Source organism: Uloborus diversus, chromosome 7 (assembly GCF_026930045.1).
Source record: "Uloborus diversus isolate 005 chromosome 7, Udiv.v.3.1, whole genome shotgun sequence".
NCBI lineage: Eukaryota > Metazoa > Arthropoda > Arachnida > Araneae > Uloboridae > Uloborus > Uloborus diversus.
Window position 1 is genome coordinate 94,881,802 of NC_072737.1, and position 121,896 is coordinate 95,003,697.

Sequence of the window (121,896 nt, forward strand, 5' to 3'; positions counted from 1 at the left end):
CTTCAAAATTGCTCTAAAAAGTGAAAAATAGTTTTATTCTTTAAACATCATCGATAATGCTTTTAAACATAATTTTTGAAGTTGGCGCAAAAACGATAGATAAAATCATTCACAGACATAACTCAACTACAACTATAAATTTAATCAGGCCCAGTTTCTTCACTATCACATACATTATGCATTGCTGACAACGTATTTGAATAACGATATAAATGCTTCGTTCGTAACTTTGGATGCTTTTCTGAAAAAAATTACGAATGAAGCATGGTTACACTGGATTTTACGTTTTGTTTTTGTGCCAACTTCAAAAATTATGTTTAAAAGCATTATCGATGATGTTTAAAGAATAAAATTATTTTTCACTTTTTAGAGCAATTTTGAAGTCGGTTCTATTTTTTTTTTTTTTTCAAAATTTTTTTATTTCATTCTTTTTAGTGTAAATGTTGGTACTTCAGAAATAGTAAGAAGTTACCATTACGAAGCTTCAATTTATTTTTTTCATAAAAATGCACCATACTAAAAAAAAAAAAACTATAAACAAGTGTTAAACTTTAAGCGATTGTCACTAAAAACTTATATTTCTTCCTCTCTGGAATTCATGTGTAGTTAATTTAATTATAACTATTTAAGTATTACGTTTTTCCTAACTAATTTTCATTTCACAGCATCTAAGTTGCTTATTATGCAATCCTGTATCTTCTTACTTAGCCCCGATCATCTGTTATTGGCATAGACGATAACGATAAAAATACTACTGTGTGTAGTTGAGGCAAACCTAATGGTAGCATTGTGAAGGCTAAGCAGATCCTAATCACTGCGTCACCTCGCTTCCAGGTTAGATTTACCCCACTATGGAGCAATAACACTGAAGAAAGGAAGATTTCGATAATTCACATAGGGTTACTATAAATCAGCAGGGTTACCAAAATAAAATTATTTACGCCAAAAATGAGACGACAGCGCCAGATTCCCGATTATCGAAATATCCCCCCGAAGAAACTTGATGCTTGCTTCAGAGAAGCCTTCATTCAAAACTATCATTACAATTACTATTAATGTTACTGTCGTATGGCACCAAACTTTCATAAATGTGGGTTTTAAATTTTATCATTTAATAGGGAAATTGCATGAAATTTGTTTCTTGCCCGTAACTTTTTTCCTGAAAAACAAATATGGTCAAACAAAGTAATGGGACCTAAGTTGAGCCATCCCCTATCCATTAAAAAAATAATCATCAAAATCGGTTCACTAGGTGAGACTAGTGTGAGTGAACAAAAAAAAAACATACATACAGTATGAACTGATAACCGCCTCCTTTTTGAAGTCGGTTAAAAACGGGAAATCAGTCTTGGCTTACCAATTAAGAGAACTGACGCCGGATTAATTTAATCTTTAAAAGACAAAAAAAAAGTTAAATTTAAAAAGAAAAAAAAATTGATATATTTATTCATTTTAGGTGCACTGGGTGTTATGTACATGTATGGCATTGGTACTAACGAAAATTTCGAACTTGCCTTCAACTGTCTTCAGAACGCGGCTGTACAAGGAAACACGTATGCGAAAGGACACCTCACGGCAATGTACTACAAAAGACAAATGTATGAAAGGGCTGTTAGCTTAGGCAGAGAGTAAGTCCCAGAACATTACTTACTTTATTTGGGTACATTATTAATGAATGCGAATATTTTCAATTTGCAAGTTCCCAATTTAGAGTAGGGTTGTGAACGGACACATCCCAGTGAATGGACAGTTTCTATATTTGAAGGGTTCGGTGCAAGAAAATGTGATATGCCATATGATGTAAATCGTTCAGTAAGACAATTTCTAACTTATAAAAAATTAAAAAATTTTAAGGTATTTTGCATTCTATATTGTGCAGTACTAAAACCAAATATGTTTTTCTCCAAATGACATAATCTATTGTCGTGTTTATTTCAATTTTAGTTGTGAGAAACAAAAATTTTGATCGAAAAGTCACTCCTTGTGGTTAGTCACATTTCTGCTCGGAACCCTTCAATTGTGTTTTTAAAAAATAAGCTTTCAAAAGTTTTGTCTTTTTGAGTGTTATTTCTAGTATATTGTTTGATGTGGCTGATTTTGAAATCGATTTTTCACCTTTATCATGTCTACCTATATTTCTTAGAGTGGCTTCTGAAGAAGATTTGGCTAGTTTGGCAAAACGACAGGGATGCGCCATTGATCATGTAAAGAGAGGTGTGTCCATGGGTTGCTTTTATTTAGCTCTGTGCTGTCAGTATGGATACAGCGTCCCAAAAGACATACATTTCGCTAAAACTTTAATCAAAAAAGTAAAGTATATTTTCAATTTTATATTATACGCAGTCGAAAAAAAAATCAGAATTTTTAAGAAAATGACCAACAAAGGACTCTTTATATCGCTACAAAACCATAATGCTTCATAAGTCATTTGTCAATCAAAAGCTAAACAAAAGCGTACTATAGACTTGTTTGAGTTTATACTATTTTCGAGTTTTGATGGATTTACTTTTTTCAAATGGAGCTGAACAGTGACCACGCTTCGGTAATTTTCTGAAAATGTTTGTCTCTGCGCATGCGTAGAGATTTATTCATGTAACGTCGTTTAACAATTCATCTAAAGCGAAGCCTTTGTGGCGCAATTGACTATCGCGTTCGACTGTTAACCGAAAGGTTTGTGTTTCAAGTCCACAGGTGAGTGATTTATTTTTTAATATTGGTAAAGAAAAGGTAGTTGCGGGACTGACCTACAAAAGCTGTTCTTTTGTTAAGAGTTAATTAAAGGTATATTGTATGATTGTATAAGATAATAAATCATTTTGTTACATTTAAACGCTGATTGAAACTTAATTCGATTTGTAGTATCAATATATGTTCAACATTAAAGGCATAGCTTCTGTCGCCGGTACCGCACACACACAATTACCTCCCCCCCCTTTTTTTCCGTACATTAGTTGTTTATTCGTACCATTTGTGCATGCTCTGTATGAATAATAAGTGAATGAAACTGTACCGTTGGAGAGAGAAAAAAGGAAAAGATAATCTTATAAAGATGCAGACGAAATAAACCAAAATACGATGAATGAAAAAAGCTATGCTAGTAAGAAATTCCCTTGTTTTTAATCAAAATTTTCTGTGAAGTCGGTTTTCAATTTTGATCAAGTTCAAATAAAATTTTAGCAACTCTTAAAGAATGAAAAACATTTATTTGAAGAGAATTAGATGTAATGATATGAATTGACATTTTTTATTCCTTTTTTCAGTCACTCGAGCTTTGCCCAGATCTTGCATTTGATGTTCATGAAGCTGCTATTTTGGGTACCGCTTGAAAGATTTGATGAAGTAAAACAGAAGTGCTATCAAGAAAATCAAACCTTCTTCCCAAACTTCCAACAATTCACAAGATTTGCTGAAGGGAACATTTAATTTAAATATTTTAACCCTGAAATTTTAAAACTACTCTCTCTAATGTGCAAAATTTTGAATGTGAATAATAATAGTGATTGCTTCATGAAAACACTTACCAACATTGGCTTATTTTTATGCAACAGTATTTAATTCGAATATCTCATAAATTTAAACATGATTTTTTTAAAATTGGTACAAAAATGTTTTCGTCTCCATAAAAGAAGGACTCAGTTACGTGGGAAAATATGACAGCCGCATTATGAAAAATAAGTTAAGTGACTGAAGCTAAGCTAAGTACAGCTGGAGCAAACCTAACCCGGCAGCATAATGAAGGTTCTTTTGATCCTTATCACAGCGTTATGACGCTGCCAGGTTTTACTGCAACTATTGGCATCTACGTAACAAATAGTTAACCCAGTTGAGCCTCTTAAAACAGTTATTGCGTTGTGAAACCATGCTGTCCTGCGAGGTTACGACATATTTTTAAAATTATGTCTTCATTTACAATGAATGACTCTGTGTCTCAGTAAATTTGCTGGCAACTGGAATATTTTTCATAACAAAAAAAACTAGTATGTTGTGGCCATCACGAAACTTTCTTCTATATTTTTCTTTTTTTTTTTCTGATCCCTCCCCATGCTTGACGAGGAAGCAATATTCCCAACAAAAACAAAATGACACATGCAAAAACTTGACGACTATCCCAATGTCTGAATTATTGCAAAAGCAAAGCAAAGAGCGAAAATTGAAAGTTATTTTAAAAGCCTTGCTTGAATTAATTACAAATATTTTATTTGTTAACAAACATAAGATGGCAACAGTTAAAAATTTTAAATCATTGAGATAATATTTCCTATCATTTCCATACAATTAAAATCACGAGAAATACGCAGACGACAATCTATTACGATTTATCTTTCTTATTGTTGCATTAATAAAAATATTTTTATTCGCAAAAAAAAAAAAAAAAATCAACACCTCTTGGAGCGATCGGCGTCAAAATAGAACCAAAGCCTGTTTACATATGGATTCACATATATTCCAAATTTCAACCAGAACGTAGCATTACTTCTTGAGATAGGGCACTCAAAATGGAAAAAAAGAACGGGTGATTGCGCTACCCCCCTTTTAGCTGTTGACACAAAAATAAAATCAGTTCTTATACCCACTAAGGGCTACTTGCCGATAAATTTTTCTTTCATTCCGTTCATTATTTCTTGAGATACAGCAGTCACAATTGACGACAAAAAACGTTCTACAGCTCAACCCCCGTTTGAGTTATTGACACCAAAATTGAATCAGCACCTGTTCCTCTTAATACCAACATATGGACCAAATTTTGTTTGATTCCGCCAGTAACTTCCTGAGGAATAGCTAGCACGCGTAACTCGAAAAACGTCCCATTGCTCCACCCCCCTTGGAGGAATTCGCGCCAAAAACTAATGGGCACAAGTTCACATAGGGGCACATACGTGTACTAAATTTCGTTCGATTTCATGCGGTAGTTTTTGTTGTAGAGCGGCCACAAAAAACTGGTCACACACAGACGTGACACACATACACACACACATACACACACACATACAGACAGACAGACATTTTTCAAAAATGGTCGAAATGGACTCAGCACACCTCAAAACGTTCGAATCCGTCAAAATTCGAAATTCGAAAATTTGCACGAATCCAATACTTTCTTCTATATATTAGATATAGAAGAAAGTAAAAAAAAACTTTTACATAGCCTTCTCTTTGTTGTCATATTGGAGTTATCTTGGCTTCATTGAGCAGGAATAAGCTTTGGAGTTTTCCCTGCACTATTACTTTAAATGAATGGAAATATTTTTTTCCCGCAAGCTTTGAGTCCATTTTTCAGAGATTCCTTCACCCGATATTTTTGAACCGACTTTTAATGTCTATCATACAAAACGCAGAAACGGTACTAATTAACTAAGTGCTTCATTAAACTTGACATTTCTCATGGTCTTAAATTGTTTTCTTTTATAAGTACTGGGACAAAAGATCATACGTATGTAAATGAAGAAAAAAAAAGGAAATTATACTATATTATTGGAATTATATTTGAATTGAAATGAACGTAGGACTTAATATATATATGTTACGGCTAAAGTAAGAATAGCGGGTAAACCTAGTTTTAACCGGTTAAACTGAGTATTAGCAACGCTTTGCGGTTAAAGCACGAAGAGCTTCTAATGTTTCCCCCTATAACCGACTAAAACTGGGTATAACCAACCCGAGTCGGTTAAAGTCCGAAGTGTTCTCAACGCTTCCGCTTTTAGCCGGCTTATACCGGGTCTTACCGATTCGTGAGCAAATTCAGAACATTTTTGGGACGCAGTTCGTTCGTAATGCATATGTGTATTTGCTTCTGCAGACAGAGTTAAAAAATGGAGATCGAAAGTATGTTCAAATCAAGTTTCAATGGGAAATTCGAAAAGATTCTTTCTTCTAAGGAAGGTAATAATAATTTTTATATGAACAATGTACAATATAATCAGTTGATTGAAGACGTGAAAGAAGCTAAGCAATCTGCCAAAAGAACAACGATGCATTATCGTCGTTTGAAGCGCTTCGACGTATGTAATGTTGGTGGCATTGATAAACTAATAGCTCCTGTTTCTACAACAGACACTGTAATTGAATATTACGTACGAAATGAAGATATGTTTGACATTCTTCATGAAATACATGTCTCCATCGGACATGGTGGAAGAAATAGAATGGTGAACGAAGCTCAAAAAAAATACAAAAATGTCACTCAGGAAGCTATAATGTTATATCTTCAGCTGTGCAAATCGTGCCAAATGAAGTTAAAATCTGGTAAAAAAAGGTGTGATCAAACCGATTTTATCAAATGAAATGAAGAGTCGTTGCCAAGTGGATTTGATTGACATGCAGACTCCTGATGGCAATTATAAATTTATTCTCGTATACCAAGATCATTTGTGCAGCTTAGACCCTTGAACAGTAAAACTGCTGAAGAGGTCGCTAAAGTGCTGTTGGACATTTTTTGCATATTCGGATCCCCGTCAATTTTGCAGTCCGATAATGGGAGGGAGTTTTCCGACAAAGTGGTTGAAAATTTAAAATCTCTGTGGACAGGATTAAAAATAATACACGGGAAACCACGTCACAGTCAAAGCCAAGGTAGTGTGGAAAAAGCAAACCAGGATGTTCAAAATATGCTCATGACCTGGATGAAGGACGAAAATTGTGAAAAATGGTCTGAAGGACTTCGATTTGTTCAGCTAATGAAAAACAGAGCCTACCATGATGGCATAAAACGTTCACCATATAAAGCAATGTTCGGCTGTGATATGAAAGTTGGTTTGAAGTAATCTGGTCTCCCGAATGAAATAATTGATACTGTCCTTAGCGAAGAGCACTTAGAGGAACTAATTAAGAACATGAAAGAACAAGAACAAAGCCTCAAAGAAACTGAAAGTGAAGAAGAAATGGTTCAGTGCTGAGTATGAACTATGTGAAAACATAAATGGATTATGTGATTTATGCTCTAAAAAAGATAACATAATTAATAATAGAAACGAAGCAAAAGCAAACTTAGCAGAACAGGTTAAAAAAATGATATCTTTGTCCAATACTAAGTATCCACCTTGCAAAGTTGGTGATAACGTAAGAGTTAAAATTCCTGACGTAGATAGAGGCAGGGGTGACTTTAGAAATATTATTTTAACAGTTCTTGAATGTAATGAGAACGGGTTGTATAAATTGGGTAATGAGAAAGGAACAATTCCTGAAATGTTTTCAAGAAATCAATTTACTGTATGTGAATCCCAATTTGTAAACATTGGGGATGTTTCAGATGAGAACAAGTCTTTACGGCAACTTGCAAACCTACAATCAACTTCTGGTGGTCAAGGATTCAAAAAATGCTACTGTAAAACAAAATGTGGAACCAAAAAATGTCTTTGCAAAGCGGCAAATATTTTATGTAACTCTAAATGCCATTCAAGTTTATCTTGTAATAACAAATAGAAGTTTAAAATATCTCTGATTATTTTAATTTGTATTCGTATTAATAACTTAATGTCCTTATTCATCGATTACTTTTAACTTTTATTTTTATTGATAACTTGATTTACTTTTATTTGTGTACTACCTTTACCTACACGTATAAAAAAACTTAATATATAACTTAATGTCCTTATTTATTGATTATTTTTATTTTATATTTTATTGATAACTTAATATCTTTATTTACGATTTACTTTCATTTGTGTACTACCTATAACTATAAAAAATTGCTTCATAAAAATTTAAAACGTAACTTCGGACTTTAACCGACTGGTGTTGGTTAGACCCAGTTTTACCCGGTTAAAGCGGGAAACATTAAAAGCTCTTCGGGCTTTAGCCACAAGACGTTGCTAATCTCCACTTTAACCGGTTAAAGCTAGGTTTACCCGCTATTCTTACTTTATCCGTAACATATATAAATCCTATCCAAATTGAATATTTATGAATAAATTTCCACCGACAATTTATTTTTAAAGTAGAATAAACTGCGCAAAACACATGCTAAATAAAAATGCCAATAAAATTTCAAAAATTACAAATTTAAGCCCAGTGGGGCAAATCTCCACACTGCGGAGATGCGGAGATTTACCCCAAAACATATACAAATACAATACAAAAGTAACGACCAGCAACAGGCTCTGGGCCCAGCTAGACTGGTCCTAGTCAATCTACAATCCTCAGTGAAGATCAATGGCCCTCTTAAAACTATCTACTCCCTTGCTCATTACCACCTATTCCGGCAAACTGTTCCAAGGTTCCACTACCCTGCTAAAATAATAATTTTTCCTAACATCCATGTTAGCCTGAGATTTAAATAGCTTAAAACAATGACCCCTTGTCCTGTTTTCAGTGCTAAACTTCAGCCCCGTAACATCTTTCATTTTAATAAATTTAAACCCCCTCGGTCTCTTCTTTGCTCAAGACTGTACATTTTTAGCCTTCTAAGCCTGGAATCATAGTCTAAGTGAGAAAGTCCATTTAATAGCCTTGTAGCTCGCCTTTGAACCCTTTCCAATACATTAATGTCTTTCTTAAGATAAGGAGACCAAAACTGAACAGCATACTCCAAATGAGGTCTTACCAAACTTCTATATAAGGGCATCTGCGGGGATTTTCCCCATTTTGCCACTTTCTGAAAAACGCGCCCTGTTGTTTTTAAATAAGCCTTAGAATAACTATTTTCCTTCAAATGTGAAGCTTTAATGCAACAGTATCAACGTGTAAGTCCTTTATCCTTCTTTTCAAATCCTACATTTTCCAATGTTCAAATAATACTTTAGCAAAATTAGATCAAAGTAGTAAAAAACAAATTAACCCCCTTTTCTCGTGTCTGGAGTGCCTGGTAAGAACAAAATTTCATGACACAATATATTTTAATAGGACAAACCTACCACCTGGAGGTAAACTTCTCACTCCATTGTGGTCAAGTCAAAAAGTCGGTACGGGATTTTACGCCGCGCGGGGCTTTACTCCCACCTATCCTATGTTTTTATTGCGTACATCGGTTGTACGTCACCTTTTTAACGATCTAAGGAAATACATTTTATGTATTGAAATAATCTTTGCAGTTTTGATAAAAACAAAAAAGAACAAACTGAATACTGTGTTCGTTTAGCTTTTGGTACGAAATAGATATCGGCAAGTCCTAGAGCCATAAAGTCAAAGCTTTTGTGAAGTACTTGAAGTTTTAAATATAAACTCCCTTCGTTAGTTCATTGTTCATTATTTTTGTCAGTTTTGTGTTGGTGTGGTTGTGAGATCGCAGTAAGTGTGTAACTGAATGCAGTGAGATTTCCCTTCGACAGGTAAAACATGGATGCTAGAACCTGAAGCAGTGGAAAACCGAATAGCTTGAATCATCAACAAAGTATACTCTCTTACGTTGTGTGGTTGGAAGCCGCAGGAGGGCAACTCATAGAATATCAAACGATGTAGTTTCACCTAAGTTTCATTAATAATAATAAAGTTATTACAAAGGTTACAGGCGTGCCAGATTCTATATCAAGACTTTTTGTGTCCGCGAAAAAAGTATCTCAGTAAAATTAATATCCATAAAATGATTTTTCATGAATCATACAACATAAGTAAGTTACCGTTCTTACCCCATTTTTTTTAATGGGGTAAGTGTGAGGTAATACTACAGCGAAACCTGTGTCTAACGATACTGTCTACAACAATAAACCTGTCTATAACGATATTTTCCTTGGTCCCAGCAAAATTTCAGCATGCATAATCCAACTGTCTCTAACGATAACCTGAATATAACAATATTTTTTAGGTCCCAACAGTATCGTTGTAGACAGATTTTACTGTATATGGTACAACACGCTTCAAGCAAAGCTGACACTACATGTCGAAATCAGTCAGTTGTCCCTCAAATTTCTCGGTAGAGTACTTAGCCAGTTTGTGGGACAGAGTTTCGTTGGAAATAGCATTTTTATCGATTATTGCTTCACAATGTATTGCTTAGATGTAAGGTGCGAAATTCGTTTAATACGCTTAAAATTTTATAACAACATTATAACACAGTTTCTGATCTATGTCTTCATTTTCCCGTACATTATCAATTGATGCACATTACTTACTTCCGAATTAGGAAACAGCACAAACAAAAACAGCATCATTTGAATGAAAAGTTTTAATGCTACCTTACCTACAAAGCTGACCACTAAAATGTATGCTCATTTTAATGCATTTTAACTGTTTCACTATTTTAGGGCACTAACTTCGTTTTCAAATCAAAGTTTATTCAAATAGGTAACAATACATAACAAGATAATTCTAACCTGGCAGAAGGGGTCAGGAATCCAAACGGCAACGTTTTAGACGAACAATTTATTTGTGAACACCATAAAAGCGTACATGAAAACGCTGGAAAAAAAAAAAAAAAAAAACAATTTCCTCGTAGCAGCAAGAACTTTCATGCGCTACTTCAGCGCCGCTGCAGCTAAGTTTCAACACTATCCTTAACTCTTATCAATCTAAAGCAGGGATCCGAAAATTTATGGCCCGTGGGTCAGAATCGGTCCGCGAATAGATTTTGTCCGACCCGTAAGATGCGTATGAATTTCAAAAACACATGTTTTTAATTTGATAATATATTTCTTTTTAAGCATTTTTAAAGAAAACTTTGTCCAGAATATCTCAAAAACCATCTCTAATTATTTATTAAGAAACAATTCGGGGGGGGGGGGGTAGAAAGGGGGCGCTAACGCTAACTAGACCATCAAAACTGAAACATTGTTGGCCCATCTCGAGTCCAAAACTTTACACTGGCCCTCGAGAAAAAAAAGGTTGGTGACCTCCTGCTGTAAAGCATCGCAATAATTTTTATTTTTTCATTTTAGTCAAAAATAACATTAGATAATTAGAAATTCGCCGTTTTAATATCACGTCAATTAGTGTCTAAAGACCCGTTATACTTTCGCAATAGTTTGATTATTAGATATTTCTTCCTATTTGGCAATTTATTCTGAAATTAAAAATTAGTACAATTTTTCTCAAATGCAGACACGCCCTTTATAGCAAAAAAAAAAAAAAAAAGCGACACTACGAGAACAGAATGTTCAAATTGATGCATATCTAGCTGCAAAAGTGGGTATCTCCGAAAACAAATTTTCAAGGACAAATTCATTTATCTCTCTTAAATATCTTAATTGAAAAAAAAAATTCCAGTTTTGTTTGGATCATTTGGACTTTAGAGGACCGTTTTGAAACTCTCTGACTGTCTCAGGTTGATGGCTTATCTAGGTATTGCACTGAAAAAAACAATGTAAAAAAACATTTACGTAAAAATTGGAATTGGAGATACCTACTTTTGCAGCTATGCGTTTCAATTGTGAGAAAATATTTCTATGTAAAGAAGCTTTACAAGAGCATGCAAAATTATCGAAACTTGTTGTGCAAGGAATGAAAAGAAATCTCCAGCCATCGAAGCTGTACATTCAGCAAATACAACTAAATTGCGATAGCTCGAAACTATTAGTACAAAAATCAAGCACTTCAACCATTACCGGAAGGTAAAAGCTTTAAAAACCACAGACGTCCATTTTGTAATGAAACTACCCAATATGTCTTAAGTGTCCCGCTACTTTTTGAGATTCTTTTATAAGAGACTCGATATTTTTAAACGAATCACACCTGAAAACAATTAACAATCGTGATTGCTCAAAAAAAAAAATGAATAAAATAAAATAACAGCCAAAACGTACCATCAAAATAAAATAATTGAAATATTCTTCAGTGTCAATTTTTTAAACATATTAAACCACATTTTATAAACTCAAGCGCAAAAAGTCCTTGCTTATTTCAATGAAATAAAATAATAGTTTAAAAAACTAAAAAAACACCCTTTCGTAGCAAAATGAACTAAAAAGTGAAAAATAATCTTTGGATGATAATAGTTGACCAATCACTCAATTTTAATGTAATACAAAAAACCGTGTGGTGCTGTCTATTTACATTTTTGCATGGACAATAAATGGAAGAAACTCAAGACAACTGATAAGAAGCCCCCCCCCCCCCCACGCATTTTTGTATTACATTAAAATTAAGTGATTGGTCAACTACTATCATCTAAAGATTATTTTTCACTTTTTAGTTCATTTTGCTACGAAAGCGTGTTTTTTTAGTTTTTTAAACTATTATTTTATTTTCTTCTTTTTAGTTTAACTTGCTTTACGAAAAAATATTCATTTCAACATTGTTCGAAATCTTTTATATTCATGAAATTTGCCCAAAAAATGCGACTAAAGGTCTCGGCTGGCATTCGAAACGTGGTCTCTCGATCATCAAAAAGAGCAGCTGTACCCCTTAAAGTGTAATAGCCGAACTCTAAAAACATTCAACTTCGCTGATAAATTGCCTGTGTAGTAATTGTCTAATCCAGCTAATCCATCTCAGTCATCGATGTATGTGTGCGGAAATCATATCTACATTGCTTTGAAAATTTGAGATGCATTTGAATAAAAGTTTGTTCACCAATGGTCTGATCAAGAATGAATTTCCAATTGAAGGCTCACCTAAATTTTGGCATGAAATTAATTAAAAACAATTATATTTCATGTTCTAATTACCTTGAAACATTGGAACAAATTTTGTCTGATGCAGAAAAATTAAAGGCTCTTGTAGATATTTTTGAATAATTTTTGCAAGCATTTTTTAATGTATTTTTTAAAATTTTTCCTTTTTCACATTGTTGGATTTATGCCAAAATATTGATTAAAATTAGAGGAAACTAACAATTAAAACAGTTAATTAATTAATTTGATTATAGAATATTGCATTGTCATCGGATCTGAGGTCGCGTGCCAAATTTCAAAAGAATCCGATTGCAGGCAGTGGGCGAAATTTGAGCTGCAAGATTCCGTTACAAGATATATACATACATACATACAGGTGAAGCTAATAAAAGCGTGTTAAAAAAGAAGGATCAATTATCATATAGATATTGTGAAGTTTTGATAAATTGAGCTCCGACTCTGACAATGTTTACTTCTGTTTCGGCAAATAGGGAGGGGTAATTGGCAGAGACGTAACTAGAGGGGGGCAGACGGTTCTCGTGCCCCGGGCGTCAGATTTAGGGGCGCTAAACTGACTAAATAAATGCTTAAATTTAATTTTAAAAAAAAAGTAGAAGTTATTGGAAGTCAGCAGGGGCACTGGCAGAAAATTCGCATGGTTTAATGTGGAAAGATAGACAGAGAGTAGGAGGGCGCAGTAAATAGCATGAATGTTTTTTTTAGAGTGATCAGTACTTGTTATATGTTATCTAAGAATCTCCTTCTCGGAGGAGGAATATAGGAGCAAAGCTGAGGAAAGGAAACACCGATACAAAACAGCGGAAATGCTCAAATGTCCTTCTTCTACAATTAAATATAAAGTTGTCAACATGATGTCTTCCTCTCAGCTTTTACAATGACGAGAACTTTACTACCCCACCCCACTAGCCTAAGGGAAAATCGTTACACTGTTCCCTTGGCCGTAGCCCATGGCTTAGGAATTGGAGCCACTATCTTTATCCAAAAGAATCATTCTCTAAAGATTATCTTTTCTAGTTCGTATCACTTACTTTTTTTCTGCCTTTAATTCCGTTCTCAGGATATTTTTGCTCATCTTGTTTAGTTTTAAATCAATTTTAAGATATGTCGAAAAAACTATCTGAAGCTGAATTTAGAAAAAGAGCGAAAGACCGCAAAAAAAGAGCCCCATCAACAATCTTCATCTTTTTTTTTATCATCGTGGTTAAATGCTAAAGACGTTAGGAGAGTAGGTAAGGCAATACTCAGATAGTTTGAATGATGTAGTACAAATTTGTTGAATTTTACAATTTGTCTCATTCTTGGAAAAAAATCTGGCACTATAATGATGTTGATTCAATTTAAAGTTCGGGAGGCTGCCAATTTTTCTTTAGAAAATACTAGGGTTTTTTTGGGGATAAATTGAGTAAAAAAAAAAAAAAAACTTTCAGAGAGTCGAGAAATTTTCGACTTAGTTTCAATATATTTTTTCCACCCACACAATATTTTAAATATGCTTAAATCATCAACGTCAATCAATGTGTCCAGAGGCGTAGCTAGACCCGACTTTCGGGGGGGGGGGGTTTACTTCTTTATATATATATATATATATATATATATATATATATATATATATATATATATATATATATATATATATATATATATATATATATATATATATACATTTTTTTAGTATTAAAAAAAATAAGAGGGAGGTGAATCTTACATACTTTGGATTGGGGTGCCCCAATTCCGATACTTGTGTCAAACAAAACAAAAGCAAAGATTTCTTTTTTTTTTTTCTTTTTTTTAATGTTCTGGAAAATTCAACTTTTTTTTCTTTTCCCTCCATTTAATTTAAAGTGAAATTTTCTAGCAGCGTCTTGTCAAAACTAGTCTATCCAAATCAAGGTTAAATCACATATCTGATGAGCGTGTGCCGTTCATTTCAGTATGACTGCTTAAGTTAGAGGCTAACACACATCTACAAAAGCTGGCATCCCTGAAAGCTAATAGATACTTTCATTTCGCCTGTAAACTGGATGTTTGACTTTCATTCTCATTGGTGGTTAGACTATAAAGACTATTTTTACCCAACTTGGTTTGCACTAAAAGTATGAAATAAAATTAAAAAAAAGACTTCTTGAATTATAACCAGCAAAAAATGAAATTGCTTTTCGTATCGTTATATTTATATGTTGCTTTTTATGTTAATTCTAAAGCAGTTAATAAAATTTGAATAAAAAAAGTTAGGGAAGAAATATAGGCGGTAGAAAGTTATTCGCTCAAATGCATACCATCTGTTCTCCATTCAAGTCTTTATTTTTAATTTTATTAGCTGCTTTAGAATTTACATAAATATCTATTTAAGAGAGCAACAGCAATTTTCGAGTATTATAAACAGAAGTCTTTTTTATTTCCTACTTTTTAATGCGAACCAAGCTAACAGAAATAATCTCTGTTACTTATAAATAATCTCTATTTCTGTTACTGGGCTCCTTTAGTAGCCTAAGCGGGGATAGTACAATAGACCTGTGGTCTCGGTGCTCGCGCTGGTTTCAAGCGCCCCCCCCTTTTCACTTCATACTTCTACAGAAATAATCTAGATTCATTTCGTTTTTAAACATTTTATTCATGTAATGCTACGAAGTTTTTCTTTTGAATTAAAATAAAATTACCTTCAGAAGGGTCCGATGGGTCTAATGCTGCTTTGCAGACTGTACTTTTCAGGCGAACGTTTTCTTCAGACGACGTTAACTTTCTTTTTAGAGTAATCCTTTTCGTCATTTTAATTTTTTTGTTTGGGTTTAAAAAAGCTTGTTATCGGTTTTGCTCGCTTCATTATGCAACAACTTTCACTTAGAATGTACTATTTTAAACCCACACAGCACACTCGTCTATAAAACGACTATTTCTCGTCGAAACTCATCTAAAACTCATCTATACTCATCTACAACTAAAGGTGATATCTATTCTACGACTAATAAACGTCATTTCTAGATGTTCTATTAAACGTCTATAATTGGTCGTCTATTAGTCATCCTTTACCGACTTAAATTAGATCATCCACAAGGGTCGTCTACTAAACGTTGAATAGAAGTGTCCAGTAGAATCAACACAAACAGTGATGGGTGAAAGCGGATTGCGGTGGTGCTAAATGCTGCAAAAATTGAATTAAAAATAGTTCATTAGTTCATGTAACAACGGTTAAAGGGCTAGAGCTTTATTTTTAAAAAATATTAATGACAATGATGATATTTATAATTTATTGACATATAATTGGCAACACTTGTTGCTATGTTATTAGTGTTGAAGCACGTGCTTCAGCGTACATTGAGCAGCACCGCCGCTTTTTACTTCTGATATTTTAGCATCTGTTTTATAGCGCCTTATTGATTTCGGTAAGCTTATTCATCTTGTTGATGATTTCTGACACATATGAAAAATTGCAAATAAGGTTTTTAAGTTTAATAGTGTAATTGCAATTGGTACTAAAAAATTGAACTGGCAGATTAGACAAAAATGTATGAATGTTAAAAGGTTAAGGAAAATGTAATGTGTCGTATAAACATAACAATTAAGAGGCCAGAATTGAAAAAAGGTGTGCTGCGTTAATAAGCTCACCTAGAAGACGTTTTTTAGATCATCTATAACTGTTCTTGGTAACGTTATCTAGCGCTATGGATATCGTCTATTATTGATCTAATTCCTCCATTTTTCATCCATTGTAGTCGTCTTTTCGACGTGTACAAGACGACTTTCGACTGTTCTGAGGGGACATTTCGACGAGTTACAGACGGTTTTTAGATCAGTTATAGACGAGTGTTTAGACCAGATTCGACGACTTTTCAACGTCTATTCCACCAGTTTGTGTTGTGTGGGAACAGACTGTACGTTTCCAAAGGAATACGTAATAAATACTGGCTGAAAAATCAATGTGATTGCAATGGATACTCTGGTTAGCAAAGGTCGTTTTGACTATGATCTATGACACACACAAGACCAGACCAACAAAAACCTCTATCGTCTCGAATTCCGGTTATGCTATCACTTTCGGTTTCGAAGCCCAATGATCTTTAAAGAAGCAAACAAAAACATTTTCTTCAACTCAGAAACAGAGGAATTGTCTTCAAGAGCTGAGGAGGCAGTGGAAAAAATAAGCTTTCCAGGAGCCACGAATAAGCTTTCCAGGAAGATTAACCAAAGGACAGTCGTTTCGCGCACTTTCTTGGAAGAAGAGTAAATGGGTGATATTCACAGGTTTGACGTGTAAGATGAACATTTCAAGTTCATGATTAAAGGTCATTCAAGTTAAAAGCCATTTCGCTCTGTTATCTGGATTAGTACTGTTCTTTGGTTGTTCTCTTTCTTAAAATTGTGATTCCTTAGAAAACCGAAACGATAGGAGTGAAAAGAAAGTATAAGTTTTTTTCAAGTGATGAAAAAAGGAAAACCGTAGAATACTGACCAAGTTAGATTTGCAACAATTGCTAACCTACCTCAAGAGGATAAATAATGAATCCAAAAAAAAAAAAAAAAAAATCAGGGACCAAAAAGCAATAAAAGACGTTTTCTTGAAAAAGATATGCTTAAAGTTACTTTTACCGTCAAAATGATTCCTTAAACTCGCAATAAGGCACTTAATAATGTAATAATAGAATAAATACCTAACAAAACTAATAAAGAGGAATTTTAATCAAGAGCCCATATTGTCTTTAGTATCCATTTCAAATTTTCACCATCATATTTCAAATTTCTATAAAAAGTTTCTTAAAGCCCCGTATCTCAAAACTTCTTTATCTCGATTTTTTCTTTAATGTGAAATTCGAAATATACAGATTCGACTGTATGCAATATTCCCACTGCGCGGCTCATAAAATTAAACGTATTTAACAATTTGCAAAATCTACAACAAAGAAAGGCTGCATATACGTGGATTTAACAAATCAATCTCATTTCTAAAGCAAAGTGTCAAATTTCACTCTTATCAAAAAATAGTCGCAGCAGAGGGAGGCGTCTTTATGCTAAAGGGTCACACATGGAGCAGATTTTCAATGGCATTGGGGGGGGGGGAAGCGAAGTGAATTTTTGACCTTTGTTACTCAGAAAAAAATCGTTTTGATTTTTTTCTTTTTCTTCTTTTTTTTTTCTCTTCTCTTTTTTTTTTTTCTTTTTTTGAGACTAACGTTTCGGGGAGGGGGGTTGTCCCTAAAACCCCCCCTTAGCTACGCCCCTGAATGTGTCATAAATCAGCTGTTTTTTACGGCTCTAAATTTGAATTTTTCTTTGGTACTTTGATGCATATTTATAATTACAGTAGAACCTCGTTTATTTAGACTCCGTTTATCCGGCTTATCCAGACCAAATTTGTAAAGTTAAAAAACATATTCACTGAAATGATAATTCTAAATTATGATAGCCGGAACAAAACTATTAATGTAGCAAATATTTGCTTTTTATTTTGATTATATACACAACTCCTGCATAGGATGTGCAATAAATTATAGTCTTCTAATAAACAACATGGCATATTTGGAGTGTCAGTCCTACACCACAGCAGCTGAACTATATATGATAAAGTGTTTGCGAGTAACAATCCTATGTAATTTTGTTACAACCCCCTTTTTTTTTTTTTGCTGTTATAAAAGGTAAGTCTGCTTATTTACGAATGTGTTTTACGAATTAACCCGGATTTTCGTTATCCGGATTGCCGTTGGTTCCCGTTAGTTCGGATAAAAGAAGTTGTACTGTAAATGGAAATAACCTGAACGGAAGCGCACTGAAAACATATAATATTGATATTTTTAAGATTTGTGTTTTTTTAAAAATGGTTAACAGAAAGGGTTTTGATCTAAAGCACATTAGGTTTTTGTTTTTCTATTAACTGTTTCTCAGATGTATACTATATGTATCAGAGTTGGAGACGTGTGTTCTTTATAAAAATTAGCTCTTGTAATAATTAATATGTAACTAATATACAGATTGCGACAATTTAAAATGTGTTGCACATAAAATTATTAAGATAGAGTTAAAATAAGATAATCTGTCCCTTCGAACTTTAGTAAGACGTTTAGATGTCAACCTAAAGTAAGGATAAGCCAAGTATAGTAATATTCAATTAATTTCAAGTATAAGAAACAAAAACAAATAACCTACTAAATTTTTTATCGGATTTAAAATTATTTCACGCATTTTTGCGATATGTTGCTCTTTTGTAGTTGAATACTGTTATTTTTCTTGCTCATTTCTTCATAGTAGTATAATAATATACTTAAAAATAAGTGATTGAAAATATTTCTGTTTTATTGAAGTTATAATTTTAAATTGAATTTTTTTCAAAGCAATAATGCAACAGGGTTTTAATTACTCTTGTGGAAATACAGAAATATTTTTTCTTGAATAACTTCGTATATAAAATAAATAAAATACTTAATGATTTTTACCCTCTATCGCTATTTTTAAAAATGCAATATACAGTGATAAAGCTACATAAAAATTTATAATTACGTAATCGTCGCCTTTATAAGACTTAAGGCAGTACAGGCAGCGGACTCCTTTATCACTGCCTAATTTAAATATGGCTTCCAGTGGTGGAAAGTTTCAAAAAATATACCAAATGGAATGTTATTTATCATTTTGTTTTACTGGTTAAAGAGTACTCCCTCACGGTGTAACGAAAAGTTACATTACGAGATATGTATAAATTGCAAAATGCATTTTGTGTAAAATTCGTCCTTGGCTCATATGTAACCATCCCCTTTCTTGGTTGCGCTCCATTCGCGTTGAAATTTGATAGTTAGAATTAAATTTAAGATTTATTTATGATGCTAGGGGGTTCTGCCCCCTGCTGGTTAACGCTCACCAATCCCCGAAGATTACTTCGCAATCTTATTTGATTCGCAAAGATTTAAATCGTCAATGAGAAAGAAACAGATTAAAAATGCATTATGAGCTCCCTTTGGATTAAAAAGCACCACTTCCCCATGTTTCAAAATAACTTGTACCAACTTGCAGAACCGTAATAAGGGCTAAGAGGCTCCTGAGCATTGCAAAACGTACGTTTTGTACGTTTGAAAAGTCGCTTTCATATTCATGATCTCTAGTAATATATTTTGCTCTTTAGCTCGGGGCTTGAATTGAGTTCAACCTAACGTTTTTCGTTAAAATCGAAACCCCTAAAGTTTGTGAATAAGAAAGAAGAAACATGCGAATCGAAAAGACGTAATTATGGCAATGCCAAATCAAATATCAATAACTTTAATGGAAATAAAATTATTCGAACTTGATTTTTAACGGCTTGTAATTTTTTTTCCTTTAGAGAAAGAAGCTAAGTTTTTCGACCATAGGTCAGGTTAGATCTGAAGTAAAAAAAGCCGTTCTTTTCAGTGGTGTCAAAAAGAAAACTGTGAGACAATTCCTTCGCTTTTTACTAATAAATTTAATGAAGAAAGTAGTGCCTAAATTTTAGCTAAGCCGAAAAAAGTTCGAGCTAAAAACTGAAATAACTCCCGCCGTATTTAAGTTAGAGCATAAAAACAAATTGCGTAGATCACGGAAAATTCTACCCTTTCTAAAGATATATAATATTAATATGTGCAAGTAATTTTTCGTCCCTTTAATAGGCAATTTACGAGAAATTTGAGCTTAAAAAAATAATTACAACAAAAACTAATTCGAATTAAAAAAATAAAACCCCACATGCACACGCCCGGGGCTCGAAGTAATTTTTTACAAAATTTCAAGGCTGTAGGTGCTATGGGGCCTCCTGAACGCAAGTTCGGCCCAGACTTATCTCCAGAATTTCTTTGAAACCTTACTTTTATTAATTACTAGTGGTACCCGCACGGCTTTGCCCGTAATAGAAAAATTAAAAGGTCTTTTGGTTCGCCTGTATATTTACAAATAATGTATGGTGAATTTTCTCGCCAATTGGCTTGTACCCATGTTACGGTTCCACGTTATGATAATTTCGTATCTCGCCAATTGACTTGTGCCCATGTTACGGTTCCACGTTATGATAATTTCGTAATTTACTCGTCCATCTTATGATATTTTTGTTCTTAAAATTGGAATAGAAAAAGAACCACATCGAATTTTTGAAAAATCGCCTCGAGGTGCACACTCCCATGCTACAAGCTAACTTTGTGCCAAATTTCATGAGAATCGGCCGAACGGGCTAGGCGTTATGCGCGTCATAGTGATCCAGTCATCCTCCGGACAGAGAGACTTTCAGCTTTATTATTAGTAAAGAAGATAAAGAGATTAATTTTAGGTTTAAGTTCTTGTTTATAGTTTATAGTTTAACATGTGGTGCGTTTAGCTCAATGTTATTCTGTAGTGCATACACTGGAGAGTAAACACTCTTTTTTTTAATTTGTAGTTTAATATTTTGGTCTTTTGACCATATTAATTGAATCCTCCGCGGCTGATGAGCTCTGGATTCAACCTTTCAACGTTTTCTATAAATTGCTGCTTGGTTTTTTTCTTTTTCTCATCATTATTATTATTAAAAATTGTTTAAAACTTGTTATTTGGCTTGTATATTTTCTTGGCTTTTTAGTTGTGCTGCGTTGCGCATCTATGGGCTTTGGGGGCTTTGTATTTTCAATATTCTTCACTTGTATTATAATTATTATTATATATATATATATATATATAGGGAGCGTGTATTTTCTTGATTTTCTCTGTAATGTACGTTGAGGGGTCCTGGTGTTGACGTTATGAAGTTTCTCAAGGATTTTTTTTTTTTTGTTTTGTTTTGTTTTGTGTGGAAAGTGGTGGTGGGGGGGGGGGCGCCGAAACGAGGTCTTACCCCTGTTCGAAAATGACCTAGTTACGTCCCTGGTAATTGGCGCTAAGTTGAGTTGGGAAACTTTCTAAGTAGTTTTCAAAAATATTCCAAATAAAATCCGTGCCAATAATACGTCTATTTTTCACTAAACTCCCCCAAAACAGATAAACATAGTCAATTTCACAGCTCAACTAACCAGAGCTGCACTATAGTTCGTCCCTTTCTGTTTTTTGGTCACTCCTTCGAGTATTTCGTGCATACTATATGTATAGCATATGCAGCTCATGATCATATCCTCCACCTGATACTCCAGTGTCCTAATAAACCGAACCATGGCCTTATTGGACTACAATTCAGTTTTCTAGGTTATCAAATCACAGAAAAAATGTCAGTACGCAATGACATTTTTTCTTTTTGAATTCATCAACTGCATAAATGAGGGTTCAAGAGCAATAAACAACTTTTTACAAACTAGTAAACCATAATAAATACAAAACGTACTGTGCAAGTAACTAAAATTAAAAATTAATAAAAATTTAAAAGAAAAAAATACCCGAGTCGCAAATTTAGAATCGCGAGGGAAAATTGAAAATCCTTTTAAAAGCCTTATACTATTAAAAATCAATTACAAGTATTTTATTTGTCAACAAATAGAAACCGGCGACAGATAAAAAATTTAAATCATTGCGTTTAATTTCCTTGTGGGCCATAAAGTATTTCTTTAATTTACTTTGAAGAGCCCTTGGCTAACCATTATGGTACTCCCGTTAGAGGAAGCCACATCCCTCGTACATCCACGCAACCATCTTCTACGTCAAAATAAAGCCATGTCCCCAATCGGGGAAATATCAGCATAGCACACCAAATTATAAGGGGCGGGGCCCCAGGTGCCTCAAGCAACGAACTTATATTTCCGTGGTATTTCTTTACTCTATGTTGTGGGCTAACAATGAATTCGGTTAGCAATCGGGTGAATAAAGGCTGAGCCGTACTTAAAATCTGCTTTAAAAAAACGTTATAATTCGAATTTTGTATAACATGGAAATTTCAAACACATTCTATCAGACGCAGAAAAAAACTCTTAATTTTGGTACGAAATTTGTAAACATGTTTTCACTGCAAAAATCGCGAAAAACCTTTTAGAGGTTTTTAATTAATATCTTCGTTAATTAATGTCATCCGAAGACGCAACCTAGCTAAGAACACTCTCGATCAACTCTCCTTTCGAACATTTTTTTTTTTTTTTTTCAAAATCGGTTCATCTGTTTAGGCCAAAGAGTGCCACAGACAAATACACCAGATGCGTCAAACTTTTATAACCCCTTTATGTATTTCCTTTATGAGTCGGGGGTTAAAAATAAGATAAGGTAACTTTGCAACACTTTTTTGGAATAACTTTTGCTTCACTGTTGCCTGATAATTAAAAGCTGCTTTGTTGAAACACTTCATCATCAGTTAGGCTTTCTGACGACGATGAAATCAAGATCTAGAGAAATTTTGAAATAATACATTAGAAAAAGAGGGAGGGGGAGGTGTATTAGTGAACATGACCTTATTTGGCCCATGGGAAAGCTTTACACTTCTGCGTTACATTTTTAGTGGTTTGAAATTGAAAAAGTACTGAAACCCCATAAATAAATCCAAACACAACATTTTCTAATCGTTTTTTTGAATTGTATAAAAGGAAGATATTACTGCTAATTCATGAACTTTTTTAAATCTTATGTAACTAGACTACTAGTATTAAATAGCTATTCATTCAGTGGTCTGTCTATCCTACCTGACGAACTTTTGCATAATAATTGAATCCGGTAACTTTGTCCCTCCCTCCAAAATATTACGAACCCGACGAGCGACGATACTGGATATGTAGTAAATGATCGATATCTGCAGATGGATTGTAATAAGTCAGTGTCATCATAACCAACAAGATACGAAATTTCGTTGTTTATGGAAACTCTTAAAAGTTTAGGGCAAGGTTAATTAGTATCATCACTTCAAAAAATTGCTTTACTCAAGCACGCAAAGCTAAAGCTCACGCGAAAACCGAATGTATTCGTGCCGCCTCCTTTGTTTATTTCAAGTGGTTGCTCATTTTACGACATGATTTCTATGACAACCCGGCAATTAAATCTAAAATCATAGTTTTTATGAATGTTCTTGCTGATAGAGACGAACTCTACAATAAAGAAATTAGATTTAGAACGTCGAAGAACTGTAGTGCAGTATGTTCGTCACTACATGGCATGGTATGGAGGCAAAAGTACTGAGTTCAGCTCTACAACTGAGCTATTTTATATTTTTAGCTAGTATTTTCTGTGTCCTGGTAAGTCTTTAATTTCAGCCATTTAGCTCTCAATAATTTTCTTACTATTTTAACACTAACTTTTGAACAATCTAATTTAGTGGAACACTAGAACATCTTCTAGTGTCCGTACCATGGGAAAAAGTATTTCGTGTGATCAACTTGGTGAACAGCTTCATTTCACTGAACGAACCGTTTCTTGGCAGGTTATGTCTTTTTGGATTTTTTTTTTTTTTTTTCAGTCATATTATTTGAATCGAAATTAATAATCGATTTCCTAATTTTACAGGAAAAGTATGGAACTAAGTATGGGTGGATAAAAACGATAATGACATGCGTCAAAAACGGTGAAAATTCAGTTTAACGCGGATTTGGGTTAGATTTAGTGTACCAACTGCGCAAAAAATTACGAAAATATATTACCCGCTAGCTGTGCTCGAAAATTGCCCACTACTAACCGAAGCTGCTGTTCAGGTGAGAATCACGATGGTGTAAGCCCTTTTCAGGACACCGAAAAGACAAGTATTTAGCATTTCGTTATCAGGTGGTCGAAAAGATTATTTCTTCAGTAAACAGTGCCGATTTATTATTTCTTTATTTATTTATTGTCATTGACAGATGCGCTAAATTGTTAGATCATTTTCTCAGAGAAATATTTTGTTTTTACATCATTTCACAGAAAGACTTATAATATGTGTGATGATTAGAATGAGAGTCGCGTAAGTCATCTTAAAGTAGATTTGTGTAACTGAACGTTTTGTAAAATTATCTGCGAAAAATCTGAACTGAGGAAGCTTTAATTTCTAGAGAAAGATTTTTATTGCCTCCCCCCCTTCCCCCACCATAAAATTCAAATGCTAAATACTGGTCCTGAAAACGGCTTTCTCCATCGCGATTCTCACCTGAATAGCAGCTTCGGTTAGTAGTGGACAATTTTCGTGCACGCAGCTAGCGGGCAATATATTTTCGTAACTTTTTGAGCTGTTAGTACACTAAATCTAGGAACTAAAGACGAACCATCAGAGGTTTTGTGATGCGAAACATCAGGAAATTCCCCAGAATTTTGAATTGCTGTTTCCGAAAATTTAGAGTTGACAACACGTTTAAAAACTAAAAACTTCAAAAAAGAAAAATAATAAAATAATAATAATAATAATTTGAATTTTGACATCTTGAATTCAAATTATGTTTTTCGCAATCACTAGTGTATGTGTTTGTGTACATGTGCAAGCATGAGTGTGTGTGTGTAGGTGTGTGTATGTATGCGTGTGTGTGTGTGTGTAGGTGTGTGTATGTATGCGTGTGCCTGTAGGATAGAGACGCAGCCTGGAGACGGTTTTCGCTAAAGGATCAGCTTCGGGAGGGGCCGGTCGACGATGGTGCTGCAGAGGAAGGCAAGGGGGAAATAAAATCATAGGACGCCAAAAACAGTGAAATAAGAACAATAAGCAATGTGATTGCTCAAAAAAAAAAAAAAAAAAACTTTAAAATGTTTTTTTTCTTTGATTTCAATGATTTCTGTGTGAATATTTGAAGAGTTTTTATGAGGGAGGTGGGGGGAGAGGGAGGGCTTCGAGCTTTCGCATAGTTTCCGAAAATTTCATACTGTCTTCAGAAAATCAGGAACAGAATTCTATGCTTAACTAAATTTGCAGTTTTTGACTCACATCACTATCTTTCTTATACCCATCCGTAATTAGTTTTCGAACACTTCTTCACAGAAATATGTTGTTGATGGCTTAAACGCGTGAATGAATATGGTTGACTGATATACTATTTCGTCAATATTCTTATAAATCATCCTTTCAATCACAAAAAAAGCTAAATCTATAGACCATTTGGACGTCAATGGGGTTGTTTCCTTCAGTCAAAAATGCTACTTTTAGCCACTGAAATTTTTAGAATAAGCAAAAAAAAAGAAAAAAAACATGGAGCGAGAAAAAAACTTTCATTTTCCCAACGCTTAACTTTTAATCATTTCTTTTAAATGTACTATTTTGAACAAAAAAAAAAAAAAAAAAAGCGCGTGGTTCTTGTGACGTCACAAATGATGTACTTTGGCGCATCTGTCTACCGCGATTCCACGTTATGATAATCAAGAAGCGAATTAAATATTGCGCTCTACGCTTGCTATCAACCATATCATTACCAACACATGTGAGTAAAGAAGTTAATTTAATATTGTGCTCTGTGAATGGCTTCAGTAAATCGCATTTCATCATTTGCGATGTCATTGGCAGAAGCGTAAACAATGAAAGCGCACCGATTAAAGTAATTTTTTAAAAACATTAAACTTTGTCAAAAATGATCAGATCCTATGTTTTTAAGCATGCTCTTTCAGAAACAAATAGAATTAAAATTTCGGAAACAACCCCATTGAGTCAAATATCGAATAAATCAAAGTTAAAACACTTTGGGAAATGATCCATTGTCATATGTTTTTACGACCAATCAGCAGTAAAAGTATTTTACTTTGAAATACAAATCATAATTATGTTCGCCTTATGGCCCATTTTCAGCTGGTGTCTCTGGAGAAGTTCATTTTTACTTTCTTCCATATCTAATATATAGAAGAAAGTATTGGATTCGTGCAAATTTTCGAATTTCGAATTTTGACGGATTCGAACGTTTTGAGGTGTGCTGAGTTCATTTCGACTATTTTTGGAAAATGTCTGTCTGTCTGTGTGTGTGTGTGTATGTATGTATGTATGTGTGTGTGTATGTATGTATGTATGTGTGTGTGTGTATGTATGTGTGTCACATCTGTGTGTGACCAGTTTTTTGTGGCCGCTCTACAGCAAAAACTACCGCATGAAATCGAACGAAATTTGGTACACATATGTGCCCGTATGTGAACTTGTGCCCATTGGTTTTTGGCGCGAATTCCTCCAAGGGGGGTGGAGCAATGGGACGTTTTTTGAGTTACGCGTGCTTGCTATTCCTCAGGAAGTAACTGGCGGAATCAAACAAAATTTGGTCCATATGTTGCCATTAACAGGAACAGGTGCTGATTCAATTTTGGTGTCAATAACTCAAACGGGGGTTGAGCCATAGAACGTTTTTCTGTCGTCAATTGTGACTGCTGTATCTCAAGAAATAATGAACGGAATGAAAGAAAAATTTATCGGCATGTAGCCCTTAGTGGGTATAAGAGCTGATTTTATTTTGGTGTCAACAGCTAAAAAGGGGGTAGCGCAATCGCCCGTTCTTTTTTTCCATTGTGAGTACCCTATCTCAAGAAGTAATGCTACGTTCTGGTTGAAATTTGGAATATATGTGAATCCATACGTAAACAGGCTTTGGTTCAATTTTGACGCCAATCGCTCCAAGAGGTGTTGATTTTTTTTTTTTTTTTTTTTTTTTTTGCGAATAAAAATAGCTGTATTAATGCAACAATAAGAAAGATAAATCGTAATAGATTGTCGTCTGCGTATTTCTCGTGATTTTAATTGTATGGAAATGATCGGAAATATTATCTCAATGATTTAAAATTTTTAACTGTTGCCATCTTATGTTTGTTAACAAATAAAATATTTGTAATTAATTCAAGCAAGGCTTTTAAAATAACTTTCAATTTTCGTTCTTTGCTTTGCTTTTGCAATAATTCAGACATTGGGATGGTCGTCAAGTTTTTGCATGTGTAAATTTGTTTTTGTTGGGAATATTGCTTCCTCGTCAAGCATGTTGAGGGATCAGAAAAAAAAGAAAAATATAGAAGAAAGTTTCGTGATGGCCACAACATACTAGTTTGTTACTGTGTTCGTAGTATCAATAGGGCATACAACGATTTTTCTCCTGGTAACCCATACTGGATACTGGAATATATTTTGTTCCCAAATAGAATTCAGATATAATCTACACATGAACTGACGTATACTAACAAAAATACATACACTGATGGGAAAATACGCATTACCGAAAGATTCTGAAGTTATTGGCTCTATGTAAGGTTTAGTAGTAAATTTAATCGAAACTCAAAATGAAGGTGCAAAAAATGTGTATTAAAAATTTGAATTTCTGTGATGCAAAATCCTGTCCCAGTTGGCTCATGCCTTGGGCAGTTATTGGTGTCGAATACAAGGCACAGATTAACTCTTTCTTGCAAAGATCTTGGTATTAAAAAAATCCTGAACAAACTTTGTACGGATCAAAATTTAATAAAACGTATGAGATTGAAACGAACTCCACAGATAAAAAGGTAAGTTGTATCATTGTAACCTTATGAAGTGTTTTTTTTTTTTTTTTTTTTGAGCAATCACATTGCTTATTGTTCTCACTTAACTGTCCTTGGCGTTACGCTGATTTTATTCCCCCGCCCCACCTCCCTCTGCATCACCACCGTCGACCGGCTCCTCCCAATGCTGCTCCTCTAACGAAAACCGTCTCCAGATTGCGTCTCTATCCTACACGCACACGCAGGCTAACATACACCTAAATACACACACATACCACCATACACACACACACATACCACACAAACACACACGCCTACATATACACGCTCGTGATTGCGAAAAACATAATTTGAATTCAAAATGTCAAAATTCAATTTTTTTTCCCCCAATAGGAGCAGTTACATATGTTGTTTTTTCTAATTTAAAACTTAACTTTAAGACAGCAACGAATAAATTATATATTCTGCACACTTCGTATGTTTGATCCTTTGGGTGAGAAGTAACAGGAAATAACCAACGTTTTAACGTACAAATATACAGATTACTGCAGACACGTGTTTCGGGGTTTCAAGGAACCTTTTTTCCATGAGCTCTCGAATGTAAAGACACAGTTAGCTGTAGAAGCATATTAACTAATAAAGTCTTCTTGCTTTTTTTTTATATTTAGATGACCCAGTGATTAGTTAGGAGGTGATTTGCAATTAAACTTTTTTTTTTTGTCACGAGACGTTTGCGAAGAGTCGCAGCCGGTGGCTCGTGTCTTCAAAAAAAAAAGCAATAAGATTTTCAGATTATTCTTCAATTATTGGTTTATAATAAAAAGTAAGTAATTATGGAAATAAATATATAGTACTAATTTTACTATTAAAAAATAAATAAATAAATTGAAAAATAATGGAAAATATGCTTTTTTTTGTATCGAATTCACTCTCCCCTTTCCCAAGCTAATTTTACTGAAATTACAGCGTAATTTCCTTATGACCACACTAGTAGGAGCTGCCTAACTGATCACAGAGCCTGTTGATGGTTGTAACTTTTGTATTACATAGAATATCTAAGTTCTGCAAGTTGCTCAGCAAGTTCATTAAATGTAGTTTTTTTAACTAAAATTATGAAAATGTTTCACGTGGTTATACAATTCGTGTCGTGGTTATACAATGTATGTAAAGTGTTTCCGCAAGAAAATCTTACGTGTTGAAAGTAAATGGTTTGAAGTTTTGGATTTAGCAGATCAACCTTATATGAAATCACATTTTATACTTATAGACAGCAATCTGCAGACTATCATTCTTCTTTTTCTCGCCGATCGCCGTCAATTTTGAATGAATCGGGTTGTTTCTTTCAGTCGGTAGTGCTAATTTTAGTTACTGAAATTGATAGAAAAAGCGAAAAAAATAACATGGAGCGAGAAAAGACTTTCATTTTGCCAACGTTTGATTTTTAGTCATTTTTTTAAATGTCCGATTTTTGAAATAAGGCGTGGTCTTTAAAATGTCTCAAGTGATGTACTTTAGCACGCTACTCCTCTAGCACGCTGAATGTTTGCGCTTGCTGTCTACCGCGTACCCACAATATGACAATTAAGAAGAGAACTAAATATTGCTCTCTACGCTTGCTATCAACCGCATCATTCCCAGTACATGTAAGTAAAGAAGCGAACTAAATATTGTGTTCTGCGCTAATGACATCAATGAATGGCATTTCATCCCTTGTGACGTCATGGTAAAGAATAAAATCGAATCTGTGCACCGATTAAAATAATCGTTGAAAAATATTAAACTTCATCAAATTATTTAAAAAATAGTTAAATGCTATGTTTTTACGCATGTTCTTTCAGAAAAAAAAATACTTTTAAATTTTCGGAAACAACCCAATTAATTTGGAATATTTTTATTTTCTTCTGGTCGACTCTATAACAAGGATGTCCACCTAGGGGGTGGGGTGGGGTTGGGGGTAATGGCGCAGACTGCGGCATTAAAAATTTTCGGGGGAGCTAGGCCCGATTAACCTTTGAAATTAGAGGAAGATCGTGCTCATTTCTATGCCAGTCATTTTTTGTTTGGGAAAATTTTTCTAAACAATCCAGGCATATTGATACCAAACTTATTATTGCGGCAAGCAGTATTTACAAAAGTGGCCCAGCAGAGTTCAGATTAAAGTTTATTCCACCTTCCCGACGGATAGAAATTTTGTTCATTACGTATGTTCAACTGCAATTCTTGGCAAATAAGGGTGGTAACATGTTAAATCAGATTTAACACTTCACAAAAGAAATTATCTTTATACATAAATGGCTACTTCTGTATGTATGCATGTATGTTCGGGGTAATCTTCAAAACTACTGGACCGATTTTAACCATTTTTTCACCATAGATAGCTACATTATCAGGGAGCAACATAAGCTATAATTTATTCCTAAAATACTTAGTTTAAAAACGTTATGGTAGAAAACAGTAAATGTCAGGTAATTTCCCCATTAAATCTTACTACTATTACATATGCGGAAGTTTGTCTGTATGGATGTATGGATGTTTGTTACTCTTTCACGCAAAAACTACTGAATGGATTTTGATGAAACTTTACAATAATATAGCTTATGCATCAGAATAACACATAGGGTAGTTTTCGTCCCGTTATGGGGGGCAAAACCCCCTTAGTGGGGCAACAAAACACAATTTTTGTATAAATTCTCTAATATGGGGATGAAAAAATACTTGCACATATTAACATTATATGTCCATCGAAAGCTCTGATTTTTCTGCTGAAGATAGCACCCGTTCCAAATTTCTAAGTAGAATAAAAAACGAGTTACGAGCTTTTTAGTTCCATGTTCGAAGGCTTTCCTCAACACAATATAGTATTTAGGGTATCATCTCAACTCCCTCTGTCGATAGCGACAATTGTTGTATTGTTGACTATTTTTGCTTTTCGTCTGACTGTTCAAGGCTTTTCTCAAGTCAAATTTTAAAGTAAGATTTTTTGCACAAGATAGGCATATAATACATGGATTTGGCTGATTATTTTCCAGTTTTATGCAATTTTGAGGCAATAAATGTTTTTTTTTTAATTTATTTGTGTTGACTGGGTGCTTGATCGACACGACATTTAATTTACCCCCTCCCTTGATTTTCAGTTTTCATCATATCTTTTGATATATTAAGGGGGGAGGCCATTTTAAATGTTGGCGAAACTGGGAAGAAACCATTTTTTTGGTAACTATTTGACCTCTCCCTGTGTTGACAATTAACTTGAATTGATTGAAAAAAAACTACATCAACGTGAGCGAAGCCACGGGTAAAAGCTAGTGATTAAATATAAAACCCATTGTTGTTGTCATTGCCTTACAACAGCAATATTAAAAGTAATCATAATGAAAATTTTGAATCAAGGCTTTTCTGGAGCAAGCATGGTATTTATTGCTTTCTTAGGAATTGTATCATCATCTTTATACATAAATGGCGAAATACATGTCGGGTAATTTCCCCATTAAATGATTAAATATAAAACCCATTGTTGTTGTCATTGCCTTACAACAGCAATATTAAAAGTAATCATAATGAAAATTTTGAATCAAGGCTTTTCTGGAGCAAGCATGGTATTTATTGCTTTCTTAGGAATTGTATCCTCATCTTTATACATAAATGGCGAAATACTGGTGATAAATCGCCAGGTGTCCGCCAAATTATAACACCACTTGAGTTTGCATCGAAATCAACAATGAATTCCCCCCCCCCTCAAAAAAGGGGCAACAAGCCCCTTTATAAACACCCGAATGCAACCAAAAGGAGAGGTGCACAACTTGACCCCACTAGGAGTCTACGTACCAAATTTCAACTTTCTAGGACATGTTACGTTCTGGTTCGAAATGAATATACTTGCAAAACACAATGTGGACTGTATAAAAGTTAAATCAACACACTTTATTAGTCGGAGCCACTACTCCTAATTAACTTCTAATAATATATATGAAGCCACTACTTCAAAATAAACAACGCATGAAGCCACTACTTCATTAGATGCAACAACACTTTTTGCGAGAAGAAAAAAGAAAGAACACAACAATTATCAAAACTGTTGCCATAGAAAACAATTAAAAAATTAAACTTTTTACGAGGTAACATTTTTTGGAGGAGGTACCAAACATAGCGTTCCCCTTGAAATCTCATTATTTTTCAACATATTTTTTTTAATGCAATAATTTTTTTTAGAAATAATAAATGGCAACAACTAAATTACAAACTACAACAAAGAATTTAAATAAATAAATAGTTAAGTTGAAATTGGAAGTAAATAAACCTTATTTATGCCTCTTTTAAAATGTCCGTATTTAGTATACACAGTCACTACTCGGACGCTTCCATCAGTTCCGGGAAAAAGTTCAATAATCCGACCAAGAGTTCACTCCAGTGGCGCGGCATTTTCTCTGTGAACTAGAACAATGTCCCCAACCTTCAAATTTGGCTGCACCTTCCACCACTTGGAGCGAGGTTGAAGAGTATGAAGATAATCTCTTGACCAGCGGTTCCAGAAATCCAGGCGAAGTCTCTGAATGAGCTTCCATCTCTCAGAGAGAGAAGAAGCTCTAGATGAAGTACTTGGCTCAGAAAATTGGAGAATGGGACCCCCAACTAGAAAATGAGCTGGAGTCAGGGCACCGAGGTCAGATGGGTCGGATGATAATGCGGTAAGAGGTCTGGAGTTGAGGCAGGCCTCTATTTGAAGAAGGAGCGTGTAAAACTCCTCAAAGTTGAGAAGCGCAGAACCGGACACTTTCACTAGCAATTGTTTAGTACTTTTAATAGCAGCTTTCCACAGTCCTCCGAAATGAGGTGTATATGGAGGAATGAAAGACCATTCTATTCCTTACATTGAACTGAAATCTTGCACTTCTGCTTCTCGGCACAATTGGTATAACCTTTTAAGAACTCTTGAAGTTCCTTTGAAATTTGATCCATTATCTGATGGTATTTTACTTGGACATCCTCTTCTGGATATAAATCTGCGCAATGTTGCTAGAAATGCAGCAGTCGATAATTATGAGACAAGTTCTAGGTGTACTGCCTTGATTGCTGAACAAATGAAAAGACAAATGTAAGACTTAAACTTGGTAACTGATCTTTTATGAGCACATTTTGTGTAAAAGGGTCCAGCAAAATCAATTCTAACAATTTCAAAGGGACGAGTTTGCTCAATTCTTGACGCCGGAAGATCTCCCATAACTTGAGGAGCCGATTTCAAACTCAACTTGAAGCACTTCAAGCATTTCCTAAGTTGTTTTCTAACAACTGATCTGCCATCAACAAACCAGAATTTTTGTCTTATTAAAGACAACGTTTGCTGCGGTCCAGCATGGATATAAGTTGTGTGATAGTAATCTATGACCTTCTCTGTAAAGCTGTGATTTTTCGGTAACAGCATGGGATGCTTTTGATCGTACGATAAGGATTGATGTTTGGAAAGTCTGCCTCCTACACGAAGAATGCCGTCAGAGTCAAGAAACACATTTAGAGGAAGCAATTTACTATTACGCGGTAATGGCATTCCTTTAGTTAGCAATTTTCTCTCGGACGTGAACTCATTTTCTTGAATTGTTCGCACCACACAAAGCACTGAGTTATGAAGTTCTTTGGATGTCAAACAACCAGAGATTTTGGTACGACTGGAACAGCTATTGTTCAAATATCTCAAAACCCATGCACAAACACGTATCAATTTTGTAAACGAAGATATTTTTGCCACGAATTCAGGAACAGATTTTAATTTAGATGCGCACGTAATGATTTTTTGCTTTTCTTCTACAGCACATTCAGGAAGAGAATATGTCTCTGTAACGTCTAATGGTATGAAACTACTCATAGGTTGACTTAACCAGTTTGGACCTCGTAACCACATGTCATTGCTGATTAATTGAGACGGAAGTAAACCTCTGGTTCCTAGATCCGATGGATTTTTCAGTTCCGGGGACGTGAAACCACTTGACTGATGGGATGATTGTCTGAATTTTAGACACTCTGTTTGCAACAAATGCTTGCCATTTATATGGTTCAGTTGCAAGCCATATGCGAGAGTTATTTTGGAATCAGTCCATGCTACAGTATTCTGAACTGGAACTTGAATATTTTTCAAAACAGCAGCTAACAAATCAGCTAGCAACAATGCTGAGCACAGTTCCAAACGAGGCAGAGACTGAGTTTTCAACGGTGCTACCCTTGTTTTCGCAGTAAGCAAAGACACACGAAAATCCGAATTCGGTAATAAACATCTCACATAAATTGCTGCACAGTACGCTTTTTCTGAAGCATCACAAAATGCGTGCAACTCTATATCTGCATGCGAAGAAGTTAGAACTAATCTTGGAATTTTCATTTGTTCAAGGAGATGCAGTTCTTCACAAAATGATATCCAATTTCTGTTTAATTCTTCGGGAATGATTTGATCCCAAGAAAGCTTATACTTCCACAATTCTTGAAGTAACACTTTCATAAACACTACACAAGGGGATAGCAATCCCAAAGGATCAAATACACGGGAAATCTCAGACAATATTTCCCTCTTGGAGTATTCTAGCATTTGTTTCACAGACTCAATGCTAAAACTAAAATAATCAGCTTTTGGACACCACCGGATACCAAGAACCTTAACTTCAGTTTCTAAGTTTGCAGCCTCTTCTTCATCTAGGAATTCTTTAATCACGTTGGTATTATTAGATTTCCACTTACGAAGATTAAATCTTCCCTTTGACATCATTGTCTTTAACTGCTTCACAAGCTCAGATGCGTCTTCTCCCGATGACGCACCACTTAAAAGGTCATCAACGTAAAAATGATTCAATGTAGCGTTTAAAGCAAGGGGATAGCTATCCTTCTCGTCTAAGGCAAGCTGATGTATTGTTCTCGTGGAGAGAAATGGCGCACTTGCAGTTCCATACGTTACCGTGAGCAATCTGTATTCTTTTACCGGTTCTTCTAAATTACTTCTCTACAAAATTCTCTGCCAATCTACGTCTTCAGGATGTACCCTTATTTGTCGAAACATTTTCTCCACATCGGCACAGACTGCAACTGGAAATGTTCTGAATCGAAGTAGAATGGGATACAATTCCAACTGCAAGCGTGGGCCCACCATCAATAGATCATTTAGGGAGTATCCTGATGATGATTTGGACGATGCATCAAACACCACCCTCAATTTCTTTGTTGTACTAGACTCTCTCAAAACTGGAAAATGAGGAATGTAATATGCTTCACTCTTTGCATAATCAGTTTCGGGAACAGGTTCCATGTGTTTCAGTTCAAAATATTCCTTCATAAAATCCTGGTACTGTTTATATTTTGCCGGGTTTGAGCTTAAGGAACGTTCAACTGCATTCAACCTGCGTAAAGCATGCTGTCTAGATTCACCTAATTATTTTGGAGAGGTGTGGAAAGGCAGTTTTACTATGTATTTTCCATCTTCAGCCCTAGAATGAGTATTTTTGAAATGTTCCTCACAAGCCTTCTCAGCACTTAATAGAAAAGTAACAGATGGCACCGAGTCCAACTCCCAAAACTTAGAAATAAGTTCATTAGTATCAATATCTATATTATTTAGCACAAGTGGAACATTATCCCTAAATAAATTGACAGAACCTGAAATAATCCAGCCAAAAGAAGAACGAACTGCTGAGGGATAACCATCACCTCTGTTGCTAATTTCACCTTTCAACACTTGAAGAAAAATATCTATACCAAGCAAAATGTCAATTCGAGCTGACTTATGAAAAGAGGAGTCTGCGAGTACTAGATCCTTGAAGGCTTCTTGAATTCTAACATCAATTGATGTGTGCGGTAGATTTCCCACAATTTTATTCATTACAAACGCTGAACTTTTAAGCTTTGGCTTAGAATCGAAATGCGGAGAAAACTCCAAGTGTACAAGACCATTAGTACGAGCGGCAGTAGAGCCAAGACATGACACCGCTATGTTTGCCTTTTTTCTACCTAATCCCAGTCGATTAACACAATCTTCAGTAATAAAATTAGCTTGACTACCAGGGTCTAATAAGGCACGACATAACTTAAACCTCCCAGAAGAATCTAAGGCCTTGACAAGAACTGTACATAGCAATACTTCTTTATTTTCACCTCTAGATACTCTTTCTTCCACTTGAAGAGAAGTAGTACCTGTGTAGATGCTAGGAAGTTCACCGGAAAGCCTAGTGTTATTTTTACTTTCATCAGAATTGCACATTTTTCCTGGAGTAAAAGGTTCAGCTTCAATAGAGAGGGTACTAGAGATTTGTTTATTGTCCGAATTCACTGCACTCATACCTTTATCACCCCTATCAATATGCAGTATAGAATTATGCGGTTTTCCGCACTCTTTGCATTTTTGAGGACATTTACAGAATTTTAACAGGTGAGAGGAAGAAAGACAACAAAAACACAGATTATTAAACTTGACAAAATTAATTCTTTTCTGAACAGGCACATATTTAAATTTAAAACATTTCACCAATGCATGATTACCTTTACAAAATGTACAATCTACTTTTGCTTCAGTCAACGAAGATGTGACTTTGCAATTAGAATTTTTCTTTTCGTTAAAAGAATTTTTACTGTTCGGTAAAGTACGAGCTTATACACGAAGAAATGAGAATAATTGCTCCAAGGTACCAAATTCATCTTTTTTTAATTCCCGTTCCCACCAACTTCTCGTATTTTTGTCCAGTTTTTCAACTAATGCGTAAACAACCATAACTTCAGCAAATTCTTCAATTTTATGACCTATAACAGCCAAAGAGCTCACAAATTCATTAGCTGAATCAATTAAATTAAGAATTGCCTGAGGCGATTCATTAATTCTTTGTAAATTAATCAATTTTCTAATAAGAGCATTTACTAGTTCTCGCTTATCAGAAAACCTATCTTCAAGTAGTTGCCAAGCAACCGAATAGTTTGCATTTGAAATCGGCATAGAATTTATAATTCTTAACGCTTCATCTTTACAACTAGCCTTCAAATATTGCAATTTCATTGCATCTGAAATGCTTTTACTTTCATGAACACTAGTCGTGAATAAATCCTTAAAAGTTAACCACTCTTCAATTTTCCCCGAAAAAATGGGAAGAGAAAGAACACTTAATTTAACTTGTGCGGAATTGTCGCCATTTTCTTTTAGAACAAGTTTTTCGGTTTTCACATTCACACTATCTTTTGCGCGATTAATTTTTAAAGCAAGGTCGTCAATTATATCTTGCAGTAAATAATTTTCATTCATAAATTCCTCTATTTCAGTTTCCTTACACATTCCATAAATTGCATCAAAAATAGAATTTATCTCTACCGATAATTGATTTGTCTTGGTTTCAAATAACTTGAGTTCCACCAAATCGGCTTTTTCAACAGAATTCACTACTTTTTCATTACGGCGATTTAATGCCGCCTTGGCGACAAATAATTTAATTTTCAATTCATTCATAGTTTGACGAAATAAAGTGAACAATAATTGTAAATGACTCACCGGCTAATTACTCAAAGCTCCGGCTCGACGGACCATTTCTATGTTACGTTCTGGTTCGAAATGAATATACTTGCAAAACACAATGTGGACTGTATAAAAGTTAAATCAACACACTTTATTAGTCGGAGCCACTACTCCTAATTAACTTCTAATAATATATATAAAGCCACTACTTCAAAATAAACAACGCATGAAGCCACTACTTCATTGGATGCAACAACACTTTTTACGAGAAGAAAAAAGAAAGAACACAACAATTATCAAAACTGTTGCCATAGAAAACAATTAAAAAATTAAACTTTTTACGAGGTAACATTTTTTGGAGGAAGTACCAAACAGGACATACCGTTCTTGAGTTATGCGACATACATGCATGCGTACATACAAAGGTCACGAGAAAACTCGCTGTTATTAACTCGAGAAGCATCAAAATGGATATTCCGGGCGTCTATACGTTCTTAAGTGCATATGTACGTGCGGTCAGGTCAAAAAAAAACCTCAACATTCATTTGGGGGTGAGAAAATTGGAAATTAAGGTCGATTTTTCAGTGAAAATTTTTTCGCGAATACAATACTTCCTTTTTTGTAAAAGGAAGTAAAAACTTAGTTTAAAAACGTTGTGATGGAAAACAGTAAATGTCATGTAATTTCCCCATTAAATGATTAAATATAAAAGCCATTGTTACGAAAATTCGTTGCCTTACAACAGCAATTCGGAACTCCAGCGCTCGAATACGCTACCTTGCGGTGATTTATAAAACTGCGAATGCAACTAAAACTTTGCCACGTTGCGTTCCATGTGTGTCTGTTGACGTAAACACAGGCAGCTTGTTCTGAGTATTTATTAACGCAATCGATGTGTCTTAGTTTGCTTTCAGCTACAGAAATTAATTCGTCCCTTAGTAGTATTCTCGAGCTCCTCAAAATAATGTTAGTTTTCATTATTTCCTTAATAATAGGTGAAAGCGAAAATTCTGGATTAACAAACTTGGATAACGTTCTACAAGGTAAAAAATTTTATTGTTTTGTATGAATTTGTAAGAATATGGGAGTTTTTTTAATCTTAAATTAATTAAACTTACCATATTTTACAGCAGCATTTAGTTGGAATGGACAGTATGCAAAATATTTTCTTGAATATATTATCGTAGAACAAAATGAATAACCGAGAAAGAATTTACTTTATTCCTTTTATTCTCAGCTGAAAGGTATCGCCAAATTTGTTTAGGGTTATAATTTTGGCATTGTGCGAGCAAAGTAGCCTTGGCGAGATTTCGCGTTTTTAGTTAAACCATTTTCAATTTTTATCATGAGTGGAATAAAATGGTAGTAAGATTACAGAATTCGATAAGTAAAAAGAAATAATTGTCAATCAACTGAAAAGAAAACTACCACCATATATCCGTGAGAATTTTGTTGATGATTCGCATAACATGACACAATTAAATCGTAACTCAGAAATTAGAAAAATCGAAACAGAAAATTTTTAAATTAACCGATTCGGGAATTCAAGAGAAATAACTCAGCTACAAATGGAAAACAAGCGCTAGCCAAAGCAAAGCAAAGAAGTATCATCTTCTTTTGGTAATAATTTGTAATGTCATATTAAATTTTCTAGCATTAATTGTTATTCTTGTCAGGCCACAATTATTATTTAGTTTTATCAAGAATTGATAAATATCGAATTCAACATCTTGAAAATGGCTGCTTAGAACTACGAACTACGTACTTTGCATTAATGTTTGACGTTTAGTAATGCTTCTTGAATTCTCATTTCTTTCTACGTGGGTCAGAATATCAACAAGACTTTGAAAATTAATTTAAAAAGAATAAAGCGAAACAATCATACGTACGAACAAAAATCACAACACTTTTAGCATTTTCTTCGTTACCATGTGCGTTTGTTTTAGTTTTCAATTCCGCCATTAGACAGTGACTTCAGTGCCCCCTATAGTTCGTTGGAGTTGCGAATATTAAAAGTAATCATAATGAAAATTTTGAATCAAGGCTTCTCTGGAGCAAGCATGACATTTATTGCTTTCTTAGGAATTGTATCCTCATCTTTATACATCTTCTGTGTGTATGTATGTATGTATGTCCGGGGTAATCTTTCAAACTACTGGACCGATTTTAACCATTTTTTCACTATAGATAGCTACATTATCAGGGAACTTAGGTTATAATTTATTCCTAAAAAACTTAGTTTAAAAACGTTATGATGGAAAACAGTAAATGTCATGTAATTTCCCCATTAAATGATTAAATATAAAAGCCATTGTTACGAAAATTCGTTGCCTTACAACAGCAATATTAAAAGTAATCATAATGAAAATTTTGAATCAAGGCTTCTCTGGAGCAAGCATGACATTTATTGCTTTCTTAGGAATTGTATCCTCATCTTTATACATCTTCTGTGTGTATGTATGTATGTATGTCCGGAGTAATCGTTCAAACTACTGGACCGATTTTAACCATTTTTTCACTATAGATAGCTACATTATCAGGGAACTTAGGTTATAATTTATTCCTAAAAAACTTAGTTTAAAAACGTTATGATGGAAAACAGTAAATGTCATGTAATTTCCCCATTAAATGATTAAATATAAAAGCCATTGTTACGAAAATTCGTTGCCTTACAACAGCAATATTAAAAGTAATCATAATGAAAATTTTGAATCAAGGCTTCTCTAAAGCAAGCATGACATTTATTGCTTTCTTAGGAATTGTATCCTCATCTTTATACATCTTCTGTGTGTATGTATGTCCGGGGTAATCTTCAAAACTGCTGGACCGACTTTAACCATGCTTTCCCCATAGATAGCTACATTATCAGGGAGCAACTTAGGTTATAATTTATTCCTAAAAAACTTAATTTAAAAACGTTATGATGGAAATCGATAAATGTTATGTAATTTCTCCATTAAATGATTAAATATAAAACCCATTGTTACGAAAATTCGTTATCTTACAACAACAGTATTAAAAGTTTTCATAATGAAAATTTTGAATCAAGACTTCTCCGGAGAGAACATGAGTTTAAAGTCATTTAAACATTTGGAAACTCTACTTTTTGCACACTTAGGGAAAGAGCATTTTGTGTGTGTGTGTGTGTGTGTGTGTACTATTTAATTAAATAAAGCGCACGATTTTTTTTAGTGATCTTTGCTTTTGTCAGTTCATATTTTGGAAATTCTTCAAGTTTTTATATGCTTCAATTCGTGCCCTCGTTTCTAAATGAATACTCGTTCTTTATACCTATTGCTATTTTACTTTTATGGGTAAGGAAGAAGCTCGATTCTTAATCACGTCAAATTCGTGTGTTTTGAGTTCTTTTAGTTAAAACAGAAATTTAAAGAAAGAATTTTTTCTCACAATTATTACTGACCCAGGCAACGGCGGGTATTTTTGCTAGTATGACATAAATGTACATTGTAACAGAGTTGGACCAAATGCCATATTTGAAAATATAATTGATGCCACATTTTATTAAATTTGTCTTCAACTTTTATAATTATTTAATTTTTCCATACATTTTTATTTAGCAAGCTCTAATGGTTGCAACTTCTTTAAAAAAAAACATTGGACCCCTGAAAATTCTGAGGGGAAGTTCATGCTTCCAGTGCGTTTTGGGTAATCAGGCCCTGGTTTTGAGAGGTATTTTTAACTTTTGGGTGGAGGGCTCTTGCTGGGGGGGGGGAGGGGAATAAATAAGTTTTTTCTTTTAAAAAATATATTTTCAGTATCTTTAATTTAATATAACTGCGCACATTTTTACGGTAGAAAAACTATTTTGAGGTGATGGTTTCAAGTATTCTGCTTATATTATGACTTATTAATGCTTTTTTTGTAAGATTTTCAGTATGAATAAAAATCTGAGTAGATAGACTGAAATTTAATGCAAAACTTGAGGACGGGGCCAGAGAGTATGCAATTTTTCGTTGCGAAAATTTTAATCTGTCAAATACGAATTCGAGTAATTTTCTTCTCTAATACATGAATCTAACCTGCTTCATAAAATAATTAGAGAGCTGCGAAAAGTCGAGCAGAAAAGAAGCACCTTTTGCCTCCGGACAAATACTTAGGAAAGCAATCAAACTTAAATTTGGAAAGTCCTCATAATATTTTGCTTGAACCCTTGAGCCTCTAACAAAATAAATTATCTTTCACGCTCCTGCAGCCTGCAGGCAAGTTTGACAACACTTAGAGTCCCTACATGAAAAAGGGACTCTAGACAACACAAGAAAAAGGAAATCACACTCAGAGGGCACTTAATGGGAATCGAATCTGTGGTCTCCTTTCCAGACTCAAGCAGAACAACGCACACCGGAGAACTACCTAGAAAGATTCCAAGTACAGTCGATTCCCGCTACAACGCGATTTGATTAATGCGAAATGGCTATAACGCGAGTTTTTTTACGAGCAACGAATTTTAGAGCTAAAGTGAATTTCTCGCTCACAACGCGAATACATTTGAAAAGAGTCGTGGTGCTTAGTGTCTGCCTCGTTACTAACTACTAAATATTTACTTATTAGTTTATTCACTTTCATCCTTTTAACATCACTGACTACGCGCATGTTTCATATAGGGACTCTAGTATAAACATCGCTTTGCTAGTGAAGATGGAACAAAAAGCGAACGTTTGCGACAATTCAGGAAAAGGTAAAGATTCTTGATTCATTTGAACAACTAAAAAGTGGATCAAAGGTAGCACGACAATTAGGTATGAGTGAATTTTCATACGGACAATATAAACTCAAGAAATGGCAATCCATATAAGTTCAGAATTTAGTTTTATTATGAACCTCGCGGAGTAGTGTCTAAGCAACATGTAAACATTATATGAAATTGGGTGCCCATATGCATAGTTGCAGGGGGGGGGGGGCTCAAATGTTTAGCTGGATATTTTCCCTGTAGAAACTGATTTCAGGACAGATTAGAGTCATTAAAATTTGACATTTTTAATAACTTATTCATTAATGGCTGGAGAAAAAATGTTTTTACATTTTTGCAAAGAAAAAAGTACTAAAAGCAAGGAAGTTCTAATTTCAAAGGGGGGCTTGAGCCCTCCCTATATGGGCGCCTTTGGGTGTTACCATAGATGGAAACGTTATAAAAGTAAATGCTAAGCTGCTATATTTAAAAATATAGTAGAATAACGATCTGATTGGGGAGCATAAATAATCATCTGCAATTTTTAAGTTATAAATGTAACTATATTGTATACTAGCAAAAATACCCGGCGTTGCCTGGGTCAGTAATAATTATTAGAAAAAATCGTTACTTGCATTTGTTTTCTGTTTTAAGTAAAAGAATTTAAAACACATCTTTTTGACGTGATTAAAAATCGAGTTTCTTCCTTACCCATAAAACTAAAATAGCAATAAGTATAAAAACAAAGTAGTATTGATTTAGAAACGAAAGCACTATATTTAAGCATATACAAATTTAAAAAACATGAAATTAATCTTCTCATGTTTAAAAAGATTAATCTGTTGATACTTTTTTTTAACATGGAGTCTAAAACCTTCTCTGTATGGCTAATGAAGTACGAAGTGATTAAAAAAAAGTAGCTGCGCTCGTAATCCCCTTATACTTGCTTTAGTTATTTCGGGAAATTTCAATCATTGTGGCTCTTGGTGCGATTTTACCGAATTTGCGAAAGTCGTTTCGAGGTACCTTCGATGATGCTCCCCCATTCTTTCCTTACTTTGTAAAACGATATGATATTAATTTTCGTTACAGAGATATCGTCGCCAGATGCTGAGATATTTTTGGTCACCATAAAATGGCGCTAAACAGTTTCATCCGAAATGTTACCAAAATAAGTAATAAAATTTGGTGATTGTTTGAAATTGTGCAAAAAGGAAAATTAATGGAAGTTTTTGTGCTGTTTATGGATTTGCCTAATTTAGTTGCTGGATTATTTAACACAGTAAAAAAAGTCTTTTGAAAATTCTTTGATTGGCGATATTTTGTTTACATGGTGAAAGCTGAGAAACATTATGACGTAGTCTTCGGCTTCAAAAACAGCAACGTTGAAAAAACTGCCAAATGCATCAGCTACGGAAATCTTTCTGCAAAAATTTTGGCGATCTGCTGGTTGTTTGGATAATGAGTAAGTGTTCAATTAGCATAAATAATAATAAAAACCATTAATTACTTTAAAGTTCCGTTTAAATGGAAAATCATCAGCCAAATCATGTATTATTTGCCAATCTTGTGCAAAAATCTTACTTCAAGATTTGACTTGAGAAAAGCCTTGAACAATCACGAAAAGCAAAGAAAGTCAACAATACAACAATTGTCGCTATCGACAGGGAGTTGAGATGATACACTAAATACTGTATTGAGTTGAGGAAAGCCTTCGAACATGGATCTAAAAAGCTCATAACTCGTTTTTTATTCTACTTAGAAATTTCGAACAGGTGCCATCTTCAGCAGAAAAATCAGAGCTTTCGATGGACATATAATGTAAATATGTGCAAGTATTTTTTCATCCCAATATTAGAGAATTTATACAAAAATTGTGTTTTATTGCCCCCCTAAGGGGGTTTTGCCCCCCATAACGGGACGAAAACTACCCTATGTGTTATTCTGATGCATAAGCTATATTATTGTAAAGTTTCATCAAAATCCGTTCAGTAGTTTTTGCGTGAAAGAGTAACAAACATCCATACATCCATCCATACATCCATACATCCATCCATACAGACAAACTTTCGCATATATAATATTAGTAAGATTTATAACTTAAAACAGCTTTTTTTTTTTAAATACTGTAAAATTTCAGCTCTTTGTGTAAAAAACGCATATATATAGTTGATAACTGGTCTAAACAGTTTAAAAGGTGCTTAAAAATGTCTAAAAAAATTGGGTATGTATTAAAAAAATCATATACATACCCTTTTCCACAACGCGAAATTTCGGCTTACGCGAGGAGTCTTGGAACGTATCCCTCGCGTATAATAAGCATCACCGTACTAGTATAGAGCCCAGAAGGGGCTTCCTTCTAGGCACTATAGTACTAGAGTCACTCTAGTTTGTCTAGAGTGACTAGAGTCCCTATATGAAAACGCAGTTTTCGGTGTCGGGATCCGACTGTAATCGTAATGCCGCGTTCTCCCTCCGCTCAGCATTATTTCTCAATGAGTTCATTCACTGTAACTAAACTTCACTGTAACTGCAAGTGTATTTGCGCGAAAACAAAAACTTTTGTAAAACACGAAACTGTATTGTTTATCACTGGAGATGTTTATATTTTATGCCGATAGAAATTCGCTTACGAAAAAGTAATCTCATATTTAATAAAGAAATGAGTCTTTATTTTGAATAATTTTATAGTTTTTGTACGTTCAAATTTAATGAAATAAAAACATGGTGTTCATGAACACTGGGAAATATAAAGCTGATCCCTTGCGAGCTGAGAGTTCCGATGCCTCTGGAGCAAAACAAGAAGATACGAGTGAAAGACGATTGAAACAATCCCTTTTCAATGACGAGATCGATGCGAAATTTGGCTTTAATCGCTACAAAGAGAGTGCCGAGCGGAAAGCTTGGCTATTTAATCTACATACCACCGAAATACTGGACGACGACAAAAGACTAGTAAGTGCTGTTGATTTTTATTTTGTTGAAGATGACGGAAGCAGATTTAAAGCAACGCTACCTTACAAACCTTACTTTTATGTTTCTACTGTTAGAGGTGCTGAGCCCGAAGTAGCTTCATATTTGAGCAGAAAGTTTGGAGGCACTGTCAACAAAGTCGAAATCATAGAAAAAGAAGATTTAAATTTACCGAATCATCTATCTGGTTTAAAAGGAAAATTTCTGAAATTGAGTTTTTCTACTGTGACTGATTTAACCAAAGTTAAGAGAGAAATTATGCCCCATGTTAAAAAAAACAAGGAGAGGCAAAAACTTAAAACCTCATACAATGAAGTTTTTAATGATGATGCTGATATTTCTTCAAAAAAGTCGGATCAAGTAGATAGCATCATGGACATCAAGGAGCATGATGTTCCTTATCACATGCGTGTTTCTATTGATTTAAAAATTTTCGTTGGACATTGGTATTTTGTAAAAGGAAGAGGTAACAATCCACCAGAAATTGTTAAATGCGAAGAACTTTTACAGCCCGTTGATGTGCCCATATTAGCTTACGATATTGAAGTAACCAAATTGCCCCTAAAATTTCCTGATCCTGCCACAGATCAAATTATGATGATATCATACATGATAGATGGTCAGGGATTTCTCATCACCAATCGAGAAATAGTATCTGCTGATGTAGAGGATTTCGAGTACACGCCCAAACCAGAATTTGAAGGAAATTTTGTTATTTTTAATGAAGCTAATGAAGAACAACTTATTCAAAAATTCTTTGATCATATTCTGCAAGTAAAGCCTTTAGTATTTGTAACTTATAATGGTGACAATTTTGATTTTAAGTATGTTGAAGCTAGAGCTGCAGTTTATGAACTTAACATGCTGAAAGAAATTGGATTTTCTGTGAATCGGGAGGGTTATTATTTATGCCGACCTTGTGTTCATCTTGATTGCTTACATTGGGTAAAAAGAGATAGCTACTTACCTGTTGGTAGTCAAGGTCTCAAAGCAGTGGCTAAGGCTAAATTACGTTACGATCCTGTCGAGCTGGACCCTGAAGAAATGTGTCGAATGGCTTCCGAACATCCTCAAGTCTTGGCCAGTTATTCAGTATCAGATGCTGTTGCTACTTACTACTTATACATGAAATATGTTCATCCTTTTATATTTGCTTTGTGCACAATCATTCCAATGGAGCCAGATGAGGTTTTGCGTAAAGGCTCTGGAACACTGTGTGAAGCTCTACTGATGGTACAAGCATATCATGCAAATATAATCTTTCCCAACAAACAGGAAAGCATTTTGAATAAATTAACTGAAGATGGTCATGTTTTAGATCAAGAAACCTATGTTGGTGCCCATGTTGAATCTTTAGAATCTGGTGTTTTTAGAGCAAATTTACCTTGCAGATTTAGATTAGTTCCAGAAGCGATTCAGAAATTAATAAAAGATGTTAAAAAGACCTTAAAACATACAATAGAAGTTGAAGAGAATGTCCCAATCGATGATGTCTTAAACTTGGATGAAGTGGCTAATGAAATTGTAGAGAAGTTGAAAAAATTGAGGGATTGTCCATCCAGATTAGAAAATCCGATTATATATCATTTGGATGTTGGTGCTATGTATCCTAATATCATTTTAACTAATAGACTACAACCTACTGCAATGGTTGATGAATTAGCTTGTGCAGCTTGTATATTTAATAAACCAGGGGCACGATGCAGAAGGGTCATGCCATGGACTTGGCGTGGGGAATGCATGCCTGCTACTCGTGGAGAGTTTCAACGGATTCAGCAACAGCTAGAAACAGAAATGTTTCCATCTTCTTTTCCCGGTGGAAAACCAGTCCCCTTTCATGAACTTAGTAAGGAAGATCAAGCTACAATTGAAAAAAAGAGGCTATCAGAGTATTGCAGGAAGGCGTACAAAAAGACACATGTTACTCGTATTGAAGTTCGAAATTCAACTATCTGCCAACAAGAAAATTCATTTTATGTGGATACAGTGCGTGCTTTCCGGGATCGTAGATATGAGTTCAAGGGTCTGTTGAAGGTCGCCAAGAAGAAGGTTGCGGAAGCCATAGCCATGGGTGATGCCTCAGCTATTAAAGCTTCTAAGACAATGGAAATTTTATATGACTCGTTGCAACTTGCTCATAAATGTATATTGAATTCATTTTATGGCTATGTGATGAGAAGAGGCGCACGTTGGTACAGCATGGAGATGGCAGGAATTGTGTGCCATACTGGTGCCGATATCATTACTAAAGCTAGAGAACTTGTCGAGCAAATTGGAAGACCATTAGAATTGGACACTGACGGTATTTGGTGTATTTTGCCTTCTTCATTTCCAGAAAATTTTAACATTAAGACTAAAAATCCAAAAAAAGCTAAATTACAGATTTCATATCCTGGTGCCATGTTAAATGTGATGGTCAAAGATTACTACACTAATGATCAATATCATGAATTAGTGGATCCTGAAAATCATAAGTATGAAATACGCAGTGAGAATTCCATTTTTTTCGAAGTTGATGGTCCATATTTGGCTATGGTTTTGCCAGCTTCGAAAGAGGAGGGAAAGAAGTTGAAAAAGAGGTATGCCGTTTTCAATTTCGATGGATCTTTAGCAGAGTTAAAAGGCTTTGAAGTAAAAAGAAGAGGAGAGTTGCAATTGGTAAAAATATTCCAGTCTTCTGTTTTTGAAGCATTTTTAAAAGGGAATTCTCTTGAAGAATGCTATGCAGCTGTAGCCAAAGTTGCTGATTATTGGCTTGATGTTCTATTCTCAAAAGCTGTCAGCATGCCTGATCAAGAACTTTTTGACTTGATATCTGAAAATCGTAGTATGTCTCGTAAACTTGAAGATTATGGAGCTCAAAAATCAACATCTATCAGTACAGCTAAAAGACTGGCAGAATTTCTTGGTGATCAAATGGTGAAAGATGCAGGCCTTAGTTGCCGATTTATTATATCAAAAAAGCCAGAAGGGTCTCCTGTTACTGAAAGAGCAATACCTTTGGCCATATTTCAAGCTGAACCCAGTGTTAAGAAACATTATTTAAGGCGATGGCTGAAATCCCCAGGCCTAACAGATTTTGATATACGTACAATTTTAGATTGGGAGTATTATATAGAACGTTTCAGCAGTACTATTCAGAAGATCATTACCATTCCTGCTGCATTGCAGCATGTGCCTAATCCCGTACCTCGCGTTGCTCATCCAGATTGGTTACATAAAAGATTACTAGAAAAAAATGACATTTTGAAGCAGAAAAAAATTACCGAGATATTTTTCCGGAAGGAAGAAAATTCTGAGCAAGCTGATAGTGAAGAAGTAATGGATATAGAAGATCAGATTGCTGGTCCTAGCACTGAAGTTCAAGTTCCAGTGTGTACGAAACGAAAAGCATCAGAATCTCCCAATCAACATTCATCTAAGAAACAAAATACATCCAAAGATATTGATTATTCAAAAACTTGGTTAGAGCATCTAGGGCCTCCTCCTCCTATAGGAAAGTCAAGGGATGAATTAGTTCACTGGTTAAAATATCAGAAAAAAAAATGGCGATATCAAATTGATCAAAGAAAATCTTCAGATTTAGATAAATTTGGAAAACAACAGGCTTCTAAATCTTTCACAAATGCAAATAGAAATGTTTCGGGCATTGGACAGTTTCTTAGAAAAGCAAAGAAAACTCTTTTAGATAGCCCATGGCAAATTATTCAGATTGCTCCTACTGGGCAGTTAGGCCTTTATAAACTTTGGGTTTTAGTCGATAATGATTTACATTGCATTAAATTAAATATTCCAAGAATATTTTACGTTAATCAGCATATACCAAAAACTGGAGAAAGTAATTTATGGAGAAAAGTTAGTAGAATTTTGCCTCGTTCTCACCCAGTATACAACTTATATGAATATACTGTTGAAGAAGAGATTTATCAGCAACACTGTAATGATCTTTTAGCTGAGCTGTCCTTGCCACATGTTGAAGGAGTTTATGAAACGCAAGTTCCCCTAATTTTTCGAGCAATGGTGGAACTTGGTTGCGTTTGTGCTGTTGGTAGAAAACATATTCGTCATTATACTTCTTCTGATAATGATGCATATAATCTCTGTCATTTGGAATTTCGAAATTTGTCTCAACATGACTACATAAAGCCTGGAGTGTTGAAATTATTATATTTCTATCATCACTCATGTGGGCAAAAAGCCATGTTTGGTTTATTCTTCCCGCCATCTAAGAAAGCTGTGATATATGTTCTCGATACTGTAAGAACAAACCAGATGCCAAACCTGACCAATATTTTTTCTGCTGAGCGTAATGCAAAAATCAATGAAGGTTCCGATGCATCAATGTTGCCCGAAGTAGATTATACGTTTGAAGTACATGTGGAGAAAGATGTTCGCTTGGTTTATAAAGGTTTGCAAAAACATCTTATGATGTACAAAGATGAAAAAAGAGGACCAAGTGCTGTTGTCCTTCAGTCTACATTTTCTGCTGATGATATTTGTACTTTGATGCCTACTTTTGCTGAATTTCCCGTTATTCCTGTACATGTTCATGATAGTGACACTTTATACCAAGTTATGGATTGGCAACGAGTTGGTTCAAAAGCAATGATAAAGCAATTTATGAATGTTGAGCTATCAATTTCTTATCTTCTCGAGCAATGTCGCTATTTTCATATTCCGGTAGGAAATTTACCTCAAGACGCTTCTTTATTTGGAAGTGATATTTTCTTTGCTCGGCATCTGCAAAGGCAAAATTTCCTTTTGTGGTGCTCTCCTACTGGCCGACCTGATCTTGGGGGCAAAGAAGCTGATGATAATCGATTGTTGGCGGAAACAGAACAAGTCGTTCCAGAAATTAATAACCCTGATGCATATTCTTCTGTAAGTGTTGAAATACTTGTTGAAGGAATGCCTGTGATAACTGTTTTGCAAGCTCATAATTTAATGGAAATGGAAGGTACTAGTTCCAGCATAGCATTCGACTCTGGTCCAAGTTCATCATTAGTAGATTTGATGTCAAATGGAGGACCAACTTCTAATTTGGGTGTTTATGATGAAAGTGCTTTATGTGCTGGTGCATTTAGAGTTCTTCGTGCCATGGTCTCTGGCTGGGTACGTGATGTCCTTCAGTATGGCAATGTCTTTGCTGACAATCAAATAGCCAATTTTTATCGTTGGCTTAGGTCGCCACAGTCTTTGCTGTATGAACCTGCTATCAAACAGATTTTGAACAATCTGATGAAGAAAATGTTTAGTCAACTTATTTTTGAATATCAAAAGCTTGGTGCAATTATTGTCAGTGCTACATATTTGCGTGTAGTATTGTGTACTAAGCGAAAAAAAGTTCCAGATGCTATGGCTTATTCACGTTACGTCAATGAATGTATAAGGAATAAGGAAGTTTTCCATGGATTGCAGTTTCAGGTAGAAGCCATTTGGGAATATTTGTTGTGGTCTGATCCTGCAAATTATGGAGGAATTAAATTGAATTCCATAGAAGATGCAAATGAGGAAAAGGAATCCAATGTAGATAAGGAAAATGATTCAAATGCAAATAATGAAAATGATTCAAATGCAAATAATGAAAATGATTCCAATGAAGCTAGTGATGATATTGATGACAAACATACTTTAACTCTGTGCTTCAATATTGCTAAGTTTTTGCCTCAAGCTGCAGCAATTGATGAAAATTTTTATAATGTTATTGCAGAATATATTCAGGAAGCTTATCTTTATTACCAAGGACAGGATAAATCCATTCTTCCAGATAGTCAAGCACCTTTACCCGAGGAAGAAGAAGAATCCCCTACTGAACTCGCGAAATATGTCAGGAGTAATCTTGCTCATAAATTGTATATTTTAGTTGAAAAAATCAAGAAGAAGTTACCATCTAACATAGGTCCTAATGGCCAAGACATTTTCCCTGCCCTTCCGGGTTCTCATCTTAAATTTACTAACCCAGCATTGGAATTTACGAAAGCAATCTGCAAAGTATTGTCTCTGGACAGTCAGTTAAAAAGTGTGATTATGAAGGTTCGACATGATTTGTTGAGAATTGTAGGTATGAAAGAATTTAGTGATGAAGCAGAATGGAAAGACCCATGCCTGTCTTTTGTGCTGACAGAGCTCATTTGCAAATCTTGTTTAACTTCGAATAATATCGACATTTGCCGAGAGCATTATGCAATAGACGAAAGTAGTGGCTTACCCGTCTGCATATGCAGCCTATGTAAAAAGCCTTATGACACAAAAGAGATAGAGGCAAGGATGATTGAGTGCCTTCACCAAGTTTCAATGGCACATGTTTTGCAAGACTTGGTTTGCAAAAAGTGCAAAATGGTTAAAGACAGAAACATGACTAAATTCTGCTCGTGTGCTGGTGAATTTAATACTTTATTGCCTCTGGAGGATCTAAATCAAAGATGTAGAACCTTTCTTAATATAGCTGAGCACTTCAATATGGGAAAACTAAAAGAAACTGTGTCTTGGATCATTAAAATGAATTCCCAGCAAAAACATATTTGTGTCCGTTCATAATCTAAATTGTTGGGACATTTTCTGAAACTTTTCATTGCCAATCCAAAGAAATAGTTTGATGCTTCTGGCATATAAAATGTTTTTCAAGCACATCTATTTTTGTACTTGCATCAAAAAAAATTCTATCATGTACAGTAACCGCCACTAATAAAATCACTGGATTATAAAATCAGCTGCTTTTTAAAATCAAATCTTGAAGAACAGAATCATTGCAATATCAAAACATGTTAAAACCATCTCTTAATAAAATCATTATCGTCGTTTTATAAAATCACGTTTGGACATGTTGCGTACAAAATTGATAAAGAAGCTCCAAGAAGTGAAGTAGAAGGTCTCAGAAGATGAGGAAATCTCGTTGCCGAATATCCCCTCTTCAATAGATGTCAGAAAAGCGCTTGATGTTTACGTTATACTATGTACTTTAGAGCAAAGAGAAAAATATAACGTTGAAAGTTACAATGCATTTTGTTAAATCTTAAACGATATTGAATCCTCACTCTCAAATTCTGTTAACCAAACTGCAATAAGCCAATATTTTAAGACCCGTGTGTAAAAAAATAATAAAAAAAAACCCTCATGGTTAGCTAAAAATGACAGCTGTATTTTGAAATACTTCAAACAAAAATAAATGATGTAATTCATTTCTTTTTTTAAAGTATTTAAACTTCAAAACCTTTCTTTTTTTACAATGTAGGTATGCCGGTTTATAAAATCAGCCGCTTTATAAAATCAAATGTCCTGAGGACGAATGTGATTTTAATAAGCGGCGGTCACTGTATTAGTCTAGTGTAGCAAAGGTTCTTATCACCTTTACCAGGAATCCATACGTTGGTATAAAAATGAAAAAAAATCAAGTATATAGTAGTAATTGAATAAGCATAGTAAAATATGTTTTTTGATGAACAATTCATTTGCTCATGTGCCTCCGTTATTGAAATATGAGGTCTTTAGGCATCATTAAAATAAAGTTACCAAATTCAGCAAGAATTCGATACTTTAGTTGTAGCTTCGTTAACATTAAAAGATAGGGACATCCTAATCACCATTTCCAGAACCATCTATTTCTTGCTAAACTTTGCAACTTTTGAAAACCTTATGTTCTGATTATGGAAGACAATGAGGCCTTGCTTTAAAAAATATGCTTCACTATGCTCTTTCAATTGGTACTTACTCATTTTTTTTCTTCCATTACACTATTTGTGTGATTCCCTGACTACCATTATAATTGATATTGTCTTTTAAAGACAAACTAATTCAATATATTAAATACTACCACATTATGCTTTAAATTTTAAAATTGATTTTTTTGTTGGCAAAAATGTGTATATTTTTGAGTAGTAATTATTTGTTTAACAATGAAAATGCAATAAATGTTATTTTTTCTTCAAAAAATGAAAGAAACTGAAATTCAGTATGATGTGTGTGTTAAAATTGCTGTCCCTGACATATTTTTAAATATGTTGTAATATTTGTGGTTAATTTAAATATAAGTGCCAGTGACAAAATTATTGATTTAATTTTTACTTTTTAGATTGCTTTTATTTGCATCTCATTGAATAACTCAATGTGCATTTCATTTGTATAACATTAGTGTTGCAATAAGAAGTACTTGTCGTAACAATATCGTGCTTAGTGCTTACTTATATTCGAGACAAACCGGCATTGAAATTTTTAAAGGAGTGCTCCATCTCCTTTTGGCGGTCACCCCTGCTCTATTAGTCTATTTTTCAGTTTTCTAGTTGCCTTACATAGGCTTGCCAGAAAATTATGCATATTACAAGCAATGCTTTTTCCTGGGATTTTATGTATGAAAGGGAAAAATATTCAATAAAATCAAATGAATCATCTTAAATTGAAAAAAAAAAAAAAAAAATATTCAAATTTTTTTAAAGTAATGTAAACTAAATTTAAAATAATATCAAAAAAAGAAAAAATGATAATAATCTTATTATTACTTGACTTAAATAGAAATTGTTACAAAGACTCAACAGCATAATGGGGAAAAAATGAAATCAATAGGTAAAATATAAATTAATAAATATTTCTCTTTCATTTTATTACTTATTTGCATGAGATTGTGAGGAAAGGCTAAGAATGAAAAAGTTTGGTTAAAAAGAGCATGTAGTCAAATAAAAAAGGGGAAAGGAACACACTTGTGATAAAATTAAAGAAAGTTGTTCTGGACTACACTACAGTGTGAATGCATTTTTAAGCACTTTTGGAAAAATGCTCCTATTTTACGTAAGTGTATTATTCAGTGTGATTTGTTTTGCATGCTTCAAAGTTGCAATTTCTTTTGATAAGTTATAATTTTCTCTCAATACATTTATGTTAAGATCCATCTCATTTTCTGTTTGAAGAAACTATATGTAGCAAAATTTTCACTATCATTTTTAAAAGGAAATCTTAATGTATAAAAATCTTCTGTGCGGACATTTGTCACCATAAGGCTTTTACATGGCTGGACCGATTTTGAACAAATTTTTTGTGTAATTAAGTTGTGGCAAGCATGGTTTCGAAGCATGATGGATTGAATCGGAAACGTTTTTGTTAATTAATTAATTTAAACATTTTATCGTTATAGCTCCCAAATGATTGATATTTATTTTAACCAATTGTTGAGTGAGAACTGAAATAAATATTTAACCCGTTGCCAAATTACAATAAGAAAGCCAGCTCTGCTTTTTATAATGAAATTTCCTACTGTGATTTGTCAATTGGGAATAGATAAAACGTAGAGAGAGAGAGTGAAGTCTTCATTTCTTGAAAGCAACGATTTTAGGTCCCTTGATATATTTTAAAGTAAAGCACTGGAAGGTTCACGCAAAACGTGTGTTCTGTCGTCGTAGTTGAACCATGTGGCCGGATCGGTACTTTAGGTTTTCTTAACCAAATGATCCTAAAGTACCGTACCTAGCAACATTTGTTTCTTGGCTTATAAATCTATCTGAGTTTGGCACCAATGTCAAGAATACTTAAAGTATTATCTAACTATCCAGTAAATATATTAAAGGAAAAGTTGATGGAATTTAAAGACTAAACAAATTTCATTTTCGTCCTGATAAATTACAACAGGGTAGTTCTGTACACAGAAGATCAGTGCAGTGGAAGATCTTTATCTTTGGTGAAAAGAACAAATTAGGCACTATATGAAGCTTAAAAAGTTTTCGTTCAAAAGATTGAACCACTAATCGGTCGGAGTTGGCTTCGCTCACTGATGGGCTGCGGAATTACAGTAACGTAGTGGCTTGGCGACTTTGGCTATAAACGATAGAGTTGCGTGACCATTTGTTTACATTTTAAAGCTACTGTTAATGTAATTCATTGTATTTTTTGTTTATTTGGCGAAATATTTCAAATTGCAAAGAATTGCTTTTTGTTTTTAAAGAGTTTTTAGTCATTTTAGTTGAAGAATGTTTTTATTTTACATCGGGAGTTGGGGGAGGGACGAGTGATTTTCGCTTACTCAGAGAATTTTTTTTACCTTTATCACTTTTCTAAACAATTTTCCTTTCGTTTGTTTCATTCTTTTTCATATAGGGATGTTGCAGCGGGATTTCCCGTTTGTTCTAGATGGGTCTGAGGATGCTTTTTATCCTTTGAGTATGGCAGAAGGAACAAACCACCATGTATGGGAGAAAAAATAGTTAATAAAACAATTGCTCAGTGGGCAATAAATAAATCAAGTTGTATTAAATATACGCATTCTGACATCATAGCAGCTTAAAACATTTTTTTTACTTATTTTTTCCAACATAACGGTTCAAACACTTGATAGTTTATTGAAAATTTTTAACTTTTCAATTTACAAAGTTTGAACAGAACAACGTCTGACAGGTCCTCTAGTCACCTATATAATGCTGGTTTTAACTACATAAGCTACCAGAAATGCACAAAATTTATAGAACGCTGTTGGCTCATATTAGATATTTTATAGAATAGATTGCTGTCAGCTCGTATTAGATATTCTATAGAATAGAATACTGCTGTCTCATGTGAAGCATTCAATAGAATATTGGTGCCTCATATTAGGGAAAGGTATTCTATAGAATGCCAGTATTTCGTGCATGGCTGGTAGCATATGTACTGGTGCTTGTACAAACAGGTACAAACAATCCACACCTGAATACTTACACAAGTTGGTGTATGTTACATACTGAGAATGAGCTGGAGCTAGTTGAGATAATTGATGCAATGTGAACATGCCAATTTTCATTATCATGGAAAGTAATTTTTTAGTGTTGAGCAAAGTATAAAAATAATAAAATGCTAATTATTATTATTATTGACATTGATTTACGTATGGTATCTTTTGTAATGTTGTTGAGTCTTTCAGTTTATTACAAGCGTATAGTCACTTAAGACCGTCATTGATAAGATAATAGTAGTAATTGATGTTTACAATACAATTAATTTTCTATCATGTGCTTTTAATTTTGAGAGAAGTTGGACCATTGTTTCTGTGATTCTTAAATGATCAAGTGTTTTAACTTGAATGTATGTATGTACATGTGACGTAACTTAAAATCTGAATAAAATAATTTTATGTAATTACTTGAGTATTTTTTGTTGTGTTCAGATAAAATGCACACAATATGTTTTTTTTTATGCTTTACAATAAGTTTATTTCATAAGTATTTTTGTTTGTTAAAACTTAAATTATTTTAAAATATTTTTTAATTTTCATTCTTTTGAATCAAATAAATATCTTGATATGTAAAGTTTTAGTAATAATTGCGTATTTCTTCAACTATTGATTAAATAAAGCTATTTGAAGAAGTTCAAGATCTTACTGTCAAACTAGTTTAAAATTAAAAAAAAAAAAAAGTGAACTATTACTGCATCATAATAGTACTAATTGAAATAAAAAATGTCCAACTAATGCTCTTTTTTTTTGTTTTAGATCTTATGGTGTAGAGGTAAGATGTTTTTATTTTTTGCTTTGACACATATGGGCTTGTAAGACACATATCTTTTAAATTGCATATAAAATGTATTTATTGTGTTGTTGGCCTGCTTGTGCTCTAAAAATTCTAATCCATTTCTTAATGCATCTTATCCTATGCAGGGGTCGATCCAGGTTTTTATTTTAGGCGCACATTTTGTAAAAAAAAAGGGGGGAACTTTTGTGATTTTTTATTTTTTGTGAAAAAAAGCCCCCTTTTTTGGACTTTTTTTAAGAAATATATTTTTTGTGGAAAAAAGTCCTATCATATCGTGTGCAACATGCTTAGATTTCACAAATCTAATCTGAAATGTTTTTGGCCAGATGGAATTAGATGCTAGAGTTTTTTTTACTGATATTTTGCTTTTGGATGCATTGACTGAGCTTAAGAGTGATAAAAGAAATTTTTATAAATAAAATTTTGCGAAAGGTCTAATTTTGAGATATGAAATTTTGTGAAGGTGGCCATGATTACAATATCGGTTTTTTTTTTGTGAAAGTGACTGAAACACAGATACTTTTTTTCTGAATTGACCCCTGGTACATATCACTTTTCTGTTCAATATTATTCACTGTAACTAGTTATAAATACAAGTTTATATCCCCAAACAGTTTCAAGGTAGCCTAATAAGGTATGTAAGGTATGCCTCATAAAGAAGGTTTTTCTTTTCTGAATTATTTTTTGTATTTTTGTCTGGACATGGCATAAAATAAGTCATTTGTTTTTTTATGCAATTGCATTTAACTGGAAACATGCACTGAGCAAACTTCTTGAATGACAGGACCATTTCTTAGGAAGGAGGAACTAAATAAAATATCATTCAAATTATATTAAAACAACAAAGTCCAAATACATCTATGTTTATTGTTTATAGGTATGCATAAAAGTAGACTTTATATATAAAATGGTTTGCTTGATACAAATACAAAAATTTGAAATGTTTTCAACTTTTTATTATTTGAAAGACCATATTTGATTTTAATAATTCTCTTCAGTTTTAAAGTAACTGCGATTACTTCTTGTCTAAGCTAAAAAAAGTCAGTGCGATTTTTTAAAATTTTTTTAGAGAAAAGCTTGTTTGGCTCAAGATGCTCGAGAAATTAAAAATGTTGAAATGGTCAATTGATAAATATATTTATTATGAGGGGAAAGAAAAATTTATCCTTCTAGGAATTAAGGAATATTTGTAACAGGGAAAAAAAGGGAAACAAGTTTTGAGATAACTAGAGCATTTGTAGTTTCAATCAAACCTTCAAATCAAACGGAATTTGTCATTGAAAACTTTTTCTAAATCATACTCTATTATAACAGCTTGTGTCAAAGCTATCACTAGTGTAATTTTGCCACAAAACATTCTTTTTTCTCTCATCATTTGCACAAACCTTTATTTTATATACAGTGGTCACTTCTTATTTGAATCACGTTTGTTCTAAACAGTTTTGATTCCATAAAGTGACTGATTCAATAAAAAGGCTAATTCAATAAAGTTGGTTTTTGTTCTGTTTTTGACAGTTAAATTCATTAAAGCTACTGATTCAATTAACCACTGAATCAATTAAATGGCATCTACTATATTTGTCACTTGCACCCTTTTGTCCTACATTTTCTTTCTAATGGGGCTGCTTTATGCTATTAGCTTTAGCAGACCTAGTGCTATCGCCCGATACGGCATCCAATCTTTCATGTGCCACAATTAAAATGTAGATGTCAATGACACTGATAATTTTGCCGCCCAGTTTCCACCAGATACCTGGGTTCTCTTTGATGCAAACCTGCACTTGGGACTTAGTTTTGCCGAGGAAATTCAAAGCCAAACAAATCCCCAAGAGATCTTTTACATGCCACAGGATTTGGCATGGGCGCTGATGATTTTCTGCATTTTGAAAATCCACCGACTGGCCACCTCCGGTCAGAACCCGGGACCACAGTGCAGAAGGCCCAACGCCTTACCACCACCTTACCCAATCAACTTCTCCTTGATATAAAAGAGGGGAAATTACTTATTATAGGACCGTGAGACTTAACAAAAACTTTTTTCTTTTTCTGAAAAGATGTTGATATTTCTAAAATAAATAAAATTTCATTTGTTATTTATGCTTCAGAATAGAAACCAGAAAAAACTATTCATGAATGATCTTACCGCATACTCAGGACTTCTAAGTCTTACGGCATTTTTATAATCATGCCGGTACCGGGATCACTAATCCATGCTTGATATGAAGGATTTTTAAAATGAAAAATCTGTATTCACTTTTTGAATCTAAAATGGGAGTTTTTTTTTCCTTTGAACTGCTTCTTGCTGAATCTTTTATTTCTAATATTTATTTTGATATTGTAGCTGATCCAGTTTGCCTAAGACAGAATTATGCATCCTCAAGTTTTCGTATTTCTCCCGGAGATTACTCTGTCGAAGATTTAACCCAAGATGTTTGCAAGCAGCGTTGTTCTGAACAACGCTATTCATATGCTGGATTCATGTCGAGGCTCTATTGCCTGTGTACAGATAACATTGATGGTAAATAATTGCAGCTTTGTTGGTTGAATGATTCAAAAAAAATTTTAACATCAAATTCTTGCCTTATAACATTTTTAGAAACTATTAATCAAGGCTGAAAATTGAGAAATAAGTATTTTGCTGTTACTTATTAATATTACTTTATTCTAAACCTAATGCTTCCAAATGTTAAAATTTCAGAATTAGAAATTATGGTTCTTAATATTGTTCAAATTTTATGCTATATAAAATACTTTAGTGTACAGTGAAGAAATATAAAATAGGTTATGATGTATTTCTGCTCATAATGTATGGACCATAATTTAGTATTTTTTTATTGCTAAATATTTCAGAAAAGAAAATCTAAGTTGCATAATGTGTAAGCTTAGTTATTTTCTTCACTTACAAAGATGTCAATAAGTTTAACGCATTGATGTTTAGAAATAATTTGTTTCATAAATTGTCTTAAAAGTGCAATGTGTATGGGAGGGGGAGGGGCTATTATGCATAGTGACAAATTAAGAACCATTAGTTCTTCTCTCATTTGCATCCTCAAAAAACAAACAATATGATATTTAATTAGCATACTGCATCATATAATTGCAATTTTAGATTGCAAGTTAAGTTATTTTTTAGAGTGCAACATTTTGATTTTTTGGAAGTTAATTATTTGTTGTAAATAGTAGTTTGTGCATTAATTATGAAACATATTTTAACTTTTAATGTTTTCATTTTTATAGATTTATCAACTGAAGATCTAGAGAAATGTAATGAATATTGCCTTGGCAATGAGAAAGAAATTTGTGGATCAGATGACCCTGATCTTATCTATGTCATTGAAGCGGATTTCATTGGAACTGTTGAAAACATTACAATTTTCTTAGAAAAGAGTGTATTTTCAACAGGTAAATATCAAAAGCATAAGAATAGAGTTGAAAGTCAATTAATTATTTTTATTATACTTTCTCTGGGCTGTCTTAAACCCACTTTTTTCATTATGATTAATTTCTTGATTGCAAACTTAAACCTGCTTTCATTTATGAGGGATTATTTGTTAAAGCAATTAATTTGTTTCTCTTTGATGTTCTTCTTGGCCATTAATGGTTTACCCAATTGGTGTAGATGAAGCTGTAAAAATCTCTATCAATGTTGATGCAAGCACTAAGGTCTTAGTAGCTGTAGATTTTGGTGATGGAAATTCAGTTGTTCTCAATAAAGAACCGTATGAAATCGAAAAATATTATAAAGTGATTGGAGAATATAAAATTCACGCAACGGCTTTTGATGTTGCAAAGATAAAAAAGGTAAATTTACTATTTGTTATTCTCTAAAATTTTGGCTGTATATGGTTGATTTATGTAGTTTCTTGCATAATCATGTGATATTTATTTTGAAAAATGCAATAATTCAATTTTTTTCACCAATTTTCTTGGTATTAACTTGGATATCTTTTTGGTTTAAGATTTCATTACTTAATACAAAAAGTTATGTATGTATTATATGCGTTTGAATACCATATTTTTTTTATATGATATTGTTACGGATCCGGTGCACTTCAACTTTCTTGAAAGGACGACACAGTTCTTGAGAAAAACACAGGAGCTTTATTTACACTATGTACAGGAAAGATCGTTAACAACTGCTAAATTAATCATCAGCAATTAAGCAAATATCAATCAACACCGTAAACTCAATGGTTACACACGTATTTACATTCAAATATGCAAAACAAAACAGTGAAATGCCTCGCAATAAACAGCTAATACACAGAGCAAAATAAATGCTCTCAGCTCAATGGTTCCGTCGAGACTCCCTTTTTATCATGCGGCACGCTATTTATAGACATCAAAAGAGATCTCTCAAATATTCCAGAAAATCGTAGACGGTTCTCCCTCTACCTTATTTCTTTCCATTCATAAATTTTATCATTCAGAAATGAGGGGCCCGTATATTTCAGCCGAATGTACAGGGGCTGTATATTCATTACAAGAAACTATTTACAGGTTACGTTACTACAATAATTTTAGATGAAGGATAATTTAATAAACGCCAAATTTAGCTAGATTACGACAAATTAATCACAAAAATAATTACTACTTACAGAATTTGTAACAATATTTTAAAAAAAATTTCAGGTATTTTTTTTTAGCTATGAGTTTTATTCTGAGCAGTGATTTTAATAATAACTTCATGTCTTGATTGTTATGTTTTCTGTTTAGTATTATCTTGTTGTGATAATTTAGGTTTAAAATTTTCTTGTGCTTACACATTTTTTTATATAGTTTGTTTTATTGAATATTTCAGCCTGTTTTTGATGAAATAACTATTCAAATAGAAGAACAGCATACAATGTTCAAAGTACATTGCCCTGATGTTGTTAAACCAGAAATAGAGAGCTACTGTTCTGTGCAGTTTTTGTCTGGATCTCATCTCTCTATGACTTTTGAAATGGAGGATGATGCTGACAAAGAATCTGATGAGTATGAAATTCCAGGTGAATATTTTTCTATCAAAATACTTTCTGTTCTTGAAAAATGTACGTACATATACTATCTAGTTTTTTTTTTTTTTTTTAACTAGAGCTTTTACATTGTTTTTCTCTTGATTATATAAATATTTAAAATTTTTGATCGACGGGTTGAAGTATGTATTTTATTATACAAAACATTCTTAAAAAGCTTTATAACATATCATTTTTTTGTAATTTTTTAAAAAATCCCTCAAATGTATTTATTTTGTCAATAAGTAAAAGGTTCGTAGGTAGTATCTAAAAAGGCTAGAAACGTATAGAACTCGTACTTTTATTGCTACGAGGGTACAAATTTGATCCCGAGAGAATCTCGTGCTTAGTTAACTTCACCAAAAATGGCAACCTGATTGACGCTCAGGCATAGACCTCAAAGTGTTAAAAAATCTGAAACAGTCAAAAAGTTTTCTTTAGTGTATGAAATCTAAATTAAAAAAAAAATCACTTGTTAGGTAATTTTGTTGTCAATATAAATTTTATATGAGTTTTGAACAGAAATTTAGGTTTTTGACTATTTGGTCAAAAACCTTGTCATAAATGTAAATTTGGCAGTAAAAAAATAGTAGTTTGGTATAAGGAGTTGATAAAATCAGGAAAATGTCTTTGTTTTCAAACATTGTTCCACAAAAATTGTGTAACGTTTTGCGTTGAGCATAAAGTCACCTCTTAAGTTTGTATATTGTTTTCTTTTGCACTAAATTTATTTATATTCAAGCATGTATGCTAGATCAAAAAACTCGGCTTCAAACAATTATTACTTCCAAATCCTCGAATACATATGATTCAGTGAGAAGCAAAGGGATGTGAGTGGACATTTAGAAGTTCTGAGCAGGGTTGGCAAAAACTCGGGTTTTTTTAAAAAAGCCCATGGACCCAGGGTTTTTTGGGTTTTTTTAAATAAAACCCAAAGAAACCCAACTAAAGCTAGGTTTTTAAAAGAAATGTGGTTTTTTTTTGTCTTTTTTTAGGGAAAATGTGGGGTACTTGTAGCATATTGTAGCGTAAGTATATGGACAAAGCGCAAAAATTGTCTTGGGGTAAAAAAGCTGGAAAACTAGTTAAAATTCAGCGTTTTCTGAAGAAAAGTATAAAAAACGACAAAACCCAAGAATGGTGAAGTTTCAGATTTTTTAGTTTTCATAATTACCAACAGTTAAGGCAAAGTTACTTCTCGAATGAGAAAATCTATTGTTCGTTTTTAATAGCTACTACTTTTTTTTTTTTTGCCTTTTACTTTCCTGTATTTCATTTTGTTATGCAAAACTACTGTAGAACCTCAAGTAGTTTTTACTCCCTTTTTACTGAATTCCAGCTTAATCAAGATATTTCTTTCAATTTTATGTTGCCAGTTTTTCTATTTCTGTGTACAAACTAAGAAATATTAAACTTTTTCGTAAGATAATGAAGATACTGTACATCCTGTTCTGTTTTCTGCCCGACCGTTTGAAAAACCTGTTAATTTCTAAAAAATATACCTTGTGTTTATTCGAGATTTGCGACGTGTTTGTTTGCAGGAAATAATTCACATGAAAGCCTTTTAGCTAGAGTAGTTTCCTCTGTACAATCTGCAAATATTGGGAAAATCAGACGTGACAGGACTTAGTCAAAATAATTTGAGTCCATTTATTTATCAGTTAAAGAAAAAAGTTAAATATATTTATTTAAAAGCTTTGAAACATTTTTTTAATGCTGTTAAGAGTTGAGAAATACTATTTCAAAAAATTCATTTTTTAGAGACTTACGAGTAGCACTTTGGCCGAGTAGCCGAGTACCGAGTACTCGGCCTTTCACTACTCGGCCGAGTTACCAAGTACCAATTATGTTTTAAGAAGAACCACTGATACACATGTGATGAATTTTGAACTTATTGAAATAGTAGTATAGACTTATTGGAATAGTAGTATAGACTTGTCCATATAATAGTTTTTAAAACTAAATTAATGCTGAAATTTAATTACACATTATTTAAAAAATTTCGCTTTTGTCAAAAATTTTACAAAAAAAAAATTTTTAAATTAAAAATAAATAAATAAAAGGTATGATTAATCAAGTTGGAATTAAAACAAATTATACCAATCTTATTATTGTTCTAGTCCGCCAAATGTAAATAATTTTTTAAAGCAAATAAAACAAATGTGCACTAAAGAATGTAAAGACATTCGACAAAAAAATCCGACTTTTGTCGGATGCCTTTAAATCCACGAGCTCACATTTTGTGCATTGAAAAAGGAATTCCTTGTAAAGCCAAAACACATGCCTGCACTGTGCTTTCAACGTTGTTTTATTTCCTTTTATTTTTTAAGCAAAGGTATTTTTATATTTCTTATAACTAATTTTTGTTTGTAGCAAAATTCCATTTGTAATATAAAAATTCCATATTTCCTATTCTAACCTTTCTTGCACATTTTTTAATAAATAAGTTTTATTAACTTTGGGGACATTAAAATTAAAATTTATTCCATTGAAGCATTACAAACTTCATTATTCTCAAAAATGAAATTTGACTAGTAAATTTGAATTGTAAATGATTGAAGAATATTATACATACTTGCGCTTTTTTATAAATTTTAATATCTGTCTTGGACAATATTCAATTTTTTGCAACTACTCGGTATTGGCCGAGTATCTGATCAAAATTTGGCCAAGTACCAAGTACTCGGCAAATTGGCCGAGTAAGCCGAGTACCGAGTAGTTACCAAGTACTCGGTACATCTCTATCATTTTTATGTCCAATGTCAGTGGTGAAGAAGAAGTGAAAAAGAAGTTTAAATTGTGAAAGTATTTAAATTAATTTTTTAAAAAACTTCTCAGAAAATTAAAAAAACCCAAAAGTGGGCTAAATAATGGGTTTTTTCAAAAAAACCCATTGGGTCCGACTCAATTGGGTCCAATCTGGCCAACCCTGGTTCTGAGTAAAATGTGTTTAAAGATAAGTTCCTGGTAGAATTTCATTCAAAAGTTTTTCTAAGTCACAGAGGAAAGTACAAATTTGTACACCAGTACAAATGGTCACCTACCATTTGTACTGGTTATCTCCACATTTTTAATTTTGTCACTTACATCCCTTTGCTTCTCACTGCCTCATATGTATTTTTCTAATTAAATTTTAACTAATTTCCAGATCCATTTTATACATTTATTGGACAGCCTGTTCCACCATTTGTTGATGAAACTAGTGTTTGTGATGCGTCTGAGAATGAATACTTTTTGACATATATTGAAGTTCCTCACCAAGCTCTTCTCTTTGGTTTTGAGTATTTGGTGAAAAAAACCGGAAAATTTAAATTTATGGTAATGCTGTTGTTGTTTTATTACTCATTCTTCTTTTTAAGCTGTAACTTCTTTTCAAATGTAAATGATTCTGTAAAATTTGACTCAAGTATTTTCTATCCTTATTATTAAAGTAAAAAATTTACAAGAAAAATATCTTTTTCAGGTATTAAGCCCAGTGTGTGACTCTGACTTATACTGTGAGGAAACATCACAATGTAGCGCAAGTTGTTCAGCTCCAAATTTAAGAACTTGTAGCAATGATAAAGTGTTATGTTCTTATATTGTCCAGTGTGTGGATCCAGAGGCACCACCCATGTGCAGTACAAAAAAGAATAGTTTTCAATATGAAGTTAAACAATCATTTGATGTAGAAGCAGAAAATACTGGCTATGGGTATTTCAATATTGATGATGCTGATCATACTTCTGTTGTTCCTGGGGATATTATTGGCTTCTCAACAGATGGGAGTTCCGCTTTGTGGTGTTGGAATGTTTCAGATTATGAGTCAGACAAAGGAATTCATGACTCAACCGCTGAAAATACTCTTAGTGTTTTACATTATTTTGGTGCTATTTTGGTTGAATCTAACTATATCTATCTGAAACATATGTATAATTCGGTTAGTATTATCAATGCCTACAAATTTGAATATCTGTTATTTATTTATTTATTTTTATTTTAATGCTTTTAATTAGTAGTATAAAAGCAACAGTTGACAAAAACTAATTGCTGAAAGGATCCTCTTTCAAAAATCATGATACCAAAAACAAAAGTTTTTTATGTAAAAACTATTCATTTCCAACCATTTTTTTTTAATCGGTTCATTACATGTAATGTTAGAATATTTAATTTCTTTAGACCTTAGTATTATTGTAATATATGATATATTTTTTCCTTTTTCTTTTTAATATTGGAAGTTTCAAGTTAAATGCTAAAGATATTCTGTAGTATTGTATATGGGTATTACTAAAAAGTGGTTTTCCTAATTAACAACAGTGCTAGATAATGTTAGTTGTCAAAAAAAATTTTTTTTTTTGAAAAAGTTCAGTCTTTTTCCTTTTAAGATTAACACCCATTCGTATAACCTTGAACTCATTCTTTAACATACAGGGTGTTCCGTTTTAACCTGCCATACCTTTATTTTCGCAACCGTTAGTCCTAGATGTATACTTCCAGATGCAAAAATGTTCAAAATCAGATGTAGAGTTAAGATGTTGAAAGTTTGAAGTGAAAATGAAAATAAGTCAAAAAATACAAAATTTAACTTTTTATAAGGATCCCAGGTACCCTTAATTACAGGGCCGTTGAGGTAAATCCGGAAAATGGGACACAAGTATTAAAACTCTTATAACGCAAACAAAAATTATTTATTTTGTACACAATTTTGCAATATTATAGAAAATATGTTATAAAAAGAAATTATTCTATATAGCCGCCATTAGCTGCCACCACTCGCTCAAGACGTGACCGGAACCGACCGCATGCATGTTTCACCTCCTTCCTGTCCACGTTGGGCACCACCTCAGTAATTGGCTCTCAGCACGTCCTTGGTATTAATGAAATTTTGCGTTAACCTTTTCCTCAACTACGCCCCAAAAGTAGTAATCGAGAGGATTGCAGTCCGGGCTGGAGGGTGGCCACAAGTTGGGTGTCCAGTGGTAGGGCACATTACTGTGAAGCCACGCTTTGGTTTTTCTCGACTTGTGGGCTGGCGCCGAGTCCTGCTGGAAGACATAATCTCTTCCAGCGGCCACCATGTCCATCCAGGGCTTGACTACCGTTTCCAATACGTGAATGTATCCATCGGCGTTGATTCTGAGACCTTCTTCAAAGAAATGAGGTGGCATAACATCCCCTTCACTGCTGATAACCCCAAGGACCATGACCGCTGCTGGAAATTCGGTGTGCATGACGGTGGGCACTTCTGAAGCATCCACTCAACTGACCTGAAGATAACACCTGAAGATAACCATTCAATAATCTCCTTTGGTGATTTGCCGGCACGAAGGGACTCAAGGATCGCTACTCTTCTGTCTTGTTCCCGGCTCATGTTGTTGCTTGTTGTAACGTGTCTATATGCGCGCACCTCGTGACGATATGAACTACACATTAGATAACCTATTCGCAAAAATGCACTCAACAACCGCTAGAGGGCAGTTAATAAACAAATTCCGGATTTACCTCAACGACCCTGTATATTTAAGGAAATAATCTCCATTGAAAAATATCTCCAACACAAAAAGTTTGAAATGAGTATGACCAAAATTCACCAAGATATGAAACGCATTGTTCTGTGACTTAGACCACTTTTCACTCGCTGTCAATGACACCTTATGGGTGAAATATAGCAGTTAACAAGGGTTTATATAAAATTATATGTGTGCATTGGTGTAATTTTTTAAATTGTTCCAGGTTGCTTAGTGTGCTTTTGCGTATCATGGCATAACATTTGTATTTATTTTGGAATAGCAATGAAAAATGTAAACATTTATTTACTTTGACAACCTGAAATTCCTCTGAAAGGGCGATAAGTTCTAATCTCATCTTTTGTATGGTCTCTTAAAACTTTAAAATCGAATATCGTCTTGAGTTTTGGTCTCACAAATGTCAGGTTCTTTTTTTTTTTGTGTCAGTAATAGTTTTCAGTGGAGATTATTTCTCTAAATATTAGTTAGTGGACCTGGGGCCCGTATAAAAAGTTAAATTTTGTATTTTTTGGCTCATTTTTATTTTAGCTTCAGACTTTCAGTATCTTAACTCTGCATCTGATTTTGAACATTTTTGCAATTTGAAGTATACATCTAGGACTAACGGTTGCGAAAATAATGGTCTTACAGGTTAAAACACAACACCCTGTATAATAAAAAATAAATAAATAAGAACGAGAAGAGGTTAGTAAGTAAAAACATAAACGAGTTTCTATGTATATCTTTGTTTAAAATGCCTTATTGGTAGGTTTCTCTATCAACTACTATTTTATATTAATTTCTTCCAGACTGGGAATTTTACAGTTTCAGTATCAGTAAGAGATTATTGGTCTGAAGATGCAAAAACAAGTTCAACTCATCTTCCTGTTCAGATTCCAATGTCTGAAGTTTCTTTAAATGTGCAAAAAGGCAGTTCACTGATTGGCAGAGATGTCTCCTTTACTGTTGTTGTAGTAAATGGTAGTGACCTAACTTTGTTATGGAACTATTATGGAAAAGAAGAAATGGAATATTTTGGTAATTAAAAAATTAATTCTTGTGTTATTAATGCATTTATACGAATGAGTTGTTTTCCATATTTTTTCATACATTAATTTTTCAAGATCTAGTATGAGTATGGGAACACTTATCTCTTCATGGTTGATATTAACATTATCAAACAGTTACTTCTTCTTGTGGATGAAAAGTTTTTTTAGTGTATGCAATGTTATTCACATGATTTTCAAATGATCATACATCAGACAACAATTCAGTTATTTATTAGTGAGAGCTGTTTCCTTTTTTTCTTTGTCTTAATTTTTTTAAATTTTATATTCTGATTTATATAATTTTAAATATGCTTTTAAATAATAGGGAGCTGAGGAGTTTTGGAAGATGGGGAATGTTTTCTGGCGTAAACAATGCACAAACCTCCTGTTAAAACTTTCAGAGTTGTCTTTCTCTTCGAAATCTTCCATTTCCATTATAAAAATGTTCATAAAAAAGAGTTTTCTTCATTTTCCTTTTCAATGCCAGACAAGCAATTTTATTCTTTATTAGAGTATTATTAAAAGAAAAATTGTTGTGATGAGTTTTTATTGAATTTTCTGTGCATAAGCAAGTGGAGTTAAAAAACATGTGTAGCATTCGTACACCTGTATGGTGCTTTTAATGTTCAAAGATCTATTGGAAAGAAAGTTAATGATTATTATAGCAGCATTATATCAGTGTGGTTGCTGTATTGTGATTAAATCATGCATAAGTATTATAACTAAGATAAACAAAAATATATATTACGCAAGAACCATCTCCCTTCTGCACAATTTCTGTAGTGAGAGCCTGGAAATGAAAAATTTATTATTACTATCCGAGATATATACATATATTACATTAAAAAAGAATACTGCTTACATTCATACATTTTATAAGAGATGAAACAATACTTTTGTCATCAACTTCACTGACGATTAATCTAATACTGACAAAGTGATATCAGTAAATTATTGAAATAATTTAACACTACAGTAAGTAAAAAAAAATAAAACAAACAAGGCAAATATAAATACAAGTTAATGCTGTTGAAAAAAAAATTTTTTTGAAGAAAAAATTGTTGCTTGTTTTTGTGTATATTTAATTACTTAATATAAGACATTCTAATGTATTTACTGTCACAGATTATTTTACTTAGTAGGGAAGAGTCTGGAGAAATGGGATGGCAGGAGGAAGGAGACAGTATTTCATTTATGCAAAAATAAAATGTGAAACATTATTTCCAGCTTTTGTAGTAGATGTAATCGATTTAGACTCTTGCTGCTACATCTACTGGACGAGCTAGAAAAATCATTTCATTTCCAAGATAAATGCAGCTCTCTCTCTCTCTGCCCCATTCCTCCAGACTCTCTTCCACTGGTAGATTTTTTTTAATAGTCATTGGTCTTTTTTATAGATAAAATACCTGATGGTGGCTTCCAAAAATCAATAGAATGTTCATCAAGTGATGATTTTCAAGTAACAGTTAACATATCAAACTTGTGGTCCTCTGAGGTATTATCTGGAGAATTTCACTGCTATCATCCTATTAGTAAGAACTGGACTCTTTCATCAACTTCGCCGAAATCTACTCCTCCAGGTGCATGTGCATTTTATTTTCATATTTTCGTCTGTCTCTTTTGAATATGCATATTTTAAAATTTGTTGTCAATGCTATAAAAAGTGGTTTGTTGCTTTTTCACTGGAAAGCTTACGACTTTCTGATTTTTTTTTTTTTTTTTTTTTTGTGGAACTTGAGACTACAGAAAACTATAGATGACCCGTATGGCATGGAGGGTTGGGGGCTTCACTTTTTACAGTAAAGGGGCTTGGCTCCGCCACTTTTTTTAGTTCAAATTTAGCAATTGATCAAATATTGATAAAATTGAACAATTCATGTATTTAAAGAAAGAAGTGGGTTTTATATTTTTCTTAAATTATTAATTCATAAAAAGTAAAATGAAGCTTTAAACTGGAAAAATGTTGTTTAGTGTGTTCATCCATCCTGATTATTCCATCCCAAATATTTAGAGGTCATTTTGTAAAAAAAAGTTAGCTTTAGTAGCATCACCCAGCTAGCCTACCCCCTCCCCTACCTCGCTAACCCCCCACATTTTTGGTGCACAACTTGCCTATGCAGAAAGCCATGAATCATTTTACATTGTCATAAATAAAAATCTTGAAGTTATGTGAAAATTAAATTGAATTACTTGGAAAGTAAATAAGCTTGGAAAGTAAATAAGCCAAGTACAGTGCTACCTGGAAAGTAAATGAAGATATATACCTTAAACTCCCGATTAACCGCAAGATGGATTATCCGCAATCTTTAACAAACAGTGATGACTAACTGAATACATGACATGACATGACACCCCAAAGTTCCCCACACCTACCGTTTCCACCATTCAACTAACTGAATACAGATAAATATACACACATTTTTCTTAACAAGCACAAAGTGTATCTTTTGACATTCTTATTTCTTCCTCCTCCCTTCCACTAACATCAAACCTTTCAAGATCCCCAAAATCCGACTCATTGAAACCTGATTTTTAAATCTACGCTACTTACTGCTTTTCATCTACACTACTTACTGATTTTTAGATCTACACTACATTCTGATTTTTAAATCTACACTACTTACAAGTGTAAACGAGTGACCAGACCAATCTGGAAAAAAATTCCATATGTGTATAATCTGTTTGCAATAATAACGGATCCTTTTTTTACATACATGCTTATCGTCTCGACTGTAGTTTAAATGTATGCCGGTGTTGGTGATCTTTTTAATCTATTAGCATACAGTAGCATCATTTTTACCTATTTTGTGGGTCATCTTCAAATTTGTTTATCTGCAGTTTCTGTGCCACCCTATTCAGAGGATAACTGGGAGTTAAACTGCATTCAGATAGTAACTAGAAAAGGCAGGAAAAATGTAAGCAACATGGTCAAAACTTAAGCCTATAGGAAAAAGAGATATAAAATAGGGGGAAAAAAAGATGAATAATCCAGTAAATTAAAATAATAGTTTAAAAAACTAAAAAAACACGCTTTCGAAACAAAATGAACTAAAAAGCGAAAAATAATGTTTGGATGATAGTAGTTGACCAATCACTTAGTTTTAATGTAATACAAAAAAGCGTGGGGTGCTGTCTATTTAAAGTTCTGCTTGGACAACAAATCGAAGAAATTCAAGCAACTGATAAGAAGCTCCCCCACGCTTTTTTGTATTACATTAAAATTAAGTGATTGGTCAACTACTATCTTCCAAACATTATTTTTCGCTTTTTAGTTCATTTTGCTACGAAAGCGTGTTTTTTTAGTTTTTTAAACTATTATTTTTTTTTCTGTTTTTTAGTCTTATGTTTTAGAATTATCAGACGACGAAATTATTTATAAAACGAGTGCAAGATAATGTCTTAAAGTTAAGACAAGGGCACTCCGATGGGAAGCTACTGCTGTGAGTCATCGATGTATGTTTGCTGAAATCATATCTATATTGCTTTGAAAATTTGAGATGCATTTGAATAAAAGTTTTGTTCAACAATAGTCTGAATTTCCAATTGAAGGCTTACCTAAATTTTGGCATGAAATTAGTTAAAAACAATTATATTTCATGTTCTAATTACCTTGGAACATTGGAACAAATTTTGTCTGATGCAGAAAAATTAAAGGTTTTTGTAGATATTTTAAAATAATTTTTGCGAGCATTTTTTAATGTATTTTTAAAAAAAATTCCTTTTTCACATTGTTGGATTTATGCTAAAATATTGATTAAAATTGGAGGAAACTAACAATTAAAAGAGTTAATTAATTAATTTGATTGTAGAATATTGCATTGTCCAGGGGTGATTGTGTTTCGGTATTTTACCGAATTTCCGGTAGTTTCGGACATATTTCCGGTATTTTTATGTCCGAAAATACCGGAATTATGTTTTTTTTTCTGTTATGCTTTTATCTCTCTACCTCCTCAATTTTTTTATACTATATAATGCTCATCAAATATACCTGCCAGAGCCTTAAGATGGACAAATGTCAAGATAATTTGCAAAACACCAGCTCATAAGTAACTTTGTAACCCATTAAAAATTTAATCAAATGTACACACAATATTTTGACTCAGAACTATTTAATACTATGGCAAAGGTGCACTTAGTAATAGGGGGGTAATAGGGGCCAAAGATTACCCCCCCCCCCCATTCTCGCTTTGAAACTTTCAGGTATTTTTTGATGAACTCACAATTACCCCTGATTGTCATCGTGTCTGAGGTCGCGTGCCAAATTTCTAAAGAATCCGATTGCAGGAAGTGGGCGAAATTTGAGCTGCAAGATTCCGTTACAAGATACTTACATACATACATACAGGTGAAGCTAATAAAAGCTTGTTAATAAAGTAAAATAATGGAAGCAAAACGAATAATTGTTACGTACTAAATCATATAATACACTGACCAGGCATAGCTGGAAGAGTGCTCTGCAATAAAATTGCTTTGTACCGAACTCCAGTAAAAGTAATTGCTTCTGTAATCATTTTTCACTCCAGAGTCCCTCATACCTACCATTATTTGTGGCTTAACCAGTTGGATGGGACCCTGGAGACAGCTCTGATTTTTTGAACCAGACCAGAAACCGAGCAATCCCTGGTCCAGCACCCCCAGAGGTATCGTTTCACTCGGAAGACTTTGTGACCATGAGCATATTTAATGTCTCCCAGTCACCATTAATGAAGACGGTGGATCTTTGATATTGTGAGGATCGAACTCGGGACCCTCCGGTCACAAGTCCGGCGCCTTACCGATCAGGCCACCGCTGCCCTTTCTGTAATCATAGTGTTGCACTTTGGTGAAGATACAGAAAGACAACTATTAATGAGGGTACTTCTAATTGAAATTGATTTCTATTTCAGCATAAACTTTTTTTCTAAACTCCTCAGGTATTGTTTTTTGCTTTCAATGTACTGAAGTTTGTCAACTGCTGGTTTTCCATTTCCTGGATTTGCAGTACTTTACCACTGAATGTTATTCAACGTTTATCTTGTGAATAATAATGTGCTGTTTGCTTTGTGATACATTGAATGAAAATTAATAAGTTTTCTTCATGTGAACTATGATTGTCTTGTTCATTAAAAATTAATGTATATGTGGTTGTATGTTTCACACAAAAATATTTTTGTTTCGTTCAAAGCAATTTCTTTTTTTTATTGGTTCTAATTTGACTTAAGTTTGCACCCCAGATCATCTGCTATATTCACATTATTTGCCATAAAATTTATTGTAAGACATTTTGATTGGAAATTATATACCACCATCGATTCTGAAATGAAAATGCACCTTTAGACAGTTTTCCTTCTGCAAGCAAGGAAGAGTTTGCATGTGTTAACGCTACTGGTAGAAAACAATAATTTTGGGAGAAATCATTTTTCTAATATATAACCGCTTCACATGTGGGTCATTCTCACAAAAATATTGCAAATCATGTCTGTAACCATTTACCGATTATAACTACCATCAATTAATCATTTTTTAAAAGTTGATTCTCCATTTAATTTTGCATATTCAAGTCAATGGCATTTACATAAATACAGTAAACTCTCGATTATTGGCGGTCGGTTATCCGCAGGTCTTTTCACTATTTTTTGAACGGTCATTAAATGTTTTTTTAAACTTATGATTGTGCTACTGTTCCTTTTAGGCTTATACATATGTATCTTTTTTACATTCAATGTTAGTATATGGAATGTACTATGTTTTTAGTTATAATTTAAATGTATGTGTGAGTATTATTCATATTTTGTAACTGTTGTATACAGTAGCATCGTTTTTTTTATCTATTATTCGAATTATCCACGGTTTTTGTTTATCCGCAGTTACTGTGCCACCCTATTCCGCGGATAATCAGAAGTTTACTGTAATCCATAAAGACCTTGAAAAGATTTTGTTTTTAGAACAAGAAGGAGAATAGGTTTCCCAGCTTCATTCAGAAGGAGTTGAGATGTGGTTTAAAATCATGCTGAAACGCAGCAACTGTGTAAAATATCGCTGGTTATACCTTTCACATAAAAGTTATTATAGCAATCCAACTTGAAAAACGGGGGAGGGGAACCAAAAAAATATGTTTCTTATTTATCTTTACCCCAGCGCCAGACTGACGTAAGTCCAAAAATTGTGATTCTCCATTTAATGCTAATTGGTAGAGACGTACCGAGTACTCGGTAATTACTCGGTACTCGGCATACTCGGCCAATTTGCCGAGTACTCGGTACTCGGCCAAATTCTGATCAGATACTCGGCCAATACCGAGTAGTTGCAAAAAATTGAATATTGTCCAAGACAGATACCAAAATTTATATTAAAAAAAAGAGCAAGCATTATATTCTGCAATAATTTACAATTAAAATTTATAAGTCAAATTTAAATTTTGAGAATAATGAAGTTTGTAATGCTTCAATGGTATAAATCTTTCTTTTAATGTCCCCAAAGTTTATTAAACTTGTTTATTAAAAATTATGCAAAAAAAGGCAAGTATAGAAAATATGGAATTTTTATATTAAAAATGGATATTTGCTACAAACAAAAATTAGTTATAAAAAATATAAAAATACCTTTGCTTAAAAAATTAAAGGAAATAAAACAATGTTAAAAGCACAGTGTAGGAACACTGCAGATACGTGTTTTGGAAGTTACAAGGAATTCCTTTTTCTATGCACAAAATGGGAGCTCGTGGATTTAAAGGCATCCGACAAAAGTTGGATTTTTTTGTTGAATGTCTTTACCTTCTCTAGCTCACATGTTATGCACTGAAAAAGACATTCCTTGTAAGGGGGGGGGGGCAGAAACATGTGTCTGCAGTGTTCTTGCACATTTGTTTTATCTGCTTTAAAAAAATATTTATGTTTGGCGGACTAGAACTATAATTGATTGGTATACAGTGAAACCCCTCCTAACGGACACCCCTCTTAAGAGGACAATTTTTAATTCCCCAGTTCCAATGCAAATAACATTATTAAACCCCAAAAAAGTTGTCCTGTTAGTGTCCGCATTAGAGGGATTTTACTGTAATTTGTTTTAATTCCAACTTGATTAATCATACCTTTTATTTATTTATTTTTAATTTTAAAAATCATTTTTTGGTAAAATTTTTGACAAACAAAATTGTTTATATAATGCGTAATTAAATTTCACCAGGAATTTAGTTTTAAAAACTATTATATGGACAAGGAGGTCTATACTACTATTCCAATAAGTTCAAAATTCATCACATGTGTGTCGGTGGTTCTTGTTAAAACATAAATGGTACTTGATAACTCGGCCGAGTCGTGAAAGGCCGAGTACTCGGTAACTCGGTACTCGGCCGAGTAGTGAAAGGCCGAGTACTCGGTACTCGGCTACTCGGCCAAAGTGCTACTCGGTACGTCTCTACTAATTGGTATGTAGTATCCTCTACCCAGGTTCTGACCTGGGTGGCCAGTTGGTGGATTTTTGAGATGCAGAAAATCTTCAGCCCCCATGTCGTATGATTATGTGGCATGTAAAAGATCCCTTGGGTATTCGTTTGGCTTAGAATATCCCTCCGCTAAATTAAATTTCTAGTGCAATTTCCCATCAAATGAGAGCCCAGGTGCATCCATCTGGTGGAAACTCTACTGTGTCATGCATCAGCACCTTAATGGTGACACACAAAAGACTGATGCATTGTTGGGGAGCGTACTAGGTCTGGTTATGGCCCAGACACCTCTTGAGGTGGGTCTCTTATACAGCCCCACTAGAAAGAAAAGAAAAATGTAGTATCGTATTCCACATCAAGCCTTGTGAACGGAATTCCAAAAGAAAATCTTTTGTAATTAATTACCAGTGTTAAAAAAGCATGCTTCCCAACTTTTACACGAGCCAGTCAATCTTTTTTGCTTTTTCCTGTAAAGTGGCTATTATGTGACTTAAGTTGTTCTGGTTCTGAGGTACAATTATTTCCCAACATTTTCTGTTGTTCATACTTTCATAATTTTATTTCAACTTTATAGTATATATTCACAGTAAGCTGGACATTCCTTAAACACAGCTTAAAACCCTGTTCGTCCATCATAAAAATGTGAAAATGTGTTACTGTACATTATGCATGCCTCTGTACTTCCCGTGTGCCATTGACTTACATGATACATTTTTCTTTATAAAGGCGACGTGAAATTTGAACTGGAGTTTTCAGGATCAAAGTTGCCAAGATCATCTGTGTATGCTGTAAATTTTGGAGATGGTTCCAAGATGGATGTGACGGAAATTTCTTCTGATTCGGACAAATGGCAAACTTCTTTTTCTCATAAGTATGAAGAAGGAGGAAATTTTACTGTAACTGTGAACATATCTAATGATGTGGATTTTGAAATCTTCAAAACTGATGTAAATAATTTTATACACTTTATAGGACTTTTATTGTTGTTTAAGAGTAATAAATAGGGATTTGATATTATTTGCAATTGAGAGAAGAAAAAAAAAAAAAACTCCATTTTTAATCCCAGCTATCAGGGATATTAGAGTAAAATATAAGTAAAATATTCCACTCTTGTTGTGATCATTGAAACAAAAGTTGCACTTCTCTGCTTTAAACCCCATTGTTTTTATATTACTCCAGCTTGACTTTCCTTATGGTTTATTTACAACACAACACATAATCAAAACAAGGAAGGAAAATCAAGGGATATTGAAGTTTTACACATAAAATTACAATATTAACCTTAGAACTATTAACTGGAGTAGATATCTACCCCAGGTAAATTGGGTTTTCAGCACTTTTAACCAGGTTTTCAGATATTTTAGCTATTCAAATCGCATTTTCACCAACTGAACCTTGATAAAATTGAATTTGCTGTTCACCATTCTCTTTGGAATAAAAAAAAAAAAAAAGAAAGAAAAAAAAAACATTTGCATTTGATTTAGATTACACAATGCTTTTACCAGCAAAAAACTCATGAGGTAAATATTTACACAGGTTTGTATTTTATGGATAAAAAGAAATGGATTTGTTGCAAATTAGCAAATGCTATAGTTGTAACAAATTAGCAACGTATATGTTTAAGGTCTAACTTATTAATCTGAACGTAAGTCATCTCACAATGAATATTCCGACAGTATAATATATTCTCTCAAGCAAATCTTCTTGTTTAGTGATGAATATTAATAAATTGTGTATTTTATTAGGTGTATATCAACAATTTCTTCGTTTTTTTTTTATTTATAAGATTGATGCGCACTTCATTTCATATTTTCTTACTGCATGTTCCCTCAGTCTTTTCAGTTTTACAAATTTAATCTTTTACTATTCTTCGATATGTGAATCTATTTTTTATATAATTTTTAACTCCTATTTGTTACTTGAAGAAGTGAATCAGAAAAAATATGGGCAAAAATTATTATAATCAAATTTTTCCACTTCAAATATTTTCATTATTCTATCAAGAGACCTTAATTTGACAGCATACAAAACAGTGATATCAAAGAAAAGAAAAGTAAGAAAGAAAGATTCTAGATACATCACTGGTAAATATTACTTGCAGAAATCTTACTTTCACAGCATACAACATAGAAAACATAAATTCAAAAAATAATGACTTGTAGATACGCTCATAACTCTTTGCTTCATACTTTCAAATGTTCAGGGGTGTCCAAGAATTTGACAATAAAATAAACAATTAGTACACTTTACCTAATTCCTTTAAGAATTCATAAGAAACAAAAGGTTTAAGATAATTCCAAACAATCTTCATTCACATGTTAAGCAATCAGCTAACATTTATAGAGGAAAAATATTCTCCGCCCAAAGCTCCCAAAGCTTACTATTATGTTTTTTTTTTTTTTAGGTTTAGATTCAAGAAAGAGAAATTGTATGCTTCACTGAGACACTAGTTTGATCTATATAGCGATAAAGCTTTGACTACGTTGTTTCCTTTAAGCAGTTGAATTTAGATAGTGTGCTGCTATCTAAATTCAAACATTATTATACTTAAAGCAAGATATTTAGTTTTCAAAGATACACTCTCTTTCTTCCTCCGCCTTCTACTAATGCTGATAATATGTTTATTGTTATTGAAGTATTGAATTTTTGATATATATCTTACAGTCACTGAACTACCATACATTTATAAATTAATTTTTTGTCTGTTTCAGATTAAAATTTATGCCAAGATGACAAACTTATCTGTAGTTCCTTATTTTGTAAAACAAGGACAATATCCAGAAGATAAAATGGCCCTAAAAGGAAAGCATTCCACTGATGCACCAGTTGATTCAACAGTTTATTTTGAAAATTCTATTTCTGGTATGTTTGCATACTGTAGATTTAATTTTTTGTCATAGCAAAAAAAAATACAATTTCAACTAAAAACCGTTTCAAAATATCTAAAACAAAAATTAAATTCTTAGAATAAAATTCTTAGACCTCTTAAATTAAAAATTAAATTCTTAGACCTCTTCTATGATTGCAGATTTTTACAGTTAGGTTTTACATTTATTGAATTTCTGTCTAAAATTTTAGGATCCAAACTCTGGTTTGAGTTGTCATGTGCTTGTATGATCCCCAAAATTTCCATTCAAGCTCTTATTCCATTCTTTCCTCTTTTTTGAACTGAGTGCTTTTTGTCTCCCAAATCTAATTAATCATTTTTAAAAACTTTATTTTGTTTCAGGATATGTAACAAAATATTCCATGCTATCTGAAGATAATGAACTTAGTACTGAAGCCAGTGAAAATATCATTTCACATACCTTCAAGAAAGTAAGAATTTTAATGTTTTGGATGATTCTCAAGAATGATTGAATGATTGCTCTTTTCCTTTAAAAAGATAGTTTGAAATTTGTAACCTAAATTAACTTATAACCATAATTTGACACTTAAAAAACAAGTTTTGTATAAAACTTTGATGTGAAGAATGTTTCAAATTCAGTTTGAAAATGCAATATGTATTTTTTTATTACTTAATCTTTTGAAGTCAATGAATACCTTCATTGAAGCAAAGGTTAACTATATGATATCGAAGGTTAACTTTACTATTTGATTTTCTCCTAAGTGTTCTTTTTAATCTGTATTGATTAAGTAATCTAGTTTGTAAATTGAATTTTTCTAATGTGTTTTTTTCTTGTTCAAAATGTTTTCCATGTTGGGGAATGTGAGGTAAAGTGAAATGGTTAAGTTGACTAAGCTTTTTCAAAATGAACAAATTGGAAATTTATTTTGAAAATTGCAGCCTATAAAGAAAGAACATTCTATTTTATAATAAAACTTACATTGAAACAGTATTTTTTTAATTTTTGGCAGTAAGTTTGCTCTTTCAAAAAAAGGGGGGGGGGGGGGGAATTTCCCTTTTTTTCCATTGGGCAAAGTGAAAAATGAAATATTTTTCGAATGAAATATTTTTCATTCAATTATAGAAAATATTTTTGATCAGATGAATCAGTAAATAAAAGCTTTAATGAGTTAATGAAAAGATACTGAAACAATAAACTGAATATTAAAATTGTTAATATATGAAGAAAAATAAATGAACAAGTAAAAGAGTGAATGAATAGGAAAATAAGTGAATGAATGAATAAAGCAGTGAATTACTAAATGGAGTAATGTAAATGAATGAAAAAGTAAATGAATACATAAGTGATTTAGTAAATGAATGAGCAAGTAAACAAAATAAACTATTTTACTTTGCCTCATCCACTTTGCCCCGCATGTACTTGACTGATTGTAGAAAATATTTAAAATGCAAATAAACTTAATGTTAACTAAATGCATGTTTCACAGAGTATTAGAAGGTTACATTTGATATTTAAAATGTTAATAACAAGAACTTTATAATTTTACAATAACAAAAATAATTTTTGACTTGCAACAAAATATTGCAATATGAGTATGAATTTTTGAAAATTGCCTGTATTATCATATGTTTTAATCTTCAGTGGAATTTTTTTCGTGACAGGAATAGTTTACATGTGCTACTATATAGTTAAAATATTACCAGATAGATGGCGCTAAAAGCAGAGTAAATATTTCACCATTTCACTTTGTCCCACATTCCCCTACATAGTTCATGATATTCTTAACTTATTTCAGAAGCTAAATTGTTTCCTGTTTTTTAATTTATTTATGTATTTATCTTGTGCTTCTATCTGATTCATATAAAGATTATTTTAACACAGCAAGTTAAAAATGAAATTGTATGGATTAACATATTAGTGTCAAGTTGGCTAGTACTGATATTAAAAATTAATGTAACTAAATTCATTTTCTGAATTTCAATTGTGAAATTTGGAGGAAAAAAGTATGTACAATCACTTAGAAACGTAATTGGACCAAATGGCAACAAGTTCGTTTGAAAATTCTTTATTCCCAAAATTATGTTATTGAATTTGCCTTCTTTTGCTACTATCGAAGAAAAGAGGCTCTTTGGAACTAAATAGACTTTTATACTGTGGGCATTTTATAATTTTCTTTTCATAAAACTAGAAACTAGGAAGATTCCCTGTTGCTTTGTTGTAGTGGTTTCTGCATATCATGGTATTGTCTGTTTTGTTTCTAAACATCTTTTGTCAAGTTGTACCTACTTCGTTTTGTACTTCAAGGATAAAAAATGTCGTGAAATTTGGAATTCATGAGTTTTTATTGTACAATGAACCCCTAATTGATCACAGCTAGTTAATTCTAAACTAGCTGCGTAGTTAGAATGTTGAAAATTGACTTATGACTTTTTAACTAGGTTTTTTAACATTATTAGAGTCATTTACAAATAGAATGAAACCTTTAAAAGATCATTACACTTATGTTATGCAATAAATGAGAAAATAGTACATATTAGACAATTTAAATATTATAGTATTATTGTGCATTTAAGTACACATACACGCAATTCCTTAAAAACTACCCTTAACCTATGAAATTAGTGCACATTTTTTGATGGATGCTTCACCTCTGAAAGTAGATAGCTATTTTTGACTTAAAATTCGTGATTTAAGCATTTTCAGGAATCCACTCGCATTCTTAACTGATTCTGTTTCCAGTATATATATATATATATATATATATATATATATATATATATATATATATATATATATATATATATATATATATATATATATATGGATATTTATGCGACCTGGAAAAGCTTGAAATTCCTTGAATATCTTTTTTTTTAAAGACTTTGAAAATCGTGAACAATTGGGATAATGTGCACAATTTGCTGGAAAGTCCATAATTTTCTTTATCCACTAGCCATATTCATGACATAATTGATGTATCAAAACATGTGACATACTAAGCTCCTCCCACAAAAGGAGGCATTTTTTGCTAAGGAGGAAAAGCATGGGAAAAACAAATAGACTCCTGGCTAAAACACATTTTATTCACTGTGTACCAAATTTGTTTCAAAACGTTATGTGCATTGATGTCACTGAAAATGATACTTTTATCTTGAATTATGTATTTTTTTTTGAAACTTAATAGGTTGGTGAGTGGGAGCTCAAATTTGTGGCTTGCAATTCGGAGATAGATGAATGCGGCAATGAAGTTGAACTCCTTGTTCGGATACTGGAAGATGTTTCTGATTTTGATTTTGGTGTTAGTTCCACAGAAACAGAAGTCGACAAAATTATAGAGTTTTCTATCGATTTGTCTGGTATTGATGACTACACTTGTATAATGTTTAATCCAGGCGATGATGAACTTTTTCTGGCTTTCCATAACAGGGAAGTTTGTACCATCTATTATAATGAAGGCGAATTTCGTTTCATCAAGAAATCATCAAGTGGTTCTTCCAGGTAAATGTGTTTTCTACGAGTTCTATGTCTTAGCTACTTTTAAGCTTGGTTTTAATAAATATAATCCATAAATATTTTAATAAATATTATTAAATTTATTTATATATTTTTAATCATATTTTAATAAATATCATTCAATTGGTCATCCATATGTGTATTTTTTATGTAATTTGATTTCTCTTGTTGTAATTTGTATGTTCAGTAAATTTAAACTTCTTAAGGGTAAATTAATACATTTTAATGAAAGTATTTTTTTTTATTTTTCAGGAAACGAAGGGATGCAGATAAAGCTCAATGGGAAGATGATTCTGCTATAAAGTAAATATGTATTGATCTGTCCTTAACACTTAGAACGTTTATTTCACTAAGTTTTTTACTGTGATATTAACTCCCTATGTAATTAAGTTTCAACTTGCTAGAAATGTCCAAGTTTTAGTTATTTTTCTCCCCTACCAGTTTTTTTCAAGCAATTGTAGTTGTTATATTCATATCATTTATCTTGACTTCTAAAGAAATTCAATAACATTTGGATGAAAGAAAGAAAAGTGAATAGAACTTACTAAAGCAGTACATGAAATTTTCAATGATAAAATTTTTTTAAAGCTATGCCAGACATATATGAAATGAAAATTTTATATTGGTGAACCAATTGGCACTCTACACACCTTTCAAAATCATTTTGACTTCTCTTGTACAATTCTTACTCAATTTCTATCCCTCCCCTCCGGAAATCAAATAAAGAATGAATGTTTCAGTACTTTAGTATATATATATATATATATATATATATATATATATATATATATATATATATTTGAAGTCATATTTTCATTAAATCAAAACTGATGCCCAGTAATATCTAAAAATTGAAATTCACCAGAAAAATGTGCTCATAATTTCATCCCAATATTTAAAAACTCAATGTTGGAAAGAAATATTTTTTTTTTTGTATTTTAATTTTGTTCTTGCAATCTGAAATAAATATGCAATGTAGCTGTATCTGGAATTTTTTTACTTACCTGATATTTCTTCATATTATTCTCATATTGGTGTTGTATTTGCATGTTTTATACTTTATGCAAAAGGCCCCGTTGATTAAATGCACTCAATTTTTAAAAAATGCTTGATATTTAATATATATATATATATATATATATATATATATATATATATATATATATATATATATATATATATATATATATATATATATACTTTTATACATGATTACAAAAGCTTTGTAATAATTGCAAAAACTGTTATATTTTTTAAAATGTTTTTATTAAAATACATAGAAGGATATGAAGGACAGCACAATTTTTCCTTTATTCAACCATGAAATTCAATTAAGAAACCCATTGCATAAATTGTTATGCATTTTTGAAATGAATTTAAAGTGAATTGCAATAACAGTTCAATTATACCATCTTAAATAAACGTTTAACCTAGTTCAAAGTATTTAACTGAAATTCTTATGGAAAGTTTTATAGTTACAATAAAAAATTTTACAATTTAAAGATAAACTTGGAAATACTTGGTTGTTTCTGATATCTAAATTGTTACTAATTCAATATGTATGTAAGAAATAGCATTATATATCATTTAAAATGCAATATAACCTGTTAAAATCTAATTCTTCTGCAGCATTCTCTATCATTATGTTTATGGCGGGGAATTCAATCCTGAGGTTGATGTTTTCAATTCTGTGAGTCGATTAAAGAAAAATATAACTGTATCTGTGTCGGATGGTGAATACCAAACCCCTCTTGTATGGATTGATGATAACTCAACTGATGTTGAGAATCCTTTGAAAGTGAGAGATTTTTTTTTGCATAAATATATTTGTGTGTGTGTGTTTAGTTTTTAAAAAAATTTCCATGGTAAAAATGTATGACTTTGCTACCAGTACAGGAAAATTAGTAACTTATTAAATTTTTTTACATTTTTATTGGCAAAATGTGCATTAAAATCAAAGAGACGCAAATGTTAGTGTTGCTCTAATATTAGAAATTTATTTTGTATGAGTACTTGCAAAAAGAATGATTGCAAATAAATATAAAAATAATTTTTAATTTTAGTTACTCACATTTTAAATGTACCATTGTTATAGGAATCTCTACTTGAAATAAATTTAAAAAAAAAAGTTATGAGGAATAATAAACAAAAGCAAAAATATAACTTAGACATGATAAGACAAAATAACTTAGTGCTGCCAAGTTAAATTTTAAAGAATAAAAGTTGCGATATTTTGCCTTTTTTAAAAATGATGTAACTAAATATATAAATAAATATAATAATAATGATAAATAAAAACAGATCATTTACCTACTCTTGCGTATTTTTATTCATCATGAAAGTAATTTTCTATTTTAAAATGAATACTTGTGTCTTAAATTTGGGTCTTTTTCAGAGACATAGGGGATATGACTTTAGACTAGAAACAACAGCTATATTCAGATCAGATAAATCATATCTTGCCTCTCATCTCTGGACTGTTTTTAAGTTAGACAACATGGGAGGAGAAGAAGAAATTGACATTTCAGATTTGAAGACACACAATTGTTCGGCAATCCGAGTGACAAAAAGAACACTGGAAATAGGACTGTATAAGTTGAAATATACAGTAACTGTCTATGGTGAGGTTTTGAATTATTTTAAAGATGTTTGTGAAATTTTATAGAAAATATTTATCCCTTAAGACAGGGGTGGGGTTCCCAAACGTTTCTGACTCGCCAAACCCTTTTCACCAGACACCAGTCTATATCTATCGTATATATATTGATACCATGGGCACTTGGCGGCACCCCAGGGTGCCATGTCAAAAACTTTGGAAATCCCTGTCTTAAGTTGATCAATATCAACAGTACAATTGACAGCATTTCTTCAATTATACAGCTAATAAATAGTCTGCAAAAGCATTTAATTTTTGTACAAAATTGTTTAATTTTATTTTTATTGTAGTGAACATTACACGTACTATTTCTTTTTGAATTTACTTTATTTTTTGTATTTTTCTCTTCATTTTAATTTTGAATTAGGCTACACCTAAATTTTGTAACCTTATTTAAATGTTCTTCTTCATTGATCATTCGCTCTAATCAGATCCAGGGATCTTGCAAATGACTTTCATTTATTGAGTAAGTATTGTAAGAAAAATAAGTACCTTTTGTGCTAAAAAGTAAAGTAAGAAATAACAATATCAGAAAGCACAAATTGCAGAATGCAGCAGACACGTGTTTCGGCAAGACAAGGAACACCTTTTTCAATGCAAAAAAATGAGCTTATGAATGAAAAGACATCTGGCAAAAGCATTATGGTTTGCATTTGACATTTGTGATTCTTCAAGCACAGTTGGACAACATGGTATCTCATTGTTATAAAAAAATAAATTAGAATATGCTATGCAATAAATCTGAGCCAAAAGCAATTATTTTTTAAAATGTTTTATCTATAGTTAATAAAAATGATGTTGTCTATTTTTTCTAATGTTTAGTTGAATTGCCCTAAAATGCAACACTTTTACTTTTCCGAAACATTTCCTAAACTTTTCCATTGAGTAAAAGCTTAAGTTTATAATCCTGAAGCAGCTGTTTTAACCTTCCATGCTATTGTCCATAATAAAGGAGTAGTACTAAATAAAAGTACTGAACAGAAATAGACATCACCTGTTTTTACGTTGATCAGTTTTTAGTGAATATTTTCCTAGTCTCAGATTGATTTTTAAGTGTTTAAGAGCGAAAACTGTGCAACTGGAATTTAAATTTTCAAAAAGTTAAATAAGTGATAAAAGTTGTTCCTAAGCCTGAAATGATAAAAGTTTCTTTTAAATTGTAAGTAGTAAAACAAGAAGTTCCGTCTAGAACTAAACAAGCCTACTTTTCCGTATACCCATATCTACTTTCTAGTATCTGATCAAGATTCTTAAAAATAGCTAAAATCGCAAATTCTTTCAAACATAAGTTTTTAGTATTTTAAGCTGATTTCTATGAACAAAATATGCCTCACTCATCTGAAAAATTAGATGCATAAAATAAATAAATAAATGAAAAATAAAATAACAGCACCTTTTAAACAAAGCAGCTAAATACACTTTTTTCCATTAAAAAAAAAAAAAAATTAACCGCTTTCAAAAAAAAAAAAATCATTAATATGCTCATTAAAATAAATATATCATTATCAAATAAAAAATTGTTTATTTTTTCCCTGTTGCTAAAAAATAATTTTTTAAATGAATTAATGTACTTTTTCAAAATAAATAAAAACAATAAAATGTCAACTTAAAGAAACAATTTTCATTGTCAAAAATTAAAAAAAAAATCATCTGCTCATATCTTTATGTAGAAACATAAAGGACTTCAAGTTCATCCGGCGAAAACTGAATACATAAATTAAAACTTTAGAGTAAAAATAAAAACAAGTCATGTTAACAATAGTTATTTCACAGTTAAAACCATGGCTGCAGAGTCAGAGTCAATCTCATTTTGGGATAAAAGAGTCAGATTCGGGAGCTGAAGGTATTAAATTCAATGATTCGGAGTTGGATCGGTCATTTCCCTTAGAGTCCGCAATTCTGCCAATGTTTGCGGACTCGGAGTTGGACTTATTTTAGGATAAAGGAGTTGCAGTCAGGGTCAAATATCCAAGAATTGGAATCATTCATTTTTCCTCCGTGTATAAATTTTTGCCAATGTTACGAAGTCAGAGTGGAAGTCGGGGAGTCGGAGTCAGGTGCGCCAAAATTTTCAGAGTTGGGAGTTTGTCGTCAAGAGCTATTTCTAACAAAATTTGTTTGAAGTAAATCCGCCTTCAAGTGCGGAATCTACATTAACTTTCAGTTTCCCCGTAGGTGCTATTGTTAAGAAGAGTTTTGAACTGTTCAAAATTAAACAAAAAATTGTTCAAATCAAAAATATATTTTATATACATTTTTTTCATCAAAAGCTTTTTCCTACAAAGTTTGTTTGAAGCAAATTCTCCTCTAAGTTCGGAATTGCCTTGAATTTCCCCATAGGCACTAATGTTAAGTTTTTTTTAACTGTTCAAAATTGAATGAAAAATTGTTCAAATCAAAAAGTGAAATATAGGAATGAGGTGTCCTCGCCGAGATCTTTCGAACAAAAAATGGTTCGAATCAGACTATTCACTCAAAAATTATTGGGGGGGGGGGATAGACAAACATTTTCCCCATCTCAATAACCTACTTTCCAATTTTTAATTTTTTGATATATATTTAATTTTTTAATTTTGCCTTTTTTTTTGCATTATTTTCAAGATACCTTAAGTTTTTTTTTTGTTTTTTGCAATATTTTCCAGTTAGATTAAGCCTTTATTCATGTTTTTTTTCTTTCTCTGACTTTTACTGGGAAAGTTGTCTAATATGAAAAAAAAAAGAAATAATAGAAAATGAAAACTTGTTATTTTTTTCATTTCTAAAAAGTAATAGTAGGCTCCTAAAGTTGATGCATTTTAAATAAACAAAATGAAAATAAGAAGTACTAGTATTTTTAAAAAAATGTTAAGATTATTTATTTGCATCGTCATTTATTTCCCATGAAGATGTTCTCTACTATAGTTTTTCCCCTATTTTCCTGGAGAACTCGTATGCATATTTTGTTGAGTTAATTTCGTTTTCAGCTGAAGATGATGAAACTGAAGAAAACAATGAAACCGAAGATGATGAATATGAAATATCATTTGAGAATCGAACCGTACTTGCAAAACGCACAGTTTATACATATTTAGAAATCATTCCTACCCCTCTCATACCAATGGTAATAAAAGGAGGAGCATCACATATTGTTCGTGGGTTTGGACAAAAAATAATGCTTGAGCCTACAGTTTATACTGAAGATCCTGATTATCCTGATAATAAGGTTTAGTATGCTGTTTCAAATTTGCTTTAATTGATTTATTTAATCACGGGTGATTGTGTTTCGGTATTTTACCGAATTTCCGGTATTTTCGGATGTATTTCCGGTATTTTTATGTCCGAAAATACCGGAATTATGTTTTTTTTTCCGTTGTGCTTTTATCTCCCTACCTCCGCAATTCCTTTTAATTTTATAATACTCATCAAATATACCTGTAAGAGCCTTAAGATGGACAGCTATCCCTTAAGATGTACAAATGTCAAGATAATTTGTATAACACCAGCTCAAAAGTAACTTTGTAACCCATTAAAAATTTAATCAAATGTACACACAATATTTGGACTCAAAACTATTTAATACTATGGCAAAGGTGCACTTAAGTAATAGGGGCCAAAGATTACCCCCCCCCCCCCTTCTCGCTTTGAAACTTTCAGGTATTTTTTGATGAACTCACAATCACCCCTGTTAATGAATTTCATTTTTTTTTTACATTTTGAAATACATTCCCATCTTTTTATTAAATTGTCAACAAAATTTCTATTTTTGCTGGTTGATTTGGGCAATAGATAGCATAAAGTAATATTTTTTAATTATGCACAGCATGTGTTTGTAATGCTGGTACTTGTAAAAACCGTTTTGTATTTTAGAATTTTTCTGTAGAATTACAGATACAATAAATGGTGAATATTTGGTAACACAACTATCATGATTTTTATAAATGATGTACAAAAGTTAATATTTAGTTCCAGTTTTTCTTTTCTCAGCCTTTTCTTTGCAAACTATCCACTGCACATTTGATATCAGTTTTTACATTTGCACGCTTAGTAGTGTTATTTTGTACTTGAAAAACTGGTATCAGAATATCGTCTTCTCAGAGCAACAGTAGGATATCTTAGTGTTATTTCTGGGATTACATGTCTTAGTGTAGTTCTGAGGTGACAATATACTGCATAGTCATAGTTAAATGACCCTTTTTAAAACTTGACTAGTGACCAATTTATTACTCGGAAATTAATGAAATTTGCTGCAGTGTGCAATGAAGGCATGATAATTAGCTTTAGCAGTCCAAAACATTGAAAAGCAGAAAAAACAGTTCAAAATTTCGAAAAACATAAAAAAATAGTTCAAAATTTCGAAAAGCAGAACAGCTCAAAATTTCGCTGCCAGAGGGCATTTTTGACAAAAAACAAATTTACAACTGGTACAGTATTCAGATTTCACAATCTTTTACATCAGCTTTACCTGATAGAATTCCTCCACTCATTTGCACCATGTTTAGGCATCCTCTAAAACTGCTTCAGAAGTACGTGTTATTAGCTGCCACTCTAGTGATCTGTGGCTTTCCCAATCCTCAGAACTTAATCTATGTAACTTCTAGCTTTGGAAGCATTTAAAACGTCTTGCAAATTGGGATTATCCTACAACTTTACCTGATCTATTTTTGAATGTTTATTGAACAGGAATTAATGTATTGACTGAATTGAAATAAATACAGTCGAATCTCAATAACTCAATTCTTATAACTCAAATATTCCTTTATTAAAGTTTTCATTGAGTCCCAAACTCTTGAGACTGTTGTGGAGACTTCCCATTACTCAAACTACCAATAACTCAAACATTTTAGCCTGTCCCTTGGGACTTCAAGTTATTGAGAGTTGACTGTATACTTCTGAACTTTGAATAAATATTTTTTTTAAACATGAATGAATGTTTCTTGAGCAGGAACTGATATCATTTATTGAGCATAAAAAATAAGACATCCATTCTCCCTAATACCTTTTTCAACAAAAATGGATGAAAAGGTCTTGTCTTATTTTATGGGAAATATGATAGAGTTACATTTTTTTTGTAAGACTGGTTTTTCTCTTTTTTGGTCAAAAATGTTCTCATTTTTAGGAATAATGTAACACCTGTACAATGTTTTAACAAATTAAAGTACATGATTGTTACATACTTTCTTGTTGCTCCCCCCCCCCCCAAAAAAAAAAAGATTTTGTGACCCAAGACAATAATTAATGTAGGAGGGGACATTTTATTATTATTCAACTTATACACTTCAAATTATTAATGTTTTTTCAAGTTTCAAATTTTTGAAAGACAATGTACTAGACAATGTATATTTAGTATTTTTATAATGAATACTAAAAACTTTTCTACCTAGAAGTTGAATCAAGTATAAAAATGGAAAATCACAAAAAATATTGAAAATGCATTGTGAAGGGGATCCCCCCTCTTCCCGCTTGTAAAAATGTTTTTAGTATTCATTATACTTTTAAAAAAAATGAAACTTGAAGAAACATTCCCAATTTTAAGCATGTAAGTGGAATAAACAATGTTATGTTCTCTCCACAGCAAAAAAGTTAACCATAGTTTGACCCTTATGCAAAACATGTTTAAAACTAAAGAAAACAATTATAGGTTACTTATATAGTAGTTTTATAATTTTTGAAACATTGAAAAAAAAAATGTATTAAAAAAAATATTAATCTTATAGACAGTTTTGTGCTCAAACGTATCTAAAACATGTGTTCAAATATAATTGAATCTTTCAGGAGTATGAAGTAACGTGGTTCTGTGTACGTGTTGATAAGAATGAAACCCTAACTGAACTCTCAGAACACGAGTATGATACTGGCAATCCTTCAAAACCCATTACAGACCGTTCAAAAGTTGCTGGGAAGAAAGATAATGGAGGTTGCTTTGGTAAAGGACCAGGTATGAGGTGAAACATATGTAATTTTCTATTTTAGAAATTTATGCTGATCATTGCTGGATTTATGCTTTTTCAGAGCTGGGGAGAAAAACTTGAAACTGCTACTCTTTTCCAAGTTTTTTTATCGAGTTACAACGAAAAAAACACAAAGATAGGGTAAATTTGCTGCCCCCGAAAAGTTGCTGTCCAGGGCTCCCCTTAAATCCAGCACGGATGCTGATATGAAATAAAGAGATAATTTTAGGCAAAAATGTGAAAGAAAATATTACAATGTAAAATCTTACAAATTTGTAGAGAACTGGAGACACATTTCGAGGTTACAAGGAATCCCCTTTTCAATGCAAAAGAGGTGAGCATATGGATGGAAAGACAATGAATGGCGTTGCTTTCATTAAATTTGTTTTTGGCTTTTGTTGGATGTTTTTTCAACCATCAGTTCATTTCTTTTGCAATGAAATAGCGGTTCTTGTAACCCTGAAAAACATTTCTGCAATTCTCTGCAAATTTGTCCAATTCAACATTGTAATATTTTCTTCTTTTATATATGCTGACATGTTTTGTGAAACTATGTGGTAAATATTTCTCTTTCTATGCAATAATGAACAAATTACAAATAATGTTATGATTTATTTATTTAATTTTACCATTTATCACCAATAAATTTTTTTATCTGTTCTCTGATCTAAGCTTCTACTGTATCTGTATTCAGTCTGTAATTGCTCTTTTCTTTCTATATATTTTTATTTAAAAGAGTTGGAAAGCTACTTTTTCTTCAGTAATATGTGATGCACTTTCAATAAAATATATACTGATACTTAATTCAATTTCGATTAGCTCTGTTCTGTGTTGGGATATTATCAATGATAATATGGATATATGTGGTAATGATAATACAGGGATAGAAGTAGTCCTAAATATCCTATATTTTCTATATTTTCAAAAAAAAAAAAAAAAAAAAAAAGCATCAAAAGTGTCCTATATTTCCTATCTTATTGCAATTGACTTTTTTTTTTGTTTATTCCCATAGTTTGTTAAAAAGAATTGTAGAAAATGACCCTTGAAAGGCCTTTAGGTCACTTGACTCGCACTTTCTTTCACGACTTGACAAAAGATAATTCAAAACTGTTTAATAACAAGATACTACAATAAAATAAAATAAAAAAATAAATTAATTAATTAACTCTGCCTGGATTCAAAATTTGTATTTCTTGCTAAAATTAGAAGTTTACATTATTTTAACACTATATTTTTAGCAAAACTTGTCTTTTAAAAATAGGCTTTTCAGAAATTTTTAAAAAGAAATAAAATTGCATCCTTTTTTTGAAAGGAGCCTTCCATTGCTACGTCACGATCTGAATAATTGCCCTAAGTGCCAACAGAAAATTCTCTTTGCAAATTAACAGACAAAATCAAATCTAGATAAATAATGTTAAAATTTCTGAGGGACCAAGATTTGATGTTACTTGGATGTCATTTAATTCAGCTTGGAAAAATGCTTTGCAATGATAAAAATTGATTAGCTTTCTAATCATTTTAGCACCTTTCACAAGATGTAGCATCAGTTGAAAGAGGTTTTTCTTGCAAACATAACAAAGATCATCTTAAAAGCATTGACGCTATAATCAGGGCCGGATTACTGCACAGGCCTACTAGGCCTGGGCCTGGGGCCCCCCTCTTTCTAAGGGGCCCCAAATTACTTAAAGAATTATGCATAACATTACAACTATGCAAAAATTACACACATTTTTAAAATAATTGCCCTCTTGGAGGCTCCAAATTATTGTGGGCCTTGGGCCTCATTTTTAGTTAGTTGGTCCTTGGGTATTATAGGAGTTTTAAGGTTAATTAAGGTGCTGCAATTTAGAAAGCAGTAAATGTGTGCATTACCGAGGGAAAAATTCCGTTTTGTCACGATTTATCTTGGTGCTAAATACAAAATTCAAAAAGTGATGGAAAAATCTTGTAGAGATGCATAACAATCAGAGGCAAAAGGAAAGGTTGGTGCACCTTCAAGAAGGGAAAAAATAGTGAAACTTAAAGAAAGAAAAAATCAAATTTTAATTTACTTCAGCTATGCTATAATTCAGGTGCAAAACATGCCCTTCAGATCCATAATATTGTTACAAACTCTGTAAATAGTAATTATTCTTATGATTAATTTGTTGTAATCTAGCTAAATTTGACGTTTATTCCATTATTTTTTCATCTAAAATTATCTTAGTAACGTAACCTGTAAATAGTTTCTAGTAATGTACATACAACCCCCTAACATTCAACTGAAGTATATGGTCCCCGGATAATATTTGTGAATGGAATAAAAAGAAAATAGGAGAAGCATTTCAAATTTTGTCAAAACTTCTCAAGGATTTATAAATAGGCCACAGCCGACAGCGGGATGAGTTACTCTCCTTTTAGTTCTTGCTTTGGAAAGTGTGTTTTAGCCTTGCACTGTGTTTTTGTGTATTTTGCTGTAAATACATGGTTGACCGTTGAGTATATGGTGCTAATCGATCTTTGCCTAATTGCTATGGTTAATTTAGCAGTTGTTAACGATATTTCTTTTACATAGTTATAAATAAATCTCCTGTGTTTTCCCAAGAGCTGTGTCGTCATTTAAAGAAAGTTTGAAGCTGCACAGAACTGGTAACAATATGAAACATCTGACTGATCTGATGTTTTATATTGTGGCTTTACATGGGGATTGTTTTTATCATTCAATTTTGAAAATTGATGTATTGAACAATGATGTTCAGTATACTATTATGACAACTTGATAGATGAAAACTTGATATTATTTGTTTTAAAAAGCAAGCAATTTGAACCACATATCAACAGTTCCAACAAATATTTTTTTAGGTTAATGTAAAACAGCATTGAAAGTGCCTGTTTTCTCCATTTTTTACTTGCAGGTCTAATGCAAATAGGAAAAGGTGATTATGAATTGAACAGTAAAACTCTGTGGACATGGGATGCTACTTATGAGATTCTAGCTGTGATTAGAAAGGATAACAAAGTAGCTGAATGTTATATTTCAGTCAAAGTGATTGAAATGTTGCCTCCAAGTCTTCGATTGATGTAAGGCAACTTTGTTTTTGCTTTTGTGTTTTATTTTATGTATATGCATGTATAAAGATTATTATAGAACATATTTGCTCTATTGCAATTAAAAAAAGAAAAGCTAAAAAATCATTGATTAAAATATACATTCTATAATGGGGTTGTTTCCTTCAGTCAAAAGTAGTACTTTTTGTCACTGAAATTGATAGAATAAGCAAAAAAATAACATGGACTCAGAAAATACTTTCATTTTGACAACAGTTATTTTTTAATTGTTTTTTTAAAATGTCCAATTCTTCAAACAAGGCTTGGTCTTTATGACGTCACAAATGATGCACTATGGCGCATTTTTCTATCGCACTTCCATGTTATGATAATCAAGAAGGGAATTACTATTGCGCTCTACGCTTGCTATCAATCATATCATTGCCAATACATGTGAGTAAAGATGCGAATTAAATATTTTGGACCGTGAATGGCAACACTGAATGGCATTTCATCATTTGTGATGTCATCGGCAGAAGCGTTAAACGATGAAAGAGCACCGATTTAAGTAATTTTTTAAAAATATTAAACTTAAAGAAATTATTTAAAACATGGTCAGATTCTATGTTTTTAAGCATGCTCTTTCAGAAAAAAATACTTTTAAAATTTTGGAAACAACCCCATTTTTAAATTATATAGATGTTCCAGGGAGAAATTGAATTCTTTGAAAAGAGTTTAAAAAAATAACTTAATTAAACGATGTAGTATAGAATTTTAGAATTATTATTCATATTTCTTGAACTTATAACACTTGTTCCTCAGTATGTACCAAAATACGAAAAGATAGTAAAATGAATGAAGGTAATTTCTTTTTGCTGTAAAACATGTTTTCAGAAATGTTGTTTTTTATAGCTAATGTCTACAAAATATTGTAAAGTTGAAGTAATGTTTATTTGTGAAGAGTGCATAATAAGTGCACATTAGTTTAAACAGAAAAAGACACCTCCAAAATTGTTTGTTCATAAAAGTTTGTCTATTTTTGCTTTGTTTGCTGATTATTATTCATCAATTTTCCTTGTCTTTGCAAAGAAAACTTTTCTTATGAAAGTGTTTAGGTACTTGTATTTTTTTAGTATTCAGTCTTAGCTACTTTTTTGCATTAAAAAAGAATTGTGACTGTATTATGCTAATTAACTTGATAAGGAGAGCATAAATGAAATGTCTAAGTCTTTTAATCCATTCCCTTTTTCAGTGAATGCTCAAAATATTTTTTACTGTTCCAAATAATCGTTTTAGCTATTGGGACATTGATTTCCATTCACTTTCATAAACTCCAAGCATTTCTTGAACTTTTTCTTTAGAAACAATTGATGACAAGATTTTTCTGGTAGTCAATGGAGACACATGATATGGGGATGCTTGATATAATTGTACACAACAATATCATACATGCAAAACTACTTAACCATTAAATTTTATTTTTGGGTCATTTTTGTCTTTTTTCTTTTGCTTATATTTCAGTTCTTCTCTGTTCTTCTCTCCTTTAAACCCAGCAAATTTCCTATAATTTAAATGTCAAAATGTTTTGCTGTTTGATTAGGTGTGAAAAACATGTTGCTTGCTTTCCACAACAAAAAGGACAGTATATAAATCCTAACACTTTTGTGCCCTTGAAAGCAGACTGCACTGAAAACTGTGGTGAAGGTGATTTGACATTCGAATGGACTATTTATGCATCTAGTTTCAGTACTTGGGAAAAAGTAGCCATAGAAAATTGGGAAGCTCATGCAACTGGTAATATATTTTGAATTATATGAATTTATCTTTTATAAATTCAGTAGAAACTATAGATTTATTTTTGAAGAAATTGTTTTGCACATGTATGTTTTCCCTTCATCTGAAATAAGTAAAATTAAAGAGATTACAAATTCTGTAAATAGTAATTATTTTTGGGATTAATTCGTTGTAATCTGGCTAAACTAGGAGTTTTTTCCATTATTTTGCAACTAAAATTATCTTAGTATCGTAACCTGTAAATAGCTTCTTGCAATGTACATACAACCCCCTAACATTTGACTGAAGTATACCGTTCCCCTATTTTTTCATTGATAAGATTCGTGAATGAATAAAAGAAAATATGAGAAGCATTTCGAATTTTGTGGAAACTTCTCTAGGATTTATAAATAGCCACAGCCGATGGTGGGGGGAGTTAGTCTCGAGTTAGTTTTTGCTTGTGAATTGTGTCAGCAGTGCGCTGGAGAGCATGTATTAGCTCTGTTTTGTGAAGCCTTTGAGCTGTATTTTTACGTATTTGGATGTAAATACGTGTGTAACCGTTGAGTTTATGGTGTTAATTGATATTTGCTTAATTGCTGATGATTGATTTAGCAGTTGTAAATACGCTTCCTGTACATAGCTGTAAATAAACCTCCTGTGTTTTCTCAAGAACTGTGTCATCATTTAAAGAAAGTTTGAAATTGTATCACAAACTCTTAGCAATACCATTACACACACACACACACACATTTGTTGAGAATTTAAAACTTATTTCAATTGTTTTTGTGATGGTTGTTAATTTTTGAAATATTGCTATTACATTGAAAGTTTTTGAAAACTTAAGTTTTTATTTGTTTACCATTTATTAGATTACCATTTGTATACAAAAAGTGTTTATTTTGTAATTTACAATCAAAACTTAGAGCAGTGTTGCTCTCAAAAGGCATTATTCAATTTTTTTTTCAACTTTCCTTTATAATTTAATTTGAAAGCCATTATTGACAGTAATTAGATGTCTAAATTTGTTTCAATTTGCTCTTTTAAAAGTCTTCAATTTTCATGTCTAGAAATGAGATTAGAAGTTGTGTGGTTTTGTATGTTTCTTTTGATTCAAGTGTTACTGATTCACATATATATGTATATGTGCAGTGGACAATGAAAGGCTAGGAATCAACCAGAGCTTGTACCTGGAATATCCTGATGTGAAAGTTTTTGCTGTGGAAGTTCGAGGTTATTTGTCTGATCCAGACATACCAAGAGGCCTTTCTTCTCTCTTTCTTATCCTCAATCATCCACCTGAAAATGGACTATGTAGAATGAATGCCACTCAAGGCATGGCTCTGTTGGATATTTTCTCCATTGAATTTCTTAATTGGGATGACAAAGATAATCATAACATAGCAGATTATAGCATCTATGGTAAGCAGTAACACATTAGAGTTCAACTTAATTTTTGCATTTGCTTTTGTAAAATTTGATTTATTAGTGTTTAATATATGAGTTTTATGAGTTGTCTGTATTGCTACATTTTCATTTATGATCTAAATTCAGCAGAAGGTAATAATTACTGGATGTATGGGAGTTTTAAATGTATGATATGCTGCTAATTATACGGGATGGGCAAAAAGAATTGAGCGCATTTGATGCTTGAATTAAAAAAAGAACAAATTGGAGGTACATGCATGTTATTTTTTTTGGAAAGATAACATAAATCAGTTTTATAAGACAAAATTTGAAATATTATCATGTTCCACATGAGCTTCATTAGTAGCATGCAAAATATGAAGTCAAACTTCAAATGTGCACCAAGTGTTTTGCTGCATTTCTGCAGGTGTTTTTCCAATTACTTAGAAGATTTTGTTGTTTAAGCTTATCGATGTATCCAGAACTGGAGTTGCATATGCTCGGTTACAGAGTTGCTTTCATGGAACCATAAGCACATTGCTTTTTCCTGTATCTATTTGCAGACTGAGTCAATCAGTAAATTTTCCCTTGGAATGTTGTTGAACTATGTACCGGCTTATGTGAAAGTTATTCAATGTAAAATTGTGTAGTAAAAATCTGTTTTATGTTGCACTTCCAATTAAAAAAAAAACATGTATTCATCTCAATTTGTTCTTTTTCCATTCAGGCATGAAATGCGCAATACTTTTGCGCCATCCTATATCAATTGAGAAATTTCTGCTTGAATGTTAGTTATTGCATATTCTTTTTTTGTTTAATGTTTGTTACAAGTTAAAATTATTTTTCAGTGAAATATGATGACCAGTTCTTACGACTATCTTATGGAATGAAGACAAAAATCATGGTAGTATTACCATATGGCGACCTTGAGGTATGGTGCTCTGTTGAAGACCATGTTGGAGGTATTACAATGCATAGCGCTGCAAATTTCTCCGTAAGTTCTATATACATTTACTACTATTACTACTTATATATTATTACTACTTTTCACAAATTTTCAGAACAATGCATAAAGCTTTGTTTTCTGAAATTGTATAATCTTCTTACATTTATAGGGGAACATGTGTACCTTGTTCTTATATTGTTTTTAACTTTGCTTTTAATGATATGGCAATGCTACAGATGTAATTTCTACTTTTTCCGCCATAGTACTTAATGTTGCTCAAGGATTCATCCAGGAATTCTTCAAGAGAGAGGCGAAACTGCATTTTAGAACTTCAATTTCGGAAAAATTACAGAGAGTTTCCAAACCCTCTTCCCCTAACCTAAATGAATATTATTTAAAATTGCATTTCTAGAACTGCAGTTTCAAAAAATTAACTGGAATGGAAAGTGCTTAAACCTTATTCCTTCCCCTAATGTTAAAAAAGATGCTTTAAAATTATTTTTCCATGACTTCAATTTGGAAAAATTCTAAAAACCCCATTAAATTCATCACAGGTTACCTAAAAAATACTTTTAGAACTTCAATGTTGAAAAACTGCTGGTAGAGCTCCTCAAGAGAGGGGCGATCGCCCCTCTCTTGTATCCGTTCATGATGTTGCTGAATAACTTTCAGCAAAACTGCAAATTTGATAATATTTGTCAAAGAGTAATTCCATACATCAAAAATGAATTCTTTATGCTTGCTTTTCTTTGTTATAGTTCAAAATATAGATTCTGTTTTCTGTAAGATTTATGATGTGCATTGTATTGTTGTAGATTTAATCATATGTGCTTGAAATGAAATCTGGCTAAGACTTAATGCTGTAATTACACATTTTTCAATAGATATCCAGTATTTTGAACCTAAGAAAAGAGTTATACCTAGACCAGGTTTGAGGTACAAATAGGTACCTAGAATTACTAATACTTATATTACCTTAGTATTGTGATTTTCAGAGATCTTTAAGCTGGATGTCGTAAGGTAGCAGTTTAGTATATACTTGTAATTCTGTGCTAGCTTACAGTTTATCAGGATTAGAAGTTTAATTCTGGTGAAATTGGCTTCAAAAAAGATAATAACACGTTCTGTTGCTGAGGTTATGTCTATAATTGACAATACCTATGAAGTGAAGTCTGTGACTTAAAATCTTAAAATGGATTTTTTCTTGACAGGATTTTTAAACTTCTTCCCCGTAAATCTTACCTAAACACGGTCCTGTCCAGTTTTATGAACAATTTTATGTCAGTATGGGGAGATAACATTTCCAGGCTTATTGGCCGTGGTCTAATTGGAGTAGAAATTCCAGACGTTTCGGCTTGCTTTGCTGCAGCCATCATCAGATGATGGTGGCTGCAGCAAAGTGAGCCGAAACATCTGGAATTTCTAATGTTATCTCCCCATATTGACGCCGGCCGTGAAAGCCTTGAGCAGTATTTAATTTTATGTCACTTATAATGTAGATAAAATTATATTGTGTTTAAATTGCCAGACCCAGTGTTAACAGATGGGTCTTAGAGATGCCTCCAAAATCTCACATTCACATTTAAATTCTAAAACGTCAATGTTGGTTGAATAAATTACTTTACAAAATATGTTTGCTAATGATAGGCAAACTTGAATTTTTATATTTATATCTGTGAAATTTTGTTCCATTTTCTTATTAAAATTGTTAAACACGAATTTCTCGTTTTGTAGTTTGTCCCATTTCTCAAAACTGGTCCAGGGTACACCATCAGGGGTGCGTCTTTGGTGACCCTCGGTCCTATTTACATTTTTTTTTTAACTTTCAATAATTATGCATTGTGATACTTCAAATTGAATTCCAAAAAAGTATTAGTTGTACCATCATCAAAGTCTAATGTATTGATGGAAAATATATTCATTATTTCACTGTCAGTAAATGTAAAATTTAATGGTAAAAAGGAAAAATAGTTTCAAAATGTGCCACCTTCTTTTAAAAGTGTAATAGGAAGTTCAATGTTATATATTTTTGATTGAATAGAGCTTTATATGAGACATGAAACTTTTTTTTTGTATATTTCTTTTAGAAAAAAAATTCAAGGTTTGTCTTCATGTCACAAATTATTATTAGGGGGCTCTTCCCCTGCTTCGCTGCCATGAGACTTTGCCTCCTTGTAAGATGCTTTCTCCAATCAGGCCAAATACACGTAACAGAAACCTTTGTTGCTTGCTTGGTGTTTAATGACCAAATTGGTGCCAATTTGATGAGACATCTAAATTACTTATAATCAACAGTCATACTATAACTAATACTAAACCTTAGACATGGCAATGTCAACTGACCAATGGCTAGTCTATCCGCAACAGTTTAGACACGTTAGAGTACTAGTAGGTCAGTAACATTAGACCACATGGCAACGTCAACTGACCAATGGATAGTCTTCCGGGAACAGTCCAGCAACGTTAGACCGCGTGGCAATGTGGCAAAGAACATCAATATTAATATTATTTATGTAGTACCTTGAGTTAAACAAGTAGATTGCAGTTTTAAAAATGATTGTCAATTGCTTAAAGGAAATACTTAAGCAATTAACAAAATAAAGTAAGATAAAGATTTGTGCCTAAAACAAAATAAAACAATTAAAGGAGTAAAATTTGTAAAGGGGAAATTTCATTATTGAGATTTTCTTTTATTTTATTGGTTTGTTTTTCTAATGTTGGTTTATAAAACATCTTTAAATCATTGATTCATAGTTCTTTATTATTGTTTATGCCTTCAAATTCTCAAGCTCATTTCAAACGAAGTTTAAAGATTGTGACATTATATTTCATTAATATGCTGTCTAATGTTACATTTCCTTAAATATCTTTTTTAATACTTTTCATTTTACAATTTAAAAATGTATGTTTTTAGTTGGTTTTTTCATATGTTTCCCTAAGTATTGTAGCAGCATTATTTTCTGTATGGTTTATCCCACATTTAGACGGGTTTACCTACTGAGGAAGAATTGGAAGATTATGAGAGTCTTAGACTCTTTGATAAATGCCTGGCAGAAGGCAAGATGTCGATGGCCTCACAAATAGTTATTGCTAAAAACTCCATTATTGTGGAGTATAAAAAGCGGAAAAATCAGACTGGGAATTTTGGTAAGTGTTTATTTCTTGTGCACTAGTTTTAGCATCCAGTTTTTAATACCTTTCCCATTCTTGCTCTCAATGTGCATATTTAATTGAAAGAACACCTGGTTTTTCTTCTCACTGTTAGAATTTAACATTTTTTAAAAGAATTATCCTCTTCAGATTTTGCAAAAGCAAAAGAAATTTATAAATTTCATTTCATAGCTTTTTCGCACAGTTAATGATTTTATATATTACAGAAATATATGTTACCGTGTAAAACTAACATTGAAGAATGTCGACTTTCACTGTTGATTCACTAGAAGTATTCTTTCTTTCGCCAATGTCTACACTATGTCAATGTTGATGTTCACCAGCTAGTGACAACATTTGACAGGTTTTGGATTTTCACAGTAACGTATATATATGTAACTGATATTTTATTGGGCTCTTAATTTAAGGTCCTTATGTGTGTTTCTCAGGGTTACAAATAAGTACACTTCATATATCAACAGGGGCGGATTTAGGAGAGGGCAGGCGGGGCTACTGCCCCGGGGCCTTCACAACAAAGGGACCCTCACGATAAAAATTTTACGAAACATCCTAACTTTCACGGGTCGAAAATATCGGATATACAGTCGAGTCCCGACTTACGCGAGGGATGCGTTCCAAGACCCCTCGCATAAGTCGAAATTTCGCGTTGTGGAAAAGGGTATGAAAACGATGTTTTGGTAAACATAAACAATTATCTTAAGACACTTTGAAACACCCTTTAGACTGCATTAAACCATTCCTTAAGTATATAACAATGTTTTCCACATAAAGAACTGAGTTTATGCTGCATTAAAAAAACTCTACGTTATTCAATATAAATTACTGTTATGATGTACAAAATGAATGATCAATAGGAGGAAGAGACAAAGTGCAATACTGTGTGCAATAGTTATTATAACAAGTAAATGTCATACTATTACACTACTCTGCAGTGGATAAAGTAATAATAATTACTATAACTAAAAAACTGAAGATGATGATGGTTGTTACTGTGAAACTCATCCGATCGATAGCAATGTTGTTCTGCATATCGAGGTTCTTCACTTTTTCTTTTAAGGAGCTTTCTTTTCCCTAGCTTAAGCTGACACAGCACGCCTAGGAATGTTAACTATGTCAAATTAACTTTCATATTTAGAATGGAAAATACGGAGTAGTTTTATTTGTATCTACTCTTAAAGCGATGATTGGACTAGTACTGTGTGGAAACTTTCGCACTTCAGTGATGCTAAAGGGAGAAAATCTTTTCACGAAACTGATATATCAGTAGCTAGTATTGAAAATGATACTACGCGTATAGCGATTCCTTAGCGAAAATGTTCATGTTCCCGGCGAGAAATTCACGTTAGCTCTAAAATTCGTTTCTCGAGAAAAAACTCGCGTTATAGCCGTTTCGCGTAAGTCGAATCGCGTTGTAGCGCAAGTCAACTGTATACATATATATTAAAGTAGTGGATATTTTCGAAAATATGATGATCTTTTCAAACCCTGATTACGGCCTCCACTCCTTCGTTACCCCGGGTCCTCCACACTTCCAAATCCGGCCCTGTATATCAGTTTGTTAAATTATCAAATTCTTTATATAATGCATTGTTATGTTTCTTGTTTTACTTGTTCTCTTTTAATGTATCGAATGCCGTATCTAGGGGGAGCAAGCCAAGGACCTTGATCTGGGCGGCAACTTTTGGGGTTCGAAAAATACACCCCAGTTGTTTGTTTTTTTTTCTTGTTGCTTCGAAAATATTAAACTTAAAGGAGGTTCGGTAAGGGTGGCTTGGGATAAATCCCAGCAATGAATGTATCTAAAATATGCATGAATTTCTTTCATTTATCTATCATTTTACAGTCATTTTGTTTGTTTTATAAAAAGGTTTTTCACATACATCTTTGTTTCTAATAAATATGTGCATTAATTGCTCAACTCTTTTTAATTTACTATCTTCTAGGGATGCGCTGATAATCAGATTGGCTGATTACCGATTCTGGATTAATTAGCTGTTGATAATCAGCCAGTTAATCGACAGAGCCAATTAATGATCATGATAATTTTTTTCAATATCACCAATTTCTCTATCATTTTTTTTCTTTTATCATTTTTACTTTAGAAATAGGAAATAATTTTTTTTTCTGAGAGAGGGTTCATTTTTCTCCACTCTCCTAATTTTTCTAAAATAATTTTAAAATTTCATCCAATTTCTTAGTGACAATTTCTATCGTATTGTTAACAAAATTACATTATATTAACTATACATGAATATTCAAAGTATTAGAGGGTTGCCTGTGGTTAACAGGCTAATTTTAGGAGCACTTTTAATTTGAATTTATTTTTAAATATTGAGTAGCCATTTAATTGAAGACTTTATTCTTTAAAAAAATATAAGGTTATCTAAAAGTATTATGATGAAGAAAAGTTTGTAGCATTGTATACATGTGTACCTATATTTATTCAAAACAGTAAATATAAATAAACAAATAACATTACTTCAACCATCAGTTTGTCAAAAAAAATAAATAAATAAATAAATAAAAATAAAAAATAATCAAAAAAATAAATAAAATAATAATAATAAATAAAATAAATAAATAATAATGTATACACACTATTTTTTTTATAATAAAATGATCTTTAAATTCTTTGAATTTTAGTAATAATTTCTTATTTGATAAATGAAGCCTGCAAAACTTAAATACTTGTTTTAATTCAGAGTCAAATGTTGCCTCAAAATTGCACAGGACAAGATTTGGTATTTAAAAATTTGTTGTTTAAAAATGTCACAGCTTTAAAATAACACTAGATCTAAATATTTGCTGAAAAATGTCCTCTTGTTAATTAGTTCTGGTCAAATGTATCTGGTAATCTCTAAAACTTCTATAATTATCCTTGCTTTTTTTTTTTCTTTTTCTCTGGCCACATTTTGCCTGGCTGCTCTTGCCTTTAGACTGTGAAGACAAGTTTTCATAAGATCTTGCATAAAATTGCTCAGTTTTTAGTTCAATTCTCACGGCAAAATGTTGTTTGAACATGTTGTTCTTTTTTTGATATTGCATTGAAAGCTTTTTGAGTAATTTTGACAAAACAGTTATTTGTTCCTGTCCCTATTGAAATTAGCTGAAGTCAGTGAAGAAGAAGTTGACCAAAAGTGGCTGGAATTCTTGGACCTAGATGGGATTGATAGCAGTTACTTTACTCCTCAGGCTAAAGACGAGATTCGTGAAATGCTGACTGAAATTTTAGAAAAACAGCAAGATGCTGAAACTAAGGTTTGATTTAAAATTATTTCCCAAATTTTTTTTTATAATCCTATGCCAATAAGACCACAATATGTTATCCACCACAGGCCTTCTATCAACCCAATAAAATTTAGCCTTGGTAAAGTTGTCAGGAGTAAAATTCATAAAACAAGTTAGTGCAGAGCAATTCGTCAAACATAAAAGGTTCATAGTTTCATCTGAAGAACACAATGGACAGTTACTATTGTTTGCTACACCAATAGGGTGAAGGTGTTCATATAAAAAGCAATGTCCTGTAATTGTATTAAAATTTGCAACAAAAATTGCTCTTGGTAGGATCATTAGGAAAGAGGAAAGGATGAGGATTATCAGAAATGTCTGATCAATAACTTCATTTGTAATTATTTCTAGCACAGAATTACTTTGTCAGTCTTAATCCTGTTTAGAAGCACCTTGTATAGAAAATGTCAAGCTAGTTAGCATCGGAAAAATTTAATAATGTTTTACTCAATTCCTAAAAGATTGTAAAAATTGGCTTTTTGATCAAAGCAGTGCAAAAGGTTTTTGATTTACATAAAATGATATATTATTTATGAAAACCTTTTTTTCCTTGCATCACACTCTCACAAAACAATAATTTCGTATTTTTACTTTGCATATTTGGCACGAAGTTATAAGTTTCATCTAAAATTTTAGATAGCTTAAGTTGGAAAAATTATCTTTTTAACAATTTTTGTTATTCATGCATTTTTTTGTAATGACTTGTTCAACACCACTTGACGTAACAGAAGTTTTATTTTGAAGGCAAATATTATTATATTTTGTTCAAGTGAAATATGATTTTTGGTAAAACAAAAGTATCATAATGTTAAAGTTGCAGAAGCTGATGTTAATATTTCTCAATATCTCCCTTTTAAAGTTAAATAATGAAGTATTCTTGTGATATTTTGTTTCTAACTTGTTAAAACATTTACCAAGGTCAAGAATAAGGAAGTGAGCAAGCTCTTGAGGCTACCAATGGAAGCCTTGCCTGATGCTGAGATTTTTGGAGGAGCTTTAAGTGCTGTTGCTGAAAATGGTCCATCAGATTTGACTGGAAAAGTAAAGTTTTTTTTAATTAATTCTTTAATGTATTTTCCTGGAAACATTTTATTCTAAATATATAAGTTTACTTGAAACTCTCAAAGATGAGAAAAAAAGTCGATGAAGCACCTTAATTTCATACAAAATACATGGTATACCTAACAGAAAATCCAGTGTTATATGGTACAAATTAGCAATGAAAATGCAGTACTGTGTTATTAAGTTATAAACTTCTTTTGAAGGTAAAAAAATGGATCTCCTGTCGGAAAAAAAGTTATTTTCTAAAATTTGCCGTATGGCTCTGAAAACACTAGAATTTGATTCTTACTTGTTGATCTATTCTTCTGCTACTGAAGCAATACTAATCATTGAAATTTTATTTAAGAATCCAAAATTATGGAAATTTTATTAAAAATCCTAATTTTGAAATTAAATTGAGTAAGAAGCTAATTTAAAAAATCAACCTTGAAATTGTCTTTTACAATTCTGATACGTCATGTCTCTTCTTAAGCGACTAAATATAGCTTAAAACTGCAGTTTGGGAACTAGTTTTTTGAAAAATTTGCCAACTTAAACCAATTTGAGCCCAAAAGTTGCATTTTGATCACCTCTTTTCCCAATCTTGAACTCCTTCAACACCAGGCGTACACCCTCCCCCCCATAGTAGGGGGGGGGATACACCTAAACTACTACACCTATCACTAACTAGACCATCTGAACTGAAATAGTGTTGGATTGTTGGTCCACCTCATCTCCAAAGTTTAGTGTGGCTCTTCAGTGAAAAAGGTTGAAGACCCCTGATCTATATATTGTTTCAATCATAGTTTTTGATACAAATTGCATGTATTTTTCTTCAACTTGTTTTCTTTATGTTTTCTTTGGTTTAAAATGTATTTTGAGTTGTTTTTCATTCAGTTTGTCTCTTTCAGCTAAAAATAATGCAGGGCATGGATAATATGTTCAATGTCATCAATGTAACAGAAGTTCCTCATCCAGAGAATAAAAAAATAGTTTTTAGCCAATTTGGAAATTTAGCTGATTCTATTGCTGGTGTAAGTTTATTATTTATGTTAAATTTCCTAATTATATGTTACATTTTTAATATACTCATTTGAAACAAGTTTGTTTGTTTCAATGTATAGATTTGTTTAGATTTCTCTTTTTGAAAAGTCAATTAAAAACGAAAAATAATAATTTGTTATTTTTAAATCATGTATACGTAAATATTATTTTAAACAAAGTAACTAAGTTTTGCTATTTATTAGGTATGTATTTTACTTGATAACAAATGCATGAATTAGTTTTAAAGTTTCTTCTTGTGAGGCATAAAATATCATTTGATGTTGAGTTTAATGGAAACATCTCTTTTTACTACAGTTTCGAGAAGAAATCTTTGTTTTTTAGATTATTTTGTTTTTAAATATTGAATATACCTCAAAAGTTATTACTTCTTTACGTTTTTAATTTAGTTGCTAAAATAGCCTGTTACATCAAAACTTCATTTTTTTGCATCCCATTATCCACAGATTATACAAAGTTTTTTTTTTCCTTTAAGACCGATTTTAGGGCCTGCAGATTATTCGCTGCTGCAGATAATATACAGGAAAATAGGGTACTTACATCTAGTGCAATGCCTCCAACTTCCCTGAATTGTCAGCCAAATCGCACCAAAAAAGCTCATTTGTGACTTCCCGTCAGGGACCCTCTGATTTCAATGTGTACATAGCAGCTGCATCGAATTTTATTTAAATATCATTTTTTCCTAGTCATTGGCTGAATCAAATATTGGAGGTCATTTTTTGCCTGCAGAACTTAAAAAAGCAGAAGAAGAGCTGGATTATAATGCTACTGAGCCTAATTATTTCATATTTTACGGTATTTATATTTTCTCTTATGCTCTGGTAGATTTTTTTACTCTCTCCATTATTTAAATTTAAATAGTTTTGTTAAACTGTAGGTGATGCTGATTGAATTTTTAAAATTTTAACTGATTTCATAACTTTAAAAAACTTATGTCAATTATCATGCAAATGTCCAATTTATGAATCTTATTCACAGTAAAATTGGGAGAGGCACTGTTGCTTCCCATTTGTAAAAAAAAGTTATTCATTGTTTAAAATAATTAATTCTGTCACATGTTAATGATTATGAATAATGGATATAATAGACTAAACCTATCAGTTTTAAGACAATTATTGAAAACGTTGACATTCAATCGAAAATTATGAAAGCTAAGAAAATAGTTTTAAAAGTACAGTCGACTCCCTCTACAATGCAATTCGACTTATACGAAATGGCTATAATGCAAGTTGTTCAAGAGAAACAAATTTTAGAGCTAACGTGAATTCCTTGCCTGCAAAAATAACATTTTTCGGAAAGGAACCGCAGAGCTTAGGTATTGTTTTCTTTACTGTCCACTAAATATTCTAATTGGAGTGATGTTTTATGTGGGGTTCCTCAGGGATCAGTTTTAGGGCCTCTTTTGTTTATTATATTTATGAATGACATCAATGAAAATATTTCTGGAAGCATGAATTGTTTTGCTGACGATGTAAAAGTTACGGGGATTGTTGAAAATGAAGAACAAGTACAACAGCTTCAAGAGGATTTAGATCATATTACTAAGTATGCAGATAAATGGGGTATGGCAGTTAATGTAGGGAAATGTCAAGTGCTACACTTAGGTCATGGAAATAAGCGTATGAGATATCGTTTACAGGGTTCAGTCATAAATCAGGCAGAAAATGTTATGGATCTGGGTATCTTAATAAATCAGGACTTCAAGTTTAGTCAACAGTGCAGTATTGCTAGTAACAAAGCCAACAGAATGCTTAGGTTTATCAATAGAGCTATTTCAAACAAATCTGAGAAGGTTCTTCTGCCTTTATATAGGAGTTTAGTAAGACCTCATTTGGAGTACGCTGTTCAGTTTTGGTCGCCTTATCTGAAGAAAGATATTTTTGTATTGGAAAGGGTTCAAAGAATGGTAACTAACTTAGTAAGGGGACTCTCAGATTTAGATTATGATACCAGACTTAATAGGCTTAATATGTATAGCCTGGAGCAAAGGAGAGTCAGAGGGGACATGATTCAGTTATTTAAATTTATCAAAATGAAAGCTGTAAATGGATTAAATTTTTGCGGGGAAAGCAGGACAAGGGGTCATTGTTTTAAGCTATTTAAATCTCAGGCATGACTTGGGAATTAGGAAAAACTACTACTTTAGTAGGGTCGTGGGCACTTGAAATAGCTTAATGGAAGAGGCGGTAATGAGCAAGGGGGTGGATAGCTTTAAGAGGGCCATTGATCTTCATTGGGGACTAATTAATTGTCTAGGACCAACCTAGCTGGGCCCAGAGCCTATTGCTGGTCGTCACATTTGTATTTGTATTTGTATATTTGTTGTTATTGCTATGATTATTAAAAGAAAAAACAAAGACCAATTTTTTAAAAAATGACTTCTTTCCTCAAAATTAATCTTTTCCATCCATGAATGAGGCATAACCAGTATCCCCCCCCCCCCCGTATTATTCATAATGCAAAATGTTTAGGAAATAATTGCTTTATATTTTATATACAACTAGCAAAAATGTGTACTTATTGATAGCAGTCATTTCTTCTCTCAAACCTGTAATCCACAGTGGAAGGGAATCGTAAAGAGGTTCAAGAGCGTCTCAAAGATAGAGCTGTTGATGCTGCAAAAGAAGAGCAAGCGAGTAATGTAAGCTATAGTTCAAAGCATAGTGTTTTACCAGTTTTAATCAAAATTGTTTTTTTCTTTAATTTCTTTTTATGCACAACTGATTTTTTTTTTTTTTTTTTTAATTACAAAAATAGGTATTCATGTTTATGTGATTTTTTTTTTAGTCAAAAGAAATGGTTACTAAAATCAAGGACATGATATCTAGCATTCAAGAAGAATGCATGGAAGATCTAATGGTTGGCCCTGAGCCTTTCTATGCTGAGTCACGAAGTGGTTTTCAAATGACTTTTCTAAAGTAAATGTTTTTCTTTTACCATATAAAATTAAATGTTGCGTAGTAGAACTCCAATTACTCAAATCAATTGGGACCAGACCCCATTCATATAATCAAAAACTTGGATGATTAGGTTTTTCTGAGAAAGGGTCTACAGTACATTCTGGATTATCCATAGAATAGGGTAGCACAATGACCCCGAGGAATAAGCGAATTCAAGGATAGGTAAAAACAATGCCAGTGTATGCAATAGCTTAAGGATAGCAAAATCATGCTTGTAGAACCTAAAAGAGGATTGCTTATCATTGCAAATACACATAAGCAAGCAAGGACGGATCCAGAAAATATTCAAAGAGGGGGAGATTGATTTCAGAAATTTACTCTATTATAAATTCCCAAACCTCCGCCCCCTGACATCATGAAAGACCCTCTCAAATTGTTTTTTTTTTTAGAATTTCCATTTCTAAAAAATTCTGCAGGAGTGTATATTGAACCCCATCCTTTACCTTATTGCATCAAAGGTGTCCTAGAAGTAATATTTTTGGACTTCAATTTCAAAAAAAACTTTACAAATGAAAGCTTCGAAACCCTTCTAATATCGTCTAAAATTGAGCTTTGGAAACTTCGAAAAACTTCCTGTACAAAGTTCCGATCCTTAAGTGTTAAGATATGCTAAATAATTACATTTTCAAAACTTCATTTCTGAAAAAATTTCGAAGAAGAGCACTCTTTTTTGTAACATTATTGAAGATCATCTAAAATTAGGTTTTTGGAACTTCATTTATCGAAAATAAGCCGAAGGAGAGTTCCTACATCTGAGCTCAAGCAGGGGCAATTGTCTCCATTGCCCCTTCCTTGTATCGGTCCTTGTAAGCAAGCAAATTGTGCAAGCAGATTAGGGGCTACTCATTAATTACTTAAGGATGATTTTGGCAATTTTTGACCCCCTACTCCCATGTAAGGGTAGGTAAGATTTTTTAAACCCCTCCCCCCTATTCTTATGTAAGATTCCATTTTGTTTTTCAAAAAATAAATTCACAAATCTTACATCACTGGAATTGTTATTAAAAATTTTCAAAAAACTTTTTGTGTGAAGAAATATTTACTAAAAAGTTGGAATCTAGACTGAATGTTTTTTCGATATTCTTTTTTGTATATGATGTGATACTACTTAAAAATAAAAGTCTATACATAGTGCGATTCTTTTATTATATTTCACACTATTCATTCTTTGTAAAAACAAGTAAAAAACAGCTCTTCCTAATACTTTTTTACCTTTCAGATGCAAATGAAATATGAGTCCTGCCAAACCTCTTGACTGCGCGATTTCTAATATAATATCGACTTGAAAGATATTACGTAAGAATGGGTTTGAATCCCACCACCCGTAAGGGTATGTAGAGATTTTTCCACCCCCTCCCCTCGAGACCCTTAGGTAATTGAGGAATGGCCCCTTACCTGCAACAAATGAAGCAGATTACACAGGAAACACACGGAGGAAAATTAGTTGGAGTTAGAATAATTGGAGTTCTACTGTACTTTGTATTAATATGAAATTCGTATTTTATCTCTTGGTGAAATAAGAGAAGTGAAAATCTATTCTTAATATGGTGTAGTTAGCTTATCAAATAGTTTAGTAAACAATGTAAAGAGCACCTTAATGCAAGCATGCTTTTTATGAACAAATAAAAGAAGAAAAAAAAATGATGTTTATTAACCATCTTTTTTTCTCCCAAGGAATTTTGCATCAGAGTTATCTGGTAGTTCTATCCAGCAAGGGGGCTCAACAATAATTCTGCCTGACATTTGTAACATTTTGAACAAACAAAATTGCAAAGATGATGCTTTGGGGATACAAGTAAGTTTACTGTGAATTATTATAAAAACAAGGGAAAACTTTTATTCTGTTTGCCACTCCTTAAGGTGAAAGTATCTTGTCTTATCATTTGTGCCATAAAATATCTCCTTTCTTTAAAAAAAAAATATTATTATTGTTTTTTTTTTGTTTTTTTTTTCAAATTAAATATTAGGGTTAGTTGCTTATCAATGGCTTAGAATTACCATTCTTAATCGAAATCATCATCACTTGAAGTTTAATGCCTATTAAGATTTAATTAGAAATTAAATAATGTGATCAGTCCCTTCATCACATTCGTACTGCTATGCTAAGGGTGAAAATGCTTTCTGTGGCTGAGCTTAAATATGAAATTGCTGGGTAAAGTTTTACCCTTTCTTACACTTGATTCAGATGCTTGTTTTTCAGAAATATTTTTTCAATGTTCTCCATTTACAAATGACCATAAAACATGGTATTTAGGTAAAATATACTACAACAACCTGCTTGGTGACAATAACTCAATTTTAATAAAAAGTACAGATACAACATTTGTGGTGAGCACTGAGCACAGCAGCCAGCATACCAAGATATTAAAGATAATGAAATACATCAAAAATGTTGTTTTATTTAATCAAATCTCATGCAAGATTTTATTTCATTTTATATTTTTCTTTTTTTCTGACTTCATTTAAAAATCAATAACCAAATGCATAAAATTAATTGAAAAAAAAAGCTGGAGTAAGCCAGTGGAAATGTCCATGTTTTCAAATGTTTTGTGAACAGAAAGTTTTATCAACAATTAAATATTTCCTTCTTTGTAAGTATCCTAGTAGCTTTGAAGAACCTTCAGACTGTTGCTAAACCTTTTCTTTTGGACATTACTGTTAAACTTAGAAGATTACAATCTGATATTCTATTTTTACTCAGATTTGTGTGTTCCTTTGTATGTTATTTATAAAAGTTAGATTTTTGATAACAGCTCGTCCTAAATTAAAAAAGTTACCCTTTTGCAATACTTCTAAATATCATAATCTAATGAACTCAAAATTTGTATGGCTTTTTGAGGAATGGTTTTATTTTCAGACTGTCCGTTGGACTCAGCCACTGGAATCGTATGGTGCAAATTCTGCTAATTTGAGTGAGTACTCAAATGTACTTCAAGTTGAAATTACATCAAGAGAAGGAAATGCAAGCATTCCTATTTCTGATGCGAATGAATTCTTCCTCATTTGTATTCCTTATGTTGGGGCCAAAAACGGAGAAAATGAGATGGAGTACATTGTCCCTGAATTTCAAAGAGATGACGACATTTTAGTTTATCACACAATATTTGTTGAATCTTCTGGGACAACTGTTATTGTAAACTTAAAACCAGACAACCCATCTGCACCTTTGATTGTCTTATACAAATATGGAGAGCAACCATCCTTACTAGATTATGATGATATTTTACCTATGCAAGACATTGCATCCACAGACGGTAAGTTTAACCAGAAATTGAAACTTCTGATTATTGTTGTTTTTAGATTTTTTTTTTGTATATTTTTTCACAACTGTGTTCTTATTACGGTTTACTTTTTCTTTTATTAAGTCATATATAATTTATTGTTCATTTATATTGATTATAATGAATGAGCAATTATTAATAGTACTTATTGTTTGCAATTTTTTCCACTATTGTTTTGATGTGTAATGAAGAAAATTGTATTCATTCTGAATACAATTTTTCCTCTTTTTCGTTAATCTTTTAGTGCAATATAATTTCTGCTGTAGGTTAAAATATTCTTATATAAATGTATGCATAAGTTCTCATTGCAATCATCGCAGATTTTATCAAAACAGAATTTTTATGGCTGAAAATGAAGTACAAATGTTTCAGACAACAAAATCTAACCTTCTAGCTTTATTTTACATAGTAAAGGAAGTGTTGTATTTGCAAAAAACTTTTCACGGAAATATTGGCCTAAATTTCCTCTTTTATCACCCCCTGAATGAATGTTCACTTGTTTTTTGGCTTGACCGCGTGTACATATGTACCTAAGAACGTACAAATGCCGAAATATCTATTTTGACCATCCCAGGGTTAATTACCACGAGTTTCTCATGACATCTGTATCTACATATGTGCCTTGCATAGTTCAAATACAGTATGCCATAGAATGTTGAAATTTTACACATATGCTCTGAGTGGGGTCTAGTTGTGCACCTTTCTTTTAGGTTGCGTGCGGATGTCCAAAAAGGGTATTTTACACCTTTTTGGATAAAATCAGTGTTAGTTTCAATAGAAACTCAAGTGATGTTATAATTTGACATACTCTTGGCGATATATCGCCAAGCTTTTTATCGCCAACTTGGCAACAAAAAAAATTCTAATCTGGTTTCGATTTGATGCTATTGGTAATACTTAAGAGAGTTATCCATTGAATAACATTAAAATTGTTGATATTGTTAATCTTAATCTCTGTAAAACGCTTTTTTCCATGGGTTTGCGACAAACTAGGGGAAAAAATATTTTAAGTGTTTGTGAAAAATGGAAAATTGTAAAATTCTAAACTGCACCAATAAACAAAAGAAGGGATCTTATTGATTCATTTAGAAGAAATCATCTGTATGTAGTAAAATTCTGTAAGTTTACTGTATTTTCATGTATATTTCTTTTATAAAATTTTTTGTGAAATCTAAAATCTGTGTAGTATTAATGATTTATCCTATTGCTGTTGCTTTGAGACAATGCTGTCATTTTATCACAGAAATATCACATTTTTAATGGCTTCAATGGCCATATCCCAAGCAGTATGACCATGTTTTCAAAATGTCATTAAAAGGTACTCTGGAGACATCAATTTTGTGGTCAAAATCCGACTTGGCATTGTTATTTCAGACATTTTCAGGTTGCAAAGTGTTTTGTAATTGTTTTTGTATTAGGTTTGTAGACTTTCAAAATGTGACTTGACATCCTTTTGTCGTTGATGAATTCCAAGACATTCTTGCAAAATGTATTAGATAGTATACTATTTGTCTTGAGAAAAATACAAAACCACAATGAATAGCCAAATTAATCAAAAATACCAATGAAGAAATTGGTTAACTGGAATATGACACCAAACTTTCCCTGCTTCAAAATTGCTTCTACCACACTCACATTTAACATAAATCTTCGTCAACACTTTTGTCCCAGACACTTTGAAAATAGTTTTCCATTTCCCCAAGAAACTCTGGGGGAATACAAGAAAAGAAAAGAATAGAAAGAACATTTTCAATGAATAGCTTCATAAAGCATTATTTGGTGACTGAATTGATCAGTTTTATTGAGCTTTAGATTGTTAGCTAACCATTTAGGTGAAATTGAATGAAAATACACATGCCTCTTTTTAATTAGGGTTTTGTCTAAAAGCTCAGTAAATGTTCTGGGATCAGAATAGCGTTTAATAAACAACATTGATTGCTGTTTTTGTTATGTTTTTAAGAGATCATTAGGTAAATGTTTTTGAAAGGTCGTAAAATATCCATTCATTTCTCTGGGCTTAAATTGTCGATTAAAAAAATCATGATTTATTAGAAATGTTTTAAGATTTCTTTCAATTATATTTACTATAAGTCACCTTGCTGCTTTAGTAGTGTGATGGTTAATGAAGGATTCAAAAGTTTTTTTCTGCTTCATCTTTCATAAAATGGAGTAAAACTTATTACTTGTTAATTCAAATAACTTTAAGAATGGGTATTAATGAAGCATTGTGCCTAAAACAAGTTATGAGAAATTCTACTACTTAAAAGAAGATTATTAAGTAAATTATGATTATTTAATTCAGCCATCAAAGCTAACAAAATATTTTATGTATATAATTTTAAAATTGGAGATAGTATTTTTATTCATAAAGAAAGTTAGTGTCATTATTCAGTTCCTAACAAAGGCAACGAGTGATTTTGTTCCCCTGAAAAATGTTGTAGCTCAATCTCAAAATTTAAAGTTGACAGTAACAAAGTCTGTCTTGAAAAAGGAAAGCAATAAAAAAAAAATCGCTGTTGCATTTAAAAGTTAGAAAAGTACTGTGTGTACACTGTAAATATATGCAGAAAAATATAAATTTTATTTACCTGAATGTATCATTTTCTCCTTAAGGTATTCACAGCTTATACATTGGAGCTAAAGTTATCACAGACGGTGGGAAAAATTTATCAATCGCTATAGGACATTTATCTAACACTACAAATGCAAAATTATTTTTTGAAAATCAAGACAAGTATAATTTGTCTGTTGTAAATATGACAAATAAATTTTCCTCCAATTACTCCATCAAAATTTCAACGACTGGATGCTACTACTTCAGCGAAAGTGAAGAAAAATGGAGCACAGATGGATGCCAAGTGAGTTTCTTTCTGAAACATTTTAGCATAAATGTTTAGTTATTGAATATTTATCTAAATTCAAACAATATTATATTGATAGATGTAACTAGAATGATTATTAATCGAAGTTTCTCAAAATTATCGAGCTAATTAAGTTCAGAAAGAAATAATTCTGCTCTTCTATGACATGCAAATCTTGATAATTACAAGAAAGTTTGAATTTTGCTTTTGCATTTCTAATGTTTTGCATAAAATATGAAAATTATAACCGCCTTGATCTCTCTGACTCATGCAATCCGCCTACGAGGAGCTCATGTACATCTTCATTCCCCTGAAAAATCAAAGTAAACTTGTGGTTTATTTCCCCCAGGCATTTCACCTCCTTCTTGCCGTCTGAGGCATTGAAAGAACGCGTCTCATCGCCTGCACCAGAGCATTAATTAACTAGCACAAAGATTCTCATTCCCCTAAAGAACAATGCAGCACCCCTCAAATATCACTAAGCCCCCAAAAAATAGAATAAAATGCCCCCAAAAACATCGTTTTCAAACATTTAATGCAGCAGTCTGTGCCATGACCCCCCTACTTGAGCTACCTTAAATCAACAGTACATGAATAAATTAAATTTTCTCCATCCGCTCAAAAATCAGCTAAAGTATTCTGTAGGTTTGTTTCCTTGCAAGGCAACTATTGCCACAATTCTTGCAACAGACAATCGATAATTTTGAAGCAAATTTAATGTCGCTGAAAGTTGATGTTTCAAGAAATATCTTCATTAATTAAAGTCTTATAACAACAAAAGTTGCCTAAACATAATGTCTGAAAAATTACAAATCTATTGATACCTGATTCGATCACTAATGCTCTGGCGTTTGGAAGAAGTTAGTGTGACATCATAGATAGATACATAGATTGATGCACTGGCTTTTTAATGTATAAGATAAATGCGTTAATTTCTCTAAAGTTTTGCATAATGTTAATGGATGTATATCATTTCATCTGTAATCTATATCTGTGCATTAATTTTGATTTTTGACTTATTTTTAATTAAATGAATGCCGAAATGGTTTTTCTTATGCATTAACAATTGAAAATGCCAAAACCCATCTGAAATATTTTTAATATCCAATGTGTGCTATGTTTTAGGTTGTTAGCAGTGCTTCTGGTGTTACTTGTTGTGAATGCAATCATCTGACTTCATTCAGCAGTGGCTTTTTTGTGACTCCAAGTGAAATTGATTTCAGTTACGTATTTGCTAATGCTGGTTTCAAGAATAATGTCACAATTTATGCTACCATCATTGTGACATTGTCTGTCTTCATTCTGTTGCTTATCTATGCTCGATGGAGGGATAGAAAAGATCTGCAAAAGGTATTGTCTTAGAGCATGTTTTATCTAAAACCACTCTGCTTATTTTACTGAGAAGGGCATTTCTTTCATTTTATTCTGTATAAAAGATTTTTTTCTAATTTGGAACCATCCAAAGATGATGTCATACTTTGAGAGGTGAAGAAAGGTTAATGAAATTGTGAGTTTTTGTGACAAGGCCAAGGGAGGCAGTAACAAGAAGTTGGACATCACAAATTTTTTCATAGCATTATGCTTATTAAAAATGAAGTGATAAAGGGGAGGGGGTGACTTGAAGTGTGACTAAAGGGAGGAGGGGGTAAAAAAATGTTAAAAGAAAGTGTCAGATCATATATGGACTGCCCCTTTTGCCATTTAGCTTAATTTTTTTGCATGTTTCTTACTACCAAACAGCACGACCTTGAAGGTCACGGATCTGGACGAACATCTGGATTTAGGTTGTTCCCCACTAGATATGAGCCCAGGTAAAGTGGTTTGACTGCATAGGTCCTAGTTCGGCCGTAATGGGGGTCCAAAGTTTCTAGTTTAGCTTCAGAATGCAATGGTTTTTCCTTTGAAATTAATCTTTTTTTTACTATTTTCTTGATATTGCATGGCAGTATCACCCAACTGAATGCATTCATAGTGTAGAATAAATTCCACCGCCCCTACGTTGTACTAACAAGAGACGCAACAGATGCTAGGAAAGCAAATATTGTGCCAAAATTTCAAATTCAAAAGAAAACGCTATTGCAGTTCTGGGGCGAAACCAGCAGTTAGACCCTTCTTGCAGCCGAACTAAAGCCTATCTACTCAAACTATTTTACCTGGGCAGGTCATATATAGTACGAATTGACCTAAATCCAGAAATTTATCTAAATTCATGACCCTCAAATTTTTGCTGTCTGAACTACACTGATTGGAAGGACTTCAGAATTACAATGACGTCTTTATTGGAATTAGAAACTTTGGGACAATATCTATCCTCCGAGACATTCGACGTCTCTGGCCAGTACAACGAGGGGGGGGGGGGATATTGCGAATGCAATAAATTGACACATACGGCAATGCAAATCAAGAAAAGGTTAAAGAAAGTAAAATTTCAAAGGAAAAACCATTGCTTTTCTGTACTCAAACAGCAACTTTGAACCCCCGTTGCAGCCGAACTAGAGCCTATGCAGTCAAACCGCTTTACCTGGGAATCTAGTGGGAATTGACCTAAATCCAGAATTTCGTCCAGATCTGTGACCCTCAAGGTCGTGCCGTTTGGTAGCTAGTTGCATATTTTCATGAATTATGTGCATAGAATTTAGTTCTTGAAATGTGTTTGGCCAAAATGCATTATTACACGATTTTCACTCTCTTCTCTTAATTTGTGTTTAATTTTTCACTTGTACATTCTATGTACATTGTATTGTAAAAAGTTCCGTTTTCATTTAAAATACAATTTACAAAGTCAAAGCAAAGTATTTTACTTTATTGTAAGTAAATGACTACTTTCATGATTTCTTTAAAATATTTAAATGTCTCAAGAAAAACAAAACTTAAGTTTATTTATAAAAAAAAAAAAAAAAACTTTGATTAATTTTACTGTGGTATTGTTATTTTTCAATTGAATAATTGAATGTTTATTGCTTGGACAAAACTGAATTCCTTATAAGGCAGCAGTCTAGGGGTAGCAAATTTTTATTTTTATTCGCTTTTACTATTTTTCCAGACAATATATTAGCAAACATTTATTTTTTATAATGCATTTTTTTGTTATAATTAAATAATAATAATTTTATCTATTTCATGAAAAAATATTTTAAAACTATATTAATCGATTGCATGGAAGTGCCTAGCTAACAACACCTAAAGAAGTACATTTTAAACCAATACCCGATAAATTACTTAAATATAACCTACCCTAGATATATATTCCCCTGTCCATTAAATAAATTACCTTATTATCCCGCATTATCTGGCATGCCAGAAAAAAGCGAGGTTGCCCAGCATGCCGGGAAATTCGAATTTGCCGATATGCTGGATAATTTGAGTTTTATTTTGCAACAAGACAAAAGTGAATTTCCTCATTCAGTTCCAGTCAGAAAGCAAACCACTGTAAGGAGAAAAATAAATAAATCCCAAAAGTAACCTTCTTTCAAAAAAAAAGTGTATTGCATATAATATGTGGTTATTATTTATGGTTGGTCATTATTAATGGATTTAATTATATGCCAATAAAGTAATCAATTCAGAAGCAATCATTGTTACTGCAATTTGTTCATAAGTTTTTTAAATAAATTATTTTAGGTTCCTTTTAGAGAAGCAAGTGTAGTTTTTATTTATTAAATAGCTATGATAAATTCTTTAGTACTGATTTAGGGGCGGTAACTTACTGCTAAAATGTTTACTTACTTAGTTTTAATTTGATTTTTATGAAATTTTTCGTTATTAAACAATTTTTTTCCTGCTAAAATAACGAATGATATTGTTAGTAAATATTTTTTCAAAATTAAACTGTTTATTAATGCTAATAAGATATGTATAGAACTTATATTCATTTTTAAACTGAACATATTAAATTTTTTTGTCCTACCCTCAATTTTTCCAGCATGCCGAAAAGAACAGGCAAGTATTATTGAAAATCTGGTGATTCCCCAATTTTGCGGCATGCTGGATAATGAGGGGTAATATGGTAATATAAATAAGTAACATATTATGATAGGGTGACAATTATTTCATTATTTTTTGAATATTAATTTAGCTTGGAGCTACCCCATTGCCTGACAATGAAGCTTCTGATAAATATATTTATGAAATTTTGGTTTTCACTGGACATCAGAGGAATGCTGGGACCAAATCAAATGTAAGTTTTTTGTTTTAATGCACTGCTGTTTATAGCAAATTTTCTCAAAGTCTGTAGACAGGAAGCAAACTCATGCTAGGGGTTTGTTATGCTAGCCTGATAAAAAGTGTGAAATGAATGAAAGTAATCCCAGGGTGAGTAGCTAGCTGTATTTTGGTCTTAAAGTAAAGCACTAGTAAGCTGATTTTGAAGAAAAATAAGTACCTGTTTACCTACACACAGGCTCAACGATCTTACAGAAGCCTTGGTTTTAACACATGTTGTCCAATCTTAAGACGACATTTTATATACATCATTCTTTATATCTTCATTCATCAAATTGATTTGCCTGTGAAGAATAAAAATACGAGTACGTCACCAACATAATGATTTGTGAAAGGAGACCTGTTAAACACTATTCATAAGTGTTCATAGGAATTTTATTTTTTTTTGTAACTGAACACATTTGTACTTTTCTGTATTGTTATTTAAAATCACAATATATCATGATTATGTAACTCATATGAAGAATTATCTCACTTGAACAAGGGTAACATTTATCGTACTCCAGTTAGTTTGTCATTAGTAACAAACTTGTAATTGATGCAATTTGATAGCATTTATTGCTAGGTATGGATTTTTGAATTAATTTTTACTTTCACAGCCCAAAATGATAATGTTAAGTAATGTAAACTAGACAGTAATTTTTAACAGGTTACAAAAGGAATTTGGTGACCAAAAGCTTGCCGATATATATCGCCAAATTATAACATCACTTGAGTTTGCATTGAAATTAACACTGATTAACCCCCAAAGGGTGAAAAAGACCCCTTTTGAGCATCCGAATGCAACCAAAAATTTAAGTACTTAACTAGACCCCGCTAAAAGTCTTCATACAAAATTTCAACTTTCTACGGTATTCCATTTTTGAGTTTCGGAAAACACGTACATACGTATATACAGAGGTCACAAGAAAACTTGCTGTAATGAACTTGGGCAAAATGCACATTTTGCTTGCGGTCGGGCCAAAAAACAGCTCAACATTCAGTTGGGGATGAGCAAATTGGAACTTTAGGCCGATATTTGAGTGAATATTTTTTCGCAAATACAATACTTCCTTCACGATGTAAACTCAAGTAAAAAGAAATAGAAAAATGAATAAATGTGTAGAACAATATGTAAAAAAATTATAAAATAAGAGTTAAATGTATCATTTAGAGTTATTTTTTTCTACGGGGGGAGGGCAAGGGGTGGGTTGGGGAGGTCCACTAAGTTGGTTCCTCTTCAGGTGTGGGTCTGGTGTGGCCTGGACTTTGAGAACCTCTGATTCATAGAAATGTGATGTGTGTGTGTGTGTTTTTCTTTGAGCAAATGCTATTTTGATTGTTTGTCTCCAATTAATTTGTGCTGCTTTATTTATTTATTATTGTTATGCATTAGTTTATTCCTTTTGTTCTTGTAACAGGTGTTTTTCATTGTTTCTGGTGAGGATGACGAGACAGAAGTTCGACACTTAGCAGATGATAAGCGTCCCATTTTGCAGAAGGGATCTGTGGATGTTTTTGTTATGTCTGTTTCTAGGTGAATTCACTGATTAATTTTTTAAATTGCTCATGCCTTTTATTAATGCCTTTATTTTGTCTTTCTTAAAATATAAGAAACACTTAATTTTTCTTTCTTTATTTTGACTAGAGTTTATAAAATTTTGTCTTATGTTTTTAGACGAAAAAATCCTTGGGTTCTTCAGTGGTTAATCTGACCAGAATATGATTTACTAATACTACCTTTGCTTTTGCTATTCATCCTAGTATGCTATCTGTTACTACTTTTAGGAAAATGTTTTCCAATGGCTGAACAAAATTTACAGATGACTATAAAGATGAAGAACAACAGTAGAACAATGAAGACATTGCCTAAGGAGTGATCTTGCCTCCCAATATTTTGTCTCTTCTGAAGAACATCTAATAGCTCTGCAATGGAGCAGATGGTCCCTGTCCATTTCTTCTCCAGAATCATAAGGATGCTAGTTGGATTTTGTTAAGATACTTATTCGCTTCAAATGGGTAGCAAGACAGTTGTATCCTGTAGTTACAGGAAAAATTGCTACTTTTCATCTTGGTTTATAAGGAACTAGCTGCTTTGCACCGTCTACCTTGAAAATAAAGATTGTATCAACAATCAGACTTAAAGAAAAGAAAAAAAAAATATCATGCAAAATTTGCCTTCCAAACAATGACGACAGATATTAAAATACTTTTAAGAAATTAAAATGAGAAAAATGATTAAAAAAGCGTAACCATGGAAACACAAAATAAAATAAGTTTAAGAAATAACAAGAAGTTCCGTCTAGAACTTGACAAGCCTACTTTCCCGTATACCCATACTACTTTCTAGTACCTGATCAATATTCTCAAAAATAGCTAAAATCGCAAATTTTTTCAAACATTTTTTTTTTAAATATTTTAAGCTGATTTCTAGGAATAAAATATTCCTTACTTTTTTTCAAAAAAACGAACAAATAAAATAGCAGCACCTTTTAAACAAAGCAGCTAATACACTTCTTTCCATTAAAAATTTTTTTTAACAGCTTTCAAAACGAAAAAATAATAATAATAAGTTCATTAAAATAAATACGTCATATAAAAAAAAATCGTTTATTTTTCCCCTG

At 32.4% G+C, this 121,896-nt stretch overlaps 2 protein-coding genes across 2 annotated transcripts; both read left to right on the plus strand.

Moving 5' to 3' along the window:
- The first annotated feature begins 44,626 nt into the window (after positions 1 to 44,626).
- LOC129226801 (DNA polymerase epsilon catalytic subunit A-like) lies at positions 44,627 to 51,412 on the plus strand. The gene is made up of 2 exons (XM_054861428.1): positions 44,627 to 50,364; positions 50,446 to 51,412. Exons 1-2 carry the CDS (start codon positions 44,627 to 44,629, stop codon positions 51,410 to 51,412), a joined length of 6,705 nt encoding a protein of 2,234 aa, XP_054717403.1.
- Positions 51,413 to 55,462: 4,050 nt separating this feature from the next.
- LOC129226802 (uncharacterized) lies at positions 55,463 to 120,813 on the plus strand. The gene is made up of 35 exons (XM_054861430.1): positions 55,463 to 55,556; positions 58,697 to 58,873; positions 59,593 to 59,757; positions 59,975 to 60,156; positions 61,157 to 61,346; positions 64,501 to 64,670; positions 64,816 to 65,271; positions 67,648 to 67,876; positions 69,285 to 69,467; positions 76,037 to 76,257; positions 78,022 to 78,172; positions 78,540 to 78,628; positions 81,344 to 81,657; positions 81,925 to 81,975; positions 83,302 to 83,470; positions 84,068 to 84,293; positions 87,292 to 87,530; positions 90,080 to 90,242; positions 93,150 to 93,315; positions 94,883 to 95,076; positions 96,208 to 96,477; positions 97,311 to 97,456; positions 100,393 to 100,555; positions 103,686 to 103,837; positions 104,786 to 104,908; positions 105,820 to 105,942; positions 106,657 to 106,765; positions 108,532 to 108,611; positions 108,758 to 108,888; positions 110,605 to 110,725; positions 111,788 to 112,184; positions 114,825 to 115,069; positions 116,198 to 116,422; positions 119,148 to 119,249; positions 120,694 to 120,813. The coding sequence occupies exons 1-35, from the start codon at positions 55,463 to 55,465 to the stop codon at positions 120,811 to 120,813; spliced, it is 6,336 nt and encodes a 2,111-aa protein (XP_054717405.1).
- Positions 120,814 to 121,896: the final 1,083 nt, after the last annotated feature.

Bases quoted from the DNA above. Each gene is read 5' to 3' on its own strand.
- LOC129226802 (XM_054861430.1), top strand. From the start codon at position 55,463: ATGCCAGTATTTCGTGCATGGCTGGTAGCATATGTACTGGTGCTTGTA. The intron at 60,157-61,156 runs GTAAATTTACTA...TGAATATTTCAG, and splicing joins ATGTTGCAAAGATAAAAAAG to CCTGTTTTTGATGAAATAAC. The intron at 95,077-96,207 runs GTAATATATTTT...GTATATGTGCAG, and splicing joins TTGGGAAGCTCATGCAACTG to TGGACAATGAAAGGCTAGGA.
- LOC129226801 (XM_054861428.1), top strand. From the start codon at position 44,627: ATGGTGTTCATGAACACTGGGAAATATAAAGCTGATCCCTTGCGAGCT. The intron at 50,365-50,445 runs TTCCATAGAAGA...TGAAAATGATTC, and splicing joins TATGGAGGAATTAAATTGAA to AAATGCAAATAATGAAAATG.